General features: G+C 46.3%; 2 protein-coding genes and 1 long non-coding RNA gene across 3 annotated transcripts in view; 2 read left to right on the top strand and 1 right to left on the bottom strand.

The window, feature by feature from the left end:
• Window positions 1–38,212, top strand: part of LOC129702406 (sodium- and chloride-dependent neutral and basic amino acid transporter B(0+)-like) — a 59,882-nt gene extending 21,670 nt beyond the window's left edge. Inside the window, exons 7-13 of the mRNA XM_055644185.1 lie at window positions 6,401–6,629; window positions 15,391–15,516; window positions 26,116–26,234; window positions 29,822–29,921; window positions 34,796–34,905; window positions 34,995–35,165; window positions 37,986–38,212. Coding sequence (XP_055500160.1) covers window positions 6,401–6,629; window positions 15,391–15,516; window positions 26,116–26,234; window positions 29,822–29,921; window positions 34,796–34,905; window positions 34,995–35,165; window positions 37,986–38,087 — 957 coding nt within the window. The 3' untranslated portion in view covers window positions 38,088–38,212. The remainder of the gene's footprint in view (window positions 1–6,400; window positions 6,630–15,390; window positions 15,517–26,115; window positions 26,235–29,821; window positions 29,922–34,795; window positions 34,906–34,994; window positions 35,166–37,985) is intronic.
• Window positions 38,213–55,575: 17,363 nt separating this feature from the next.
• Window positions 55,576–114,094, top strand: LOC129701989 (sodium- and chloride-dependent neutral and basic amino acid transporter B(0+)-like). Its single transcript, XM_055643448.1, has 14 exons — window positions 55,576–55,785; window positions 55,973–56,126; window positions 59,928–60,059; window positions 66,397–66,564; window positions 70,454–70,592; window positions 79,655–79,787; window positions 85,745–85,885; window positions 100,985–101,213; window positions 101,854–101,979; window positions 106,803–106,921; window positions 107,741–107,840; window positions 109,607–109,716; window positions 109,820–109,990; window positions 111,324–114,094. Exons 1-14 carry the CDS (start codon window positions 55,714–55,716, stop codon window positions 111,459–111,461), a joined length of 1,932 nt encoding a protein of 643 aa, XP_055499423.1. The 5' UTR covers window positions 55,576–55,713; the 3' UTR covers window positions 111,462–114,094.
• Window positions 114,095–124,429: 10,335 nt separating this feature from the next.
• LOC129701992 (uncharacterized) lies at window positions 124,430–129,968 on the bottom strand. Its single transcript, XR_008724306.1, has 3 exons — window positions 129,810–129,968; window positions 129,436–129,493; window positions 124,430–126,540 (listed from the first exon to the last, which is right to left on the bottom strand). It is a non-coding gene; the product is annotated as an uncharacterized LOC129701992 (long non-coding RNA).
• Between the last annotated feature and the right edge of the window lie 914 nt (window positions 129,969–130,882).

Here is a 130,882-nt window from a genome sequence, read left to right as displayed (position 1 = left end):
AGCAGTGAAGGGTGTAGCTGCACTGAGCTCTCCTCCAGACAAATCGTGTTTAAAGTCGACTCCCATGCCAGGATCGAGTTAAAAATTCTTATCAGGTTTGCTGAACGTCAAGGGTACTGACTCCATCAAACGGTACTGGTGGATTTGGGATTTAAAACGATCTTATCGTAAAAACTGGATGAGAAAGAGAAGAGGTCAGAGAGGACCCAAGAAAACTACAATCAGTTTCCAGCTCCAAAAAGCTCTGGATGAGCTTGAAACCACCCCTGAACCCACGTTTGAAAGTTTGGAAGAGGAGCTGGAACCTCAACAACCTACAAGCGATATGGCTGCGAGAAGTGATACAAAGGAGAAAGAAATGAAAAGCTGGGAAGAAACGGTAAGAGCTAATATTCTTAAAGACATTACTAAAGATCTTCAGAAGCAATTTGCCAAAATGAATTCTACAATTCAGAATAACTTCTCCACTATGGAGGGCAATCTTTCTAAGAAAATTGATAATAGCTGCGGCGAAGTAAAAGAGCTTTATGTAGCCCTGAACCAGCAGTTTAAAGATTTGGAGTCCAGGACAGCGAAGGAAATGGAAAGTATGCGGAGAGATTATAACAACAAACATGACACCCTGCTGAAGCAATTAACAGACACGGAAAAATTGATGGAAGAAATGGAGGGTGAGATGGAACAGATGAGCCAAGAAATAACAGGTCTGAAAAAACAACACGATACGAATTGGGAGTTAACGAATAAACTGAATGAGAAATGTCAAGATTTAGAGGCCAGGTCAAGGAGGCAAAATCTGAGAATAGTAGGAGTTAAAGAGGGTGCTGAACACGGCCTTCAAATGCGTGATTTTATTACTAATCTACTTAAAGATGTTTTCAAACTTCCTGAAAAACCAAAGATAGATCTGGCTCATCGAGTGGGTCGCTTCCAAAAACATGATAATGCTACACCAAGGCAAATTATTGTAAAGTTTCTAGATATTTCAACTGTGGAAACTCTATTAAAGAAGATAACCTATGGAGAAAATCTTACATTCGCTGATAATATCGTAAGATTCTACAGGGATTATCCTCGGGAAATTCTGGCAAAAAGACGCGAGTTTAAAAGGGCAAGCAGTATTTTATATGGACATTCTGAAGTTCGTTATGGCGTGATCTATCCAGCAAAAATGCTAATTACGTTTAAGGGCAAGCAACGCTCATTCACGGACCCGGACTCTGCTTGCAAATACGCCCAGGAGATTTTAAACAAAATTCAAGGAGGAACAGATTAATAGCCATTTTATCTGTGGAACTTTGTTTTTTCTGTTCCAATTAAGACACTAGAACGCTTCAGACGGTTACCAGACAGGCTTATCTGGCAAGAATGTGCTGTTTAATAACACAGGCCGAATTAAACTTCTGAACTGAAAGCACATATGAAAGCTCAAGGTCGCAAGCTCGTCACCAAACCCTTCAGCACGGAGAACTATGAGACCGTCTCCTTTTGAAATGGCCATGATATGAGGCATCTGTTCCACACTATATGACCTATTATCCAATTACGCGCAATAAACTCAACCAACGTTAAAGGCGTAATGTCCTATACTAACACGATTAACTATATAGCAGGAAGGGTGGGGGAGGTTAGACATATATTTTAAATACTAAATACTAATAATGAATTAACTAACATACAGGTAAATGAAAAGTGTAATTTTTGACGAGGTATTTTAACCCATAATTACTTTTATTTTAATCCAAATCTTCTACCTTCCCTTTTATTTTATTCTATTTTAAACTGTTCAGCGATGACCTGATATGATAATTTTGGTAACAATTAGAGGGAACCGACTAACGTTGGGTCAAATTCTAATAGGGGGATAAGGCCCAGTGCATAATCTCATCGACGGAGGTCAATTTAAAAACAAATCTAGCTACCTTAGGTGGCTTTTTTGTAATTTATCGCTTTTTTGATAAATTACATTCACTTTTTTTGTTTATTCACAATTATGTGTTGTATGACTCAATAATTTTTATGTACACTTTATTTTATGTTTTTCTCTTTCCCTTAATTATGTTTAATAGTGTCAGGAGATGTAGAACTACTGTAGAAATTATGAAGGACAACTCTGGATTCGGGATTCTGAGGTACTTGGCTGCATCACATGAATCATACAGTCTGGTAATAATAGCCAATGCAAGATAATAGTCGAATAAATATCGGAGGTCTCACCTTCTGTAGTTGGAACATCAGAGGTGCGAATGAGCCAATTAAGAGGGGTAAAATTCTGGCACAATTAAAATCATTAAATATGGATATTGCTTTCCTACAAGAGACACATTTGAAACAACAAACTCAGATCAGATTAAGGGCAAATTGGATAGGTCAAACCTATTACTCCTCATTCACCTCTAAAGCAAGAGGCACGGCCATTATAATTCGGAAGGGCATACCTTTTAAATTAAAGAAATCCATATCTGATAAAGAGGGAAGATATGTTATAGTCACGGGAGAAATTTACAATACACCATTAACTATGATAAATATTTACGCGCCTAATTTTGATAACCCACAATTTTTTAGGAAAATAATAGATTTAATCGCAGAGCATAATTTTCAAAATATAATAATGGGGGGAGATTTCAACTGTGTTATAGACCCATACTTAGATAAATCAATAAAGCTAGGGAAGCGTCTTGTTAAAACTAAGACCTGTGAATTTTTAAATACTTATATAAAAAATAATAACATAGCTGATGTTTGGAGAATAGCAAATCCAAGTGGTAGGGAATACTCATTTTATTCATCAGTTCACAAAACTTATTCGCGAATTGACTATTTCTTATTGGACACAAAATTGATCCCGTATACGAATAAACCATCATATCATAATAGTATTATTTCTGATCACTCACCATTGACTTTTATACTTAAAATTGAGGGAATGCCGAGTATAAAACCTTTTTGGAGGTTCAATGCACACATATTAAATAACCCGCAGGGTTATGAGTATATAAAAGAACAAACAAAACTTTTTTTCGAAATAAATGACACGCCGGGTATTTCTGCACCGCTATTATGGGAAACCTTCAAGGCATATATTCGCGGTGTCATAATCTCTTACCAAAGTTTTCAAAATAAGGAAAATAAAAGAGAACTTCAGCGGATAGAACAGAAAATAAAATTACTAGAACTGGACAATGCAACTGACCCAACCATAAATAAACATAATAAGATAACTTTATTGAAATATAAAGTCAATAGAATACTATCGGCTAGAGTAATAAGATTATTCCAAATTACAAAACAAGCACACTTCGAATTTGGGGATAAGCCACATAAACTACTTGCGAGGCAACTGAAGCAACGAGAAAAGGAAAAAACTATTACTAAAATTAAATCGGATAAGGGTGAGTTTCTAACATTGCCTAAGGATATTAATAAGAGGTTTGCCCAATTTTATCATAATTTATATACATCTAAAATAAAGACAGATGTAAGTAAAATTACAATTTTTTTAGATAATTGCAAGCTCCCAAAATTGGATAGTTTAGAACAAGAGCAATTAGGAGCACGGATTACTAGTGAAGAAATAAAACAAATAATAAACTCACTGAAAAATGGGAAGACCCCAGGACCAGACGGTTTTAGTAATGAATTTTATAAAAGATTTCAGGAGTCAATCGTACCAAGATTATTCAATTTATACATGCAGGCTTATACTGAATATAAACTACCAGAAACCCTAGCAGAAGCAACAATACCAAAAAAATATAAAGATTTAGATGAACCGGGTTCTTATAGAGCTATTTCACTTCTAAATACGGATCAGAAAATTTTAGCAAAGATTCTAGCTAGAAGGCTAAATAATTATATTAACAATTTAATAAATACGGATCAAACGGGATTTATACCCAAAAGACAATCATTTAATAATTTGAGAAGGCTTTTCAATATAATGTACTCTCATAATGAGGACAATGAAGATATTTCAGTTGTCACGCTGGATGCAGAGAAGGCATTTGATCAAGTAGAATGGCAGTATTTATACAAGGTACTCCAAAAATTTAATACGGGAGAGAATTTTATTAGATGGATTAAACTACTTTACGATAGACCTACGGCAAGAATATTAACTAACAATACGCTATCTCCAAAATTTTACTTATCAAGGGGTAATAGGCAAGGGTGTGCCTTATCACCATTGCTATTTGCCCTTATGATAGAACCGCTGGCCGAAAGGATTAGAAATCACCCGAATATTCACGGATATAACACCAAGGACTCAAAGAATAAAATTTCATTATATGCTGATGATATCCTTTTATATATTACTAATACACAAACGAGTATACCCACCTTATTAACACTAATTGAGGAATTCGGCTCTTTTTCAGGATATAGAATAAATTGGAATAAAAGCGAAATTATGTCTTTAAAACCACAGGATTCGAGACACTTACTAAAATTCCCCTTCAAAATTGCAACAGAAAAATTCAAGTATCTGGGTATTCAAATTACGAGAAGACACAAATCATTATTTAGTGCCAATTTTATACCACTATTAAATAAACTGAATGATACGATTAAATTTTGGAAAACGCTTCCGCTCTCATTGATAGGTAGAATTAACGCTATAAAAATGACTTTCTTACCACAATTAATATATTTGTTTCAAGCGATCCCAATATATATTCCAAAATATTTTTTCAAAAAACTAGATTCCACTATCACTAATTTTATATGGGACTACAGAACACATAGAATTCAACGAAAGCATTTGTGCAAATCTAAAGAAGTTGGGGGTTTATCATTACCTAACTTTATGTATTACTACTGGGCAGTGCATATTAAGAACATAATGTACTGGCTGGATAGTTCCACTCAGCAGTTGGAGTGGATAAGAATGGAGAAAGAGGAGTGCTATCCGCACGATATAGGAACGATCCTGCTCTCACCGATAAAATTGAATAGTATAATATATAAGAAGAACCCAATTATTCACAATATAATAAGAATTTGGAAACAAATAAAAGTATCCTTGAAATTAAATAATTTATCAGTACTAACCCCACTATTGAACAACCCCGCATTCAAACCTTCTCTCATCGACAACACATATCAACAATGGGATAGACTGGGGATTAGGAAAGTAGGGGATATGTATGAAGTGGGCAAACTGTTATCATTTCAACAATTAAAATTAAAATTTAAATTGAAGGATAATCAATATTTTAAATATATATAGGTATGTGACTTTATGAAGAAATATACACATAGATTTCAAACTATATTTTTAGACCCTTTAGAAGAAGCAATGAATATTAAGGCTGATTCACAAAAATTAATATCATACTTTTATAATAATATATTAAATAGAGAATCACCCTCAACAGAAGCACTAAGGGAAGATTGGGAACATGAGCTAATGATAAAGATCTCGAAGGATAGATGGGAAAAGTATTTGATGAATACACATAACTGTTCTATTAATGCAAGACATAATTTAATTCAATTCAAATTATTACATAGACTATATTATTCAAAAACGAGGTTGAATAAATTTTATCCAAACGTCTCTCCCAGATGCGATAAATGTTTGTTTCAAAACGCTAATATAACACATTCATTTGTAGGATGTACAAAGTTGAATAAATTTTGGAGTGATATATTTGATATATTTACAAAGCTTTTCAAGTCAAGAATAGAACCCAAAACGGAATGGATTATATTTGGAATAATAGGAGAAGATACCAATTTAAATAAAGATCAAAATGTTTTTTTTAATTATGGGTTAATAATTGGAAAGAAATTGATACTTAAATTTTGGAAAAATACAACCATACCAACTGTTAAAATGTGGATTAGGAATATGATGGACATAGCACGCCTTGAAGAAATGAGACTCCGACTAATAGATAAATATGACCAATTCTTAAGGAGTTGGTCTCCTTTCATCGACTTTTTGGAATCATGTGATGCAGCGGTACCGTAAAGATTGCTGATTTCAGTTCATGACGCGGATAGATCTACATCTCCGAATACAGATTTGAAAATTTCTCTTTTAAGGGGCCTTCTCTTCTATTTCTACTTTCCACTTTCTCTCTTTCTTTTTTATTTTTTATATACACACTTCACGTTTTTCTACTCTCTACCATCTATGTTTCCACTTTTTTCCTCTTTCTATTCTTTTTCTTTTTCTTGTCTTGCTTACTTCTTTCTCATAACATAAAACTAGAGGTTGTACATAGAATGGATTACGGTATTACATAGTTGGCACCTAAAATTAGGTTCCACTGTACTGTTTTGTACTGTATTAACTTCTAATAAAATAAACAAAACAAAAAAAGAAAAACATGTAATTTAGTTGAGTAAAATTTTGCAATGCAGACTAATTTTACCATCTGTGCACCAGGTCTGGAAAGATGCAGCAACACAGATTTTCTTTTCGCTTTCAGTGGGTTCCGGCAGTCTAATAACCCTATCATCCTACAACAAATTCCACAACAACTGTTACAGAGACACCATCGTTGTCTGTGTGGTGAACTGTGCCACGAGTGTGTTTGCCGGATTTGTCATCTTCTCCGTCCTGGGACACATGGCTCACGTACAGGATAAGCCTGTTTCAGAAGTCGCTCAGTCAGGTAAAAAATTCAGCGAAGATCACCCAGGTATGGCCCTTTTTCTGAAACCAATCCTCCATCACATGAGAAATTGTACAAAACTACACCATATTTCTTGTAGGAATTGATCTTAAGTCCCAAAGTAATACAACAATTGGTGATGTGCAGGGAAGTCTTTGTTTACATGGAGGGTGTGAGTGTGTGGAATGCATTGCCAGGGCTGGAAGTGGAGGCATTTATGAGACTTTCGATAGACACATGGATATGCAGGGAATGGAGAGATATGGATCACTTGGCAGGCAGATGTGATTTGTTTAATATGTCATCATGTTCGGCACACATATTGAGGGTCGAAGGGCCAGGTTTTGTGCTGTACTGTTCTGTGTTAACACTGGTACTAGGTTACACTAACAAATTATAAAATGGTAACAATTAAATATAAATAGTAAAGGCACGGGCCAATTATGCCTACCTAAGAGATCGATCTCTGAAGTAGGCATAATTATCCCATGCCTTTCATCCGCAGTACATATAATAGGCAAAAGTATGTGCAGCTCATGTGCCGTCGATCCAGCTTCAAGCATTCAATGACAAGGGGAGCTGAAGGCAGCTGAGATTCTGCCTTTGCAACGTGGACTGCGTGCATGAGCTGCGCAGCAGCCTATTGCGCATGCGCAGCAAAAGTTTCTTGGCATGTTTTTACGGAGCGGAGCTCCGGTCGTGGAGCCATCACATTGTGGCCGGGGAGGGAAGTAGCTCAGGTGGCTGCGAGCGGCCGCCGGGACCGGACAGCGAAACCCGCCTCCACCTCAGCGACTTCTGCCGGCCCACTCACGTCTGGCAGTGCTCACCGTCTGAACACCTCTCTCCTGCCGTTCGCCAGCCTCGCTCAAGTCAGCCACTTCCCGCAAATCCTTAAATTCCGACTGCAGGACATGGCCTCACTTGCTGCGCTGGGTGACACTGCATGGCATTCACTGCCCAGTCCGTGTCTTTCAATGTAGACCGGACAGTGAGGGGACCAGCTCAAGAGCGGGTCAGCGGACGATGGATAACAGGACAGCCGGCGGTGGAGCTTACTCCTGTGTCAGTGTGAGCAACCTCAATTGGTCCCTTGATCGCGCTGACACAGGAGTAGCTGCGATCCCAGTACCGAGCCTTGCGGTACCCCACTAGTCATAGAAACATATAACATAGGTGCAGAAGTGGGCCATTCGGCCCTTCGAGCCTGCACCGCCATTCAATATGATCATGGCTGATCATCCAACTCAGTATCCCGTACCTGCCTTCTCTCCATACCCCCTGATCCCTTTAGCCACAAGAGATACATCTAACTTCCTCTTAAATATAGCCAATGAACTGGCCTCAACTACCTTCTGTGGCAGAGAGTTCTAGAGATTCACCACTCTCTGCGTGAAAAATGTTTTTCTCATCTCGGTCCTAAAGGATTTCCCCTCTATCCTTAAGCTATGACCTCTTGTCCTGGACTTCCCCAACATCGAGAACAATCTTCCTGCATCTAGTCTGTCCAATCCCTTAAGAATTTTGTAAGTTTCTATAAGATCCCCCCTCAATCTCCTAAATTTTAGCGAGTAGAATCCGAGTCGATCCAGTCTTTCTTCATATGAAAGTCCTGACATCCCAGGAATCAGTCTGGAGAACCTTCTCTGCACTCCCTCTAAGGCAATAATGTCCTTCCTCAGATTTGGAGACCAAAACTGTACGCAATACTCCAGTTGTGGTCTCACCAAGACCCTGTACAACTGCAGTAGAACCTCCCTGCTCCTATTCTCAAATCCTTTTGATTTGAATGCTAACATACCATTCGCTTTCTTCACTGCCTGCTGCACCTGCATGCCTACTTTCAATGACTGGCGTACCATGACACCCAGGTCTCGTTGCATCTCCCCTTTTCCTAATCGGCCACCATTTAGATAATAGTCAGCTTTCCTGTTTTCACTGCCTGCCATTCTGAAAGGGACCCGTTAATCCTTACACAGTTTAAATCACAGTTTGAGGATAAGGGGGAAATCTTTTAGGACCGAGATGAGAAAAACATTTTTCACACAGAGAGTGGTGAATCTCTGGAATTATCTGCCACAGAAGGTAGTTGAGGCCAGTTCATTGGCTATATTTAAGAGGGAGTTAGATGTGGCCTTGTGGCTAAAGAGATCGGGGGTATGGAGAGAAGGCAGGTACAGGATACTGAGTTGTATGTTCAGCCATGATAATATTGAATGGCATTGCAGGCTCGAAGGGCCTACTCTTGCATCTATTTTCTATGTTTCTATGTCTACTCTTTGTTTCCTGTCTGCCAACCAATTTTCTATCCATGTCAGCACTCTACCCCCAATACCATGTGCCAAAATGTTGCACACTAATCTCCTATGTGGGACCTTATCAAATGCTTTCTGGAAGTCCAGGTACACTACATCCACTGGCTCTCCCTTGTCCATTTTTCTAGTTATGTCCTCCAAAAATTCAAGAAGATTATCAAGCATGATTTCCCCTTCGTAAATTCATGCTGACTCAGACCAATCCTGTTACTGCTATCCAAATGTGCCGCTAGTTAATCTTTTATAATTGACTCCAGCATCTTCCTCACCAACGATGTCAGGCCTATAATTCCCTGTTTTCTCTCTCCCACCTTTCTTAAAAAGTGGAATAACATTAGCTATCCTCCAATCCCCAGGAACTGATCCTGAATCTATAGAACATTGGAAAATTATCACCAATGCATCCACGATTTCTATAGCCACTTCCTTAAGTACTCTGGGATGCAGACCATCAGGCCCTGGGGATTTAAAAGCCTTCAGTCCCTTCGGTCAATTTTGGTGAAATACATTATTGCTATTAATCGAGTTCAGTAGGTTCACCAGGTTAATTATCGGGATGGCGGGACTGATGTATGATGAAAAGAATGGGGTCGACTGGGCTCCCATTAGTCTACCCAACACCATTTCCTGCCTAATGTGGATTTCCGGCAGTTCCTCCGTGATCCTAGATCCTCTGGCCACTACTATATCAGGAAGATTGTTTGTGTCCTCCTTAGTGACGACGGATCCAAAGTACCTGTTCAACTCGTCTGTCATTTACTTGTTCTCCATAATAAATTCTCCGTTTCCAGTCTTCAAGGGTCCAACTTTGGTCTTAACTAATTTTTTCCTTGCCATATATCTAAAGAAGCTTTTACCATCCTCCTTTATATTCTTGGCTAGCTTACCTTCGTACATCATCTTTTCTCCCTGTATTGCCTTTTTAGTTATCTTTTGTGGCTCTTTAAACATTACCTAATCCTCTTGCTTCCCGCTCATCTTTGCTACGTTGTACTTCTTCTCTTTTATTTTTATACTGTCCCTGACGTCCCTTGTCAGCCAAGGTCACCCCTTACTCCCCTTGGAATCTTTCTTTCTCTTTGGAATGAACTGATCCTGCACCTTCTGTATTATTCCCAGAAATACCTGCCATTGTTCTTCCATGATCATCCCTGCCATGGTATCTTTCCAGTTAACTTTGACCAGCTCCTCCCTTCATGGCTCCATAGTCCCCTTTATTCAATTGTAACATTGACACTCCAATCTACCCTTCTCCCTCTCCAATTGTAGATTAAACTTGACCATATTATGGTCACTACCTCCTATTGGCTCCTTAATCACAAGTTCCTTTATCAAATCCGGTTCATTTTTTGAAGAGGTTACTCGGGAAATTGATGAGGGTAAAGCAGTGGATGTTGTATATATGGACTTCAGTAAGGCCTTTGACAAGGTTCCTCATGGAAGGTTGGTTAAGAAGGTTCAATGGTTGGGTATTAATGGTGGAGTAGCAAGATGGATTCAACAGTGGCTGAATGGGAGATGCCAGAGAGTAATGGTGGATGGTTGTTTGTCAGGTTGGAGGCCAGTGACTAGTGGGGTGCCACAGGGATCTGTGTTGGGTCCACTGTTGTTTGTCATGTACATCAATGATCTGGATGATGGTGTGGTAAATTGGATTAGTAAGTATGCAGATGATACTAAGATAGAAGTAGAAGTACTAAGATGAAGTAGATTTTCAAAGTCTACAGAGAGATTTATGCCAGTTGGAAGAGTGGACTGAAAGATGGCAGATGGAGTTTAATGCTGATAAGTGTGAGGTGCTACATCTTGGCAGGACAAATCAAAATAGGACGTACCTGGTAAATGGTAGGGAATTGAAGAATGCAGGTGAACAGAGGGATCTGGGAATAACTGTGCACAGTTCCCTGAAAGTGGAACCTCATGTAGATAGGGTGGTAAAGAAAGCTTTTGGTGTGCTGGCCTTTATAAATCAGAGCATTGAGTATAGAAGTTGGGATGTAATGTTAAAATTGTACAAGGCATTGGTGAGGCCAATTCTGGAGTATGGGGTACAATTTTGGTCGCCTAATTATAGGAAAGATGTCAACAAAATAGAGAGCGTACAGAGGAGATTTACTAGAATGTTGCCTGGGTTTCAGCAACTAAGTTACAGAGAAAGGTTGAACAAGTTAGGGCTTTATTCTTTGGAGCGCAGAAGATTAAGGAGGGACTTGATAGAGGTCTTTAAAATGATGAGAGGGATAGACAGAGTTGACGTGGATAAGCTTTTCCCACTGCGAGGAGGGAAGATGCAAACAAGGGGACATGACTTGAGAATTAAGGGACTGAAGTTTAGGGGTAACATGAGGGGGAACTTCTTTACTCAGAGAGTGGCGGCTGTGTTGAATGAGCTTCCAGTGAAGGTGGTGGAGGCAGGTTCGTTTTTATCATTTAAAAATAAATTGGATAGTTATATGGACGAGAAAGGAATGGAGGGTTATGGTCTGAGCGCAGGTATATGGGACTAGGGGAGAATACGTGTTCGGCACGGACTAGAAGGGTCGAGATGGCCTGTTTCCGTGCTGTAATTGTTATATTGTTATATTATATTACATAACACTAAATCCAGAATTGCCTTCTCCCTGGTAGGCTCCAATACAAGCTGCTCTAAGAATCCATCACAGAGGCATTCCACAAACTCCCTTTCTTGGGGTCCAGTACCAACCTGATTTTCCCAGTCTACCCGCGTGTTGAAATCTCCCATAACAACGGTAGCATTACCTTTGCTACATGCCAATTGTGACTCCTGATTCAACTTGCACCCTATATCCTGGATACTGTTTGGGGGCCTGCTGATGTCCCATTAGGGTCTTTTTACCCTTACAATTCCTTAGTCCTTTCCAAACTGACTCCATATCTCCTGTTTCAATGTCACCCCTAGCAAGGGACTGAATTTCATTCCTCACCAACAGAGCTACCCCACCTCCTCTGCCCACCTGTCTGTCCTTGAATATTCAGTTCCCAGCCCTGGCCCTCTTGCAGCCATGTCTCTGTAATTCCCACAACATGATACTTGCCAATTTCTAACAATACAATACAATACAATACAATACAATACAATACCTTTATTTGTCATTTGAACCTCACATGAGGTTCAAACGAAATGTAGTTTCTGTAGTAACAGAAGTGTAGTAACAGAGCCTCAAGCTCATCCACTTTATTTCTTATACTTCGCGCATTCATATACAACACTTTGACCTCTGTATTCACCTCCCCCCTCGCAATTGGCCCTGACCTTACTCTTTTATCTCTTCTCGAACTTTCCTTCCCATTAATTTGAGAATCTTTTGTACTTTTTCCTGTACTCACTTCCCCTTCAACTCGATCTTTATACTCCCACTTTGTCAATCCCTCCCCCCCACTATTTAGTTTAAACCCACACGTGTTGCCCTAGGAAAACTGCCTGGCAGAACGTCGGTCCCCCTCCAGTTAAAGGTGTAACCTGTCCCTTTCGTACACGTGACCCCAGAAGAGATCCCAGTGGTCTATAAATCTAAAGCCTTGCTCCCTGCACCAGCCCCTCAGCCACACATTCAGATCCCTTATCTTTCTGTTCCTGTCCTCACTAGCACGAGGTACTGGAAGCAATCCAGAGATAACCACCTTAGAAGTCCTGCTTTTCAGTCTTCTTCCCAACTCTCTGAACCCACATTGCAGAACCTCCTTCCTCTTATTCCCGATGTCGTTTGTGCCTACGTGCGCAACTACTGCCGGCTGTTCACCTTCCCTCTCGAGGATGTTCTGAATTCGGCTTGTGACATCATGAACCCTGGCACCAGAGAGGCAACAGACCATCCTCACGTCTCGTAATACCCCCACATTCTCAAGCAAGTAATTTATATTGATAGCAAACAACAAAGGTCCCAGTGGAGATCTCAGCTGGATGCCACCTCTGGGCCGAAAAACACCCATCCACCACTATCCTCTGCCTACCATCACAGAGCCAATATTGGATCCAGTTTGCCAAGAGACCTCGGATCCCAAGAGCACCTCACCTTCTGCAGAAGCCTGCCATGTGGGACTTTGGGAGTTAATGGGAACGCAGAGCTACAATTATAATCATATCAGCCATGATCTTCTTAAAGGCGAGATGACTGAAAGGGGGTCAGAACTATTCCTGCTACTAATCTGCACATTGCAAGTGCTTAGAGAGTTGGCTCAAGGGCAGTAACAGTTCCAAGCTGTGTTGAATTTCTCTGTCAAATCTAAAGAAAGAAAACTCAGTCATGTAGTAACAAAATAATGTGACAGGGTACTTAAAAGCATTGATGTATACAGAGACCTTGCAGTGCATCCATAGCACCCTGAATTGGCAACATGGGTGGATAGGATGGAGAGTGACATTGTTAATTTAGAAACAAGGGTCCTGAACTTAAAGAAAGGTAACTTTGAGGGTATGAGACGTGAATTAGCCAAGATAGACTGGCAATTGATTCTTAATGGGTTGACGGTGGATATGCAATGAAAGGCATTTAAAGACGGCATGGATGAACTACAGTAATTGTTCATCCCAGTTTGGCAAAAGAATAAATCAGGGAAGGTAGTGCATCCGTGGATAACAAGTGAAATTAGGGATTGTATCAAAACAAAAGATGAAGCGTACAAATTAGTCAGAGAAAGCAGCCTGCCAGAGGACTGGGAGAAATTCAGAGTCCAGCAGATGAGGACAAAGGGCTTAATTAGGAAAGGGAAAATAGATTATGAAAGAAAACTGGCAGGGAACATAACAACTGACTGCAAACGTTTTTTATAGATGTGTGAAGAGAAAAAGATTAGTTAAAACAAATGTAGTTCTATTGCAGTCAGAAACAGGTGAATTGATCATGGGGAACAAAGACATGGCAGACCAATTGAATAACTACTTTGGTTCTGTCTTCACTAAGGAGGACATAAATAATCTGCCGGAAATAGCAGGGGACCGGGGGTCAAATGAGATGGAGGAACTGAGTGAAATCCAGGTTAGCCGGGAAGTGGTGTTAGGTAAATTAAATGGATTAAAGGCCGACAAATCCCCAGGGCCAGATAGGCTGCATCATAGAGTACTTAAGGAAGTAGCCACAGAAATAGTGGATGCATGAGTGATAATTTTTCAAAACTCTTTAGATTCTGGAGTAGTTCCTGAGGATTGGAGGGTAGCTAATGTAAACCCACATTTTAAAAAGGGAGGGAGAGAGAAAACGGGGAATTACAGGCCAGTTAGTCTAACATCGGTAGTGGTGAAACTGATAGAGTCAGTTATTAAAGATGGGATAACAGCACATTTGGAAAGTGGTGAAATCATTGGACAAAGTCAGCATGGATTTATGAAAGGTCTGACGAATCTTATAGAATTTTTCGAGGATGTAACTAATAGAGTGGATAAGGGAGAACTAGTGGATGTGTAATATCTGGTCTTTCAGAAGGCTTTCGACAAGGTCCCACTTAAGAGATTAGTATACAAACTTAAAGCACACGGTATTGGGGGTTCAGTATTGATGTGGATAGAGAACTGGCTGGCAGACAGGAAGCAAAGAGTAGGAGTAAACGGGTCCTTTTCACAATGGCAGGCAGTGACTAGTGGGGTACCGCAAGGCTCAGTGCTGGGACCCCAGCCATTTACAATATATATTAATGATTTGGACGAGGGAATTGAATGCAACATCTTCAAGTTTGCGGTTGACACGAAGCTGGGGGGCAGTGTTAGCTGTGAGAACGATGCTAGGAGGCTGCAAGGTGACTTGGATAGGCTGGGTGAGTGGGTAAATGCATGGCAGATGCTGTATAATGTGGATAAATGTGGGGTTATCCACTTTGGTGGCAAAAGCAGGAAAGTAGACTATTATCTGAATGGTGGCCGATTAGGAAAAGGGGACATGCAACGAGACCTGGGTGTCATGATACACCAGTCATTAAAAGTAGGCATGCAGGTGCAGCAGGCAGTGAAGAAAGTGAATGGTATGTTAGCATTCATAGCAAAATAATTTGAGTATAGGAGCAGGGAGGTTCTACTGTAGTTGTACAAGGGCTTGGTGAGACCACACCTGGGGTATTGCGTACAGGTTTGGACTCCTAATCTGAGGAAAGACATTCTTGCCATAGAGGGAGTACAGAGAAGGTTCACCAGACTGATTCCTGGGATGTCAGGACTTTCATATGAAGAAAGACTGGATAGACTCGGCTTGTACTCGCTAGAATTTAGAAGATTGAGGGGGGATCTTATAGAAATCTTATAGAAGTCCAGAACAAGGGGTCACAGTTTAAGGATAAGGGGGAAATCTTTTACGACCGAGATGAGAAAAACATCTTGCCTTCATAGACTGGGGGCTTGAGTAAAAGAGTTGGGACGTTCTAAAATTATGCTTTAAGTATCAGTCAGAGAGAGACTCTCTCAATCTTTAATGCACCATTTCCATTGTTTCACTGTTCAGGTTTCGGTTTGGTTTTCATTGCCTACCCAGAGGCTCTTGCGCAGTTACCATGGGCTCCTCTATGGTCCGTTTTATTTTTCTTCATGCTGATCACGCTGGGACTCGACACTCAGTTTGCCACTGTGGGTAAGAGCCATGTTACTTCACTAAGCCAGTGGTTTTCCAGCTTTCTTGATTGATGGCAGAAAAGTGAAGAGTTACTGTGAATGATGCTGGTGGATGAATGATTGGCCAATAATCTTGAGTGCTAACACCATGACCCTCTTTTGCCCACCAGCATCAGACACAAACCCATTTAAGACTTTAACAGCCACCCCTACCTGAGAATCAGTCACAATGATATTGGGTTTATGAAATCAAATAATGAGTATAGTGTTTCGGGCCGAGCCAGCTTGGTCTCGAACCGTTGTTGGTTGAACTCAAGAAATCGCGTGGACCTGGCGTGATCTTGGCCGACCAATCAACGCCAACCAGGGTGGTCAGCTTACCGACCACAATAAAGTTAACAATAAAGTCCATTACCGACTACAATAAAGTTAACACCCCCCTCCCAGTCAACGCCTCTCTTCCTGACGAGCTAAACTACTTTTATGCTTGTTTTGATCGGGACAATAAAACACCAGCCATCAAAGCTGCTCCACATCCGAATGAACAACCCCTCAGTCTCTCCACCTCTGCTGTACAAGATGCACTGAGCAAAGTGAATAAGCACAAAGCTGCCGGCCCTGATGGCATCCCCGGGTGTGTGCTCAGGGCATGTGCTGGACAACTATACCTGGTCTTCACTGACATTTTCAATCTGTCACTGGCCCAGGGTGTCGTCCCTACTTGCCTCAAGATCTCAACCATTGTGCCAGTGCCCAAACAGTCAGCTTCAGGGAGTCTCCATGACTTTCGCCCAGTGGCACTCACCCCCGTCATCGCGAAGTGCTTTGAGCGACTGATCTTGGCTCACCTCAAATCCAGCCTCCCTCCCACACTGGACCCCCATCAGTTTGCCTGCCGGCCCAACAGGTCTACAGAGGACGCCATATCTGCGGCCCTACACTCTGCCCTGACCCACCTGGACAATAACAACTCCTACATCAGGTTGTTGTTCATCGACTTCAGCTCCGCATTTAATACTGTCATCCCCGCCAGTTTGATCACCAAACTCAGCAGACTTGGCATCATCACCTCCCTCTGCAATTGGATACTTGATTTCCTCACCAACAGACCCCAGTCTGTTAGGATCAATAACCTCACCTCCTCCACTCTGACACTGAACACCGGCGTGCCACAGGGCTGTGTGCTCAGCCCTCTCCTCTACTCCCTCTTCACCCATGACTGCGTCCCTATGTATGGCTCCAACGCCATCATAAAATTCGCCGATGACACCACGGTGGTAGGACTGATCAGGGACAATAACGAATCAGCCTACAGGGAGGAGGTCCAACACCTGGCAGCTTGGTGTACCAACAATAACCTCGTCCTCAACTCAAAGAAGACGAAGGAAAGCATCGTAGACTTCTGGAAGATCAGAGGTGGCAGACATACCCCCATCCACATAAACGGGACTGAGGTGGAGCGCGTCTCAAACTACAAATTCCTCGAGGTACATATTTCAGAGGATCTGTCCTGGTCCCTCAATACCACCAAACTGATCAAAAAGGCGCAGCAGTGCCTCTACTTTCTGAGGAGGCTTAAGAAAGTTCACCTGTCCCCCCAGATCCTGTCTTCTACCGCTGTACCATTGAAAGCATCCTGACCACCTGCTCCATGGTATGGTACAGCAGCTGCACAACAGCTGACAGGAAGGCACTGCAATGGGTGGTGAAAACCGCTCATCACATCATCGATGCCCTGTCAGGGAGGCAGTACAGGAGCCTCAGGTCTCGCACAAGCAGGCTGAGGAACAGCTTTTTCCAAAATACCATTACCCTGCTGAACTCACAGGCCCGACGCTAGCTATCTTTTATACTCTTTTATCTGTATATATTTATTTGCCTATGTACTTGTTTAATTCATCCACATGGTACATATTGTTTTAACCAGTATTTTTACTACTTTGCACTCTGATTAGATGCTAAACTGCATTTCGTTGTACCTGTACTCGTATTTGTGCAATGACAATAAAGTTGAATCTAATCTAATCTAATCTAATTTAATCTAGCTGACGGGGTGCAGATGACGGAGCTAGTCTTCACTTCGCAGTCAACACGTTAATCAATCACAATCATAATCACAATAATAGTTTATTAGCCGAGTATGTTTTGCAACATACAAGGAATGTCATTTGCCAAGTCAGTCATACACACACATCTTGCCCTTTTGTACTAATTGTTGAGCTGTATCGTTTAAATATTAAACTGAGTATTTATACAACACGCGAACCTGTTCAGTGGTGACGCCGATGATCCAATACGGCCTCTTTTGGATTTCATCATGCCTGGAGGAGACAACCCAGATCAGCAGAATGCAGTTTCACTCAAACTGCCCACCTTCTGTGGCCCCGTGTGGTTTGAACAAGCCAAAGCCCAATTCCACATCTGCCAGATAACTGCTGATGTCACCAAGTAGTACTACGTGGTCAATGCACTGGGCCAGGAAACCGCCGGGCGCCTCCTCGATCACCTTCGCCAGCCACCAGCTGATACCAAGTACGAAGGGATCGAGATGCGCTTCAAGGATACATTCGGTCTCAGCCGCTGGACACAAGACCTGCCTCCTTTTCGACGAGGTCTTCCTCGAGCAGATTCCTGAGGGCATTTGCCTGCCTCTCGCGGATGACGATTTCACCGACTCATGGCGACGTTTCGGGCCGAAACCCTTCTTCAGACCCGCTGAGGTTCTCCAGCTATTTTGTGTACCTTCGATCGTCCAGCATCTGCAGTTCCTTCTTGAACATTAAAACTGATGAATTTGATTTGTAAATTGGTAAATTAGGCAATTTAGCAGTCAATATTAGCAAGACGGCTCCTAGTGCCCTGCGAGAAAATTGTGAGTCTTTGGCTCGAGAGTCTTCGGCGAGGAGGCTGAGGAAAGGAGGATACGCAAAACGCTGAAGAGGGAGAGACGAAAGAAGGAGATGTCAGGCAAGCTGATTCAGTGTGATGCTTGCAGTATGTGGGAGGTCAAGGACACTGCTGGTGCCTCTGACTACTACAAATGTGAGAAGTGCATCCAGGTACAGCTCCTGAAGGACCGTGTTTGGGAACTGGAGAAACAAGTGGATGAACTCAGATTTGTCCAGGAAACTGAGTCATTCCTCGACAAGTCCTACAGTAAGATTGTTACACCTAAGGTACTGGAAGAGAGAAGGTGGGTGACGGTGAGAAAGGGAGGGAAACATGGAATGCAAAGGTCCCCGGGTGTTGTACCTCTTGTGAACAGGTTCACCCACTTAGAAGCTGTCGGGACAGAAGACGTTATCACACTGAGCGGCGGTCTGGCTTGTGAAGCAAAAAGTGCTGTTGAGCCAAAACCAAAGAGGCCAACGTCAGGCAACGCCATTGTAGTTGGAGACTCCATTGTGAGAGATACGGACAGGGGTTTCTGCGGCAACAGACGGGATTCGAGGATGGTGTGCTGCCTTCCTGGTGCCAGGATCCAGGATGTCACGGATAGAGTGCAGAAAATCCTCAAGGGCAAAGGTGAACATCTGGAAGTGGTAGTGCAGATCGGTACAAACGATGTCGGAAAGAAGGGGATGAATATTCTGCAGCGTGACTTTAGAGAGCTCGGAAAAATGCTGAAAAGTAGGACTTCCAGTGTTGTTATCTCTGGTTTGCTTTCAGTTCCTCATGCCGGCGAGAGCAGGAACAGGGAGCTACGGGACCTGAATGTGTGGCTGAGGAATTGGTGCAGGAGGCTGGGATTTAGATGCTTCGATCACTGGGATCTGTTTTGGAGTAAGGGGGAATTGTACAAAAGGGACAGATTGCATCTTAAAAGGTGGGGGACCAGCATTCTGGCAGGCAGGTTTGCCACTGCTACACGGGTGGTTTTAAACTGAATAAGGGGGGTGGAGTGTCAAGTGGTATAGTTGAGGACGGAGTTAAAGGGAAAGAGAGTAAACAGATGGTTAATGACCCCAGAATTAACGGGAAAGGAAGCTCACAAAGGGATAGGAGAGTATGGCCAAGTGTAATAGGGATTGATGTGAAAGGTGAGATGCGTAAGGAATTAAAAGTATTGTATATGAATGCGCGAAGTATAAGAAGTAAAGTAGATGAGCTTGAGGCTCAGTTAGAGGTTGGTAGATATGACATTGTGGGGATTACTGAGACGTGGCTGTAGGGGGATCGGGCCTGGGAACTTAATATACAGGGTTATACATCCTATAGAAAGGGCAGGCAGGTGGGCAGAGGAGGGGGGGTAGCTCTGCTGGTAAGGGATGGAATTCAGTCCCTTGCGAGGGAAGACATAGGGACTGACAAGGTAGAGTCACTGTGGATTGATTTGAGGAATAGTAAAGGCAAGAAGACACTAATTGGTGTTATGTACAGTCCCCCAAATAGTAGCCCGGATGTAGGGTGTAAGTTGCAGCAGGAATTAAAACTGGCATGTAACAAAGGTAATGCCACTGTGGTGATGGGGGATTTCAATATGCAGGTAGACTGGGAAAATTAGGTTGGTTCAGGACCCCAAGAAAGAGAGTTTGTAGAATGCCTCCGAGATGGATTCTTAGAGCAGCTTGTAATGGAGCTGACCAGACACAAGGCAATTCTGGATTTAGTGCCATGAACCAGATATGATAAGAGAATTTGAGGTAAAGGAACCGCTTGGTTTTAATCTGCAAGTTGAGAAGGAGAACGTTAAATTGGAAGTGGCAGTGATGCAGTTGGACAAATGGGATTATGAAGGTATGAGAGGGGAGCTGGCCAAGGTAGACTGGAAAGGGATCCTAGCAGGAATGACGGTGGAGTAGCAATGGCAGGAATTTATCGGCATAAGCCGGAAGACGCAGGATCATTTTCTTCCAAAAATTAAGAAAGATTCTAAGGGGAGTAGGAGGCAACCGTGGCTGATAAGAGAAGTTAGGGATAGAATAAAACTAAAAGAAAAGATGTATAACACAGCAAAGAATAGCCGGAAGCCAGAGTATTGGGAAACTTTCATAGGACAACAGAAGGAAACAAGACGGGCAATACGGGTTGAAAAGATGAAGTACGAAGAGCTGGCCAGGAATATCAAGAAGGACAGTAAAAGCTTCTTTCAATATGTTAAGGGAAAAAGAGTAGCAAAACCAAATGTGGATCCCTTGAAGGCAGACGGGTGTAATTATTATGGGCAACAAGGAAATGGCAGAAGAGTTGAATAGGTACTTCGGATCTGTCCACTAAGGATGACACAAACAATCTCCCAGATGTACTGGAGGACAGAGGATCTAATGGGGTAGAGGAACTGAAAGAAATTTTCATTAGGCGAGAAATAGTATTCGGTAGGCTAATGGGACTGAAGGATGATAAATCCCCTGGGCCTGATGGTCTGCATACCAGGGTCCTCAGGGAGGTGGATCTAGAAATAGTGGATGCATTGGTGATCATTTTCCAATGTTCAATAGATTCAGGATCAGTTCCTGTGGATTGGAGGATAGCTAATGTTATCCCACTTTTCAAGAAAGGAGCGAGAGAGAAAACGGGGAATTACAGACCAGTTAGCCTGACTTCGGTGGTGGGAAAGATGCTGGAGTCAATTAATAAAGAGATAATAATGGGGCATTTGGATAGCAGTGACAAAATGATTAGTCCAAGTCAACATCGATTTATGAAAGTGAAATCATGCTTGACTAATCTTTTGGATTTTTTTGAGGATGTGACAAGTAAAATGGATGAAGGGGTGCCAGTGGATGTGTGTATCTAGACTTTCAGAGAGCCTTTGATAAGGTCTCGCACGGGAGACTGGTGACTAAAATTAGAGCACATGATATTGGGGGTTGCGTGTTGACATGGATAGAAAATTGGTTGGCAGACCGGAAGCAAAGAGTAGGAGTGAACAGGTCCATATTCAGAATGGTAGGCAGTGGCGAGTGGAGTACCGCAAGGCTCCGTGTTGGGGCCACAACTGTTTACCATATATATTAATGATTTGGAAGAGGGAATTAGGAGCAACACTAGCAAGTTTGTGGATGACACAAAGCTGGGTGGCAGTGTGAACTGTGAAGAGGATGTTAGGAGGTTGCAGGGTGACCTGGACAGGTTGAGTGAGTGGGCAGATGCGTGGCAGATGCAATATAATATAGATTAATGTGAGGTTATCCACTTTGGCGGCAAAAAAACAAGGGGGCAGATTTTTATCTCAATGGGGTTAAGTTAGGTAAAGGCGGAGGTGCAACGAGACCTGGGCGTCCTTGTACCAGTCACTGAAAGTTGGCTTACTGGTACAACAGGCAGTGAAGAAAGCTAATGGAATATTGGCCTTCATAACAAGAGGATTTCAGTATTGGAGTAAAGAGGTTCTTCTGCAGTTGTATAGGGCTCTGGTGAGACCACATCTAGAGTATTGTGTACAGTTTAGGTCTCCTAATTTGAAGAAGGACATCCTTGTGATTGAGGCAGTGCAGCGTAGGTTCACGAGATTGATCCCTGGGATGGCGGGACTGTCATATGAGGAAAGATTGAAAAGACTAGGCTTGTATTCACTGGAGTTTAGAAGGATGAGGGGATATCTTATAGAAACATATAAAATTATAAAAGGACTGGACAAGCTAGATGCAGAAAAAATGTTCCCAATGTTGGGCGAGTCCAGAACCAGGGGCTTCAGTTTTAGAATAAATGGGAGGTCATTTAAGACTGAGGTGAGAAAAAACGTTTTCACCCAGAGCGTTGTGAATTTATGGAATTCCATGCCACAGACGGCAGTGGAGGCCACATCACTGGATGGATTTAAGAGAGAGTTAGATAGAGCTCTAGGGGCTAGTGGAGTCAAGGGATATGGGGAGAAGGCAGGCACGAGTTATTGATAGGGACGATCAGCCATGATCACAATGAATGGCAGTGCTGGCTCAAAGGGCCGAATGGCCTCCTCTTGCACCTATTTTCTATGTTTCTATGTCTCAAGAGGTCACAACAGCCAACCGGTACCCTGTCCCCCACATCCAGGACCACGGCAAGCCTGGACGATGACAAGGTTTTTTCCAAGATCGACCAGGTACACGGCTACCATCAGATTCCGGTCCACCCAGACGACATCCCCAAGACGGGCCTCATTATCCTGTTCGGGCTCTTTGAGATCCTTAGCATCACTTTTGGCCTCAAAAACGCTGCCCAAGCTTTCCAACGGCTCATGGACATGGTGGGCTGCGGGCTGGACTTCGTGTTCATTTATCTCGATTACATTCTCGTCGCCAACTGTTCTCGCCAGGAACACCGCACATAATTCCGGCAGCTCTGCCAGAGGCTCAACGAGCATGGCCTGGTCATCAATCTTGCCAAGTGTCAGTTTGGCCTCACTTCCATCAACTTCCTTGGCCTCCACATCAACCAGCATGGAGCGGTCCCGCTCCCGACCACGGTCGAGGCCATTCACAAGTTTGCCAAATCCTCTACTGTGAAGAGTTTGTCAATGAGCATGGTCAACTTCTACCACCGCTTCCTGCCAGCAGCCGCCAGGATCATGCAATCGCTGTTCAAGGCCCTGGCCAACCAGCCGAAAGAGCTCGTTTGGGACAACAGTCATGACCACGTTTAACAACTCCAAGGAGGCGATGGTAAAGGCAAAGATGCTAGTACATCCATGGCCAAACAGCTGTCACGGTTGATGCAACTGGCACAGCCGTGGGTGGAGTGCTGGAACTGATCGATGGAAGCTGGCAGCCCCTCGCCTTTTTCAGTCGTCATCTGAGACCAAGCAGAAGTACAGTGTTTTCAACCGGGAGCTCCTTGCTCTCTAACTGGCCATCCGGCAATTTCCGCTACTTCGTCGAAGGCAGGGATTTCACAGCTTTCACTGATCACAAGCCTCTCATGTTTGCCTTTGCCAAAGTGTCTGATCCTTGGTCAGCCCGACAGCTGCGCCACCTGACCTACAACTTGCGTCCAGCACATCGCAGGCAAGAGCAACCAGGTCGCAGATGCGATGTGCTTCACCGCCATCAATGCCATCCACGCTCTGGCCCCAGGTGTTGACTACACGGTCGTGTTGGACGCCCTGCGAGAGGATGAAGAGACGCTCGCCTACCGCACCACCACCTCAGGGCTGCTGTTGGAGGATGTGCGATTCAGGCCCGTTGACACCACACTCCTCTGCGACGTGTCCACGGGACAGCCACGACCCATCATCCCCGCTGCCTGGCGCTGCCGGATTTTCGACATGATTCACAGCCTAGCTCACCCTTCCATCCGGACAAAAAGGCACTGATGGCAGCCAAGTTCATGTAGCACGGGTTGCGCAATCAAGTTGGCAACTGGGCCAGAGCGTGAATCTCATGTCAAACCTCCAAGATTCAGCGACACATCAAGGCGGCGCTGCAGAACTTCGCCCTGCGCACCGGCGTTCCAACCACATCCACATCAACATTGTTGGACCACTGCCTCCCATCCAGAGGTGTCACCCACCTCTTCATCATCATGGACAAATTCACGAGATGGCCGGAAGCCGTCCCACTCTCGGATACCTCCACTGCGACCTGTGCACATGCCCTCACTGCCCACTGGATCGCCCGCTTTGGCGTGCTGGCAGACATCTTCTCCGACAGAGGTGCGCAGTTAACCTCCGAGCTGTGGTCAGCAATGGCCCGGCTGCTTGGCACTAAGTTGTACCACACGACGGCCTCCCACCTACAAGCAAACGGCCTAGTGGATCATTTTCACCGGCACACGAAGGCATCCCTCAAGGCACGGCTCATGGGCCCAGACTGGATGGACGAATTGCCATGAGTCATGCTAGGTATACGCACTCTCCCAAAGGAGGACCTGGCAACTTCCTCGGCTGAGCTAGTGTACGGCTCCTCCCTTACGGTCTCAGGGGACTTCATCCCGGTGGCGCGTGGACATTAGGAACAACCCACGACCATGCTGACGTGCCTATGTGATAATGTGGGCACGCTTTCTCACGTCCCAACGCCCTGACACGTTCTCACAATCACGTACGTCCCACCGATCTCCACGACTGCCAGTACGTCTTCCTTCGCCGAGATTCCCACCGTACACCACTGCAAGAGTCTTACAAGGGACCCTTCAGAGTACTGCAAAACGACACCACGGCTTTCATCATCAGCATGGGTGGCAGACACGAGTGTCTCCATGGGCACTTGGACATTGATCAACCAGTGCAGGTGGCATAACCCCGCCGCAGAGGGCATCCACCATCACGACCAAAGCCACCCTCAACTCAACCAACTGCAACCCCGAACACAGGGGACACATACACAAGATCAGGCCGCCTCACTCGACAGCCTAACCGCCTCCAATACTCCAGTTCTGGGGGGGAGTCATGAGGCGGGCTCAACCACTTTAGTCACAAACCTTCGTTCAAGCACTCACGTGGACCAGGTGTGATCTGGGCCGACAAATCAACACCCCACCTGGGTGGTCAGCTGACGGAGTACAGCGGATGACGGAGCTAGTCTTCACTTTGCAGCGAACACATTAACACACACCTTACCCTTTTGTACTAATTGTCGAGCTGTATCGTTTAAATATTAAACTGTTTATACAACACGTGAACCTCTTCAATATCAACTCCATTGAAGACAGGAAAGTCAGTGACAGAAATACAAACATCTTCACAAGTTTATGGAATAGGAGTAGCAGCTGGTCCATTTAACAGATAACTTGTCTTCAAAATAAAACTATACATAGCAAGCAAGTGGACGTGGCACATTCTGGTTCTGTACCATTGTAACTTTACAGGGGAAGACAATAAATAAATGTAATCAATCATTGAAACTGCTGGTTTCAGATTTTCAGAAAATTCAGTTAACGGAAGTTCTCAAGAACAGATCCTTTAAATAACACTTACTTAAGAATAGAAACCTCATGACAGCTGCCTTTGGTTTGTGACACCTTTAGTAATGCAGTGGGCACAGGATGAATGAAACCAGGAGTAGTTTGAGGTATCATTATATGAATTAAGGAAGAGAAGAAATATGCTCGGATAAAACTCGGATTCTTGGACTCAAAACCACAGTTTTGTGGAGTGAGCTAGACTGATGCATGAAGATCCAGTGTTAAAGCAGGAATCTGAGATTACATTACGTGGCTAGACTGGTTTGGATGCATGCTTAGATCATATGTTTTAGATCAATTTTTAATAGTTAATTAGGGAACACTATTTATATTTGGAGGGCCACAGGTAGCACTGTGAGATCAGTTTCTCTAGTTCCCAAACAAAATTGCATTAGAACCAATTTGGCCCTCATAATACAAATAATGTGCCTTAATACACCAAACCAAAACCTATTAGGAGCAGACGAGGGCATTCAATCCAATTTGAGATACCAGCTACCAAGACAGATGTGTACCACAATTCATTCTTCCCCCGCACAATTAAAGCATGCAATAGTCTTCACCCTACCATAGTTACTCAAACAGACGCAACTAAATTTAAGGTAGCTCTATTTCTCCAAGAAACCTTTTTTGTTTAAGTCCACCCTCCGCCACCTCCAGTTTAAATTCCATTTGGAATATTTTTGGAGGTCCAGGAAACCAAGAACCAAGAATTCATCGATCACATTCTATCCAATTTGTGTTATGTGTTACAAACAATTAATCAGTCTTCTCATTTTATACTTTCTTTCATCAGAAACAAACATAACAATTCTGCTGGACATGTTCCCTTCATTTCTTCGGACAAAGCGCCTTTCTTTGACGATCGCCATTTGTTTGTCATTCTATGTCCTTGGCCTTGTATATGTGACACAGGTATGTTTTCTCCATGAACAGTTAAATGCTAACGGACAAGTAGCCAAAACTGGGTGGGTTTGGATTTGATGGGTTGGATTTTAAAGACGAGCCCCATAGAATTTTACCCCACCACCATTGTGACACGTTGAGTGGGGGCAGGGACTCCATGAAGTGATCCACTTTACACCACTCAATCTGTCAATGCCTTGTGATGTGTCTAACCGTCCCCATAATTTACCCCAAGCCCAGCTCTGACAATCCCTCCGGATGCATCCATCCAAACTCCTAGTGTCAGCTCCCTGATGTTTTGAGAGGTGGGCGACATCCCCTCCAGGTTAACCTGCCTGGGCTTGCGGGAAATATGGCCAGCGCGGAGAAGCAGCGCTAGTACCCCGTCAGTCCAGACAGGGCTGTTGGTTAGCCTGGTGAGACAGGCAGTTGAGCTGCATTTAGCGCTGGATTGAGCCTCCAAAGCCTCGCGCGCGTGTGTAAGTGTGCGCATGCGCGTGCGGCTGCCATAAAATTGTGTCCCCCATCCCCTCCATGTTTGGATAGTGAGTTCCGCTATTGCTCTCCACCCACGGTGCCAGCCAGTTTCATACTGACTGGTTGTGCCCAGAAGAAGCAACATAAAATGGACATACCTAGACAGGTATATGGATAGAAAAGGTTTAGAGAGATATGGACCAAATGCAGGCAAATGTGACTAGGTTAGATGGAGCAACATGGTTGGCACAGATGAAATATAGAAACATTCAAAAATAGGTGCAGGAGTTGGCCATTCGGCCCTTCGAGCCAGCACCGCCATTCAATATGACCATGGCTGATCATCTAAAATCAGTACCCCATTCCTGCTTTTTCCCCATATCCCTTGATTCCTTTAGACCTAAAAGCTAAATCTAACTCTCTCTTGAAAACATTCAGTGAATTGGCCTACACTGTCTTCTGTGGAAGAGAATTGTACAGATTCACAACTCTCTGGGTGAAATAGTTTTTCCTCATCTCAGTCCTAAATGTCCGACCCCTTTTTCTTAAACGGTGACCCCTGGTTCTGGACACTCCCATCATCAAGGGTTTTTCCTGCATCTAGCCTGTCCAATCCTTTAAGAATTTTATATGTTTCTATAAGATTCCCTTTCATCTTTCTAAATTCCAGTGAATACAAGCCCAGTCGACCCATTCGTTCACAATATGTTAGTCCCGTTGTGAAAGTTAGCTTCTTAAAAAGCAGATAGCAACAACGTTGAAGGTTGACCATGGCAATCTTTAATTGATTCGTGAGACGGAAGTGGCGAGATTACAATGAGCACAAACATTGCTCAGTGCTTCTCGTGCTCCCACTCACAGAACAAAGGAGAGTTAGCACAATTATACATTATTCTTATCAGTAAAACAATCCTACCAAGTCTGAATATGGCATGACTGAAGGATTCTGTAGCATTTCAGAATATACGAAAGCTGGGGCCAAATTGAGCTCATCCAATTACAAACCCTCTCCATACTTATCTCTGGAGATTCAGCTATTTTTTTCAATCTTGGCTTCTTTATGGCCTTGGAGAAGCACATGTTATTACTGCAGGCTGCCATCTTAACGTCTTTATTGAAAAGACAACCTGTCCTCCATATTGTTTCATATAATTTACAAAGTCATTCAGATTTGGCACCGAGCCATTCTTTTGTTCTATTAGTCCATGCTTTTGTAGAAGAACGACTCCATTTTAGATTTAACTATTAGCTCTTTCACCGTCATCCTGGGAACTAACCTGGTGAACCTATGCTGTACTCCCTCAATAGCAATATTGTCCTTCCTCAAATTAGGAAACCAAAATTGCACACAATACTCCAGGTGCGGTCTCACCAATGCCAGTCTGAAGAAGGGTCTTCCCTGAAACGTCATACATTCCTTCTCTCCAGAGATGCTGCCTGTCCTGCTGAGATACTCCAGCATTATCCACTGTGTGTCCCTTCAATTTAAACTCGCATCTGCAGTTCTTTTCTACGTACAATACTCCAGGTGTGATCTCACCAGGGCACTGAACAACAGCAGTAAGACCTCCTTGCTCCTAAACTCACATCCTCTCGCAATGAAGCCCAACATGCCATTAGCTTTCTTCACTGCCTGCTGTACCTGCATGCTTACTTTCAGTGACTGATATACAAGCACACCCAGGTCTTGTTGCACCTCCCCTTTTCCTAATTTGACACCATTCAGGTAATAATCTGCCTTCCTGTTCTTACCACTAAAGTGGATAATCTCACATTTATCCACATTGTACTGCATCTGCCATGCTTCTGCCCACTCACCCAACCTATCCAAGTCACCCTGCAGCCTCATAGCATCCTGCTCACAGCTCACACTGCCACCCAACATTGTGTCATCCGTAAACGTGGAAATGTAATTCCCTCGTCTAAATCATTTATATTGTAAATAACTGGTGTTCCAGCACTGAGCCTTGCGGCACCCCACTAGTCACCGCTGAGTAGGGCTGAAGGGCCTTTATCTGTATTTTATGTCTCTATTCCTCTATCCCACTGATAAGACAATTTATTTGAACAATGGGGGCCATTTCAAAAGCAGAGCAATGATTGGCAGAGTGATGCAGCTGGTAGAGCCGCCGCCTCACGTCATCAGTGGTGCCTGTTCAATGCTGATCTTCAGAACTGTCTGTGTCGAGTTTGCACACTCTCCCTGTAACTACAATGCTTTTCTCTGGGTGCTCCAGTTTCCACCTACATGCAGGTCTCCGAAAGACGTGTTGGTTATTGAGTTTATTGATGGTAATGTGGAGAGAATAAGTTAAGGGGAAAGCTAATGGAGGAATAGATTGACTGAGATGCCCCCTTCTATGCTTTGTGGAAATAATGGAATCAACAAAAAATGAAGTAGTATTTCATGATAACACAGGATAATATACCCAGAATAAAAAAATTGGGTGAGTGATTTGCCATGTGTAAAATTGATCTTGTCTCTCTGAGCAGTACAGCCACCAAGCTGGACCCCAGCTCATCATGCCTGTCGCTGTGCGTATCCCACAAAGCTTCAGACAACACACAGGGATGCCATTTTAACTCCATATCAACACATTAAGTAATTTGCTAAGGATGAAATTGAGTTACTGGGTATGTTTTGGAGAGGTTGCAGATGAGGTTTACCAGAATTCTGCCTGGATTAGAGGGTTTCTGCTGCATGGAGTTGTATAGACTTGGATTGCGTTCTCTGGAACTTCAGAGGTTAAGGGAAGACGATAAAATTATAAGAAGCACAGATCAGAACCTTTCTGCCATGGTGGAAATCTCCAACACTGGAGGGCATAGCTATAAAATGAGAGAGGGAAAGTTTAATAGGAATGTGCAGAGCAAGTTTTTTTTTTCCCAGAGGGTGGTGGGACCCAGAACGAATTGTCAGGAGTGACAGTGGAGACAGATGATAGTGGTGTTTAAGAGGCTTTTAGATAGTCACAGGGAATAGAAAAATACGGAACATATGCAGGTAGATGAGGTCAGTCCAGCTAGGTATCATGTTCAGCACAAATATAGTGGGCCAAAGTGCCCGTTCCTGTACTGTACTTGCCTATCTATGTATCAAATTTCATGTTTAATTTTAGGCTGGGATTTACTGGATCAACTTACTTGATCATTTCTGTGCCGGGTGGATTCTCATTACAGCTGCTCTTCTGGAACTCATCGGCCTGGGCTGGATCTATGGTAGGTGTGCCGAGACAACATGGGAAGCGACAAAACAAAAACAAAGTAATTTGTCTGAAAAAAAACCAAGAAGAGCATCTTTGAGTTTCTTCAAAGTTACTAGGGTGATGTTGAATGGTTCAGTGTTACTTTATTGTGGGGAAAAAAGATAGAACGTACTGGAGTAATTTAGCAGGTCGGGCAGCATCCCTGGAGAACATGGACGTCTCGGGTCGGGACACTTCCTCTGATTATAGGGGCAAGGGGGGAAAGCTGGAAGAGAGGGGGGGGGGGCAAGGTGGAAGAAAGGAGGGGCAGGTCATCCATTATTGAGACATACACCTCGGTACAGTGAAATTCCTTGTTTTGCTTACAATTCAATAAAAATCTTACTATACATAGCACAATCATACTTAATTAAAAATAATGTGATAGTAGATTACACAGAGACAGTGCACACAATGTGAATCTACTTAACTTCATCTACAGAATAAAAGTATTGTCCTCAACCGCCAAGGCCTTTTGCCATTTCATTCCATATTCACAAGACACAATAACCTTCTGTGTCCTTTGCTCATGACCCCTTGTATTGCTGAGGTACTGGATATTTTAACTGAAGTATTTGCTGCAAATTAATTCTTGGTCACATATAGTGCATTCAGAAAGTATTCAGACCCCTTTACTTTGTCCACATTTTGTTACGTTGCAGCCTTATTTTAAAATTGATTAAATTCATTTTTTTTAAATCATCAATCTACGCACAATACCCCAGAATGAAGAAACAAAAACAGGTATTTAGAAATTTTTGCTATGTAATTAAAAATAAATAACTGAAATATCACATTTACATAAGTATTCAGACCCTTTGCTATGACACTCAAAACTGAGCTTAAGTTCATCCTGTTTCCATTGATTATTCTTGAGACGTTTCTACAACTTGATTGGAGTCCATCAGTGGTAAATTTAATTGATTGGACATGATTTGGAAAGGCACACACCTGTCTATATAAGATCCCACGGTTGACAGTGCATGTCAGAGCAAAAACCAAGCCATGAAGGCGAAGGAATTGTCCGTAGACCTGCGAGACAGGATTGTGTCGAGATACAGATATGGGGAACGGTATAAAACCATTTCTGCAGCATTGCAGGTCCCGAAGAGCACGGTGGCCTCCGTCGTTTTTAAATGGAAGAACTTTGGAACACCAGGCCTCTTCATACAGCTGGCCGTCTGGTATAACTGAGCAATCGGGGAGAAGGGCCTTGGTCAGGGAGGTAACCAAGAACCCGATGGTCACTTTGTCAGAGCTCCAGAGTTCCTCTGTGGAGATGGGATAAGCTTCACAAAGGACTACTATATCTGGAGCACTCCACCAATCAGACATTTATGGTTGATTGGCCAGACGGAAGGGACTCCTCAGTAAAAGGCACATGACAGCCTGCTTGGAGTTTGCCAAAAGGCATGAGAAACAAGATTCTCTTGTCTGATGAAACCAAGATTGAACTCTTTCGCCTGAATGCTAAGTTTTACGTCTGGAGAAAACCAGGCACCTGGCCAATACCATACCTACAGTGAAGCATGGTGGTGGCAGCATCAAGGTGTGGGGATAGAAACATATAAATTAGGTGCAGGAGTTGGCCACTCAGCCCTTCGAGCCTGCACCGCCATTCAATAATATCATGGCTGATCATCCAACTCAGTAACCTGTACCTGCCTTCTCTCCATACCCCCTGATACCTTTCGCCACAAGGGCCACATCTAACTCCCTCTTAAATATAGCCAATGAACTGGCCTCAACTACCTTCCGTGGCAGAGAATTCCACAGATTCACCACTCTCAGTGTGAAAAATGTTTTCCTCATCTTGGTCCTAAAAGATTTCCCCCTTATCCTTAAACTGTGACCCCTTGTTCTGGACTTCCCCAACATCGGGAACAATCTTCCTGCATCTAGCCTGTCCAACCCCTTAAGAATTTTGTAAGTTTCCATAAGATCCCCTCTGAATCTTCTAAATTCTAGCGAGTACAAGCCGAGTTTATCCAGTCTTTCTTCATATGAAAGTCCTGACATCCCAGGAATCAGTCTGGTGAACCTTCTCTGTACTCCCTCTATGGCAAGAATGTCTTTCCTCAGATTAGGAGACCAAAACTGCATGCAATACTCCAGGTGTGGTCTCACCAAGACCCTGTACAAGTGCAGTAGAACTTCCCTGCTCCTATACTCAAATCCTTTTGCTATGAATGCTAACATACCATTTGCTTTCTTCACTGCCTGCTGCACCTGCATGCCTACTTTTAATGACTGGTGTACCATGACACCCAGGTCTCATTGCATCTCCCCTTTTCCTAATCGGCCACCATTCAGATAATAGTCTACTTTCCTGTTTGTTACACCAAAGTGGATAACCTCACATTTATCCACATTATATTGCATCTGCCATGCATTTGCCCACTTGGAGATGTTGTATTCAATTCCCCCGTCCAAATCATTAATATATATTGTAAATGGCTGGGGTCCCAGCACTGAGCCTTGCGGTACCCCACTGGTCACTGCCTGCCACTGTGAAAAGGACCCGTTTACTCCTACTCTTTGATATGATATGATATGCCATTTATTGTCACTATACATGTACAGTGAAACTGAAAGCTGCTCGTACTCAGTGCATACATACAATTTTACACAAAAAACAAGAAACAGAAAAACAAAACAGAAGGGAGATGGGGGGGGGGGAATAGGTGCACAAATTCTACGGCGCTACATACATATATACATATATACAGATGGAAGTCCGTGTTGGGCGGTGTAGTCAGTGCATGTGTGGAATTGAATTTATGGTAGATATAATTCTCGGGAAGCAGCTATTCCTGAGTCTGTTTGTCCTGGATTTGATGCACCTATAGCGCCTTCCAGAGGGCAGCAGGTCGAACAGTCCAAACGCAGGATGGGAGCTGTCTTTGGTGATCTTCTTTGCCCTGCTAAGGCAGCGGGAGGTGTAGATGTCCATCAGGGAGGGGAGAGGGCAACCAATGATCCTCTGCGCTGTCCTGGTTACCCTCTGAAGCCTCTCCCTGTCTGCCATGGTGCAGCTGCCATACCATGCTGTAATGCAGTATGTCAGCAGGCTCTCGATGGACGAGCGGTAGAAGGTCAGCAGCAGGTTAGAGTCCAGGTTGTGCTTCCTGAGGACCCTCAGGAAGTGCAGCCGCTGCTGAGCCTTCTTGATGACTGCCGTCGTGTTGTCCGTCCAGGAGATATCAGCAGCGATATGGATGCCGAGAAACCGGAAGGTGTTGACCCTCTCCACACACTCGCCGTTAATGTGTAGGGGGACTAAGTCGGTGCTGTGCCTCCTGAAGTCGACAATGAGCTCTTTTGTTTTCCTGGTGTTCAGAGCCAGATTGTTTTCTGAGCACCAGGTTGTCAACTTCAGGACTTCCTCTCTGTAGGCTGCCTCGTCTCCCTTTGAAATAAGTCCAACCACAGTAGTGTCGTCAGCAAATTAGACGATGTGGTTGTTGTTGTGGGCCGGACTACAGTCGTAGGTGTAGAGATAGTATAAGAGGGGGCTTAGCACACAGCCCTGTGGGGAACCGGTACTCAACCTGCGAGTGGAGGAGAGGTGGGGGCCGAGTCTCACAGTCTGGGGCCGGTTTGTGAGGAAATCCTTAATCCAGGCACATGTGACAGTGGGGAGGCCGAGAGTGACCAGTTTACCAATGAGGATGTCCGGGATGCTTCCTGTCTGCCAGCCAGTTCTCTATCCACATCAATACTGATCCCCCAATACCGTGTGCTTTAAGTTTGTATACTAATCTCTTAGGTGGGACCTTGTCGAAAGCCTTCTGAAAGTCCAGATATAACACATCCACTGGTTCTCCCTTATCCACTCTACTAGTTACATCCTCGAAAAATTGTTTTTCGGGGATGTTTTTCAGCGGCAGGAACTGGGAGACTAGTCAGGATTGAGCTAAGATGAACGGAGCAAAGTACAGAGAGATCCTTGATGAAAACCTGCTCCAGAGCGTTCTGGACCTCAGACTGGGGCAGAGGTTCACCTTCCAACAGGACAACGACTCTAAGCACACAGCCAAGATAATGCAGGAGTGGCTTTGTGACAATGAGCTTGAGTGCTCCAGCTAGAGCCCGGACTTGAACCCGATCGAACATCTCTGGAGGGACCTGAAAATAGCTGTGCATTGATGCTCCCCATCCAACCTAACAGAGCTTGAAAGGATCTGCAGAGTAGAATGGGAGAAATTACCCAAATACAGGTGTGCCAAGCCTGTAGTGTCATACCCAAGAAGACTTGAGGCTGTAATCGCTGCCAAAGGTGCTTCAACAAAGTACTGAGTAAAGGGTCTGAATACTTATGTAAATGTGATATTTCAGTTATTTAATTTTAATTACTTGTGAAGATTTCTAAGCACCTGTTTTCATTTTTTAATTATGGGGTAATTGTGTGTAAATTGATGATAAAAAAAAAGAATTTAATCCATTTTTGAATAATGCTGTAACGTAACAAAATGTGGAAAAGTGAAGGGGTCTAAATACTTCCTGAATGCACTCTAGACCAAATGAAGATATGGTGAATACGGAGTCTTTTACCTAGAGTAGACAAATTAGAATCAGAAGACTTAAGTTTATGGTGAAAGGGTAAGATTAAGACAGATACTATAACAGCTTTAAAAGACACTTGGACAAATATATGGTGAGGAAAGGTTTAGAAAATAGGCTAAACATGGGCAAATGGAACTTCTTAAATAGGAATTCTTGGCTGGCGTGGATGAGTTGGGCTGATGGTCTGTTTCCTTTCCATGCTGTACGACTCAATGACTCTAAACTTCCCCTAAAGACAAGATGATATGTTATTGAGTATCTCTACATTACTGCTGTCCACAGGGGTGAACAGATTCATCAGGGACATTGAGACGATGATTGGGGAGAAGGATTGGATGTTCTGGCTGTGGTGGAGAGTGTGCTGGTGTTTTATCTCACCGTGCTTGTTGGTGGTAAGAGTTTAATTATTTTATTAATGAAAATCACCAATTGTGTAACTCATTGCATCTCTGACATCTTTCTGTGCAATTATTTGAAACAGGTGGTCTTAGCTTGGTCTTTGGTCACATTCACCCCACCAACATACGGACTCATCGAGTACCCCACCTGGGCAATAGCTCTCGGCTGGTGTACAATCATCTTCTGCATTATGTGGATCCCCATCATTGCCATTGTGAAAGTTGTCCAAGCTGAGGGCTCCACATTGTACCAGGTGAGGACACAACTTGGTAAACAGAATATGAAGTATCCTCACTCCTTAACATATCATGTCTGCAAGATTCCTGGAAAGTTAGAGATCATAATTGAGACGTTTAGGTTTATTATTGTCACGTATAAAGAGAAAAGCTTTGTTTTGCATCCAATCAGATCAGATGTACCAGACACAAATACAATCAAGTCAAGATCGTACAATAGGTCGAATGAAGGGAAGGATACAGAGTGCAGAATATTCCTCAGCATTGTAACTCATCAGTTCAACAGACAAAGCCCAAAATCCACAACAGGGTAGAGGTGAATTTGACAGTACCCTAGTTTATGGAAGGATCGTTCAGAAGCGTGATAACAGAGGGATAGAAGCTGTTACTGAGACTATCATATCATATCATATCATCATCGAAATCGCAGCACAGAAGGCCAAAAGCGGTCAAGAACAGAGATTTAGTAATATAGATAGATTTCAGGAAATAATTGAACAAATTTATAGAGGAGTGGATTTTGGGCTTTGAGGGCGGGACACAGAGAGGGACACAGAAATAATAAAATTCAATGCTATGGAAAAAAAAAGAAATAAAAACAATGCTCTAATCCCCCCCCCCCCTCCCCTCCTTCTCCCTCTCTCTCCCCCCCCTCCTCCCTCATCGCCACTCCTCCCTCCTCTATCCCCCCCCCCCCCTCTCTCTCTTCTTCCCCCCCCTCCCTCTCCTCTCTCCCCCCCTCTCCTCCTCTCTCCCCCCCATCTCCTCTCCCCCCTCCCCCTCCCTCTCCCCCCCTCTCCTCGCCCCCTCTCCTCTCCCCCTCTCCTCTCTCCCCTCTCCTCTCCCCCCCCTCTCCTCCTCTCCCCTCTCTCCTCTCCCCAGTCTCCTCTCCCCCCCCTCTCCTCCCCTCCCCCCCTCACCTCTCTCCTCCTCCCCTCCCCCCCCTCTCTCTATTCCCCTCTTTTTCTCCCTCTCCTCTCCTCCATCCCCTCCCCCACCGTCTCTCCCCTCCACGCACCCCTACCCCCTTCCCTCCACCCTCCCTGCTCCCCACCTCTCCCCTTCCCCTCACCTCACCCCCCTCTCAGCACACCCTCTCTCTTCCCCCCCCACCCCTCTTCCTCCTCTCTCCTCCCCCCCCCCTCTCTCCCTCCTCTCTCCCCCTCCATCCCCTCCCCCTCCCTCCACAACCCCCTCTCAGCACCCCTCTCACTCTCACCCTCTCTCTCTCCTCCCCCCCTTCCTCACCTTTCCCCCCTCACCCATCCTTCCTCTTCTCCTCCTCTCCACCCCCCACCCCTCTTGCCCCTCTCTGTGTCTGTGTCTCTCTCTCTGTCTCTGCCCCTTCTCTCTCTGCCCTCACTCTCTAACCCCGCCCCCCCCCTCCCTCTCTAGATGTGACTGCAAGTTGGGGGCTATGCTTCAGTGGTTTGTGTAAAAGGAGCAAATTAATAATATTAATATAGTATCAAGGGGGGTAATTAGCGTGAGTGCGGGGGGGGGGGGGATAGTTAGTGTGTGTGATGCTGCATGCCCGCTTCCCCCCCCCCCCCCCAACTGCACATTGGGGGAACAGACCCAACGGGTCTGCACTTGGTCTAGTATTACTTAAAGTCTGATCTTGACCGCTTTTGAAAAATCAGAGAGATATTAATGTTTTAAAAAAATTCCCCATTCTCTCTGCTGCCCCCATTGGCGGCAGGGGGGAGGGACTATAAAACCCGGAAGTGCAGTCCCTCACTAAGTCTCTGCCAGACCCAAGAAGCGAGAGAGTCACGGCTTTCTCAGCTGCGAATAACACTGAACGCACGTCTACTCCACGGTGAGTCCCCTCGATGCGGCTGTAAGGTGGCTGCTGCCCAAGTGTTTGCCTCGCCTTTTTAACAAGTTTGTGTTCACAAAATGAATTTTGGTTGTCGGGTGGCTGCTGCCCAATTGTTTGCCTTGGCTTGGCTTTTAAAATCATTGCAACAGTTGGCTGCCAGCCAAAAAATCCATTTGGCCCACAATGTCTATACTAGCCCTCTGGAAACCAGTACCTGGGGCACGCAACACCCATACTAGCGCAACAGAAAGCCCCCTACTCCCCCACAGGCGAGCAATATTGGAATTGGTGGAGAGGTGTATTATTGCGTTGGTCACCAGCCCTCCCGTGTGATGCTTAGTCCCATACAGATGGAGTTCCCTGGTCCTCACTTCTCACCCCACCAGACTTAGTATCCAATGCATCATACTCTGACAGTTCTGCCACGTTCAACATGATCCCATCACCAGTCACATTGTACTCCCACCTTTTTCTTTCTTCTGCAGAGAACACTCCCTCCTTGGTTCTCCCTTTCGGGGGGTGAATTTTACCCAGAGTAGAGGAATCAAGAACCAGAGGAAATAGGTTTAAGAGGAGAGAGGAAAGATTTAATAAGAACCTGAGGAGCAACCTTTTCACTCAAAGATAGTGTTTGTATGGAATGAGCTTCCAAAGGAGGTATAAGAACAATATTAAAAAAAACATTTGGACAGGTACATGGATGATCACACAAATTACCCAAACATCTCCTCAAGCTGAACCCATCCTCTCTCCATGCCTCAGTGACTTGTTAAAGCAATGAAATAGTTCTCAACATCTTCTGAGTTCTAAATGTAGTTCAATGATTTTCCATTGACTTTCCAGGTCTCTGGGTAACACAAACTCGCATGGATCTTATGTCTTCCACCTCCTAACTTTCAACTCTGCGACCCTCAGTAGATAGTTCCTTGAGCGAAAGTTACTTCACATATTAAGCCTCCTGAACCCATTTAAAGAATGAATTAATGAAATGTTTTATTTTTCCTTTCCACAGAAGATTTCTGCTGCTTGTGTGCCAGCACCTGATTGGGGTCCATACTTGGAACAGCACAGAGTGGAAAGATACAGAAATAATCCAGATTTGCAGAAGCTCTAACAGTGTTATACCTCTTGCTGCATTTAAGACATGAAAATTTAAGGCAAATTTTCTGTTTGCATTGACCTTGAAATTCACATCATAAATTAAGTGGAAGGTCTTCACAACAGATTATTATTCTACTGGTTATGCGGCTTCCTGAGTTTAAAAAAGTTTCCAAAAGCACCAAAGTGCTTTTACCACAAAAGGGGATACTTTAATATAGTTCAGAGATACAGCACGGAAGCAGGCCCTTCGGCACACCGCCGACCACAGATCACCCATTCACATTAGTTTTATACTATCCCATTGTCCCATCCCTCTACACTGGGGACAATTTACAGCGGCCAATTAACCTACAAACCCACATGACTTTGAGCCATGGGAGGAAACCCATGCAGTCACATGGAGAACGTGCATCTTCACACAAACAGCACCCGAGGTCAGGGTTGAACTAGGTTTAGTGAACTGCTGTGGATTTGGGAGCAACAGCAGCAGGAGATTAGCAAGAGATACGACTGATTGGCTCTAGCCCAAGTGGGAGGAGAGAAGTGAGTCAGTGCCGGGAAAACATTTGAAAACTGAGGCATTTGGTTTCAAAATTGGTAAATCAGGCAATTTATCAGTCCATTTAAGCAAGGTGGCTCTTAGCGAGCGGCAGTGAGTGAGCGATGTACCCTGTGAGGGAAGTGTGAGTCTTTGGCTCGAGAGGCTTCGGCGAGGAGGCTGAGGAGAGGAGACCACGCAATACGCTTGAGAGGTACAGACGAAAGAAGGAGATGTCAGGCAAGCTGATTCAGTGCGATGCTTGCAGTATGTGGGAGGTCAAGGACACCGCTGGTGCCTCTCGCTGCTACAAATGCGAGAAGTGCATCCAGGTAGAGCTCCTGAAGGGCCATGTTGGGGAACTGGAGAAGCAAGTGGATGACCTCCGGTTCGTACGAGAAACGGAGTCGTTCCTCGACAAGTCCTACAGTACGATTGTTACACCTAAGGTACTGGAAGACAGAAGGTGGGAGACAGTGAGAAAGGGAGGGAAGCATGGAATGCCAACTTCCCCGGGTGGTGTACCTCTTGTGAACAGGTTCACCCACCTAGAAGCTGTTGGGACAGAAGACGTGTTTACACTGAGCGGCGGACTGGCTTGCGATGCGAATAGGGCTGTTGAGCCAAAACCAAAAAGGCCTAAGGCAGGCAACGCCATTGTAGTGGGAGACTCCATTGTGAGAGGTACGGATAGGGGTTTCTGCAGCAACAGACGGGATGCGAGGATGGTGTGCTGCCTTCCTGGTGCCATGATCCAGGATGTCACGGACAGAGTGCAGAAAATCCTCAAGGGCAAAGGTGAACATCCGGAAGTGGTAGTGCATGTCGGCCCAAACGATGTCGGAAAGAAGGGGATGAATATTCTGCAGCGTGACATTAGAGAGCTCGGAAAAATGTTGAAAAGCAGGACCTCCAGGGTTGTTATCTCCGGTTTGCTTCCAGTTCCTCGTGCTGGCGAGAGCAGGAACAGGGAGAGATGGGACCTGAACATGTGGCTGAGGAACTGGTGCACGGGGCAGGGATTTAGATTCTTAGATCACTGGGATCTGTTTTGGGGTAAGGGGGAACTGTACAAAAGGGATGGATTGCATCTTAACAGGTGTAGGACCAGCATTCTGGCAGGCAGGTTTGCCACTGCTACACGGGTGGTTTTAAACTGAATAAGGGGGGTGGGGTGTCGAATGGGATGGTGGAGGATGGAGTTAAAGGGAAAGGGTTTCTTAAATGTGTGAGCGTAGAGACAGAGGGGTGTAAAATGAGGGTAGAAGCAATAGGTAGCAAGGTGACAAGTAAAAGTGGCAGGCAGACAAAACCAGGGCAAAAATCAAAAAGGGCCACTTTTCAACATAATTGTATAAGGGGTAAGAGTGTTGTAAAAACAAGCCTGAAGGCTTTGTGTCTCAATGCAAGGAGCATTCGTAATAAGGTGGATGAGTTGAATGTGCAGATAGCTATTAATGACTATGATATAGTTGGGATCACGGAGACATGGTTCCAGGGTGACCAAGGCTGGGAGCTGAACATCCAGGGATATTCAATATTCAGGAGGGATAGAGAGAAAGGAAAAGGAGGTGGGGTAGCGTTGCTGATTAGAGAGGAGATTAACGCAATGGAAAGGAAGGACATTAGTTTGGAGGATGTGGAATCGGTATGGGTAGAGCTGCGAAACACTAAGGGGCAGAAAACGCTGGTGGGTGTTGTGTACAGGCCACCTAACAGTAGTAGTGAAGTTGGAGATGGTATCAAACAGTAAATTAGAAATGCGTGCGACAAAGGCAAAACAGTTATAATGGGTGACTTCAATCTACATATAGATTGGGTGAATCAAATTGGCAGGGGTGCTGAGGAAGAGGATTTCTTGGAATGTATGCGGGATAGTTATCTAAATCAACATGTAGAGGAACCAACGAGAGAGCAGGCTATTTTAGACTGGGTATTGAGTAATGAGGAAGGGCTAGTTAGCAGTCTTGTTGTACGTGTCCCCTTGGGCAAGAGTGACCATAATATGGTTGAGTTCTTCATTAGGATGGAGAGTGACATTGTTAATTCAGAAACAATGGTTCTGAACTTAAAGAAAGGTAACTTTGAGGGTATGAGACGTGAATTGGCCAAGATTGACTGGCAATTAATTTTAAAAGGGTTGACGGTGGATATGCAATGGAAGACATTTAAAGACTGCATGGATGAACTACAAAAATTGTTCATCCCAGTTTGGCAAAAGAATAAATCAGGGAAGGTAGTACATCCGTGGATAACAAGTGAAATCAGGGATAGTATCAAAGCGAAGGATGATGCGTACAAATTAGCCAGAAAAAGCAGCATACCGGAGGACTGGGAGAAATTCAGAGACCAGCAGAGGAGGACAAAGGGCTTAATTAGGAAAGGAAAAATAGATTATGAAAGAAAACTGGCAGGGAACATAAAAACTGACTGCAAACATTTTTATAGATATGTGAAAAGAAAGAGATTAGTTAAAACAATTAGTTAAATGCAGGTCCCTTGCAGTCAGAAACAGGTGAGTTGATCATGGGGAACAAGGATATGGCGGACCAATTGAATAAATACTTTGGTTCCGTCTTCACTAAGGAAGACATAAATAATTTGCCGGAAATAGCAGGGGACCGCGGGTCAAAGGAGTTGGAGGAATTGAGTGAAATCCAGGTTAGCCGGAAAGTGGTGTTGGTTAAATTGAATGGATTAAAGGCCGATAAATCCCCAGGGCCAGATAGGCTGCATCCCAGAGTACTTAAGGAAGTAGCTCCAGAAATAGTGGATGCATTTGTAATAATCTTTCAAAACTCTTTAGATTCTGGACTATTTCCTGAGGATTGGCGGGGAGCAAATGTAACCCCACTTTTTAAGAAGGGAGGGAGAGAGAAAACGGGGAATTACAGACCAGTTAGTCTAACATCGGTAGTGGGGAAACTGCTAGAGTCAGTTATTAAAGATGGGATAGCAGCACATTTGGAAAGTGGTGAAATCATTGGACAAAGTCAGCATGGATTTACGAAAGGTAAATCATGTCTGACGAATCTTATAGAATTTTTCGAGGATGTAACTAGTAGCGTGGATTGGGGAGAACCAGTGGATGTGGTGTATCTGGACTTCCAGAAGGCTTTCGACAAGGTCCCACATAAGAGATTAGTATACAAACTTAAAGCACACGACATTGGGGGTTCAGTATTGATGTGGATAGAGAACTGGCTGGCAAACAGGAAGCACAGAGTAGGAGTAAACAGGTCCTTTTCACAATGGCAGGCAGTGACTAGTGGGGTACCGCAAGGCTCAGTGCTGGAACCCCAGCTATTTACAATATATATTAATGATCTGGATGAGGGAATTGAAGGCAATATCTCCAAGTTTGCGGATGACACTAAGCTGGGGGGCAGTGTTAGCTGTGAGGAGGATGCTAGGAGGCTCCAAGGTGACTTGGATAGGCTGGGTGAGTGGGCAAATGTTTGGCAGATGCAGTATAATGTGTATAAATGTGAGGTTATCCATTTTGGTGGCAAAAACGGGAAAGCATCTAAATTATCTAAATGGTGGCCGATTGGGAAAGGGGGAGATGCAGCGAGACCTGGATGTCATGGTACACCAGTCATTGAAAGTAGGCATGCAGGTGCAGCAGGCAGTGAAGAAAGCGAATGGTATGTTAGCTTTCATAGCAAAAGGATTTGAGTAGAGGAGCAGGGAAGTTCTACTGCAGTTGTACAGGGTCTTGGTGAGACCACTCCTGGAGTATTGCGTACAGTTTTGGTCTCCAAATCTGAGGAAGGACATTATTGCCATAGAGGGAGTGCAGAGAAGGTTCACCAGACTGATTCCTGGGATGGCAGGACTTTCATATGAAGAAAGACTGGATAGACTCGGCTTGTACACGCTAGAATTTAGAAGATTGAGGGGGGATCTTATAGAAACTTACAAAATTCTTAAGGGGTTGGACAGGTTAGATGCAGGAAGATTATTCCCGATGTTTGGGAAGTCCAGAACTAGGGGTCACAGTTTAAGGATAAGAGGGAAGTCTTTTAGGACCGAGATGAGAAAATCATTTTTTACACAGAGAGTGGTGAATCTGTCGAATTCTCTGCCACGGAAGGTAGTTGAGGCCATATTTAAGAGGGAGTTAGATGTGGCCCTTGTGGCTAAGTGGAACAGGGGGTATGGAGAGGAATGGGATACTGAGTTGGATGATCAGCCATGATCATATTGAATGGCGGTGCAGGCTCGAAGGGCCGAATAGAAACATAGAAATATAGAAAATATGTGCAGGAGTAGGCCATTCGGCCCTTCGAATGGCCTACTCCTGCACCTATTTTCTATGTTTCTATGTCTATGTTTATATGTTCATGATGAGGAGCAACTGGCTCGGTTGGGTTTATTTTTCTTAGCAATGCAATCTAGATGCATAAGTTTAGAATAAATAGTAAGATGCATAAGTTTAGAATAAGTAGTAAGACTGTTAGAGGGGATATGAAGACGTCTTTTCACCCGCAAGGAGGTTAGAATGAAGCATAATGCCTGAGTGTGTAGCAGCATATAATGTCACACTTAAGAAATATCTCAGGGAGCGCTTGAATCCCTAAGGCATAGAAGGGTCCAAACATGTGTTGGGTAATGGGATTAGTGTGATGGTTAGCATAGATATGGAGAACGGAGACGAGGAAACATTTTTTCACACAAGAGTTGTGAGTCTGTGGAATTTCTGCCTCAGAGGGCGGTGGAGGCCGGTTCTCTGGATACTTTCAAGAGGGAGCTAGATATGACTCTTAAAGATAGCGAAGTCCGGGGATATGGGGAGAAGGCAGGAACGGGGTACTGATTGGGGATGATCAGCCATGATCACATTGAATGGCGATGTTGGCTCGAAGGGCCGAATGGCCTACTCCTGCACCTATTGTCTATTGATATAGATGTGCAGCACAAGAATAGGCCCAAACAGCCCACAATGTATGTGTCGAATATGATACCAAGATCATCACTTAACTACTGCTCATAAACTATATCCCTCCATTCTTTGCATATCCACGTGCCCATCCAAAACCCTCTTTAATGCTACTATCGTATCTGCTTCAATCACTACCCTCGGCTGTACTTTCCAGGCACTCACCACCCTGTTAAAAAAACTTTGCCATCTACATCCCCTTTAAACTTTGCCCCTCTCACCTTAAGGCTTCGCCCGCCAGTATTTGATTTATTGAATATGGTGGGCCGACAGGCTTGCTTCTTTGATGTTTAACTCAAATGGAAAATGGTGAGTGCCTGCAATACCCTGCCTGAGAGAGTGGTGGAAGCAGACACTTTGTATTACATGATGGTCAGCAAGAGATAGTCACACAGTTGGCAACTTCAGTGGGAGGATGCCGAACACAAGTGTGGCTTCAAGACCCCACACTCCATTTGGAATGAACATTGAATTCTGCAACTTCACGTAAACTGCTCTCTCATTGTTTCCCATTACATGCGTTCCTTTCTTGCCCACTTTCTCACCCAACTCCGCCGTGACGGTCAGTACTCCTATTCCTTATTACCCGATCTGCCTTAACTAAACTCATGCACCTCACCCCTGCCTCTCAGCTCTGCTTTGAAAACGGACTCCTCACCCAGTCCAGAGGAACGGTCCTACTACCGAAATGTTGACAGGCCTCTCTCTGGAAATTTTAGTTTTGGCCACAAGGGATTTTCAGCTTGCCCGGCTCATCTTTTACAACAATCTTGGGGGAGGCCAGCAACTGCTTCAGTTATAGACCAGCGGACGACCGCTCTGATTCTATGTCATAACGGGTGAGATCCAAATTCTCCACAGGTGACCACGGTGAGGTTATCCCAAATTAAGGAATTGAAATGAATACTTTATTGTCCACATGTGACAAGTCACAGTGAAATTCTTTGCTTGCATTACCAAGGTATGCAATAGTCGCCCATAAAGGGTGCTTACAAAGTACCCCCATGCCAGGTCCGCCTTTGTTCTCCCCCACCTCATGGCGGTCCTCCCCCAGACCGGGTCCTCCATTGTCCATTGTTGTTCCCCCTCCCTCACGGCGGTCGCCCCACGCTGGGCCTTCCTTTGTTCCTTACTCGGGCAGCGGCGTCCTCACTCCCACGTGGTCCATCCTCGGCCATCGGTCGACGACATAATCGATCGCCGCAACAACCTCTCCACTATCGCTGCTGGATACTCTCCGCCGCCTCCGTGGCGCCGACCCAGACCCCAGCCACGGGCTCTACAGACCCAGTGGACCGATGGCTGCGGGCTTCCTCGACTCACGAGGCTCCAGCTCTGACCTGCGAGACCCAGGCTCTGACCCGCGAGGCTCCGACCCGCAGGTCTCCGGCCCGCAAGGCTCCGACTTCAGCAGCAGCTTCATAAGGTGTCGTATAATGGAATGTGAAATGGGCATGAGGTGCTGTGGGTATCATGAGTCCCTGTTCCTGTCTCATCCGGCAGAAGATATAGCTTGAATGCATAAGCAACCAGGCTCAGGAACAGCTTCTTCCCCTGTTATGAGGCTTCTGAACTCCCACCATTCCCCATAGTTCTGACAAATACTTACTGTACAAAAGCACAATAAATGACATACAAAAGCACAGTAAATTACCTACAAAAGTACAATAGATTACATTAAAAAGCACAAAACATGGTTTAAGATTAAGAATTTAAAACAAAATCAGTGTCCTACAACGAGACAACTATACCAATGTCTCCACAGCAGGGATCCTTCCTTTCAGATATTAATCCAACCCTTTTGAACACATTTGAAACTGCCTTCATTAATACCCTTGCTGGAGAAACTCAGCGGGTGCAGCAGCATCTATGGAGCGAAGGAAATAGGCAACGTTTCGGGCCAAAACCCTTCTTCAGACTGATGGGCGGTGGGGGGGGGGGGGGGGGGAGAAGAAAGGAAAAAGGAGGAGGAGGAGTCCAAAGGCCGAGGGAGAGATAGAATGGGGAGGAGACAGCAAGGGCTAACAAAATTGAGAGAATTCATTGTTCATGCCCCCAGGATGCAGACTCTCCAAGCGGAATATGAGGTGCTGTTCCTCCAATTTCCGGTGCTGCTCGCTCTGGCCATGGAGGAGACCCAGGACAGAAAAATATTGAAGCTCCTGACGTCGGCAATCACTTCATAAGCTCGTTCCGTGGACGGGGTTGACATGACAACAGGTCAACAGGTCACCCTGGCTCTGCTGTGCAACACACAGTATGAGATCAACAACCTCCGGAAGGAGGCCATAAGACCTGCCCTCAACCCAAAATTCGCAGGAATGTGCAAAACGCCGACCTCACAGCCACAGATCCTGCTATTTCGCAAAGACTTACCAAAGCAAGTCAAAGATCTGGATGAAGAGTCCAAGGCATTTGGACTCATGAGGGCAAGCCCCGGAATGAGCAAAACCACGCAATCCAGACGGCAGTACCCCTACGCATCCACCAGTAGGCATCTACTTCATGGTACTGGTGAAAGCTCGGGGCCCACATATCATTCCCAGAAGTCTTTTTTAGGACAGGGCCCCATGGAAAATGCGCCACTCCCACATAGCACCACCCCGACAGACAAGGAACCAGAAGCCCAAGAAGTGAACATTCTACCAATAACAATGGAGGTAGGTGGGTCTGGTTCCTACCAGTACATAAAAGGTGGGGAGATTTTGCTAACAGGGGGGAGACTACACCTGTTTTTGGAAGCATGGAGGACTATCACACTTGACAATTATATACTAAAAAGTATTCAAGGATATAAAATTGAATTTATTCAAGAAAATATGCCACCAGTTCAGCATGCACCCCAAAGGGGATTTACCCTCTCACTAAAAGAAAAACGTGAGGGACAAGCAGAACTGGTGAGGTTACATACAAAGGGAATCATAGAGAAATCTAAACATGAACCTTTGGAATTCGTATCAAATATATTTATTAAAACCAAAAAAGATGGCGGATGTCGCATCATCATTGACTTAACCACATTGAATACTTTTGTTAGGTATATGCACTTTAAAATGGAAACATTTGTGACTGCCAAACAATTGATTTCCAAAGGATACTTTATGGCAAGCATCGACTTAAAAGATGCATACTATTCAGTACCCATTCATAAGGATCATCGTAGATACCTAAAATTTAACTGGATGGGGCAACTATGGCAGTACAAATCGTTGCCCAATGGGCCAACATCAACCCCAAGACTGTTTACCAAGGTATTAAAACCAGCCCTGGCAACATTAAGAAAACAAAAACATATGGTCATGGCATATCTTGATGATATTTTGATAATAGGCAAAACCATGGAATTAGCTAATTCAGCAGTATTAGCTACTAAACATTTATTTGAAACCTTGGGGTTTATCACATCCAGATAAATCTAAGTTGACGCCATCCACAACTATGGACTATCTGGGATTCACAATTAACTCAGTTCACATGTCTGTAACTTTGCCAAAAGAAAAAAAGCAGCAGAATTGGCACAAGCCTGTAACAAATTAATGGTTAACAATCAAGCAACCATTCGACAAGTGGCAAGAGTAATTGGGAAATTAGTAGCAGCATTTCCAGCTACCCAGTTTGGACCTATGCATTATCAAAACTTACAAAGAGCAAAGGTGCAGGCGTTAAAACAACATGCAGGTCACTTTGACCGAACCATGAAATTACCAATCGAAGCAATATCAGAGTTACAATGGTGGAAAGAGAACATTTGGCATAGTTCCAGTCCCATCATTATCAATAATCCAACATTAACAATTCAAACATATGCCAGTGAAGGCTGGGGAGCAACTAATACCATATCCAGTACAAGTGGTAGATGAACTAATCTAGAATCATCACTACTGCAGACACTGGGTATAAACTATTTGGAAATGTTGGGTGCGTTCTATGGGTTAAAAGCTTATTGTTCAAATATGCACCATTTGCATGTCTGCTTACAGATTGACAATACCACAGTTGTGGCCTATATTAACCACATGGGCGGGATAACATAGAAACATAGAAATTAGGTGCAGGAGTAGGCCATTCGGCCCTTCGAGCCTGCACCGCCATTTAATATGATCATGGCTGATCATCCAACTCAGTATCCCGTACCTGCCTTTTCTCCATACCCTCTGATCCTCTTGGCCACAAGGGCCACATCTAACTCCCTCTTAAATATAGCCAATGAACTGGCCTCAACTACCCTCTGTGGCAGAGAGTTCCAGAGATTCACCACTCTCTGTGTGAAAAAAGTTCTCCTCATCTCGGTTTTAAAGGATTTCCCCCTTATCCTTAAGCTGTGACCCCTTGTCCTGGACTTCCCCAACATCGGAAACAATCTTCCTGCATCTAGCCTGTCCAACCCCTTAAGAATTTTGTAAGTTTCTATAAGATCCCCTCTCAATCTCCTAAACTCTAGAGAGTATAAACCAAGTCTATCCAGTCTTTCTTCATAAGACAGTCCCGACATCCCAGGAATCAGTCTGGTGAACCTTCTCTGCACTCCCTCTATGGCAATAATGTCCTTCCTCAGATTTGGAGACCAAAACTGCACGCAATACTCCAGGTGTGGTCTCACCAAGACCCTATACAACTGCAGTAGAACCTCCCTGCTCCTATACTCAAATCCTCTTGCTATGAAAGCCAACATGCCATTCGCTTTCTTTACTGCCTGCTGCACCTGCATGCCTACCTTCAATGACTGGTGTACCATGACACCCAGGTCTCGCTGCATCTCCCCCTTTCCCAATCGGCCACCGTTTAGATAATAATCTGCTTTCCCGTTTTTGCCACCAAAATGGATAACCTCACATTTATCCACATTAAATTGCATCTGCCAAACATTTGCCCACTCACCCAGCCTATCCAAGTCACTTTGCAGTCTCCTAGCATCCTCCTCACACCTAACACTGCCCCCCAGCTTAGTGTCATCCGCAAACTTGGAGATATTGCCTTCAATTCCCTCATCCAGATCATTAATATATATTGTAAATAGCTGGGGTCCCAGTACTGAGCCTTGCGGTACCCCACTAGTCACTGCCTGGCATTGTGAAAAGGACACGTTTACTCCTACTCTTTGCTTCCTGTTTGCCAGCCAGTTCTCTATCCACATCAATATTGAACCCCCAATAAAATCGATATCATGTGATAATCTGGTCAACACAATCTGGCAATGGTGTGTCGACAAACATATTTCGTTATCAGCAACTTACCTACCAGGTAAGCTAAATACAGTGGCAGACACCAGGTCACGCAAATTCAATGATAACATCGAATGGATGCTAAACCCCAAAGCATTTGCTGAAATTACAAAGCAATATGGAACACCAGATATCGATCACTTTGCATCCCGACTGAATCACCAGGTACCAATGTATGTCATTTGGGAACCAGACCCTGAGGCAGCAGCGATTGATGCATTCTCGCTGAACTAGGGGAACTATTTTTTCTATGCCTTTCCCCCCTTCTGCCTCATCAGTCGGGTACTACGCAAAATACAGATGGACTCTGCTTCAGGTATTTTGGTAGTACCCGACTGGCCTACACAACCATGGTTCCCAGTGGTCCTTGACAGGGTCATTGAACCACCCATGACCAGTCCCAGCGGACCAGATCTACTGATCCACCCTGTCTCAGGCGAAAGTCACCGATGCCATGACAGAATAAACCTGTTGGGTTGCAGATTCTAAAAAGACCTTTACTGTACCTGGGATTGTCAAATTGGACCATGGACACGATGACAGCATCTCACCGGCTTTCCACCAAGAAACAATATCTCTCCAGTATCAGAAAATGGGAAACATACTGCTCAAGAACAGGGACAACATACAGATCAACAACCATAACAAATGTACTGGAGTTCCTGGCCAGCCTTCACCACGATGAAGGTCTGAGCTATAGCACTATCAATTGTGCTAGGAGTGCACTGTCAACCTATCTGAGGCAGGCACCAGGACAACAGGCCATAGGGTCTCATCCGCTGGTGGCCAAATTAATGAGAGGGATCTTCAATACAAACCTCCCTAGACCTAGGTACACCAAGATCTGGGATGTCCTGACATACCTAAGGGGATGTCCACCAGCCAGATCCCTCACTCTGGAACAGCTAACCCTGAAAACGACTATGCTAATGGCGTTAGTCTCAGCACAAATGGTCCAGTCCCTTTACCTACTCAGACTGGACAATATGGTCATAACATCAGACCAAATAACGTTCACCATTCAGGAGCTGGTAAAACAGAGCAGACCAGGAACTTCAGGACTCATTATGGAATTCCGGGCGTACCCACCTGACCCCCGTTTATGTGTCATGACACACCTACTACTATATATCAACACAACCAAAGATACCCGAGGGAGAGAAAAGGCACTATGGGTCAGCCACAAAAAGCCACATGGTTGGGTGTCGAGCCAAACCATCTCTCGTTGGCTCAAACAGGTATTGGGAGCTGCTGGAGTGGATACTGATATTTACACAACTCACTCCACCAAGGCAGCATCCACATCGGCGGCTAACAGAATGGACGTGCCATTGGACCACATCCTGGCAAGAACTTTCCAAACATTCTACAACAAGCCAATAGTAAAACCTGTTTCATTTGCAGAGAGAATTTTAGACACTGCAAATATATAATTTAAGCCTGGGGGAGCATTATTTTCTTTGTGTTAAAGAGGGAACTGCAGATGCTGGAGAATCGAAGGTTACACAGAAAAGCTGGAGAAACTCAGCGGGTGCAGCAGCATCTATGGAGCGAAGGAAATAGGCAACGTTTCGGGCCGAAACCCTTCGTCTGAAGAAGGGTTTCGGCCCGAAACGTTGCCTATTTCCTTCGCTCCATAGATGCTGCTGCACCCGCTGAGTTTCTCCAGCTTTTCTGTGTAACCATTATTTTCTTTGTTATTGTTTCAAATAAATACCATTATTGTTTTATAAACAGATTCATGTTTGATTACGATAACATACTTTCTCCCTTGGATGACTTCGGCAGTGAGTGAAGCATGGACTGTTACACGGTTTGAAATCACAGAGCTTTAAAATCTTCACGTAGTCACTCACGTGACTCCGAAGTAAAACAGTAAGATGAAACAAGAACTTACCAGTTTGAAGTTTGATCTTTATTTTATGAGGAGTTACGATGAGGGATTACGTGCCCTCCACTCCCACCCTCAATTATATAGGTGAACTGGTATCTTAGTTCTCCTTATCTTTACTATGTTTATTTCAATTATTGTGTTGTTTCTGTGATTCCACACCGCTGCTTTGAAGTATGTCGCGCATGCGTGCTGGCAGGGTCTTCACGTAATCCCTCATCGTAACTCCTCATAAAATAAAGGTCAAACTTCAAACTGGTAAGTTCTCGTTTAATCTTACTATGATATTCTGAACTCTGCAGAATCAGAAGAAGGGTCTCAACCCGAAACGTCGCCTATTCCTTCTCTCCATTGATTCTGCCTCACCCACTGACTTTCTCCAGCATTTTGTCTACCTTATAATTTCTGCCAGGTCATCTTGGGCTTTCCCTATCAAAGTGCAACAAATGACATCAAATAATTGCCCATTATTTATTTAACCTGTCCTCATCCAACCTGTAGTCTTTTTTTATATGTCACGTAATCTTTTAATGGTTTACTATATTTCCAATGCAATACTAGTTACAAATCTGATAAATCAAGGATTTGGTTTGATAAATGATCCCAAGCAAGTACATGAAGGGAAAAAAGGGTAACTAGTGAGAGAATGGGACCGCTCATGAATCAAAGCAATCTACTTTGTGTGAAGCATATGAAGTGGGCAAAGTCCTCAATGAGTAAATCTCCTCTGTTTTTATGGTGGCAAATGACAGGAAGACTGAGGAACTTGGGGCAGTCAATGTAAGTGGCTCGAGAGCAGTCAGTAGATACGGTCAAAGAGGTGCTGAAACTTCCTGATGAAGGTAGACAAATCTCCCAGGCCAGGGAGATTTATCCGAGGACAATGTGGGAAACTAGAGAGGAAATTGCAGGAGCTCTGGCTGAAATTTACGAGTCGTCATTAAATACAGGAGAGATGCTGGAAGACTGGGAGACAAATGTTGTGACTCTATTCAAGAATAGCTGCTGGGAAAAGATGGAATAATAGGCCAGTGAGCTTAACCTCTGTAGTTGGGAAATTACTCGAAAGTATTGAGAGGGTTAGGATTTACGTGCATTTAGAGGGACAAGGGCTGATTAGGGATAGTCAGCATGAGATTTTTGAAGATGTGACCAAAAAGATTAATGAGGACAGAGCTATAGATGTATATATGGACTTCAGCAAAGCATTTGACAAGGTTCCAATTGATTGGCTTCTCTGGAAGGTTAGATTGCATGGGATCCAAGGAGATAGCAGAATGTATAGAAAATTGGCTTCATGGAAGGACGCAGAGGGTAATGGTGGAAGATTGCTTCTTGGACTGGACTGTAGTGTTGCATACAGGACCAAGAACTTGTTTGTTTGGGTGAAGAATTTGCCTGTGAATAGTGTTCGGCTCATATCCGCAAGGTCGCGGAGCCTCAGGCAGTTACTCGGGTCTTCAATGTAGTTTTTTCTTGCAGAATAAATGTTTGTATGAAATGCAGTGTAGGAGAGGTGTACTGACTGTGTCGGCAGAACTTTGGAAGTGATTGCCCACCAGTCTAAAAAGCCGCTGTGTCTCCCTGTCCCTGGGATAGTAGGGGGCGATCAAACAGCACAATACCCCCCTCCCCTCCAACTCCAGAGGAATCCGTTCCCGATGGGCCGCATGGTAAGATTTGACGTAAGCCTCAGCTTCTGCAATTACTCTGGAGTGGAGCGGGGGCTGGGGCTGGAGTTGCTGCTGTGAGTCTCTGGGATCTCAGGCAGTTTGGTGCTGGGCCACTCTCCTGCAAGGGCGGTACAGTTCCCGGAGGATAGCAGATGGCCGGAGACGTCAGGACCAACAGTTGATGGGCCCCTACGACGCCCCGAGCTGCGGGCCCGTCAGCTATATTACATGGCAAGATTTGCAAGTTTGCAGATGATACAAAAGTAGGTGGTATTGCAGATAGTGAAGATGGCTGTCAAAAATTACAGCAGGATCTTGATCAGTTGGCCTGGTGGGCTGAGGAATGGTTGATGGAATTTAATACAGAGAAATGTGAGAATTTGCATTTTGGAAAGTCTAACATGGCCGGACCTATACGGTAAATGGTAGGTCTCTGGGAAGAGTTGTAGGGCAGTGGAATCTGGGAGTGCACATAGTTCCTTGAAGGTGGCATCACAGGTAGTTAAGATTGTCAAAAAGGCTTTTGGCACATTGGCCTTCACTAGCCAGAGTATTGAGTATAGAAGTTGGGAGGTCATGCTGCAGTTGTATAAGATGTTGGTGTGGTTGCATTTTGAGAATTGTGTTCAGTTTTGGGCACCATGTTATAGGAAAGATGTTGTCAAGCTGGAAAGGGTACAGAGAAGATTTACGAGGATGTTGCCAGGACTAAATGTCTGAGCTATAGACAGAGGTTGAGCAGGCTGTGACTCTTTTCCTTAGAGCACAGGAGGATGTGGGGTGATCTTATACAGGCATGCAAAAATAATGAGAGAATAAATCGGGAAGATGCACAGAGCCTCTTCCACAGAGTGGGGGAATCAAGAACCAGAGGGCATAGGTTTAAGGTGAAGGGGGTAACATTGTCATAAATCTTCTCTGCACTCTGTGGGGGAAACCGAAGCAGCTGAGGAAAATGATTGTCAAAGGGCCTAGTAGTGAGATAGGATCATTGTATAGGTATAAAGGACAAATATAGACCTGATTGGCTAGGTCTATAATTTCCAACATCCCTTTCAGGACATGAAGCGAACAAAAATTTAATCCTAGCTCCTCCCCTTAGAGCACCATGCACTTTGCTTCATATCAGCAATCATCACCACTTGCTCCAAACAGCATTCCCTGCATTTTGACGCATGTAGGATACAGTACAATGTCCAGATTCCTTTTCCTTTATGCGGATCCTGTGTACTATCACCTCCAAAGTTTCACTTCTTAATTCCTGGAACTCTCTGGATGAATCTCTGCCAGAATATTGAAATCAACCGTCATCATCTTTGATGGCAATCCCAGTTAGCACAGATGGAAGGAATCCATGTGTAACATCTCCCTCTCTTGGTAGTCTCTACTCTCTGGCCTAACTTACAGCAATGTTATATTTGATGAAAAAATGGATCAGAAAATACCATAAAGGTACTTTCACACATAAAATGGACCAAGCTGCCATTGGGACCTAATGTAGCTCTTAAATGAACATTTCAAACAAGTAGTGAGATGAGTAGTGAACAGAATAGAAGAGGAAATATTCCTATGGGGACATGCACTTGATTGACTGGCTGACGTCATATTCACCAAGCCAGAGCTACAATGATATGAAGACGCAAGGAACTGCAGATGCTGGTTTATTCCAGAGGAATTCCATGGGCAGGAACTGAACAAACTCATGTTAATGCAGACACAAAGTGTTAGAGAAACTCAGCGGGTCAGGCAGCATCTTTGGAGGACATATATAGGGAACATTTTGAGCTTGAAGGGGTATGACTTCCAACCGATGTCAAAAAAAATAAATAAACTGTGCGATGTGACCATCTGAGGGAGACAGTCCAGGGGGGATGGGGGGCACTCAGCAGGGCCGGTTCAGAACCGCTATAACTCTGGGAATGAAGCTGTTTCTGAATCTGGAGGTTCGGGCGTAGAAGGCCTTGTAACGTCTGCCGGAGGGAAGTAGTCTGAGCAGTCCATTACAAGGGTGTGAGGAGTCTTTATGGATGTTGACGGCCATCCTGACGCACCGTGTGTGGCAGATGCCCTCCAAGGCTGGTAGCTGTGTCCTAATAATCCTCTGCGCTCTGTGGACGACGCGCTGAAGAGCTCTCCTCTCCGCCTCCGTGCAGCTGAGATACCACACAGAGATGCCATACGTTAATATGCTCTCTGTGGTGCAGCAGTAGAAGGTTGTCAGCAGCTGTTGGGGCAGACCAGTCTTTTTTAATGTCCTCAGGAAGAACAGTCGTTGCTGTGCCTTCTTGACCAGTGCAGTGGTGTTGGTGGATCATGTGAGGTCCTCTGAAATGTGAGTGCCCAGAAACTTACAGCTGGACACTCTCTCCACACTTTCCCCGTAAATGGAGATTGGGGCGTATTCTCCATTATGGGACCTCCTGAAGTCAATAATCAGCTCCTTGGTCTTGAAGGTGTTTAGTGACAAGTTGCTACGTGTGCACCAGTCCGCCAGGTTCTGCACCTCCACTCTGTATTTTGTTTCTCTGCACCTCTGCTCTGTATTCAGCCTGTTGTGTCGTCTGCAAACTTCACGATGGTGTTGGTGTTGAATGCAGGAACACAGTCGTGAGTGAAGAGGGAGTAGAGCATGGGGCTTAGTACACAGCCCTGTGGTGTGCCGGTGCTCAGGGTGATAGTGGAGGACAGGTGCGGCCCAGTCTCACTGCCTGCGGTCGCTTCGACTGAAAGTTCAGGATCCAATCGTATATCGGCGAGCTGAGGCCTAGCTGCCTAGCTGATGGAGTTTGGTGGTGAGCTTGGTGGGGATGACCGTATTGAATGCAGAGCTATAGTCAATGAAGAGCATCCTCACGTACGTGCCCTGTCTATCCAGGTGAGTCAGGACAGTGTGAAGAGCCATCTTGAAGACTTCAAGTCATCCTTGTTGAAACAAGGAACTGCAGGTGCTATTTACACAAAAGAACAAAGAATGCTTAAGTAACTCAGCTGGTTAGTCAGCATCTCTGGAGTAACATGGATAGGTGATGTTTTGGACTAAATGTCGAGGGGGTGAATAATATGCCAGGGTTATCACATCAGTGGATGTGTTAAATCTGTACTTTGGTACCATAGGTTCTAAAACTTATATAAGTAACTAAAGAAAATAATTTTTAATTGATGAATGAATTAATGTGTACAGTGACTGCAAGTATCACTGGACCCAAGTTTTAAAACTCTGGCTTGTGACTGTGGAAAAGCTATTGCCTCATATAAAACTTCATTTCCCTCAACTAGATGCAGTATAAGCGCCGTAAACCTCCAGCCACGAAAGTCTTCCTGAAATTACTTTCAACCGCAGGCCAAGTGAAAGGATCATTCGTCATTGTGAAAAATGGACAAGAAAGGATTGGCTACGTCTGGGTTCTCTCAGAATAATAATCAAATATACACGCCAGCAGAGACAGTGAATATCACATTTGTGCATGAAGAAAGCTGGTTATATGGGGATTGGGTTACTTTGTAATGTGGGGCTACTTTGTGGGATTATTAATGACCTAATGGAGAGGAGCTCAGGGTGAGGGCAATGGGCAGAAACTGTCCTGAGTTCATACGTAACAAAATCTAACCTTTCCTCTTTCTCACTCCTCCAGTCTGCCATCGATGGAAACGTGGGCGAAAATGACGAAAATGTGGAGCGAGGCAACTGGTCCTCGAAAACCGACTACCTGCTCTCAGTGATCGGGTTCACTGTGGGTCTGGGCAACATCTGGAGATTCCCTTACCTGGCGTACAGGAATGGAGGAGGTACTGTTGAGGATTCACAATACATGAGAGGGAAAGGCAGAAGCAAAGGGAATGAGTATCGTACATTAGGAATACATAGGGAATAGTTACATTTAATAAACAAGGGGATGTTCATTATATCATATAACATTAATTGTATTAAGTAATAAAAGTGGGTCAACTACCAAATAATAACGTAGATTCAACAATGTTGATACAAAGAGAAAATGCTTCAGTCTCAAGGCTTGAAACTGTACATCTTTAACGGAGATATGGGTGTGAAATTACGACAGTACTTTATACTCAGAGTGAGATATTTCAAAGGTAGACAAAAGTGCTGGAGAAACTCAGCAGGTGCGGCAGCATCTATGGAGCGAAGGAAATAGACTATGTTGCGGGCCAAAACCCTTCTTCAGACTGATGTAGGGTTGGGGGGGGGGGGGGGGGGGGGGGGGCAGATGAAGAAAGGAAGAGGAGGAGCCAGAGGGCAGAGGGAGAGCGGAGAATGGGAGGAGACAGCAAGGGCTACCGGAAATTGGAGAAGTCAAGCCGCTGGGGTGCAGACTGCCCAAGCGTAATATGAGGTGCTGCTCCTACAATCTCCGGTGGTGCTCACTCTGGCCATGGAGGAGGCTCAGGACAGAAAGGTAGGATTTGGAATGGGAGGGGGAGTTGAAGTGCTGAGCTAGAGGGAGATCAGGTTGGTTAATGCGGACTGTGCGAAGGTGTTCGGCGAAACCTATGCTTGGTCTCACCGATGTAGATCAGCTGACATCTAGTGCAGTGGATGCAATAGATGAGGTTGGAGGAGGTGCAGGTGAACCTCTGTCGCACCTGGAACGACTGCTTGGGTCCTTGAATGGAGTCGAGGGGGGAGGTAAAGCGACAAGTGGAGCATCTCCAGCAGTTACAAGGGAAAGTGCCCGGGGAGGGGGAGGTGCGGATGCGAAGGGAAGAATTGAAGGAAAGAGTTACGGAGGGATCGGTCTTTGCGGAAAGCAGACAGGAGGGGAGATGGGAAGATGTGGCGAGTGGTGGGGTCACGTTGGAGGTGGCGAAAATGACGGAGGACTATTTGTTGTATGTGACGGCTAGTGGGGTGGAAGGTGAGGACTAGGGGGACTCTGCCCTTGTTCCGAGTGGGGGGATGGGGAGAGTGAGCAGTGTTGCGGGGTATTGAAGAGACCCTGGTGAGAGCCTCATCTATAGTAGGCGAGGGGAACCCCCGTTCCCTGAAGAATTAGGACTTTTCCGAAGCCCTGGTGTGGAACACCTCATCCTGGGAGCAGATGCGGCGTAGACGGAGGAATTGGGAGTAGGGGATGGAGTCCTTACAGGAAGCAGGGTGAGAAGAAGTGTAGTCTAGATAGCCATGGGAGTGAGTGGGTTTATAGTGGATGTCGGTCAGAAGTCTATCACCTGCGATGGAGATAGTGAGATCAAGAAATGGTAGGGAAGTGTCGGAAATGGTCCAGGTGTATTTGAGTGCCGGATGGAAGTTAGTGGTGACGTTGATGAAGTCAGTGAGTTGTGTGTAGGTGCAGGAGGTAGCACCAATGTAATCGTCGATGTAGCGGAGATAGAGGTCGGGGATGGGGCCCTGGTACGTCTCGACGTACCCTACAAAGAGGCAGGCATAGCTGGGGCCCATGCGCGTGCCCATAGCTACGCCTTGTATTTGGAGGAAATTGGAGGAGTCAAATGAAAAGTAATTAAGGGTAAGGATCAGCTCCGCTAGGCGGAGGAGAGTATCTGTAGATGGGGATTGGTTGGTTCTCCAGTCGAGTCAGAACCGGAGGGCTTTGAGACCTTCCTGGTGTGGGATGGAGGTGTAGAGTGACTGGACGTCCATGGTGAAGATGAGGGGATGGGGGCCTAGAGAATGGAATGCCCGGAGACAACGGAGGGTGCCTGAAGTGTCTTGAACATAGGTCAGGAGGGATAGGATGGTGTCGAGGTATATGGAAATAAGTTCGGTAGGGCACGAACAGGCAGAGACAATGGGTCTACCAGGACAGTCAGGTTTGTGGATTTTGGGGAGAAGGTAAAATCGGGCCGTGCGGGGCTGGGGAACGATGAGGTTGGAGGCTTGGGAGGGCATGGAACCGGAGTTGATGAAGTCAGTGATGGTGCTGGGGATAGTGGCCTGGTGCTCGCCAGTGGGGTCATGGTCCAAGGATAAGTAGGAGGTGGTGTCCGAGAGTTGCACATGGCCTCAGCTTTGTAGAGACCAGCGTGCCAGACTACCATGGCTCCTCTCTTGTCGGCGGGTTTGATAACCCAGTCTGGGTTGTTGCGGAGTGAGTCGATGGCTGTACGTTCAGGTGGGGAGAGGTTAGAGTGAGACAGGGGAGTGGAGAAGTTGAGGCGGTTGATGTCCCGCCGGCAATTTTGAATAAAAAGGTCTAAAGCCGGAAGATGACCATGAGGGGGGGTCCAAGAGGAGGGGGTCTGTTGGAGACGGTTTGCGGGGTGAGTCGATGGCTGTACATTCAGGAGGGGGAGATTTACGGAGTGAGTCAATGGCTGTACGTTCAGGGGGGAGATATTTCAATCAGACAATATTTGAAATGAAAATCACCTGTTGAGCCTCAGTAGGTTGCCTTGTTTAGAGGCTGGAATGTGTACTTTTCATTAGTTAAGGAATTCAGATCACAGCTGAATATGATACTGCCACCTGTAACTCTTTGTATTTAAAAAAAATGCCTCGTAAATCTTTAAATTTTGTTTCCGTCACCTTAATACTATGCTTTCATAAGTATTTGACATTTTACTCCAGGAAAAAAATCTGCCAGTAAACCCTACCCATGAGTCTCATAATTGTATATATTTCTATCAGATTACTCCACACCCTCCAGCTCGCCAGATAAAACAATCTGAGTTTGTCCAACCTCTCCTTAAAGCTAATTATTCCAGGCAATATCCTGGTGAACCTCTTCTGAACCCTCTCCAAAGCTTCCACATCCTTCTGCAATGGAGTGACCAGAACTGCCCACAGTCCAAATGTTGCCTAACCAAACTCAATTATCAGACTCAATGTTTAAACCAATGAAGCCAAGTATGCCATATGCTTTCTTTACCAGTCTATGTGCTTGTTTAGCCACCTTCAGGGAGATATGAACTTGCACCATACCCAGGGAGTGTACTGGAAGAGCCTGGGATGTGGACAATTATTTAGAATTCTGTCCATAGCATTGTGACATTATGATATATATTTTCTAATGTTTTTAGAATATTTTTAAAACTCAAGTCCTCTTGAGTGCCTCTGGTATCTGATTTGCAAACTGATCTCAATGGTTTAGATCAGGGGCCTTCCATAACCCCATAAACCTGGGGTTGATAGAAATAAGAAGGGATAATAAGGTAAAATGCTGTATGACAAGAACTTGCTAAAACAGGGAGAATTGATTGTTTACATTCATTCAGTGAGTGAATTTTCCCAAGAGGGAATTTCTTAATTAACCATTTAATTTCTCACCGCCCAGAATTGGAGCTGAGACCAGAACCTGGCACAAATGTTAATGAAATGTTTTCTTTGGAAACTTTGTGGTGATCATAGCTCGGATGATCAGGTCGCATAACCTGAAGATAAATTTATTTTCTCTATAAGTACTGATGATCGCAGTGGATGGATAAAGGAAAAGTATATAGACAGGTAAACAGCGAGAAAATATAAATGGATAGATTGATAAATCCATCAGGAAAGCACAATTTCTAAAGGTCATCTTAACCCAACCCGCCTGTTGGGTGCATGGAAATTCAAATCAAATACATATATTTGCCATGACTAATTTATTTCTCAAATGAAGATCTTTTTTACAGGTGCATTTCTTATTCCCTACATGCTCATGTTGGCGCTGGCTGGAATGCCAATGTTTTTCTTTGAATCGTCTTTTGGGCAGTTTGCCAGCCTCGGACCAGTTGCAGTGTGGAAAGCCGTGCCTATACTACAAGGTTAATGTTTATTGAGTATCAGTAATTTAATATTAGAACAAGTTATCAACATGGTCAGTTGAATTGTATTTTTTTTCCATTTGCTTAAGTAACGTTCATATTCTGACCTATCTGTATTATATACTTTTACAAAGACAGTGAAAATACACTAACAGTGAGATGCCACAGCTGTACAGTTGGCAATGCACATTGCTTTAGTGTATACTGATGACACAATAACAAGGCAAGTTGTTTGTTTCTCACAATATCTCAAACAACATCTCTAAGTAAAATGAAAATAACTTAAAACTGCTGCCATTCATTGTTCTACAATTAGTCAGGTATTAAACTCAATTCCTGGAATTCTTTCTACCTATCAAACAATATTTCACATACTACCGTTTTCATTTTACTTAAAGAGATACTATTTGTAGAGATTGCATGGGAAGTGAATAACTTACCTTGTTATTATGTCTTCAATGTATCTTAAAGCAAACTGTCCTCAAAAGATGACCTGTCAACAGTGCAACAGTCCATTGTAGTCATACCGTACAGAAGCAGGCCCTTCGGCTCAACTTAGCCATGCCAACTAAAATGGTTAATTTCATCCCATTTGCCCACATTTGGCCCTTGTCCTCTAAACGTTCCTATCCATGTACCTATCCAAGTATCTTTTTTAATGCTGTTATAGTATCTGCCTCAACTAACACCTCTGGCAGCCTGTTCCATATACCCACCACCCTCAGAGTGAAAAAGTGGCCCCCTCAGGTTCCTATCAAGTCTTACCTCTCTCACCTTAAACTTGCATCCTCCGGTTCTTGATTTATTTACCCTGGGTAAAAAGCGCTGGAGTAACAGTGCTGTAGAAACTCAAAAGGTCAGACAGTATCTCAGGAGAACATGAATAGGTGATGTTTTGGTGCAGGACCCTTCTCCAGACTGTGTTGTGGGGGCGCAGGGGGGGGGGGGGGGGGGGGGTGTTAAGAGAGTTCTTGGTTCTTGGTCCTCCAAAATATTCCAAATGGAATTTAAACTGGAGGTGGAAGAGAGGTGGGGCAGGATAAAGCCTGCAATTAGTAGGTGAAACAGGTGAGGTCGGATTTTGATAGGCAGACAGTTGGACACAGGCCAGAGATGAAAATACGGATGATGTGAGACAAATGGATTGAAGAATTGCAAATTGTGAGCTAGAGGAAAACATGTTTGCGGAAGGGGATGGACAGAGGACAAAACTAGTGTTCCCTTGAGTCTCTCATTGTGGTGGGAGCTCTTAGAAAGGGCAGCTCATCAGAGTTTCTCTGACAATGGATGAATGAATGAATGAATAAGTTTATTGGCCAAGTATTCACATACAAGAAATTTGCCTTGGTGCTCCGCCCGCAAGTGACAACATGACATACAGTGACAGTTAGGAATGACACATATAACATTAAACATTAATAATAAAACATTGTAGTGGCCTGATGAGGTCAGGAAAAGGCCAGGCACCAGGCAGGTTCAGAAGTAGTTTTATCAATCATGGCAAACCCACTGAACGCCCGCGAGCAGCCCTCGGGAAACCCCGTGGCAAGACAATCGTTCCCTGTCCCTCAAGAGCTGAGTGGCCTAACCCCCAGGGACCGCCACATGACCCCCCCCCCCCCCCCCAAGAACCAGAGGCATGAAGTGGACAGGAGGGCACACGCGGCGACTAGCCCGGGTGCGCGCCATGCCCAGCACAGGAACGAGCAAGCGACCAACAGATGCAGGGGATGGAGTAGCCACTGGAGGAGGTATCTTAGATTGAGGACGCCGAGGGATGCCAAACTCCTGCAACGGCGCACAAACGTGTCACTGCACCTTGGCGGTCTGGCATGGGTTGCAGGTGTGCGCCCAATGTCCAACCTCCTTGCGCAGCCCGTGCCACATGAAGCGGGAGGCTACAAGGGCCGTTTTCGCCCGGATGGAGGGATGAGCGAGTCCGTGGAGCACCTCAAACACCCTGCACCGCCAGGCAACGGGGACGAAGGGTCGCGGAAATCCAGTGGAGCCATCGCACAACAGCATTGTGCACCGAGGACCACATACAACGTCCTCCAACTGCAAGCCCAATACTGCCGTGCCATTTCCTCATCGACCAGCTGTGAGGCTGCCAGGGCGGAATAATCAATACCCTCAGCGGCTTGGAGAATGGCGTGAACCGTAGGTCGCGATAAGGCGTCGGCCACCCTGTTGTACTTGCCCTCGACGAAATGGATGGAGGTGGTATACTTGGACACGTACGCTAACTGCCTCTGCTGCTGCGCAGTCCACGTATCTGAAACCTTGGCAAACGCGAATGTTAGCGGCTTGTGATCCGTGAAGGCAGTAAAAGTCCTCCCTTCCGGGAAGTAGTGAAAGTGGCATAAGGCGAGGTACACAACAAGGAGCTCACGGTTGAACGGGTGAACCTGTGGACAGCATCCACCCTGGCCGGCAGAGGCACCGCCCCTTGTGGAGTTACGTGGTGGCCAAAGAAGTCAATAGCCGTCAACCCAAAATGGCACTTGGACGAGTTGATAGCCAATCCATAGTCACTGAGGCGCTGACACAGCTGACGGAGGTGGATGCAGTGCAATCCATAAGCCACTGGAAGGCCTGCGCGGCGTTCTTCAACCCAAACGGCATACTAAAAAATCCAAACGGTGTAATAATTGCTGTCTTAGGGATATCATTGGGGTGGACCGGAATCTGGTTGTACCCTCACACGAGGTCCACCTTGGAGAACACCAATGCTCTGGCCAGATGGGCATTGAAGTCCTGAATGTGCGGGACTGGGTACCTGTCGGCGATGGTCGCATCATTCAGGCAACGGTAATCCCCACACGGACGCCAGCCCTCTCCCGCTTTGCGGACCATGTGGAGCGGTGACGCCCATGGGCTATCGGAGGGGCCCATCGCCTCCATCAGGCGGAACACCTCTCGTGCTAGGCGGAGCTTGTCCGGTGCAAGACGATGCGCTCGGGCGTGCACAGGCGGGCCGGTAGTCGGAATTTGGTGCTCCACCCCGTGCTTGGGAGCGGAGGAGCGGAAGTGGGGTTCAAGGATGTCTGGAAAATCCGCCAGGATACTCGTGAAAGTCGCATCTACGGACGACAGGGAACCATCAGGGCGTGCAACCGGATCACGAATGCGCAGGAAGACTGGCTCCAACATGACTGAGTGCACCAGGCGCTGCCGCTTGACATCCACGAGTAGTGAATGGGCTCGCAGGAAGTCGCCGCCCAGCAGTGGCTGGGAAATGTCGCCGATGACGAACTTCCATGAAAAGCAGCTGTGGCCAAAGTTGAGGGTGATGGTGCGAACTCCATAGGTGCGAATAGCACTCCCGTTCGCTGCACTCCCGTTCGCCGCGGGGCCACGTTTACTCGCACGGATGTCAGCAATGGAGGGAGGCAGAACACTCACTTCAGTACCAGTGTCCATGAGGAATCGACCCCCGGTGTGGTGATCCCAGGCGAAGATGGAATGAATATGGCCGGCCGCTGAAGGAATCACTGACGACCAGCCCCTGCGTTTCCCGGGAACGCACAGGAGGGGCGACTTTGCCTGCTTGCAGCTCCCCAGCGGCGGTGATAATAGCACCAACTCCCTCTGCTGGCGTCTGGTGGAACTGCAGGCGAAGTTGGCTGGGTTGAACCATAGTGACCTCTGCTGGCGTCGGGTGGAACTGCAGGCGGGCCCTGCTGGAAAGACGTGCCTGCGTTGGAATGCCCGATGGTGGCAGGATTTTGCCGTGGGGGCCGAACGGGAGCAGTGGAGACGCGGTCGATAGCAGCCCCCGATCTGCTCCGCGCCTCCTGATGCCATGGGAAGGACGGCCAGCGCTTCCAGGTCCCGCCGACGGGACATCAACAGCTGGTCGGTGCGCTCAGCCAGCACCTGCGTGTCGGCAAAGGTATCGGTGGCGAGCTGCAGGTGGATGCCGGACGGGAGCTGCAGCAGGTAAGCATATTTAAATTAAAAACAAGGTCCATGGTCACCCATTAGGGCGAGCATGTCCTCCAGGAGGGCCGACGGTCATCCAGGCCGTCCATTCGGAGAATCCGAGCTGCCCGCTCAGACTGACAAAGGCCAAACCGCCTGATGAGCCGGGCCTTGAGGACCCTATATTTGTTAGCTGCCGGGCGGGCACTGAGATAAGGTTTAACTTGCCTCGCAGTCACCTGGTTAAGAGCGCTGACCAAGTAAAAGTATTTAGTTTCATCTACCGTCATCCGTCGCAGAGCAAACTGTGCCTCAGCCTGCTGGAACCAGATATCAGGCTCTTCAGTCACAAAGTCGGGAGCTTCAGCCCAACGCCGTTGTGTTCCATCACGTTAGGGTCACCAGTTGTAGTGGCCTGGATGAAGTTTCAGAAGTAGTTTAATCAATCATGGCGAACACACAGAACGCCCGCGAGCAGCTCTCGGGAAACAGCGTGGCCAGACAATTGTCCCTGTCCCTCAAGAGCCGAGGGGGATGACCCAAGAAGTGGCCTAACCCCCAGGGACCACCACAACATTATCGATTAAACATGTGAATTAAATAAAATACTAGAGCAAAAGGAGGCTACAGATTTTTGGTTATTGAGTAGAGCTACTACCCGTGGAAAAAAAGCTGTTTTTATGTCTGGTTATGGCAGCTTTCACGGTCCGGAGTCGCCTTCCAGAGGGAAGTGATTCAAAGAGTTTGTGGCTAGGGTGAGAGGGGTCTTATCTGCTCGCTTCCTGGCCCTTGCAGTGTAGTTCGTCAATAGAGGGCAGGTTGCAGTCAATAACCTTCTCAGCTGATCAAATGATTTGCTGCAGCCACCGGATGTCGTGCTTGGCGGCTGAGCCAAACCAGACCATGATGGAGAAGGTGAGGACAGACTCTACGGTGGCCGTATAGAATTGGACCATCGTTGCCTGTGGCAGATTGTGCTTCCTCAGTTGCCGCAGGAAGTACATCCTCTGATGTGCCTTTTTGACTGTGGAGTCGATGGTGCCCCCCTCCCCCCATTTAAGGGCATTGAAGATTATGGTTCCCAGGAACTTAAAAGACTCCACAGATGTGACTGTGTTGTTTGTTGATGGTGAGTGGGTTGAGGGGAGCTTTCCTAAAGTCTACAATCAGTTCCACTGTTTTAAGAGCATTGAGCTCCAGATTGTTGTGATGGCACCAGGACGCCAGCTGTGTCACTTCCTCTCTGTAGGCAGATTCCTCCCCATCCTGGACCAGTCCAATCAGGGTTGTGTCATCCGCAAACTTGATAAACTTGACAGAGGAGTCAGTGAAGGTGCAGTCATTGGTGTAGAGAGAGTAGAGGAGAGGGGAGAGTACGCAGCCTTGCGGTGCTTCTATGCTGAGGGTCTGCAAGTCCGAGATGTGCTTTATGAGCCTCACATGCTGCTTTCTGTCTGTCAGGAAGCCGGTGATCCACCGACAGAGGGGTTCAGGCACAGTCAACTTGGAAAGTTTGGAGTGTAGTACATCTGGTAAATGGTGTTGAATGCAGAGCTAAAATCAATAAACAAAATCCTTGCATAGTTCTCTAGGTGCTGGAGGATGAAGTGCAGGCCCAGGTTGACTGCATCATCCACAGATCTATTGGCCCGATATGCAAACTGCAGATAGTCCAGCAGAGGGTTCATGATAGTTCAATGTGGAGGTTCAATGTGCTTTACATACCTCATTGAAGCAACAGGAATTAATGCACACCAACACGTCTACTTACTCAGGAGACTGAAGAAATTCAGTACGTCTCCCATGATTGCTGCAAACTTCTACAGAAAAACCATAGAAAGCATACTGTTGCTTGGTTTGAGAACAGCTCTGCCCAAGACCGCAAGCAACTGTAAAGAATTGTAGATGTAGCCCAGCCATCAGGCAGACCAGACTCCTCACCATTGCCCCCATCTACACTTCACTGCCTCATGAAAGCAGCCAACATGATCAAACTCCTCACCCTCGTCATACCTTTTTCTCTCAGCTCCCGTTGGCCTGGAAATGTAGAAGCTTGAAAGCACGAACTATCAGACTTAGGAACAGTTTCTTCCCCTTTGTTAACAGGCATCTGAACGGTCCTTCCATAAGCTAGGGTATAGTAGAATTCTCTGCTACATTGCAGATATTGGACTTTGTCTCTGAAACTGTTATGCTGCAACACCGAGTACTATATTCTGCACTTTCATTCCCTTTGTTCTACTTGTACGAGTTTGGTTGGATTGTATTATATATATTATCTGATTTGGTAGGATATAAAACATAGATTTTCACTGTTCCTCATTCTCAACTGATGCATTCTGACCTGCTGAGCTACTCTAGCAATGTGTGTCTTTTTTTCTAATGTAATTTCCATTTTTTTCTTCTATCTAAGGAGTGGGGATTGCTATGGTCCTTCTGATTACATTAGTGCACATTTCCTACAACTGCATCATCGCCTACAGCCTGTTCTACCTGTTTGCTTCCTTCCAATCCCCTCTGCCATGGTCAGACTGCTTCAGCTGGTGGGGTGCGGATGAAACCTGCAGTCGGACACCCAGAGGTACTGTTTTGTGTAATATCTGTGCAATAAATATTCAACTTTTACTCTGTAGAAACTTCTACCATCAGTTCTACTCTGTCAGTCAGAATGATTGAGAAACTGAATCAGACTAGGATAGCGGATGATGGTTGACCTTGTTACACAGGGGGTGTGGTTGATGTCTGCCCATGTGACACAGGCTCGGTATACGGTGATGACTGTCACAGAGTAATTTTAATCATTATCAAAAAATTTAAGTCTACATATTTTTGCAGCATGGAGGAAGGGTTTATCAGACGACAATTTGTGATTACAGTCTTCCTTTCGAGGGAATAACTGTCTTTACTACAGCATATGAGGTAATTTGTTTTTAATGACAGGATATTTGTTTGGTTAATATCGCAGCCACAGGTTACGTTACCCACCTATTCCCACAGAAAGGAGTTTCCCACACAGACATCAGGGATTCTGAGGGATAGTGCTCCCTTGTTTCTCTTCAAAAGGCCATTTCCAGTCCATGCTTTGCCTCCTTGCACCAGCTACTGATATTTGCTGTTCAGTCTCATCTTTCTGTAATTAGGTTTCTTTACACGTTACTAAATGTGTGAGTTAATAACAAAGAGAGAAACATTGAGTCAGATTTCACCCACAACTCAAGGAATCTGAAATACAAACAGGGTGTTCTGGAGACTCTCATGAGGTTAGGCATCTGTGGAAAGAGTATAACATACTAAACCTTTCATAAGGGAAAACAAGCTGTGGGGAATGACAGTCATACAGCTCAGCAACAGGACTTTAGGCCCAACCTATCCATGCCGACCAAGATACCCTATCTACACTCGTCCCATTTGTTGCGTTTGGCCCATATTTCTCTAAACCTTTCCTATCCATGTACAAATTTATTTTAAATGTTGTGATAATATCTGCCTAAACTACCTCCTCTGGCAGCTCATTCCACATAACCACCAGCCTTATTGAAAACTTTACCACTCAGGTTCCTATTAAATATTGCCTCTCTCACTTTAAACATGTGCTCAGGTTCATTAATATTTTAAGACACCATACGGCAAATACTCAGGATGAGAAACATAGAGTTATGGGCCTGTCCCACTTAGGCGATTTTTCAGCGGTCTGCCGGCGACTGTCAAGTTGCCGGCAGTTGCCTGAAAAACCGGCAACTGGAACGGCGACTGTTAGAGTGGAACACACACACAAACACATCGCTTCCTTCACCAACCTGTTATGCAGGTGGGGGACAGGGCAAGCGGGGAGAGTGCTGTCTAAATAATTCACACAGTGCAAAGCCAAGGTGAAACAGACATACACCACGATGAACAGGAAGGTTGGCGCTGTAAAAAGATGTCTAAAGCACAGTGTACGGTAAGTCCTTTAAAAGAGGGGGGAGAAGGAGTGGAGACAACATTTTAGAAGCCAGAGATACGGTGCAGCGGCATCTGTGGAGCAAGGGAAGTGGGCAACGTTTCGGGCCGAAACCCTTCTTCAGACTAGGGAGGGGTTTTGGCCCGAAACGTTGCCTGTTGCCTTCGCTCCATGGATGCTGCTGCATCCGCTGAGTTTCTCCAGCACTTTTGTCTACCTTCGATTTTCCAGCATAAAAGAGAAAATAAAAAACACAAAAATTTTTTTTTTAAATAATTTAAAAAAACCCGGAGATACATGGCTGTGAAGTTCGGCAGACATTTAACATTACGGGTCGGTTATCCTTGGTTCTGAAAACTACTGCTTACCTTTTTTTCCCCAATGAGCCAATGAAATTCACCTTTCAGCACCGGCTGCAACCTACAAGAATCTTCGACCTCCTGACATCCCATAAGGACCTCCTGGCGACCCACCTACGGCTCGACAATTCTCACTACTCTCCATGGCGGCTTCATACTAGTCGCCACTAATTTTTCAACATGTTGAAAAATTCACGGCGACCATAATGAGGCCGCGACTAGTTCCCAGAATGCGGGAACTCCTTATGACCATGAAGGCGACGTCCCGGCAACCATCCGCGACCATGTGGCAACTGCATAGTCTCATGCAGTCGCCTAAGTGGGGCAGGCTCATTACAGAAAAAAAAGTGGAAATGTGGAGCCAGTACAGGCATGCCTAACCTGATGGCTTCCTTCTGGCTGTACGTTGCTCAGAATTCTTTATATTCAAATTCGGACTATTGACATTAGAGGATCACAGACAGGGTGATCTTGTGAAAGTTTAGCAGACTGTAAAATAATTCAAAAGACACGTCTCAATCAAAAGCCTTTAATTTAACATCATGATGGGAGAGGGATACAGATACTTGAATGTACCGAAGTTCACTCAAGCGCCCGCGATCGCCCTCTCAAAGTATACACAGAAGTACAAGCACTATTTATACCGAATAAAACAGCTTAAGGTACATGTAGTATTTTTCCACAGACATAAAAAAGTCATGGTGTAAAAAGACATAATAGGCTTCCTTTAATTGTGTTAACATAGAAACATAGAAATTAGGTGCAGGAGTAGGCCATTCGGCCCTTCGAGCCCATTCAATATGATCATCGCTGATCATCCAACTCAGTATCCCGTACCTGCCTTCTCTTCATACCCTCTGATCCCCTTAGCCACAAGAGCCACATCTAACTCCCTCTTAAATATAGCCAATGAACTGGCCTCGACTACCCTCTGTGGCAGAGAGTTCCAGAGATTCACCACTCTCTGTGTGAAAAAAGTTCTTCTCATCTCGGTTTTAAAGGGTTTCCCCCTTATCCTTAAGCTGTGACCCCTTGTCCTGGACTTCCCCAACATCGGGAGCAATCTTCCTGCATCTAGCCTGTCCAACCCCTTAAGAATTTTGTAAGTTTCTATAAGATCCCCTCTCAATCTCCTAAATTCTAGATAGTATAAACCAAGTCTATCCAGTCTTTCTTCATAAGACAGTCCTGACATCCCAGGAATCAGTCTGGTGAACCTTCTCTGCACTCTCTCTATGGCAATAATGCCTTTCCTCAGATTTGGAGACCAAAACTGTACGCAATACTCCAGGTGTGGTCTCACCAAGACCCTGTACAACTGCAGTAGAACCTCCCTGCTCCTATACTCAAATCCTTTTGCTATGAAAGCTAACATATCATTCGCTTTCTTCACTGCCTGCTGCACCTGCATGCCTACTTTCAATGATTGGTGTACCATGACACCCAGGTCTCGCTGCATCTCCCCTTTTCCTAGTCGGCCACCATTTAGATAATAGTCTGCTTTCCTGTTTTTGTCACCAAAATGGATAACCTCACATTTATCCACATTATACTGCATCTGCCAAACATGTGCCCACTCACCCAGCCTATCCATGTCACCTTGCATCTCCTAGCATCCTCCTCACAGCTAACACTGCCCCCCAGCTTAGTGTCATCCGCAAACTTGGAGATATTGCCTTCAATTCCCTCATCCAGATCATTAATACATATTGTAAATAGCTGGGGTCCCAGCACTGAGCCTTGCGGTACCCCACTAGTCACTGCCTGTCATTGTGAAAAGGACCCGTTTACTCCTACTCTTTGCGGAGCACATGGGAGTTATTATGGAGTATAGGCAGCTGCAGAAACAAGAAGGCACTATTGTGTGATAAGGTATCAGAATGTCCAACCTCAGAGAAACTATTTCTTGTCAGTGTTTCTCTAGCATAGTGAAGGTCAGTCTGCAAAGCCTGTTTTTACTAAATTAATATGTTTGACTTAAAATGTCGGCTATAGCTAGCATAAAATGGCTGCTACAGCATTAACCCTTACAATCTCAGCAGAGCAGGATCTCGCTCACCTGATAACAGGGATCAGACTGATTCAACAACAATAATGACCCCGTTTATTATTTAGAAATGAATATTTTTTTCAAAGAAATGTTCTTTTCATCCATACCCCATGTTTTTCAGATCCGCTCTGCAACCTCACTCTGGACAGCGGATATTCTGAAGTCGTTAATACAACCTGGCTGCAGGCAAACAATAAAACGTGTTCAAATGGATCTGAAATCCATGTTCCTCACCAGGGTCCAGGTGAACAATACTGGGAGTAAGTAATTTTTGCAGAGCACGGCACTATTCACCTGAACAGCCTCTTCCTGGGGAGGATCACTGGGTATATGTCTGGTTGGTTGAATGAGTGAGGATGGGAATTTCATTTGGATTGAGGTTTATTTGCATCTTGTGTCTGTTACTGAATACCATCACAGGAGTTAATAACATGTTGATTTTAACCCAAGAATTTTTTCAAATGTATTTATGCTGTGTAGACATTGTGAAGTGTTTTATTTTTTCTCCTCTTTACGTAAATGATCATTATCAGTGTTTGTAAATGTTACATTTTTCAAATTATCCATCGTTCTTGTCAGGGTCAGTTTGTGCATGCAGTGAATAGCCTCTTGGTTTTATTTAACCTCTTGATCTGAGGAACTTACTGGAAATGATAGTGCAAATTGTTAAATCAGTTAGCTAGGTAAAGCATAGAAAAATTATAGCACAGGAACAGGCCCTTCAGCCTACCATGTCTGATGTTCCATGATGCCAAGGTAAACTAATCTCTTCTGCCTGCTCATGATCTATACCCCTCCATTCCCAGCATATGCACGTACCTATCTAAAAGCCTCTTAAACGGCACTATCGTACCTGCCTTCACCAGCACCTCTGGCAGCACTCTACAGGCACCCACTGCATGCTGTGCAAAATCTTACCCCACACATCTCATTTGAACCCTGCCCTTCGTTAAGTTGGTTTGTACTGAAAAAACAATACCGAGGACGGAGGTGTAGTTTAGTTTAGTTTAGAGATACAGCGCGGAAACAGATCCTTAGGCCCACCGAGTCCGCACCGACCCCCGCACATTAACACTACACTACCCACACACTGAGGACAATTTGCTCATACACCAAGCCAATTAACCTATATACCTGTATGTCTTTGGAGTGTGGGAGGAAACCGAACATCTCGGAGAAAACCCTCGCGGTCAGGGGGAGACCATACATACTCCGCACGGACTGCACCCGTAGTCGGGATCAAACCCGGGTCTGCGACGCTGCAAACACAATAAGGCAGCAGCTCTACCGCTGCACCACTGTGGCCGCCCTCATTAACACCTCCCCATTGATCCAGTGAAGTGCAGACAAAGTCTATGATGCAGCCTTATCGACATTGACACCTGGTACTATGCTGAATTTTACCGTAACAACCACAAACCCCAACGTTACCATCGGAAGTCAGCTGTGGAGATCTTGGTTCGTGAAGTGAAGGGAAGCAGAAGCCCTCAATCAACAGGGGTTTATTTCCTCTCAGAGTCTTGGTTCACTTCATGTCACTGACGAATCAACATCTGGTGTACTCTAATTGAGAAAAATCCCAGAGACATTCACTGGCTCCTTCAAATTCCTATGATGCATCTAAAAGGTAGACAGTCAGAACCTTTTTCTCCAGAATGGAAATATCAAATATTAGAAGGCATAATTTTAAGGTGAGAAGGGTGAGGTTTAAAGGAGATGTGCAGAGCAAGTTGTTTTTTAATATACACACACATAAAATAGTAGGATTAAACGAGAACTTACCAGTTTGAAGTTTGATCTTTATTTTATGAGGAGTTACGTCGAGGGATTACGTGAAGACCCCGCCAGCACGCATGCACGACATTCTTCAAAGCAGTGGTGTGAAATCACAGACAACAGTAGATGAAATAAACATAGTAAGATAAGAAGAACTAGAATACCAGTTGACCTTTATGATGGAGGGTGGGCGTGGAGAGCACGTAATCCCTCGACGTAACTCCTCATAAAATAAAGATCAATCTTCAAACGGTTTCAGCCCGAAACGTCGCCTATTTGCTTCGCTTCATAGATGCTGCTGCACCCGCTGAGTTTCTCCAGCAATTTTGTGTACCTTCAAACTGGTAAGTTCTCGTTTAATCTTACTGGTTTACTTCGGAGTCACGTGTGACTATGTGAAGATTTTAAAGATCTGTGATTTCATGCCGTGGAACGAGTCCATGCTTCACTCCCTGCCATAGTCGTCTAAGGGAGGAAGTATGTTATCGTATTCAGACATGAATCAAAATTCAAACAATAACAATTTATTTAAACAAAAATAATGATCTCTTGGGATAAATTATATTACAGAATTCAAAATTGTTTCTGCAAACACCGCGGGTTTGGTGATTGGTTTATTATAAAAGAGTTGGAAGGTCTTCTCTCTAGACCATCCTGCTGTAGCCAGGATATGGTCCAAAGGCACTTCCATGTCTCTAGCTGCCGATGTTGCTGCTGCCCTGGTGGAAGGAGATTTTAAAATGTCAGTATCCACCCCAGCAGCTCCCAAAACCTGTCTGAGCCATCTAGAGATGGTCTGTGCTGATACCCTGCCATGAGGCTGTTTATAGCTGACCCATAGTGCCAATTCACTACCTCTTAAGGTTTTAGTAGACTTAAGATATAGCAGAAGGTGTGTCTTAACACATAGTTGGGTATCTGATGGATATGCCCGGAATTCCAAATTCAGTCCTGATGTTCCTGGCCTGTTTTGTTTAACCAACTCCAAGATCCGAAAGTTTATCTTGTCTGTTGATACCATCATATTGTCCAGTCTCGGTTTATGTAGGGACTGGACCCTTTGAGCTGAGACCAGTGCCATCAGCATAACTGTTTTTAACGTGAGCTTTTCCAGGGACAGGGACATTGCTGGTGACCAACCCCTGAACAATGTTAGTACAACACTGACGTCCCATATCTGGGAGTACCTCGCTCTAGGAGGGTTCGTGTTGTAAATGCCCCTCATGAGTTTAGCAACTAGAGGGTGGGATCCCATGGAATGCTGTCCTGGTGCCTGCCACAAGTATGCTGACAGGGCACTCCTCGTGCAATTGATAGCGCTGTAGCTCAGTCCTTCATCAAAATGAAGGCTGGACAGGAATTCCAGGACATTGGTAACTGTAGCTGTATTATACGCTACACCAGTCCTTGACCAATACAATTCCCATTTTCTTATACCCGAGAGGTATTGCTTCTTTGTTAACTCTCGGTAGGCCGCCGTGATCATGTTCATGGTCCTGTCCGTTAGTCCCAGATCCAGCAATGGTCTCTTTAGATTCTGCAAACCAACAGATTGATCCTGTCATGGCATGGGTGACTCTCGCCCGTTACAGGATGGACTAAAAGATCTGATCATTTAACGATGGACATATATGGTTCCGAGACCATGTCGAGGACCACAGGGAACCATGGCTGAGTAGGCCAATCGGGTACTACCAAAATACCTGATGCTGAGTTCATTTGTATTTTGTGTAGAACCCGACTAATGAGGCAGAAGGGGGGAAAAGCATAGAAAAACAATTTTCCCCAATCCAGCGAGAAAGCGTCCATCGCTGCTGCCCCAGGGTCTGGTTCCCAAGCGACATATGTCGGTAACTGGTGATTAAGTCTAGATGCAAAGACTTTTGGATGGCGTCAACTTAGATTGATCTGGATGGATGATGAACCCCAGTTTTTCCAACAAATGTTTGGTAGCTAAGGCTGCTGATTTAGCTAGTTCCAGGGTTTTCCCCAGAATTAATATATCATCAAGATATGCCATGACAATATGTTTTTGTTTCCTGAGTATTGCCAAGGCCGGTTTTAATATCTTGGTAAATAGTCTTGGGGCTGATGTTAACCCATTAGACAACGCTTTATACTGCCATAGTTGCCCCATCCAGTTAAATTTTAGATATCGACAATGATCCTTATGTATGGGCACTGAATAGTATGTATCTTTTAGATCGATGCATGCCATGAAGTATCCTTCAGAAACTAATTGTTTAGCAGTAACAAATGTTTCCATTTTGAAGTGAATATACTTTTCAAAAGTATTCAGTTTTGTTAAGTCAATGATGATGCGACATCCACCATCTTTTTGGGTTTTCGTGAATATTTTGGATACAAATTCTAGAGAGTCATGTTCCGATCTCTCTATTACTCCTTTGGTATATAACTTCCCCATTTCTGCATGTCCTTCCAATTTCTCCTGTTGTGAGAGTACAAACTCTCGGTTAGGCACATGTTGAACTGGGGGCATGCCTTTTTGGATGAACTCAATTTCATATCCCTGAATACTTTGTAGTATATAATTATCAGTAGTAATAGACCTCCATGCCTCCCAAAACATGTGTAACCTTCCCCTGTTAGTACAGGACCTACACATTTTATGTTTTGGAAGGAACCAGACCCACCTACCTCCATGGTTACCGGTGAAACATTCACTTCTTCGGCTTCTGCCTCTTCTGTGGATGAGGTGCCGGAGTGCGGGGTTGGCGCATTTTCCATGAGGGTAGCCCTGGGCCTTGGCCTAAAAAAGACCTTTGTGGTTGCTGCGCGGCCCTCATGCTTTCACCAGCATCCTGGTGTCGATGCCTGCTGGTGGGTGCATTGGGGTGCTGCCATCTGGGGTGTGTGGTCTTGCTCGTTTCTGATGACGCCCTCATGAGCCCAACGGCTTTAGCCTCTTCATCAAGCTCCTTGACTTGTTTTGACAAGTTTCCCCCAAATAGCAGTATTTGTGGTTGTGTAGCAGCTGTTTTACACAACCCTGCAAATTTGGGGTTTAGTGCAGGTTTTATTGCACTCTTTCTTAGGCAATTTATCTCGTACTGAGTATTGCAGAGCAGTGCCAGTGTATCCTGCTGAGTGTCGTCATCTCTGTACCATCGAAGGAATAAGCGAACGCCGTTACGCCCGATGTCAGAAGCTTCAGAATCTTCTGCAGTTTGACCTCTTGGGTTCTTATGCCAGCCCCAATGAACCCCCAGATCGCACTGTTTACTGCAGGGACATTTAACGAAATACAGTTCTCAGGAGGCATATACTTCTCCGTAGTTTCGTTGACTACCTGTTCCTGTAGTGGATGGAAAGACAGGCAGTCGATGCTGGCCGCCAGCTTGGTCCGCAAAGGCTGTCCTGATTGCGGTGGCACCGCAAATTTGGTGACCACTCCCAGCAGCTCTTTTGGATCCTGCACCCCCAGCACACCGCCAGTTTCTTCAGCCATGTCCCCTTCTTCAGAGCCAGCCCAGCCCTGGCCCGCAATGCATTGATGCATTGATCAGCCCTGGGTAAGGCTGTTATGGGTGTACGATGACCCCCATGGTGATCATACTCCATCTCCCAGAGCATGTCACGTTGGAGCATTTGCTCCATCAACCGTTCCATGCGGGAAAGGCGGTCACCTCCACTGCTCCCCGGCAGCGAGGCTTCCTGGCCCGACTCATCCGAATTAACCGGCCGGACCGACTTCTGCTTGGCTTTGCCTCCAGTCCGCTGCGCTGGTTTGGGCTGTGCAGCTCGCGGTGCTGGACTCAGCTGAGCAGGATTACCTTCGGTGACTACGGACCGCAGAGACTGCGGTCAAGGTGCCGCTGGTCGCCCTCGACTGCCGGAACTTACGCAGCCGGTCCCCCACAGCCACACGAGACGCGGCCCTCTTCGACTTCTTCCCCTTGTCCATTGTTGCTGGAACAGAAAACACAACAAGGGAAAGAAATACGACCTCAGATAAGAGAACTTACCTGTAGGTCCCGTTTTTAAACTTTGGCGCGGGAGAGGATATGTCGTGCATGCGTGCTGGCGGGGTCTTCACGTAGTCACTCACGTGACTCCGAAGTAAAATGGAGAGTACCTGTCAAGAGCCAAGAGTGTTTTATTATCATATGTCCCAGATAGAACAATAAAATTCTTACTTGCAGCAGCACAACAGAAAAGGTAAACATAGTATTCTGTAAACAATATGATAAACAAGAACAAAAGCATATATAGATATATATATATCTATATATGCGTGGAGGCACATATGATAGTGGCATTTAATAGCCTGATGGCTGTAGGGAAGAAGCTGTTCCTGAACCTGGACATTAGTTTTCAGGCTCCTATATCTTCTTTATGGTGGCAGGAGTGAAATGAGTGTGTGGCCAGGGCGGTGTTGGGTGACTGATGATGACTCCTGTAAATCCCTTCGATGGTGGGCAGGTCAGAACATGTGATGGACTAGGCAGAGGGCAGAGAGCAGACGAGGGCATTCGATCCAATTTGTGATCCCAGCTACAAAGACAGATGTATACTGCAATTTGTTCTTCCCCGCACAATTAAAGCATGGAATAATCTCCACCCAACTATAGTTACCCAACCAGATACAACTAAATTTAAAGTAGCTCTTTCTTCGCAATAACCCTTTCAGGCTTAAGCCCTCCCTTCACCACCTCCAGTTTAAATTCCATTTGGAATATTTTGGAGGACCAAGAAACCATGAACCAAGAACCACTATTTGCAGCAGGGAAAGTGCTGCCAGGGGTGGAGACAGATATGATAGTGGCATTTAAGAGACTTTTGGACAGGCTTATGGATATGTAGGGAATGGAATATGTGCAGGCAGCTAGCTAAGAGATGGAGCTAAGAGCTAAGAGTCTGAAAAATGGTTTCGGCCCGAAACTTTGCCTATTTCCTTCGCTCCATAGATGCTGCTGCACCCGCTGAGTTTCTCCAGCATTTTTGTGTACCTTAGCTAAGAGATGGTCTTGGCATCATGTTCGGCACAGACATTGTGGATCACAAGGCCCTGTTCATGGCCTGTACTATTCTATGTTCTAACTAGAAACATAGAAACATAGGTGCAGGAGTAGGCCATTCAACCCTTCAAGCTAGCACCGCCATTCAATATGATCCTGGCAGATCATCTAAAATCAGTACCCTGTTCCTGCTTTTTCCTCATCTCCCTTGATTCCTTTAGCCCTAAGAGCTAAATCTAACTCTCTCTTGAAAATATCCAGTGAATTGGCCTCCACTGCCTTCTGTGAATTCTAGATTCACAACTCTCTGGGTGAAAAAAAAAATCCTCATCTCAATCCTAAATGGCCTACCCCTTATTCTTAAACTGAGACGCCTGGTTCTGGACTACCACAACATCGGGAACATTTTTCCTGCATCCAGCCTGTCCAATCCATGAAAATTTTTATATGTTTCTGTAAGATCCCCTCATCCTAAATTCCAGTGAATACAAGCCCAGTCGACCCATTCTTTCACCATATGTCAGTCCTGCCATCCAGGGAATTAACCTGGTGCGCCTATGCTGCGCTCCCTCAATTGCAATAATGTCCTTCCTCAAAATAGGAGATCAAAATTGCACACAATACTCTAGATGCGGTCTCACCAGGGCACTGTACATCTGCAGTAGGGCCTCCTTGCTCCTAAACTCAAATCCTTGCGCAATGAAGTCCAACATGCCATTAGCTTTCTTTACTGCCTACTCTACCTGCATGCTTACTTTCAGTGGCTGATGTACAAGCTCACCCAGGTCTTGTTGCACCTCCCCTTTTCCTAATCGGACACCATTCAGATAACAATCTGCCTCCTGTTCTTGCCCCCAAAGTGGACATTTATCCATCTTATACTGCATCTGCCATGCATTTGGCCACTCAACCGATCCAAGTCACCCCGCAGCCTCATAGCATCCTTATCGCAGGTCACACTGCCACCCAGCTTTGTGTCATCCGCAAACTTGGAGATGTCACATTGAATTCCCTCGTCTAAGTCATCAATATATATTGGAAATAACTGGGGTCCCAGCACCGAGACTTGTAACAGCCCATAGTCACTGAAAAGGACCCATTAATTCCTACTCTTTGCTTCCTGTCTGCCAACCAGTTCTCTATCTGTTTCGATACCCTGCACCCCAATAACATGTGCTCTAATTTTGCACACTAATCTCTTGTGTGGGACCATGTCAAAGGCTTTTAGAAATCCTGTAAATCAGGTTTCCCAAATTTACTACAGGTGCACAACCTTTTATCCGGTGTTCCAGAAACCGAAAAGCTCCGAAAACCGGCCATTTTTTCCAGATGTCGTCTGCGCACCAAAGCTCGCGTTTGGCGCCAAACCTGACCCAAAACTATAAGATCTTTGCCCAAAACGACCCACGGTCAACCCAGGTCTGTACTACTGTAGCGGCTGCCTCCTCCCTGGAGACCGGGAGACGCTTAAACATCTGTAAATCATTGCTTAAATGTTAGTCAGTTAGTTTGGAGGGCTTTTATGTGAAGGGGGGTGAAGGGGTAAACTTTAATTCTTAGTCCCCTACCTGGTCGGAGAGGCGGGGAGCGGTCAATGCCTTACCGGGTCGCTGTGCAGTAAGCTCCGCAGCGCTGTGGCCGGTGGGGCCGCGGGCGGCGCCGGCTGTAGCTCCGACCCCGGCAACTCTACCCCTGGCTGCGCGGCGCTCCAAATCCAGCGCGGCCCGCGGCCGGACGCCCCAGCTCCGCGAATGTCGGGAGTCGGCGGCGTCGCAGCGCTGGGATACCAGCGGGGAGCGGGCAATGCCTTACCGGGTCGCCGTGCGGCAAGCTCCGGAGCGCTGTGGCCGCCGACACACAACATCGCGGAGCGTCGCTGGATTTGGAGCCGCGCAGCCAAGGGTAGAGTTGCCGGGGTCGGAGCTCCAACCGGCGCCGCCCGCGGCCGGACGGAGCCCCCAGCTCCGCGGCTCCAAATCCAGCAACGCTCCGCGAATGTTGGAAGAAGGCGGCCACAGCGCTCCGGAGCTTGCCGCACGGCGACCCGGTAAGGCATTGCTCGCTCCCCGCTGGTATCCCAGCGCTGCGACGCCGCCGACTCCCAACATTCTCGGAGCTGGGACGTCCGGCCGCGGGCGGCGCTGGATTTGGAGCGCCTCGCAGCCAGGGGTAGAGTTGCCGGGGTCGGAGATACAACCGGCGCCGCCCGCGGCCGGACGGAGCCCCCAGCTCCGCGAGGTTGGGAGTCGCCGACCAGGTAGGTAGGGGACTAAGAATTAAAGTTTCCCCCTTCACCCCTACACACACCACCACCACCACATAAAATCCCTCCAAACTAACTGACTAACATTTATGCAATGATTCTCCCGGTCTCCGGGGAGGAGGCAGCTGCTCCAGACTTTTCAAGCCGCCCGCGCTACCTACCTAATCTACGCTAAAAATCTTCCATTCTGAAATCCGAAAATGTCCGAAATCCGACAAGTGTCTGGTCCCAAGGCTTTCGGATAAAAGGTTGTGCACCTGTAACTCCTTTGCTGTAACGATTTCCCTCTTGTCATCTTATTCAGTAAGGTGGTTTTACTTCGGTCAAGGTCGATAGATGAAACGGGGGAGATTGTCTGGCACGTGGCTCTCTGTCTGCTTCTGGCCTGGCTGATGGTTGTGGCCGCCCTGTCTAAAGGAATCAAATCTTCAGGAAAGGTAAAAGGATTGGTGATGATAGAGGTCACACTCTGGTGAAAAAGTACAGATTTCCACACGATTATCAAATTTATCTTGGTTCCAAGCACTGGCTCTTTGGGTGGAGGGGTGGGGGGGGGGGGGGGGGGGGGGGTGCCAGTTGAAGATCTTACCCTGTGATGGAACAGCAGCAACTCTCCAAAGCCTGAAACAAGTTCCTCACTCTAAAGATTTGAGATATAAGAAGGCTAATCAGGCTAGCCAGCGATTGAACATTTATAGTGGAAATCTTGGGAAATATGTTTAGCATGAATAGAAATGGCATAGAACACTGTGAACAATGTTTCGTGACTCAAATATATTGTCCACATTTTCCGCTTTCCATTTGATATATGTCACAGCTGCAAACACGGCAGAGTTTAGAATGAGACTCTGCTATATAAGTTTAGCTAATCCTGCAGCTTAATGTTAAATATTTGATCCATGTGGTTAGTTCCTTCTGCTACATTCATTACTTTGACAATTATTCTTCCCGTGTGCGGACGGAGCGTTGAAGGACGAGAAGCCGAAGCGAAAAGTGGAAGGCAAGATGCCGAACGGAAACGACGCCAAAAAGCCAAATAACCTAACGGACGCGATGCCGAAAAGCCAAATAACCTAACGGACACGACGCCGAAAAGCCAAATAACCTAACGGAAACGATGCTGAAAAGCCAAATAACCGAAGGGACATGACACCTAAAAGCCATATAACGGACATGACGTCTCCGGGATTTTTCCGAGACCTTGTCAGCGATTGGTCCAGACCCCGCATCAATCACATCACTGGCCAGGGGAGACAGGGGGGGGGGGGGGGGGGGGTTGTACTTCCAAAGATCATAGAGCGGATTATCTTTATAAGCGTTGATCAACCACGGTTCGTGCTCTCTCTCTCTCTCTCCCACACATTTGGCGATTTGCAAAGACAACTGCATCTGCAGTTCCTTCCTATTGAAGAACCCTGGCCCCAAACAACTCCTAATCCATTCCCTCCACAGATGCCGCCTGGCCCACTGAGTTTTATTATATATATATTATATTATATTATATTATATTATATTATATTATATTATATTATAAAAGCACTCTGTTTTTTATTTAACTCTGAAATTGACGATAGACACAAAAAGCTGGAGTAACTCAGCGGGATAGGCATATCTGGGTGGGAATGGGTGACATAACAGGTAGAGATTCTTCTTCAGACAATCACAAGTACTCTCACCAACGAGAGTTCAGTTCAGTCTGAAGAAGGGTCTCGACCCGAAACGTCACCCATTCCTTCTCTCAAGAGTCGCTGCCTGTCCCGCTGAGTTACTCCAGTATTTTGTGTCTATTCACAACCAGGGCTAGAAATTAACGGTTGCCCGGGTGCCAATCACCACCCAAAGTGTCGCCAGGCAACCTAAACGCCGTGCCATTTTGCCTGGCTTGGCACTGCAGATACTGGTTTATATCGAAGATAGACAGAAAAAACTGGAGTAACTCAGCATCTCTGGAGAAAAGGAACATAACGTTTTGTGTCGGCGACGGCTGTAATGCGTGGGAAAGATGCTGGGATCCTGGGACCCCTCTTCTCCATCCAGCACCAATCCCCATTCCTGCCTCTATTCAGTCCTCACTGACATCCCGAGTGCTCCCCTCCTCATCTACCCCCCCCCCCCCCCCATCTATTCATCCTGCACTGATCACCCTATCCACCTCGCATTGATTCTCCTGCCACTCCCCATCAATCCCACACTGATCCCCCAATTCATCCTGTACTGACCCCTCTTCCCATCCATCCCGCATTGCTCCGCCCATTCATCCTGCACTGCTCCCCCCCATCCATCCTGTACTGATCCGGCCATTCATCCCGTACTGACCCCCCCTCCATTTATCGTGCACCGATCCCATCTATCCAGTACTGATCTTCCCATTCATCTTATACTGATCCCCCCCTTTCATCCTGTACTGATCCCCTCATTCATCCTGTAGTGATCCCCCCATCCATCCTGTACTGAACCACCCATTCATCCTGTAGTGATCCCCCATCCATCCTGTAGTGATCCCCCCCATCCAGCCTGTAGTGACCCACCCATTCATCCTGCACAGACCCTCCGATCCACACTGTACTGACCCCCGCCATTCATCCTGCACTGATCCCCCCACATCCATCCTGAACTGATCTACCCATTCAAGAATAATGGGGGGATCAGTCTGAAGAAGGGTCTTGACCCAAAACGTTGCCTATATACTTCACTCCATAGATGCTGCCACACCTGCTGAGTTTCTCCAGCATTTTTGTCTTCACCCATTCATCCTGTACTGATCCCACATCCATACTGCACAGATCCCCCCCCATTCAACCCCACTGTCATCCTCTGCGCTCTCCCCTCACAATTTTACCTACTCCAACCAACACGCACTAATTCCCCTGCCTCAATACATCCATTCTGCACCGATTGCTTTCTCAACTCCCCCCACCGCCATCTATCCATCCCGCACTGATTCACCCCCCCCCCGACCCTATAGTGCTAGAAATGTCTTCAGAGCGAACATTGACTATGTTTGATAACGGAATGCAATCAAATGTGTTTTAATTCCCAATGTTATTATTTGTTTTAATCCATAAAGAAGGATTAATTAAATAGTGAACACGTAAAACATTAAATCCGCGGTGTTCGATTGTCACTGCTACCATTGACACGTTATTACATAATTAATTTTAACGGCAAATCAATGCTCTTAATATGGAGTATCAGTACTGTAGTTATTTAATGAGCAACATTCACAACCCAATTTTGGAATTATCCAGGTTTTACTTCTACAGTAATTATATACATCACAAATTTGGTCAGGAGATATTTCAGTTGAAATTTTAACATTAATTCTGAAGTGGGAATGATGAAAACAGCGCTTATCAACAATTTTTTTTAAATCTGGTGCTTACAAACTGGGTATCTTCATTGCTGTTCACAACACATACATCTAATCTGAATGCCCAATAATATGGCGTCTTGACACCTTTAAATATATTACCAAAATAACATTTGCTGCATTTATGTCCTTTGGCCAACTCTTGTTAGTTAGTGTAATGTTTAACCTGTCAGATGGGTATAGTCACTTTTAACAGCTATTATCATAAAATGCCTTTAGAAAATTCCTTGCAACCTGTATATTTTGTTGTGGATAAATTATGTGGGAATATGTTTAGTTTGTGATTTTATTTGAAGCAGAAATAATATGTGAATGCTTCATTGAGCATAATTCCGACTGGTAACTACGCACTTCGTCCGAGCACATTATCGCATGCTTCATGCAAGCCATCTTAAATGACCACCTAAAAAGCTGCCTAGGTTGCCCGGCTGGCAACAGGGGAAAAATGTTAAGTGACAGCCCTGATAAGTACTCTTCGTGTAAATAAGCAAACTGTACAATCTGGAGTTCAAGATCATCTTTAATCAGTACCCATATTATAGCATTACAGCAGGTCGTTAGTATGAATCATACAGTAAGGTGGGGTTAGTGATGCTATTCTACTATGATTGGTTCACATTAAATAACCAATCTACATCCTTCCCCGTAAAGAGTGAATATAGTTAAACTCACATGCAGCTAGAATTCAAACATACTCGCCATATCTGCCAGTCGGTCTACTAATATGGCCCGAACGCGTACGGACCAAGCCCTCTCCCCCTTTGCCAGAAAAGTTAGAGGGAGGCGGTGAACCCGGAAGTGAGAAAGCAGCAGGGGACACACGTGGTGACCACAGGGGGAGCATGCGGGAGAGGTAGTGTTGTTGTTAGTCATAGCTGCCAGTTGTGGTGGAATAAGGGACATGCTGGAAAAGGTGGTGGCCACGGCAGCAGACGGCTGGAACAGTAGTGGTGGAGCGAAAGGATCGGCTGATGGTGGATGTGGTTTCTTCACAGCCATCAAGTGTTGGCGGCTCCAACGGTACAAGGCGCCATCGATGTTAACAAGGTAGGATCGGGGTTCTTTGGACGGGCCAACAACGCAACCTAGACGGGAATGTCCCACAGTAGTTTGCAAACGGATGACTTGGTGGTTTAATTGGTTTGCTGGACTTGTCATGTGATCGTTTCTGGATGTCGTGTTTCTCCTGGATGCGCTTCTGGATCGTGGCTGGCTTCAGCACCTGTATCACCAGCTTCTGCTGGGCAATTAGCATTGGTGGTCTCGTTGTTCTGGACATCAGGCGTTGGGCTAGTGAGCCCAGGACAGTTTCTAGGGAGTTATTTGAGATTTAAAATACATGGCTTAAAGATGTCGTTTCCAAATCATGATGAACAAATTAATACGTGACAAACTGGTATCGGGCATGGCTGATCAGAAACTCAGGACTGAGTTACTGTGGAATGCTGATTTAACCCTTCAGCAAGCAATACATGCCTGTCGAATGTCTGAAAATTTTGCTCCATCAAGCGAACAGCTTGACTCTGAGAAGACCATAAACCTGACAGGTTTCAACAGACTACAAACACCGAACGCATATGGACCAAGCCTTCTCTCCCTTTGCCAGAAAAGTTAGAGGGAGGAGATGAACCCGGAAGTGAGAAAGCAGCAGGGGACCGACAGGGGGAGCGTGCGGAAGAGGTAGTGTTGTTGTTAGTCATAGCCACCGGTCATGGTGGAGTAAGGGACATGCTGGAACTGGTTTTGGCCACGGCAGCAGACGGCTGGAACAGTAGTGGTGGAGCGAAAGGATCGGCTGGTGGTGGACGTGCTCAGGTGGGATAGTCCAAGCTTAATGACACCATGTAAATAAGCAAAATGTACAATCTGGAGTTCAAGATCATCTTTAATCAGTACCCATATTATAGCGTTACAGCAGGTCGTTAGGTGTTAGTTCATCGTTACCGCTTCCAAGACTGACCAGTGTAGGAAGTGGGTGTTAGTAAGAATCATACAGTAAGGTGGGGTTAGAGATGATATTCCACTATGATTGGTTCACATGCAATAACCAATTTACACTTTGTATCTCTGTGGAATATTTTTAACAATTTCCCCTATCGCCCTATTGGAAAGTAGAATATAGTTGATGCGGTCGGTTAGATCAGACAAAAGCTGGTTCCGATATTTGTTTAATTTCGCCCAATGCATTTGCTAAAGGTTTTCTCTACACTGACCCACTTTTCCAACCCGAAGAAAATCGCCGAGCGCAAAACGACCAGGAATGTCATATCACTGAACTGACTCAGGGAGCTAAGATATTCTTCAAAAAAAGTAATATATTTTTTGTCTGGTTTCTCGATTCACACTCAAAGGACCACTGGCCTTCAAGATGCACGGTAGTGTATGTATTGTGGTTGTCAAAATAAAATTGTTGCAGCGTTACTGTTGGTGTAAACATCTATGAAACCAATTTGGATTATCATTTTGTTAAATCAACCGAAAGTTCCAATCACACGGGGTTCGATTTAATATTGAGGAAAGTCCAAAAGTGGCAAAGGAAAATTAATCCCCCCCCTCATCTTCCCATCTCCCCAGGCCAATGATGTGATGGACGCGGTGGTCTGGACCAATCCACAGACAAGGTCTCGGACAAATCCCGTCCCCAGAGACATCATGTCCGTTATTTGGCTTTTTGGCGTTGCGTCTGTTTGGTTATTTGTTTTTTTGCCGTTGTGCCCATTCGGTTATTTGGCTTTTTGGCGTTGTGTCCGTTAGGTTATTTGGCATTGTGTCCGTTCGGTTATGTGGCTTTTTGGCGTCGCGTCCATTAGGTTATTTGGCTTTTCGGCGTCACGCCCATTCGGTTATTTGGCTTTTCGGCGTTGTTTCCATTCGGTATCTTGGCATATACTTCTTCGCTTCGGCTTCTTGTCCTTCGACGCCCCGTCCGGGTACCATTCTTCCATTCCTGCCATTTAATGGAATTCAATGATGTTGAAATTGTACTAACCACTCGATAATCTAATAACCCTTCTCCATGTACAGGTGGTTTATTTCACTGCTACCTTCCCTTATTTGCTTCTGACTATACTACTCATCCGAGGACTAACCCTGGAGGGAGCACATAAAGGGATTGAATTCTACATTGGAAGCCAATCAGACTTCTCAAAACTGGCTGATGCTGAGGTAATCTCATCAGGATTATACTGTGATAGGATTATTTCATGTTTCAATTTATTTTTTTGTGTTCTTTGGAAATTCAATTTGAAATCGCAATGCAACTTCATCATTTGCTTCAAATGTGGGAAAACTAATATCAGTAATTTCCTGTAAAATAAAACAGTTATAATGTAAATTATAATCGAGCCCTTGTGGTGATTTCTGACAGGCTAGTTTGTGGTCTTGTTAACATAAAGGATGGGGAAGATTTGCAATGGAAGAGATAGCATGGAGCTGAATGGGATTAGGAGACATGAGTATGATGCAATGATTTTTTTCCCCTGAATCTTTTGACCCCTTTCATCACCATTCCCTTTATCTTTCCTGAAGATTGGAATAATTTGGTAATGTTGAATTATCTAGCTGGTTAGGCCTAACCATTGCAGTGTCCAATGAGCCGTGTCCCGCTGTTTGCTACAGTGCCTTTGCCACAAAATTTGTTTTACCAGAGTGAGGGAAATAATAGATCATTATTTGCTCATTGACTCCTTGGGATGTCCTCCATAGAAACATAGAAACATTAGGTGCAGGAGTAGGCCATTCGGCCCTTCGAGCCTGCACCGCCATTCAATATGATCATGGCTGATCATCCAACTCAGTATCCTGTACCTGCCTTCTCTCCATACCCCCTGATCCCTTTAGCTACAAGGGCCTCATCTAACTCCCTCTTAAATATAGCCAATGAACTGGCCTCAACTACCTTCTGTGGCAGAGAGTTCCAGAGATTCACCACTCTCTGTGTGAAAAATGTTTTTCTCATCTCGGTCCTAAAAGATTCCCCCCTTATCCTTAAACTGTGACCCCTTGTTCTGGGCTTCCCCAACATCGGGAACAATCTTCCTGCATCTAGCCTGTCCAACCCCTTAAGAATTTTGTAAGTTTCTATAAGATCCCCCTTCAGTCTTCTAAATTCATGTTCAGGGAATCAATGTTCAAACTGAGATTTCACTTGCTCTCATAGCTTGATGCATTCTGCACATTGGCCTTCAACACCTTGTACAAGGACACCTCAGGTTCTTAGAACATAATAGAAATCTCTCACCATTTCAAAAAATATCTACTTTTACATTTTGTACATCAACATGTAAGACCATACCAACTGTTAAAATGTGGATTAGGAATATGATGGACATAGCACGCCTTGAAGAAATGAGACTCCGACTAATAGATAAATATGACCAATTCTTAAGGAGTTGGTCTCCTTTCATCGACTTTTTGGAATCATGTGATGCAGCGGTACCGTAAAGATTGCTGATTTCAGTTCATGACGCGGATAGATCTACATCTCCGAATACAGATTTGAAAAATTCTCTTTTAAGGGGCCTTCTCTTCTATTTCTACTTCCCACTTTTTCTTTTTCTTTATTATTTTTTATATACACACTTCACGTTTTTCTACTCTCTACCATCTATTTTTCCACTTTTTCCTCTTTCTATTCTTTTCTTTTTCTTGTCTTGCTTATTTCCTTCTCATAACATAAAACTAGAGGTTGTACATAGAATGGATTACGGTATTACATAGTTGGCACCTAAAATTAGGTTCCACTGTACTGTTTTGTACTGTATTAACTTCTAATAAAATAAACAAAACAAAAAAAAAAACATGTAAGACCTCACATTTATAAACATGATATTTAATTGACCTGGTTCGCATCCATTCATGGTCCATTTCCCCATTGTCACATTTGTACATGAATCATCATTCATACTCTCAATCTGTTTATGACCAATAAACTTGATCCTATCATCAAACTGTTGATACAGATTGTGAATAGCTGAGGTTCAAGTACCAATCTCTAAGTCAGCCGACTAGTCACAGCCTGCCAACCAGAGAATTAATTCCCCCTCTTTGCTCTCTGATAACCAATTGTCTACCCACATCCAATTCAGGCAGCATCACAGGCAATAGTGGGGAGCTCCCTGATGAACTTAATACATTCTATGCTTGCTTTGAGAAAGCCAATAGGGTGAATGACATCTGTCATGTCAGACTTGAGTGTGCCTTTTCCCATGGTCACTGTTGCAGGAGTTAAATCGGCCTTCCTGAGGGTGAACTCACAGAAAATAATTGGCTCTGATGGAGTTCCTGGCTGCTTCCTTAGGAACTGCATGTACAAGTAGCAGGAATGTTCATGGACGCCTTTAATCTCTCCCTAAGCTTGGAGGTATCCACTTGCTTTAAGAAAACCACTATCATCCCGAGAACAAAGAAAAGCAAGATCCCATGTCTTTTTGATTACCATCCAGTGGACCATCATGAAATGCTTCGAGAGGCTGGTTATAGCACCTGTTAAATCAAGCCAACCAAGCACTCTTGATCCACTGCAGTTCGCCTACCGCCATAGCAGGTCCACAGCTGATGCCATCTACCTGGTCCTACAGTCATCCCCAGAACACTTAAATAAGAAGTCAAGTCCAACTAACGTCAGACTCTGCCAATGGATGTGGAGAGGATGTTTCCACTAGTGAGAGAGTCTAGGACTAGAGGTCATAGCAAGAGTTTCTACGGATATATAAAGAGTAAAAAAGAGGCAAGAGTGGACGTTGGGCCGCTGGAGAATGATACAGGAGAAGTGGTAACGGGAAATTAAGAAATGGCAGAGGAATTGAATAACTTCTTTGCATCAATCTTCACTGTGCAAGACGCCAGGTCTGTGCCTGCAATCCTAGAGCCTCAGTGGGTGGAAGATAGTGGAGTGGTGATTACTAAGGAGAAGGTGCTAGGAAAACTGAAAGGTCTGAGGGTGGATAAGTCACTTGAACTGGGTTCTGATGGAGGTGGCCTCAGAGATTGTGGAGGCATTAGTTGTGATATTTCAAGAATCACTAGAGTTAGGAATGGTTCCTGAAGATTGGAAAATTACAAATATCACCCTGTTGTACAAGAAGGGAGCAAAGCAGAAGAGCGGAAACTATAGGCCGGTTATCCTGACTTTGGTGGTTGGTAAGATTTTAGAGTCAATTATAAAGGATGAGGTTATGCAGTACTTGGAAGTTCACGATAAAATAGGCCGAAGTCAGCATGGTTTTGTGAAGGGAAGATCTTGCCTGACGAATCTGCTGGAGTTCTTTGTGGAAGTTAATAGCAGGACAGATAGAGGGAAGGCTGTAGATAATGTTTACCTAGATTTTCAGAAGGCCTTTGATAAGGTGCCGTATGTCAGGCTGCCAGGGAAGATGAGAGCCCATGGTATTGAAGGGCAGATACTAGCATGGATTGCGAGTTGGCTGAATGGCAGAAGGCAGAGTTGCAATAAAAGGAGCTTTTGCAAGTTGGCTGCCAGTCAGTGATGGAAATGGGTTTTAGGTACTAGGGGTACTCTAAGGTCTGTGAGACTAAGTTTGGGAAGGAAGGGGGGGGAATTTTTTTATGTGCGGTCATACCCATGTAAGAGTACAAGAATGCATAACTTGTTTATTGTGTATTTATAATATAGTTTATTGTGTATTACATGTCGTAGCTGCTTTCTTGCACCTCTCTCTCTCTCTCTCTCTCTCTCTCTCTCTCTCTCTCGCTCTCGCGCTCTCTCATCTCTCTGTGTTGGCTGCAGCCATCGTCTGTTTCGGTGAGGGAAGCAGGTCGGTGATTGATCAAAAGGCCCCTAGGAGACTGTGTCTGATTGGCCGCCGAGTGACCAGCGCATTATGTGATTGGACACAATGCCCTTGGAGACGGCGGCTGATTGGACGGCAGGAGACTGATTTGTTGATTGGACAGGAATTTTAAGGGAAGTTGATCGGTGATTGGACGCAACCCCTTTAGAGACAACGGTTGATTGGCCGCCAAATAATTGGGCACAAAAAATTGAAAATAGGAAAACAATAAAATCGGAATTACAATTTAAATCGGAAGAAAATCATTCCTGGTTTGCAGCAAAGATACTAATATCCGCTCCAGTATCTTTGATAGTAAGATTAAACGAGAACTTACCAGTTTGAAGTTTGATCGTTATTTTATGAGGAGTAACGTTGAGGGAATACGCGAAGAACCCCACCAGGATGTATGCGTGTCATTCTTCAAAGCAGCGGTGTGAAATCACAGATAACTGTAATGACTACTAGTAAGATTAGAGAAGAGATATCAGTTGAGTATATGATCAAGGGTGGGAGCGGAGGGCACGTATTCCCTCAACGTTACTCCTCATAAAATAACGATCAAACTTCAAACTGGTAAGTTCTCGTTTAATCTTACTATTTTACTTCGGAGGCACGTGAGTGACTACGTGAAGATTTTAAAGCTCTGTGATTTCATGCCGTGGAAACGAGTCCATGCATCACATCTGCCTTGATTATGGGGAGAATAGTGTTAACATCATTAGACATCAATACGGTATTGAAAACCCAACGATAAATATATTAACACCAAATTATAGCCCCTATTTATGGGGTAAATTATATTACAGAACTTAAAATTGTTTCTGCAAATGTTCCAGGTTCAATGACTGGTTTGTTATAAAATTGTTGGAAGTTATCTCCATTGACCATCCTGCTGTCTTGAGGATTTGGTCCATAGGAACATCCAACTTTATAGCTGCCGATGTAGCTGCAGCCCTGGTGGAGTGAGATTTAAAAATGCTAGTCTACTCCAGCCTTTATCAGGACCTGTTTTAGCCATCTAGAGATGGTCTGGACTGTCACTGTTTTGAGTGGCTGTTTGTAGCTGATTAAAAGTGACAATTCTTTCCCTCTGATGATCTTAGTATACTCCATATATAATAGTAAGTGAGTTACAATACAGAGATGATCATCTGTCGGGTAGGCCCTGAATTCTGTTTTTAGGCCTGCTGACCCCTGTCTGTTTTGTTTGACTAATTCATTGATGTGAAAAGTTAAATTTCCAGATGAAATAGTCATGTTGTCCAGTCTTAGTTTCTGTAGTGACTGGACCCTTTGTGCCGTGACCAAGGCCATCAGCATGACTGTTTTCATAGTCAGTTTCTGTAGGGACAGAGCTGTAGCTGGAGACCAGTTTCTTAACATGGCCAGTACAATGCTCACATCCCATATTTGGGAGTACCTGGTTCTTGGGGGATTAACATTAAAAATGCCCCTCATGAGTTTGGTTACCAGGGTGTGTCCCAACAAAATGCCGTTCTGTTCCTTGCCACAGGTATGTTGACAGAGCACTTCTGGTGCAGTTGATGGCACTGTAACTGAGCCCCTCATCGTAATGGAGGCTTGCCAGGAATTCCAGAACAGACGGGATGTTCATAGATCTGTGGGTGATGTTTATTGTTGTGACAATACTTCCCATTTCTAGATGACACCAAGTACTGTATTTTGGTGGACTGTCTGTGGGCCGCTGAAATAATATCCACTGTTCGGTCCGTCAGTCCCAGGTGTCGTAGACTAGAATCGGGTACTATCAAAATACCAGATGCGGAGTCTTGCTGTGTATTCCTAAATACCCGACTGATGAGGCAGAAAGGAGGGAATGCATAAATAAACAATCCCCCAATGCAGCGAAAATGCATCTATTGCCACTGCCCCAGGTTCTGGTTCCCATGAACACAATTCAATAGCTGGTGTGAGCCTGGATGCGAATAGGTCGATATCTGGTGTTCCATACCGTGCTGTAATTTCAGCAAATACATTTTTATCCAACATCCATTCAGTGTTTTCATTGAATTTGCGTGACCTGTTGTCTGCCACTAAATTTAGTTTACCTGGTAAGTAGGTAGCCAAAAATGAGGCTCGCACCAGGGTCTCTTCCATACCCCGCAACACTGCTCTCTCTCCCCATCCCCCCGCTCGCAACAAGGGCCGAGTCCCCCTAGTCCTCACCTTTCACCCCACCAGCCGTCACATACAAAAAGTAATCCTCCGTCAGTTTCGCCACCTCCAACGTGACCCCACCACTCGCCACATCTTCCCATCTCCCCCCATATCTGCCTTCCGCAAAGACCGCTCCCTCCATAACTCCCTTGTCAATTCTTCCCTTCCCTCTCGTACCACCCCCTCCCCGGGCACTTTCCCTAGCAACCGCAAGAGATGCAACACTTGTCCCTTTACCTCCCCCCTCGACTCCGTTCAAGAACCCAAGCAATCGTTCCAGGTGCGACAGAGGTTTACCTGCATCTCTTCCAACCTCATCTATTGCGTCCGCTGCTCTAGATGTCAGCAGATCTATATCGGTGAGACCAAGCGGAGGTTGGGCGATCGTTTCGCCGAACACCTCCGCTCGGTCGGCAATAACCAAGCTGACCTCCCGATGGCTCAGTACTTCAACTCCCCCTCCCACTCCGTCTCCGACCTCTCCGTCCTGGGTCTCCTCCATGGCCACAGCGAGCAGCACCGGAAATTGGAGGAACAGCACCTCATATTCCGTTTGGGCAGTCTGCATCCTGGGGGCATGAACATCGAAATAGAAACATAGAAATTAGGTGCAGGAGTAGGCCATTCGGCCCTTCGAGCCTGCACCGCCATTCAATATCATCATGGCTGATCATCCAACTCAGTATCCCGTACCTGCCTTCTCTCCATACCCCCTGATCCCCTTAGCCACAAGGGCCACATCTAACTCCCTCTTAAATATAGCCAATGAACTGGCCTCAACTACCCTCTGTGGCAGAGAGTTCCAGAGATTCACCACTCTCTGGAATTCTCCCAATTTTGTTAGTCCTTGCTGTCTCCTCCCCTTCCTCAGTCCCCCTGCTGTCTCCTCCCATCCCCCAGCCTTCGGGCTCCTCCTCCTTTTTCGTTTCTTGTCCCCGCCCACCCCCGCCCCCGATCAGTCTGAAGAAGGGTTTCGGCCCGAAACGTTGCCTATTTCCTTCGCTCCATAGATGCTGCTGCACCCGCTGAGTTTCTCCAGCTTTTTTGTGTACCTTCGATTCTCCAGCATCTGCAGTTCCTTCTTAAACTCCAAATATCTCTCTCTGGATACACTATTGCCAAATTGTGTTGGCCAGATTGTCACATAATGTCGATTTGTTTCCACCCATATGGTTGATATATGCTACCACGGTGGTGTTGTCAATTTGTAGTCTAACATGCTGGTGATATAACCCAGAACAATATGACTTAAGGCCATGGAATGCACTTAACATTCCCAGGTAGTTTGACTTGACTTGACTTGACTTGACTTGACTAGTTTATGCCCAGTGTTTGTAATAATGATGCCTCCTGTGCATTCCATCTCCCCCACAGCTGGAGATGGAATTGGTAGCACCCCATCCAAGTGCACTGGCATCAGTTTGTAGTTCCATAGACGGGTAGCTGATAATGTTTGGATAAGAACAATGCCTAATGTTATCTTTCCACCATTTTAGTTCCATTATGGCCTCTGTTGGTAGCTTCATTGGTCTGTCAAAATGACCACCATAATTTTTTGAGTGCTCGTATTTTAGCCCTCTGTAATTTTGATAATGTAAATGTCCGATTTGTGTGGCTGGAAACGCAGCCACTATAATGCCAATTATTCTTGCTACCAGTCTGATGGATAGTTTTGTGATGTCAATGATTTTGCTGCAAGCCATTTGTAACCTTTTCTTTCGGCAAAGTCACTGACATGTGAACTGAGTTAAGGGTGAACCCCAGATGATCCATTGTGTCAAATAACATCTGTGGTCACCTCTAATGGGTACTGTATTGTAAGCATCTTTTAAAACGATGCTTGTCATGTTGTAACCTAGGAAATCAATTGCTTAGCTGTAACAAAGGTTTCCATCTAGTAATGAATATATAGTACGAAAGTATTCAAATTAGACAAATCTATGATGATGCGGCAACCACCATCTTGTTTATGATAAAGATTTTGGACTCGAATTCCTGTGATTCGTGTTGGGTTTCCTCCATTACTCCTTTTAGTGTGGCCACTGTAGCAGCATACGCTTTTGATTTTTCTTTGCCTGTAAGCATGAATATTCGGTTCGGTACATGCTGAACTGGAGGATTATGTTTTTGTATAAATTCTATGGTATAACCCTATACTTCTGAAAATATAAGTGTTGGTAGTTAATTTATTCCATGCATCCAGATAGAATTGTAATCTCCCACCAACCTCGTAACGAACCAGACCCACCTACCTCCATGGTTACTATTGGTAGGTTTGTTACTTTTTCGGCATCCTCCGTGGACGTTGAGGCGCCGGTGTCTGGATCTGTAGTTGGGTCGGTGTTGAGGGTTAGCGCATTCCCCTAGGAAGGCTGGTCTGGGCCATGGCCTAAAAAGACCAATGTTGAGTGTTCCTGGCCTTTGAACTTTCACCAGTTTGTCTTGGCCGACTGGTGGTGCGTAGGGTGTTTTTTCCCCACCGAAGTAGTTTTTTAAAGACGTTACTTTAATGAGCCCCAGGTTTTGCCCTCTTCGTCAAGTTCTTTTACCTGTTTTGATAAGTTGCCTCCAAATAGTAATATTGGTGGTTTGGAGGTTCCAGCTTTGCATAGGCCCGCAAATTAGGGTCTAAAGCCGGTTGGATGGCACTTCTTCCTAATGCTGTTTACTCGTATTGGTAGTTGCAAAAGCCAGTACATCCTGGTGATCTTGTGTCCTGTCTTTTTTGTTTATTGTGCGGGCAAAAACCGCAATTCCCGCTGTTGGGACTTTCAGAACTTTCTGTAGTTTCAAGTCCCTGGCTCTGATTGAGGCACCGACATGTTTTCAAATACACTGGTTGACACTGGGAACATTCAGTGTTTTTCAGTTCCCTGGTGGTAAGTGTCTTGCTGTGGTGTCCAAAGATGCCTGGCCTTATAGCTGGTTGAATGACAAGTAGTCGATACTTGCAGCTATTTTAGGTTCCAGGTTTTGGCCAATTTGGTCGGGTTGAGTAAACTGGGACACCATATCTAATAGGTTTTCTTGCACCCCATGTGCACTAGGGGTATGTTCTGCACCCCTCTTCAGGGTCAGCCCAGAATTGACCCCCTGTACTCCCCTCTGATGAGGGAGAAACACTATGCAGCCCTACAAGAGGTACTGCTGTAGGACTTACTAGCTGCCCACTGTGACTAGTCTCCATCTCCCGGAGCCTGTCACTTTGGAGTATTTACTCCAACAGCCGCTCCAACTGGCTCCAATGCTCTTGGGCACTGGCCACTCGCGGCTGCTCCAGTTCCTGCAGCCACTCCAACCGGCTCAAATGCTCACGGGCACTGGCTGTCGCGGCTGCTCCTGAAGTCGCTCCTGCTCTAGTTCATGCAGCCGCTCCAACCGGCTCCAATGCTCACGGGCACTGGCCAGCGCGGCTGCTCCTGAAGTCGCTCCTGCTCCAGTTCCTGCAGCTGCTCCAACCGGCCCCAATGCGCACGGGCACTGGCCGCTCGCGGCTGCTCCTGAAGCCTCTCCAACCGGCCCCAATGCTCACGGGCACTGCCCGCTCGCGGCTATTCAGAGTCGGACTCATCGGAGTCAACGACTCTGTTAGTTTTTTTCCTCTTCGCTCTTCCGCCCAGCCGTGGCCGGTGCGGGAGTGAAGTCGGGCACAGCTGTTCCCATTTTGGGAGATTGGCATGCCGTTGCCTGCTGCTGCTGGCTGCCCGCGGTTCTCCCCCGCCAGCTTTTTGGCAGCCTTCGTGGATCTGGTCCATGTCTCCACCTGTAAGGTAAGTGGAAGGAACGCAGAATCTCCTTACCTGCTGTTCCCGGCTACCAAATTCTGCCGCTAACGTTCCCCCCTGCTGTGACTCGTTGCAATGCGTGTAGCGATATGCCATGCATGCGTCCTGGCGGGGTTCTTCACGTAGTCACTCACGTGACACCGAAGTAAAATCTGCAGTTCATTCCTATTGAAGAAGAACCCTGGCCTGACACAACTCCTAATCTATTCCCTCCACAGATGCCGCCTAGTTCCTCCAGCACTCTGTTTTTTATTTAACTCTTGAAATTGAAGTTAGACATAAAGCTGGAGTAGCTCAGCAGGACAGGGAGCGACTCTGGAGAGAAGACCTTTCTTCAGACTGAACTGAACTCTCGTCGGTGTGAGTACTTGTGATTGGCTGCAGAAGGGTCTCGACTCGAAAACGATTCCCACAGCCGCCGCCCGTCCTGCTGAGCCACCCCAGCCCTCCTGTGTCCACCTTCAACACCAGAGCCAAACAACATACACAGAGTGCTGGAGGAACTCAGTAGGTCAGACAGCAACCGCAGAGGGAACGGACCAGGAGCCGCCACGGGCCAGAGTGTCCCCCCCCCCCCCCCCCCCAACAGGGCGGAACCACAGATGCAGCCGTCCCCGCAAAACGCCAAATTATTCCGGGAATGCCGAGTTGAGAGGGTGAGAGAGAGATGGAGTTAGAGCGAGAGAGATCCAAAGGACGGATTCGGATCCCAACTACTGAGACCTCGCCAGAAGTTTCAAACCTACAGCCCCCTCCTGTTCGACTCACGTGGACCAAGATACCACTTTGTAAACAACCACATTTGTTGCTTTGGAGTAGTTCCTGAGGACTGGAGGGTAGCTAATGTAACCCCACTTTTTAAAAAGGGGGAATTACAGACAAGTTAATCTAACATCGGTGGTGGGGAAAATTCTGGAGTCAGTTATTAAAGATGGGATAGCAGCACATTTGGAAAGTGGTGAATTCATTGGACAAAGTCAGCATGTATTTATGAAAGGTAAATTATGTCTGACGAATCTTATAGAATTTTTGAGGATGTAACTAGTAGAGTGGATAAGGGAGAACCAGTAGATGTGGTGTGTCTGGACTTCCAGAAGGCTTTCGACAAGGTCCCACATAAGAGATTAGTATACAAACTTAAAGCACACGGTATTGGGGGTTCAGTATTGATGTGGATAGAGAACTGGCTGGCAGACAGGAAGCAAAGAGTAAGAGTAAACGGGTCCTTTTCAGAATGGCAGGCAGTGACTTGTGGGGTACCGCAAGGCTCAGTGCTGGGACCCCAGCTATCTACAATATATATTAATGATCTGGATGAGGGAATTGAATGCAACATCCCCAAGTTTGCGGATGACACGAAGCTGGGGGGCAGTGTTAGCTGTGAGGAGGATGCTAGGAGGCTGCAAGGTGACTTGGATAGGTTGGGTGAGTGGGTAAATGCATGGCAGATGCAGTATAATGTAGATAAATGTGAGGTTATCCACTTTGGTGGCAAAAACAGGAAAGTAGACTATTATCTGAATGGTGGCCGATTAGGAAAAAGGGAGATGCAACGAGACCTGGGTGTCATGGTACACCAATCATTGAAAGTAGGAATGCAGGTGCAGCAGGCAGTGAAAAAAACAAATGGTATGTTAGCATTCATAGCAAAAGGATTTGAGTATAAGAGCAGGGAGGTTCTACTGCAGTTGTACAGGGTCTTGGTGAGACCACACCTGGAGTATTGCGTACAGTTTTGGTCTCCTAATCTGAGGAAAGGCATTCTTGCCATAGAGGGAATATAGAGATGGTTCACCAGACTGATTCCTGGGATGGCAGGACTTTCATATGAAGAAAGACTGGATTGACTCGGCTTGTACACGCTAGAATTTAGAAGATTGAGGGGGGATCTTATAGAAACTTACAAAATTCTTAAGGGGTTGGACAGGCTAGATGCAGGAAGATTATTCCCAATGTTGGGGAAGTCCAGAACTAGGATAAGAGGGAAGTCTTTTAGGACCGAGATGAGAAAATCATTTTTTACACAGAGTGGTGAATCTGTGGAATTCTCTGCCACAGAAGGTAGTTGAGGCCAGTTCATTGGCTATATTTAAGAGGAAGTTAGATGTGGCCCTTGTGGCTAAAGGGATCAGGGGGTATGGAGAGAAGGCAGGGATGTGATACTGAGTTGGATGATCAGCCATGATCATATCGAATGGCGGTGCAGGCTCGAAGGGCCGAATGGCCTAATCCTGCACCTATTTTCTATGTTTCTATGTTTGACTGGGAGTTCGCGTTCCGTCACAGTCCCACCAGCAGTTAACAGCTGTTTGATATCCGCTTCAAGATGGAGCGGCTGGTCTACGAGTTGAGCGTCCAGGAGGTGAGCTCCGTTTACGGCGGAGAGACGCCAGGTCTGATGAGGGCCAAGTTCTTAGACAATCATTATGGAATTGGGAAAAGTTCCAATGGGCTGGTGAAAGACGTGGACTGCCCTAACAGCGCCACTTTCCTCCACAATCTCCATCTCATGGAGACTGGAAACCATAGATCCTATAGCAAGATAGTCCACTCGACGAAAAAGCCGTGGTAGGGTCATGGGTAATCTTCAGCACCATTTCCCCAGACTGAGTCTGAAGAAGGGTCTCGACCCGAAATGTCATCTATTCCACTCTATGATCGTTGCTTTAGTCCGTCTGTCCACTCGCCCTTGGATTAAGTAGCGCAGGATAAAGCTGTGAATTCACGCACAGGATGGAAATTGGAAACTGAAAAGTAGGGGAACGGCATCCCCCTGCGTACCCCCCCATTTCCATCACTGCTGCCAGTGACTAGTGGAGTTTTGCAACGGTCGGTGCTGGGGCCACTTCTCTTCACGTTGTATATTAATGATTTGGATAAGGCGATTTAAGGCATTGTGGCCAAGTTTGCAGATGATGCTAAGATGATACAGGCAGTGTAGCGGAAGTAGAGACTCTGCAGAAGGACTTGGACAGGTTAGGAGAGTGGGCAGAGAAGTGGGCAGAGAAGTGGCAGACGAAATTCAGTATTGCAAAGTGTGGAGTCATGAATTTTGGTAATGAGAATAAAGGCGTAGATTATTTTCTAAATGGAGAGAGAATTCAGAAATCGGTGCAAAGGTACTTAGGAGTGCTGGTGTAGGACTCCCAAAAGTTAATTTGCAAGTCGAATCGATGGTAAAGAAGGCAAATTTAATGCTAGCATTTATATCAAGAGGACTGGAATACAAAAACAGATGTAATGCTGAGGCTCTATAAGGTGCTGGTCAGGCCACATTTGGAGTACTGTGAGCAAAGTTGGGCCCCAATATCTGAGAAAGGATGTGCTGGCTCTGCAGAGGGTCCAGAGAAGGTTTACAAGAATGATCCCAGGAATGAATGGGTTAGCATAAGATGAGCGTTTGAAAGCATTGGGCCTCCTCTACTCACTGGAGTTTAGAAGGTTGAGGGGGGACCTCATTGAAACTTACAGAATAATGGAAGGCTTAAAGTGGATGTGGAAAGGATGTTTCCACTGGTGGGAGAGGTCATAGCCTCAGAATTAAAGGGCGCTGTTTTAGAAAGGAGGCGAGGAGGAACTTTGGTCAGACGGTTGTTAATATGAGGAACTCATTGTCACAGAGGGCTGTGGAGGCCAAGTCAGTGGATATTTTTAAGGCAGGGATAGACAAATTCTTGATTAGAACGGGTGTCAAGGGTTATGGGGAGAAGGCAGGCAAATGGGATTAGGAGGCAGAGATTAGCCATGATTGAATAGCACAGTCGACTCGAAGGGCCGAATGGCCTAATTCTACTCCTACAACTTGTGAACCTCTCCCTCAATGTCAGCAATACAAGATATTGTGACTGATTTCAGGAAGCAAAGCAGTACATACACCCAAGTATACATTTATGGTGCTAAAGTAAAGATGGTCGAAAGAGTCAAGTTCTTAGGAATAAATATCACCCATTTGTCCAGGACCAGCCATAATGAAGCTATGGCCTAGAAAGCACACAAAGGCCTCCACTACCTTAGAAGGCTCAAGACCCTTGGCATGTTCCCAATAACGCTCATCAACCTATACAGATGTGCTGTAGAAAGCATTTAATCAGGATGCATCACAGTATGTACAGCTCCATTCAAGACTGAATAAAACTGCAGAGCTGTGGATGTAGCGCAGACCATCAGGCAAACCAACCTTCCTCCCATTGATCCCACCTACACCTCATGCTGCTTCGGCAAGGCCACCAGCATAATGAAGTATCAGTCACACCCCAGTTCATTCCGTCTTCTCGCCTCTCCTATCAGGCAAGTTTCTTCCCAGCAGTTATCATGCATTTGAACCATCCTCTCACCAGCTAGAATGCAGTTCTGACCTCCCACCTACCTCATAAAAGACCTTTGAACTAGCTTTAATTGGACTTTATCTTGCGCTGTAACTGTAGTCTTTATCTGTATACTAGAAACATAGAAAAATGTGTAGGAGTAGGCCATTCGGCCCTTCGAGTCGGCACCGAAGTTCAAGTTTACACCCCCATTCAATATGATCATGACTAATCATCTAAAAACTGTACCCCGTTCCTGCTTTTTCCCCGTATCCTTTGATTCCTTTACCCCTAAGAGCTAAATCTAACTAGATCTAAATCTTATTCCGTCAAGCTTCACCGCCATTTACGCATCAGTTTTCAGTTTATATAATAGTATCATGTTCATTGAATGGAACCTACTGGCTTCATCCAATATTAACCACACTTAAACCATGTATCACTTCTGTTAAGAATGTTACACAGTGAATGGCAGAACACTGGCGAGAGGTGTGGAACAGAGAGATCTCAGAATGCAGGTACATAGATCCCCGATATGATGTCACAGGTAGCTAAGGTAATCAAGGCAGTTTTCAGCACATTGGTATTCATCAGAGCTTAGAACATCATTTTAAGGTTGTACAAGATTTTTGATGTTCAGTTAAGGTCACGCTGTTATAGGAAGGATGTTAGGCTGAAGATTGCAGAGAATATTTACGAGGATGGTGTCAGTGCCTGGGCTACAGGGACAGGTAGGGCATGCCAGGACTTTGTTCCATGGACTGCAGGAGGATGAGGGATCATCTTATAGAGGTGTATAAAATTATGAGGATAGTGTGAAATATTTTTCCTCCCCCCCAGAGTTGGAATAATCAAGAACCTGAGGACATAAGTTTAAGGCAAGGGGAGAAAGATTTAATTGGAACCCGAGGGGTAACCTTTCTACAGAGGCCAGATGGAACAAGCTGCCAAAGGAGGTAGATAAGGCAGAAACTATAACAATATTTAAAAGACATCTGGACAGGTAAATGGATAGCAACGGTTTTGAGGAATATGCTGGGAGGTATAATTATATCTCCATTAGTCCTGTTGGTGACTAATTGTGCTTTCAGTCAGCTCACCAATGAGTTTTCATCATCCTCCATCTCATGATTAATGTTTATTTGTTGAATGAGATCAAATTAAATAGCCCTGTGCTGATTAATTCTATTTTCTGTAAACCAGGTCTGGAAAGATGCTGCAGCACAAATATTCTATACACTTGGAGTGGGTTCTGGCAGTTTGATAACCCTATCATCCTACAACAAATTCCACAACAACTGCTACAGAGACACCATCATTGTCTGTGTGGTGAACTGTGCCACGAGTGTGTTTGCCGGATTTGCCATCTTCTCCGTCCTGGGACACATGGCTCACGTACAGGACAAGCCTGTTTCAGAGGTTGCTCAGTCAGGTAAGTGCGGTGCCAGAGTTATTGTGTGGGATGTTGATGGAGCAGGGAATTGCGCAGCCCATCTCACTGGTTAGATACATTTCCATATCTGCACTTCAGTTGTGTGTCGGCTGACAGAACCAAGCCAAAAGCGACAGCACAAGAGTAGCAGGATCAACAGTGTTCTACCCAAATCATCGAGATTTAGTGGTTGAAAAAGAAAGTGGAACAGGATGGGTAAAGTAGAGGGAAGTCAGAAATCAAATCAAATGACAAGAGGGAGGAACAGAAAGACAAGATTAATAACACAAAAATTAGAAGACAAGTTAAAGTCTTAGCAATAACCATTATAAAACGTGCGACAATTGCTGTTGGGCAGGGGTGGAATCGGCCCGTGAAGTGTTCCAGTTAGCCTCAGTGTTGTTGGATCCCACTTCAAAAACATTTAGCACACTGTACACAAGCTCCATTTCCAGATTTAATTTTCTGCAGTGAAGTGAATGAAAATTGTCATGAACTGTGAATATAATGTCATCTGATAGTTCAGAAAATCTGCTTGTCCTTGAACACCAATGTCAGAATCATGTCAGATTAACTATATATTACTGCATTACTTTGCCATTGCATCACCGTATATCATTGAATCATTTCCACTGTTCAGGTTTCGGTTTGGCTTTCATCGCCTACCCAGAGGCTATTGCACAACTGCCGTGGGCTCCACTATGGTCCACTTTGTTTTTCTTCATGTTGCTCACTGTGGGACTCGACACTCAGTTTGCAGCTGTAGGCAAGTGTAGAATTCTTTGTTTAATGTAATTAAATCATTTGAATTGTTTTTACTAAATGATCACTGGTTATAATAATGAAGAGCAATGTTCTGCATCTTTGTGCTAATTCTCCACTCACAGCCTTCCTGGAACATCTAGTTGCTTATTGAACATCTGAAGCGAAGAACAAGTCAGGAGAATGTCCCAGGAAGTTTGTAATACAATCCCTATTGTACAGTTACTCCAGTGACTGTTCAGGTCATAATTTATCTTTGTTCAGTTGAACAACCCAGTTCCAAGGATAATAATTGTGCATTCTGAAGTTTCTTCCTCATTGTTTAACACTCAGAGCAATGGGTTGGGTAAAATGTGGCCTCAGAGCAGAGCAGAACAGTTGTCATCTGCACCTTCACTTTGTAGGCTTTTGATCTTTTCCATTTGGAGTGGTGGGAGTGGACGGGGGACATGGGAAGTGCTGCTTCCTGACACTATGTAAACCTGTGCAACCTGACTATTTTGTTGGGAGAATTAAGGTGACAATCGGAATCAGACCTAAGGGGCCCTGACACGAACATGGAAGACTCAAACTCCTGGGGATACCTCCGGCACAAGATTATCCTTCTTGACAGTACGTCAGAATATATGATTGCAGTCAGATAAATTTCCTCTTCTGCACTAATCATTTTGCAATGAAAACCCAATGTACCAATTGAGTTTCTAATTGCTTGTTCTACCCATATGTTAACTTCTGTTAAAGTGCTTTGTTTCCAATTAATTAAAAGTCCCTCCGAACACCAACACCATTTAACTCCTTGTTTACAAAACGCCACATTTTACTATTCATATCTAAGTGGATGACCGTACAATTTTGTACATTACATTTCAACAACCATGATCTGAATTATTCTTTTAACCTATCTCTATCCCTTTGAAATCTCGTTGTATTGTCTTAAAACCCCACAATGCCACCAGTTTAGGATGATCAGCAAACTTCAGAGGCACTCTTGGCTGCCTCATCTGACCCATGCTTTTACTGAGTGAACACCTGGAAATCATAGCACCATTCCCGGCGGCACCCCGCGAGTCACAGGTACCCAATTCTAAAGTGAAACATTTATTCCTACACTCTGCTTTCTGTCCATTAACAAATCCTCAGTCACAACAGTGCATCACCCACAATGCCATATTCTCTAATGATGTTTAAAGTGATGCAAGAAGATTGTTCCCAATGTTGGGGAAGTCCAGAACAAGGGGTCACAGTTTAACGATAAGGGGGAAGTCTTTTAGGACCGAGATGAGAAAAAAAAATTTTTCACACAGAGAGTGGTGAATCTGTGGAATGCTTTGCCACAGAAAGTAGTTGAGGCCGGTTCATTGGCTATATTTAAGAGGGAGTTAACTGTGGCCCTTATGGCTAAAGGGATCAGGGGTTATGGAGAAAGGGCAGGTACGGGAATCTGAGTTGGATGATCAGCCATGATCATATTGAATTGCGGTGCAGGCTCGAAGGGCCGAATGGCCTACTCCTGCACCTATGTTCTATGTTAATAATTTTTTTGCGTGGCAATTTATTGAAGACTATCTGAAATGCATATTAAATCACATCAAATAGTTCCCCTTAATCTGTTCTGCTAATTACAGACACAAACATTTCCTCTTTAGATATGTTAAGGGAAAAACAGTAGCAAAGTCAAATGTGGGTCCCTTGAAGGCAGACACGGGTGAAATTATTATGAGTAACAAAGAAATGGCAGAAGAGTTGAATAGGTACTTCGGATCTGTCTTAACTAAGGAAGACAAACACAATCTCACAGATGTACTGGAGGACAGAGGATCTAAGGGAGTAGAGGAACTGAAAGAAATTTTCATTAGGCGAGAAATAGTATTGGGTAGGCTAATGGGACTGAAGGATGATAAATCCCCTAGGCCTGATGGTCTGCATCCCAGGGTCCTCAGGGAGGTGGCTCTAGAAATAGTGGACGCATTGGTGATCATTTTCCAATGTTCAATAGATTCAGGATCAGTTCCTGTGGATTGGAGGTTAGCTAATGTTATCCCACTTTTCAAGAAAGGAGCGAGAGAGTAAACGGGGAATTACAGACCAGTTAGCCTGACTTCGGTGGTGGGAAAGATGCTGGAGTCAATTATTAAAGAGGTAATAATGGGGCATTTGGATAGCAGTAAAGGGATTAGTCCAAGTCAACATGGATTTATGAAAGGAAAATCATGCTTGACTAATCTTCTGGAATTTTTTGAGGATGTGACAAGTAAAATGGATGAAGGGGTGCCAGTGGATGTAGTGTATCTAGACTTTCAGAAAGCCTTTGATAAGGTCCTGCACGGGAGACTGGTGACTAAAATTAGAGCACATGGTATTGGGGGTGGGGTGTTGACATGGATAGAAAATTGGTTGGCAGACAGGAAGCAAAGAGTAGGAGTGAATTGGTCCTTTTCAGAATGGCAGGCAGTGGTGAGTGGAGTGCCACAAGGCTCGGTGTTGGGGCCGCAACTGTTTACCATATATATTAATGATTTGGAAGAGGGAGTTAGGAGCAACACTAGCAAGTTTGCGGATGACATAAAGCTGGGTGGCAGTGTGAACTGCGAAGAGGATGTTAGGTGGTTGCAGGGTGACCTGGACAGTGAGTGGGCAGATCCGTGGCAGATGCAGTATAATATGGATAAATGTGAGGTTATCCACTTTGTTGGCAAAACAAGGGGACAGATTATTATCTCAATGGGGTTAGGTTAGGTAAGGGGGAGGTGCAGCAAGACCTGGGTGTCCTTGTACACCGGTCACTGAAAGTTGGCTTACAGGTACAGCAGGCAGTGAAGAAAGCTAATGGAATGTTAGCCTTCATAACACGAAGATTCCAGTATCGGAGTAAAGAGGTTCTTCTGCAGTTGTATAGGGCTCCGGTGAGACCACATCTGGAGTATTGTGTACAGTTTTGGTCTCCTAATTTGAGGAAGGGCATCCTTGTGATTGAGGCAGTGCAACGTAGGTTCACGAGATTGATCCCTGGGATGGCGGGACTGTCATATGAGGAAAGATTGAAAAGACTAGGCTTGTATTCACTGGAGTTTAGAAGGATAAGGGGGGGATCTTATAGAAACATATAAAATTATAAAAGGACTGGACAAGCTAGATGTAGGAAAAATGTTCCCAATGTTGAGCGAGTCCAGAACCAGGGGCCACAGTCTTAAAATAAACGGGAGGTCATTTATGACTGAGGTGAGAAAAAAACATTTTCACCCAGAGTTGCGAATTGATGGAATTCCCTGCTACAGAGGGCAGTGGAGGCCAAGTCACTGGACGGATTTAAGAGAGTTAGATAGAGCTCTAGGGGCTAGTGGAGTCAAGGGATATGGTGAGAAGGCAGGCATGGGTTATTGATAGCGGACGATCAGCCATGATCACAATGAATGGCGGTGCTGGCTTGAAGGGCCGAATGGCCTCCTCCTGCACCTATTTTCTATGTTTCTATATTTCCAAACGATTCAAACATAATTTCTCTTCCATAAATCCATGCTGATTCTGGTAATATTATTTCCAAAGTATCTTGCCATCTGTTCTTTAATAACAAAAGTTTTTCACTGTACCTGACAATGAACTAAATTCAAACTAAACGCATTGCTGATGACAGGCTAACTGGTGCATGAATCTCTGCTTTCTCCCTTCTATCTTTCTTAAATAGTTGCAGTAGGTTACATTTACTACCTCTTAGGAATCCTTATAGAAACTATGGGATTTTGGAACGACAACCACTATGATATCTGGACCTACCTCGTAAAACCTTGGGCAGCAGATTATCGGGGTGTTGGGGATTTATTGGCTTTCAGTCTTATTTCTTGAATACTATTTTTAAAACTGCTAATTTAATTCAATTTGTCATTCTATGGGGCACGTTAACAAATCAATATTAATAAGGAACTGGAGTAGGTGATCTTCCCTTCAAGCCTGCTCCCCATTAAATAAGAAGGTAGACACAAAATGGTGGAGTAACTCAGCGGGACAGGCAGCATTTCTGGAGAGAAAGAATGGGTGACATTTCGGGTCGAGATACTTCTACAGACTGATGTCTGGGGAGTGGGAAGTGTATAGATAAGTGTATAGATAAGGACGCAAGGTGTGAAAACATGAGAAAGGGAATGGAGATCAAGGAAAATGTATAATTTATCATTGTTAGTTGGGAGAAGGTAACAAAGCAAACAAAGATAAAATGTAGTCAGAGACAGTAAGACTTGTCGGAGAACTGGCAAGGGGAAGGGATGGAGAGAGAGAGGGGGGGAAAGCAAGGGTTACTTGAAGTGAGAGAAGTCAATGTTCATACTGCTGGAGCGTAACCTGCCCAAGCGAAATATGAGGTGATGTTCCTCCAATTTGTGCTTGGCCTAACTCTGACAATGGAGGAGGTCCAGAAAGGTCAGTGTGGGAATGGCAGGGGGAGTTAAAATGTTTAGCAACCAGATCAGGTAGGTTTAGGCGGACTGAGCGGTGGAGGTGTTCAGTGAAATGATCGCCGAGCTTGTGCTTAGACTCACCCATATACAGGAGTCCACATCTGGAACAGCAGATGCAGCAGTGGAACTCCACCAACCTTTCAAAGAGACACAATTCTCTCAGAAAGTGTTGTTATCTATGATGTATTTGGCTGACCCGTCATTTATTGGCAGCTGGCAATATTGTTATTTTCAGTGGGAAGCTGGTTTGGGGAACCAAGCAGCCTCTGTGGGTGAGAGCAAGGAGATATAAGCTGCCATTGAGGTGATTCTGCTGAAGCATTATGTAATTTGGTTTGTACAAATTATTAAAAATCACGAACCCTGTTTTGAATTTTAGAAGGAATTTTAACATCCCTCATGGACCAATTCCCCAAGTATCTCCAATCAAAACGTCTTCTGCTGACCACTGGTGTATGCTTATTGTTATTTCTCCTTGGCCTCGTGTGTGTAACACAGGTAAGCTGGTCTGCAAGACTACTTCACTACAAGTCCACATGACCGCAGTAGCATGTAGGAAAGCCTATCAGAATGAGGGAAATGATGAGTGTAACATGAGGGAATATGAGGGAACAATATTGAGGGGTCTAGAAGGCGCAAGCGAGCTGAAGGAACTCAAACATCAAGGATTCCCAGTGATAAATGGAGCTAATGACGTGGCGGTAGGAAACTGGTACCTGTATAACAAATAAAATAAAGCAGTTTCTAACACTAGTAGGTTACAAGCACTCCCAGGTAAAGTTACTTCTTTGTGAAACTGGTTGCTTCAACTCAGTTGGTTGCAACAGAACACAAATAATACTTGTTCCTGGTTCATTGAATTCATGAGAGATAATCTCATCCAGACCCTCTGTTCATGAATCACCCAGAAGTGCTCTTGATCAGAATCACATTAAAAAATGATACGGGAAACCTTGGAAAAGGTGAGTGTAACCCAAATGCTACAATCATTCACTCAGCAGCTGGGGAGCAGTCACAGACATGTAACCACCAAAAGACAGCTCGGCCTCAATTAAAAATGATATTATTCTGAATTACAAATGTTTCCAAACAGTTACAGCAGGAAATATGAGCAATTAGTTATTTGTGCTGATTTGCTTAATCTATTTCAAAAGTAATATTCCTTATTGAAGAGGTAATGAATTGCATGAAAATTGAGTAAGCTGGTTAGAACTGTAAGTAGTGTGTAGCTGACTTAACTCACACCACATTGGTATATTTTCAAGCTTGAATGCTGGAGTTTTCTCAGACATTTTCTCATTTTCCATTTAATTTTAGGCTGGGATTTACTGGGTACATTTAACTGATTATTTCTGTACTGGATGGACTTTCATTACTGTAGGCCTTCTGGAACTTGTTGGCCGAAGCTGGATTTATGGTAAGGGCAGAATTTTATGGTAAACTAGACTAAGTGGGACTGGTTGGGTCCCAATCACACGGGAGGCCTGGTCCCCCAATGCAACCCATTCCCCAATGCAATATTCCACCACGTGTGGGAGAGGGGGTAATGTGGGAGAGGGGAGGGTGGTGTGGGAGAGGGGGGCTGTGGTGTGGGAGAGAGGGGGTGGTGTGGGATGGGGGGGTGGTGGTGTGGGAGAGGGGGGGTGGTGTGGGAGAGGGGGGGTTTTGTGGGGGGGGTGGTGTGGGGGAGGGGGGGGTGGTGTGGTAGAGGGGGTGATGTGGGAGGAGGTAGTGGGGAGGGGGTGGTGTGTGGGAGGGGGGTGGTGTGGGGGAGGGGTGCTGTTGGGGAGGGGGTGTGTGGGGAGGGGGGTGGGTGTGGGGGAGAAGGGGTGTGGGGGGGGGGTGTTGGGGAGGGGGTGGTGGGGGGAGTGGCGTGGTGTGGGGGAGTGGCGTGGTGTGGGGGGGGAGATGGGGAAGGGGTGGTGTGGGGGAGGGGGGTGGTGTGGGGGAGGGGGTGTGTGTTGGGGGAGGGGGTGTGGGAGAGGGGGAGATGTGGGAGGGGGGTGTGTGTGGGAGGGGGGCTGTGAGAGAGGGTGGTGTGGGAGAGAGGGGGTGGTGCGGGGGAGGGTGGTTGGTGTGGGGGCAGGGGCGGGTGGTGTGGGGGGGTGGGGTCGTGTGGGGGAGTAGTGTGGGGGGGGGGGGTAGTGAGGGGGGGTGGGTGGGGTGGTGAGGGGGAGTGGGGCGGTGTAGTTGTGGGGGTGTGTGGGGTGGTGTAGGAGGATAGGGTGGTGTGGGGGGGGTGTGGTTGTGTGGGGGGAGTGCGGTGGGGGGGGGGGTTGGGGGAAGATGGAGGAACAGGGATGAGGTAAAGGGGAGGTGTTGGTGTGTGGGGCGCAGGAGGGGTGTGTGGGGAGGTGGTAGGGGGGAGGAGGGGGAACGGGTGGTGTGAGGAGGATGGGAAGGGGGAAGGGGGATGGCGAGTGGGTAGAGAGGCTCCACTCTGCGGCCACGGCACCACACACCACTCCTGACTCCACACAGCGGCTTACCCAACTCCACACACCTCCCGACCCCACACAGCGGCTTTCCCGACCCCACACAGCAGCTTTCCCGACCCCACACAGCAGCTTTCCCGACCCCACACAGCAGCTTTCCCGACTCCAGCGGGCTTTTCAGACTCCACACAGCCGGCTTTTCCGACTCCACTCTTGCAGACTCAATCATGACTACTTGCGGACTCAGCCCCGTATCTGGGGTTTATTCTCCAGCGGGAGCCGGAAGGGGCGTCCCTTCATGGTGACTGACAGGCGGGAAGACCAATCTGCTGATCTCACGATTCTTTAAACCTTCATACCTTTTGTGTAATTCCACCGATCCGAACAAAACCTGGTGGGTTGCAGAACCTGGGTAGGTTGCGAAATAATCCTATTGATAAAGGGTACCATTTTTGCCCAAATGTTTAAAAAAAAGCAAACAAAGTGGTCAAGATGAGAGTTTTTGTAATAGTATAGACTCAGGGGAAGCGTCAAAACAAATCGCTGAATTCGGTCAAATTAAAACATCTGATGGGGAGCCTGTTATACCTGCGGCTTGGCAATGACAGGATTGCCTTAGTTGTGTTGAGTACTGCAATGGATTTAGTGGAGGAATTTTGTCCAATCATCTTCACCTCAAACTCTGGATTTACACACCATGAAATTAAATAAATAATTGATTGAGCATCTGCTTTCCTGCTGTCAACAGGGGTGAACAGATTCATCAAGGACATTGAGATGATGATTGGGGAGAGGAATTGGCTCTTCTGGTTGTGGTGGAGAGCATGTTGGTGTTTCATCTCTCCAAGCTTGCTGGTGGTAAGAGGTTATATCATTTATTGATTCAAACTAAAAATCACCAAGCTCCAGATTATTTTCTCTTTGGATCTCTGACTTCTTTCTCTGCAATCTTTTGAAACAGGTAATCTTAGCTTGGTCTTTGGCAACATTTTCTACGCCAACATATGGACTCATGGAGTACCCTGATTGGGCAATAGCACTCGGCTGGTGTATGATCATCTTCTGCATTATGTGGATCCCCATCATTGCCACTGTGAAAGTTGTCCAAGCTGAGGGCTCCACATTGTACCAGGTGAGGAAACGCTTGACATCTTTCAAAGAACAAATCCATGTCACCGAGATGACTGCGGTTGTTTTATTCAACATCTTGGATCACACGAAGGAGAGAGCAGTGGGGCCGACGATGCCGGAGCTGAGGTCATTGGGTTGTGAAATGCTTCACGGCCTGTGGCACCTGAAGAATAGAACAAAATTGCACGTCAAATGAATTGAAATGAAATGCAGGGAAAGGGAGGGATGAGGACCTTGGCTTGGAGAAAGGCTGGAAATGCCAGAGTTAGAGCAAAGAAACGTGATAGAGGGTTCAGAAAAACAAAGACCTAGACAGAATTAGCAGAAAGAAACTGTTCCTGTAGGGAGACACAAATTGCTGTAATTTGGCAGGTCAGGCAGAATCTCTGGAGAAAAAGGATGGATGACATTTCAGATTGGGTTCCTGTGGTGCAGGGACAAGAACCAAAAGCCAGACATTTCAGTAGAATGACAGAAGTACCCAAGGTAACAGGAAGAAAGTCATGTAATCGCAGTAAGAGAGATATGAATTAAAGGATCCAATTTTTCAGTAATTTAGTTTGGTTTATTAACGTCATGTGTACTGAGGTACAGTGACGAGCTTTTGTTTGCGTACCATCCAGTCAAAGACTGTATGTGATTACAATCAAGCTGCCATCAGAGCACAGGTATGGGATAAAAGGTACAACATTCAGTGCACGATAAATTCCAATAAAGTCTGATTAAAGATAGTACAAAGATGTCTAAAGAGGTTCATGCAAGGTCAGGATCACACTATAGCTGATGAGAGGACCATTCATTTGCTTTATAACAGCTGGGAAGAAACTGTACCTGAAACTGGAGGTTTGTTTTTTCAAGCCTATGCATCATTAACCTTGATGGGAGAGGGGAGAAGTGGGAATGACTGGTGGGGTGAGATTGCTGCCATGCCAAGGCAATGGGAAGTGCATGTTGTTTAATTATGTCTAAGAGTTATGTTGTCTAATTGGTTTTGATAGCTGCTCTGAAGAAGTTCCATCAGTAATATTTTTATGCACAGATATTGCATTCATCTAGCTGTTTGCATGCTGAAATTGCTGAGATAAACACAAGATGCCATGTGTTGGAACATTCCACAGAAAAATCTGATCAAGCTTTAGGCTTCTTCTACTTGGAAGAAGTAAATAGAAATGATCCTCTTAAGAACACTGACAGTCCATATGCAATGCTGATGTCGGAGTGTGCTGACAATGTCCGACATAACATGACGTCCACTGGACACGACCCACTGCTGGAAATCATTTTCTAATGATCGAAAAGTATTGGTGTGAAATTGTTCACTTTTCTTTCCACAGAAACTAACTGCTGCTTGTACATCATCTCCTGACTGGGGCCCTTACTTGGAACAGCACAGAGGAGAAAGACACAGAAGGCAGCCAAATTCTGCAGAAGCCCCTAATGCTCTGGTACTGCTTACGAACTCTGAGGTGTAAACTGTTGAGGGAAGATCTGTAGCCACTCTGATGCTCTCACTGTAGTTTCAGTGGGCAATAACCGAGTTTGGTATTCCTACTGTGCATGGTCAGATCATGGGTCACTCGCGATAAACATTCTCAGCAGCTGTGCTGCTGCGTGTGTGCAGGCTTGCGTTTCGTCCAGTCGGGATCGGATCTCTGGCGCTACAGGCGCTGTTGAGTTGCTGCTGGGCCGTCCCCGTCCCCTTCCGGGTGTGCCTTCCCTGTCCGGGGACGGCCGGAGATGTCCGGGGACTGGCGGGGCACTGGCCCTTCCGGTGGCAGTCCAGACTTGCAGCCGGCGTGGAAAGGAAGCGCTGGCTCCGGCTCAACTCTGCCTGTCCCATCGGGTTGTTCGGCAACTGTGGACTGGCGGGGCGATGACCCGTTGCGGTGGTCGCCTGGGCTTGTATCTGGCACGGAGTAGAAGCGCTAGCTTCACTGCTCCTGAGCGGTGTCCCGTCAGTCCAGGGCTGTCAATTAACCCGGCGGGACAGGCAGAGTTGAGCTGTTGCCGCTTCTCCGTGCTGGCTGTGGGCCTGGGCCGCCGCTACAGCGGGCTGGTGTTCCGTCAGTCCAGGGCTGTCGATAGCCCCAGCAGGTCAGGCGGTGTTGGACTGGAGTTGGAGCTTCTTCTCCGCGCTGTCTGTGGGCCTGAGCCGTCGCTGTCCCATCGGTCCGGGGTCGCCCCAGGTGTCCAGTGGCAGTTCAGCGGTGGAGGCCCGGATTCGATCCTGGCTGCGGATGGGGCGCGGGTCTGTTTGTATGCGGCAGCATGGTTGCCGGGGGTGTTTATCGCGAGTGACTTTTGACAAATCCCATGTATACAAAAAAGCTGGAGAAACTCAACGGGCGAAGCAGCATCTATGGAGCGAAGGAATAGGCGACATTTCAGGTCGCAAAACTTCTTCAGACCTGAAACGTCTCCTATTCCTTCGCACCATAGATGCTGCCTCACCCACTGAGTTTCTCCAGCTTTTTTTTTTGTCTACCATCGATTTTTCCAGCATTTGCAGTTCTTTCTTAAACATTTTGACAAATCTCATGATTCCTTGCGTTTTTCGGAATACCGAACTCGCTTATTAAGAATAGACAAGAACTCACTGGAGCACATGGATATCAGCCTGGGGTGAGTGGGGTCCAGGAGAGATCAGTGACCATTAGATTTTCTACACCATGACCATCTGTTGCACTCCAAAGTTATTACATGGTTTAATGTTTGGGATGCCAAACACTGCATAATGTGGATAGTATCTCAACATTTCCCATCAAGGATTGGTTTCCGAAGATTAGCCATTGGATATGGCAAAGATCAGAGGGACCTCAGCATTGTCACTAGTTAGTTGCTGACAATCTTGGAAACGCCTACTATTCATGGGCAATACTGATGGTCATAGTGTGCTGACAGTGTCCAACATGAATTGTCCACTGGACCCAACTCACTGCGGGAAATGACTTCATAATTTTGACAGCTGAATTCCTCTTCAATAATTACTTTTACTCCAGTTTTCACATGACAAATATACTGCTCATGCAAAACATCTTCATTCACATCAAGCAGATATTTGCATTAACCTTGCACTGTTAATGCTCTAATCCAGTGCTCTCCAACCTTTTAATACTTAGTGCCCACTTGTAATTTTCGTGAGGGTAAAACCTCTGTACCACCCACTTATATTTAAATTGAAAGAAAAATGACATCCCCAGCATCTATCTATCTATACACTTTTAGTGTGCGTGTGGGTGTATGTCATTTTGATTTTGCCTTTGATTCGTTTCTCCGCGAAAACCAGACGCAAAAACACCGAGATTTTTACCATTTCACTAGCGATTTTACTTTTACATTCGCAAATCCACTCCTCATTAAATTTAGTAATTTTTCTGTACACATTTTCAATAAAATCCTTCACAAAACTTAGTTTTCTTTAAATCAGCAGCTGTGGATGTCACAATGCACACATGCCGACCAATCCAGGCCCACATGCCTCCAGTATGCCTCCAAGTACGCTCGCGCCACGCCCTCCGCAGCTGGATTGCATCGCCCACCCGCCTGCCCTCTCACTCCAACCCCCCCCCACTCCACCTCTCTTTCCCCATCCTCCCCTTCCTCTCCCCCTCCTCTCACCCCTTCACCCCCACTCGCCCTCTCCCCCTTCACCCCCACTCGCCCTCTCCCCCCAGACAGAGCGGAACACCGGCTGTTGCCAGAACCGCAGCCGCAGTTTTCCCGCTGCAATATTTAGTTTTCAGCTTCTGGCAACTGTGCCCGACCGACCTGCTTCAGGGGAGAAGAGATAAGGCGACGGGCGGGCGGGGTAAAGGCCGGGGTGTGAGGAAACGAGCAGCCACCTGCTACAATAGGCGCAATGGTCCTTACTATAGTGAAACCCGCTGCTGCTCACAGTCTCTGATGGGGCTGCTTTCACAGACTTAACTGTGAGCGGCCCCCGCGTTTAACCAGGGCTCTGGGAACTTGCCATCTGATGGGGACGAGGAGGCTTCCAGAGGGAAGGCAGGGACAACTTAGAATCCAGCAGCAGTGGCTCCTTTAATGGATTCATTCCAGTGAGTTCAGTTTGGTAACAATCCCCCCTCTCCCCCCCCCCCCCCACCCCCCTTCACCCCCCTCACTCCTCCCATCCATACCTCCCTCTCACCCCTCCCCCCTCTCACCCCCCCTCCCTTCCCCCCCCTCCTCTCCTCCTCCCCCTCTCACTCTTTCCCCCACCTCTCACCCTCCCTTTCCCCCCACCTCTCACCCTCCCTTTCCCCCCCCACCTCTCCCCCTCCCTTCCCCCCACCTCTCCCCCTCCCTTGCCACCCTCCCCTCTCCTCCCCTCCACCCCTCTCTCTGCCCTTCTCTCTCTGTCTCTGCCCCTTCTTTCTGCCCTCACTCTCTAACTCCCCCCCCCAGAAGCGCCTGCAAGTTGGGGGCTATGCGTCAGTAGATAGGGCCGTTATGGGGTAAAAGGAGCATATTAATATAATATCAAGGGGGTAGTTTGTAGTTTATATTATATCAAGCGTGTGTGTGTGGTGGGGGGGAGGGGGGTTGGTTAGTGTGTGTGACACCGCATGCTGCCCCCCCCCTCCTTCCCCGCAACTGCACGTTGGGGGAACAAACCCAACAGGTCTGCACTTGGTCTAGTTATAATATATAACTCTGATCTAGGAAGTTTGATTATGGGTTTGCTTACTTGCTTGCTTGAACTTTTTCTTTGATTCACATCTCCTCGAAAATCCAACACAGTAACGGTGACTTTTTAACATATTCCGGTATAGATTTACCCTATGATCTCAAAAATCCCCTCATCTGTAAATTTGATTTATTATTTCCCGAGTTTTTTTACTAAAATTATTCACCAATCTGACATCTATATATATATAAAACTCAAATCAGTCCGCCTGCAGTACGGATCCCTTCCTGCCTTTCGATTCGTTGACGGCTGCTCCTTCCTCAGCTTCCAACACACTTCGAAACAATGTTGCAAGACAGGAACACTGAACTTTTCACTGCTGCAGCAGGCAGGGATTTTTTTTAAAGAGGCAGGGCAGTGCTGGAATCTTACTTTTGAGAACGGCTTCAGTTCCATTGGAGGAGACGGGTGCATGGTGGAATATTGGGTTGGGGGATCACACCATTGGGGGAGCAGACCCAACGGGTCTGCACTTGGTCTAGTATATATATAAAACTCAAATCCGTCCGTCCGCCTGCAGTACGGATCCCTTCCTGCCTTTCGATTCGTGCCCGATACTCGCAGATGTCCAATCGGAATGGCCGATGCTCGCAGATGTCCAATCGGAATGGATTCATTTGCATGTACGGCTGCCGGCTGCATTTCTTCCTTTGATTCATTGCCACGCCCAATCCAGACGCTCAATCTCCGAGATATTTTCCATTTCGGTAGAGATTTCGCTTTTCTTTCTAAGTATCCGCTCCTCATTTCATTTCGTCGTGTTGAAGTACATGTTTTTAATCAAATCCTTCTCCCCCCCACCCCCCCCAAGTATTTCAAAAATAAACAGGCTTCTCCATTTACATGTCAGCTTCCAACATACTTCGAAACAAAGTTGCAAGAGAGGAACACTGAACTTTTCACTGCTGCAGCAGGCAGGGGAGGGCTACAATCTTACATTTGGGAACGGGCTCAGTTCCAATGGAGGAGACGGGTGCATGGTGGAATATTGGGTTGGGGGATCACACCATTGGGGGAGTCTGCACTTGGTCTAGTCTTTTTTAAATCTAACGAGGTGGATGAAGTCACAACGGCTCCTCTCGCACAGTCAACTGACTTGCCATCCGCAATGCTCCGCCCCGCCCAAGCCGCCCATCACCCCCCCGGGCTCTGGATTGAAGCCAATTACGAGCTACGTTAACCCCCCCCCCGACTCAGTCATTTTGTCACCCCACCGACACACAGTCCACTCGCACTTGGCCGGCCGTCCGCAGCGCAGCGCCCCGCCCAGGGCTCTGGAACGAAGCCGCTCAAAACGGAGTAGGCTCGTGCCTCGGCTCGGGTTTTCTGAGAGAACCCGAGTGATACCGATGAGCACCCGAGTAATGACGTCACAAAGAGCGAGAGAAGCCGATAGCTTTGTACTAGAGGGTTACACAAAAAAGCTGGAGAAACTCAGCGGGTGCAGCAGCATCTATGGAGCGAAGGAAATAGGCAACGTTTTGGGCCAAACCCTTCTTCAGACTGATCGGGGGCGGGGGTGGGTGGGGACAAGAAAGGGAAAAGGAGGAGTAGCCCGAAGGCTGGGGGATGGGAGGAGACAGCAGGGGGGCTGAGGGAGGGTAGGAGACAGCAAGGACTAACAAAATTGGGAGAATTCGATGTTCATGCCCCCGGGGTGCAGACTCCCCAAACGGAATATGAGGTGCTGTTCCTCCAATTTCCGGTGCTGGAATCGAATTCTCCCAATTTTGTTAGTTCAGCACCGGAAATTGGAGGAACAGCACCTCATATTCCGTTTGGGGAGTCTGCACCCCGGGGGGCATGAACATCGAATTCTCCCAATTTTGTTAGTCCTTGCTGTCTCCTACCCTCCCTCAGCCCCCCTGCTGTCTCCTCCCATCCCCCAGCCTTCGGGCTACTCCTCCTTTTCCCTTTCTTGTCCCCACCCACCCCCGCCCCCGATCAGTCTGAAGAAGGGTTTCGGCCCGAAACTTTGCCTATTTCCTTCGCTCCATAGATGCTGCTGCACCCGCTGAGTTTCTCCAGCTTTTTTGTGTAACCTTCGATTCTCCAGCATCTGCAGTTCCCTCTTAAACAGCTTTGTACTAGAGTCGGGCCCTTTACTAGAGCTCTCTCTCTCTCCCCGGGCTCACTCCGCTTTTCGCAGCCCGCTCGCTCGCCTTGCTCCCCTCCTCCTCTCCGCCCCTCTTCTCTCCCCTCTACCCTTCCTCCCTCCCTCTCCCCCCTCCCACCCTCCCGTCCTCGTCCTCTCTCTCCCCTCTCCCCTCTGCCCCTCATCGCACCGCCACCTCTTCCTTGCCCCCATCTCCCCCCTCTACTCTCTCCCCCTTTTCCCCACTCCCCTCCCATCACTACCCCCCTCGTCTCTCCCACCCCTACCTCCTCCTCTCTCTCCCCCTCCTCTCTCCACCTCCCCTCTCTCCCCCTCCTCTCTCCACCTCCCCTCTCTCCCCCCTTCTCCCTCTTTTCCCCCTCCTCTCTCTTCCCCTTCCCACCCTCCTCTCTCTGCCCTCCACCTCTACTCCCCCCCCTCCTCCCTCACCCCCTCCTCTCTCGCCACTCTTCCCCCCTCCTTTACTCTCTTCCCCCTTCCATCCCCTCTCCCTCTCCCCTCTGCCCCCCTCCCCACTAACCCCCTCCCCTTCCCCCTTCTCTACTCTCTCCCTCTTTACCTACTTCCATTCAAGATGGCGGACAGCGGGGGTGATGCACCGTTGTGTATGGCCGCTCCTCCTGCTGTCCGTCCTTTCACCCTTTTTTATTTTTATTTTTAGTCCTGTTCGTATGAAATGTTTATTGGAGGACTTCTTTTATGTGGTGGGTGGGGGAGGGGAAGGGGGAAACTATTTTAACCCCAGTCCTACCTGGTCGGAGATGCGGTTTTTCTCCGAACCGCATCTTCGTTCTCTCTGTGCGGCCTAGTCAAACTGGAGCAGCGCTGGAGCGGCGTTTCCTGCGGGGACTGCAGCTTCGACGGCGGTGTAGATGCTGGGACATCTACAAGGAGCGGGCGATGCCTTACCGGGTCGCCTTGCGGTAATCTCCGGGGCACTGGGACCGTCGACAGCACCACGGAGCCTGGGATCCGAGATCGCCAGTGTCGGGGGTTCGGCCGGCGCGGCCTGTGAACTTTGGTCGTTGCAGTCTTCGGGGGGGAAGCGGCCGCTTCAGTCCTGGCCGCTGATGGACGTTCACCGACGCCGATGGTCCAGCTTCACGGCAGGAGGGCCTGAAGATACCGGGCTGGCTGAGGAGGCCAGATATAGGCCCCGACCTCGGGTGGACTATGAGGGGGAGAACTGGATATTTTTGGTGCCTTCCCTCACAGTGAATTCTGCTGTGGGGGGACGTTTCATGTTGATTTCTATAGTGTACTGTTTCTGTGTCTTTTTTCTTTTTCTCTTTTTTCTCTTTTTTTGATTTGTATGGATTTATTGCATTGATCTGTTCAATTAATTTAATCAATCTCTGTAAAGCACTTTGGTTCAAATACTGGTTTTGTTGAAAAGTGCTATATAATAAAATTATTATTATTATTATTATTTCCACCCCTCTCCTCTATCTCCCCACCCCTACCCCCCTCCTCTCTCTCCACCCTCCCCCTTTCCCCCCCCCTCTCTCTCCCCCCTTCCCACCCTCTCTGTCCCCCCTCCTCTCTCTCTCCCCTCTCCCCTCCTTCGCCCCCCTACACCGCCTCTCTCACCCTCTCCCCCTCCTCTATCTCCCCTTCCCCCCCCCCCACCGCCCCCCCCCCCCCTCCTCACCTCCCCCCCCCTCCACCTCCCCCCCTCCCCTCTGTCCCCCTGTTTCCTCCCCCTCTCCCCCTCTTTCCTCTCCCCCCCTCTGCCCTACCTCCACCCCACCGCTCCCCTCTATCTCCCCCTGTGTGTGTGGGGGGTAGTTAGTGTGTGAGACGTCGCAGGGCCACCGCCCCGCAACCGCGTTGAGGAGTGTATGGGACCCGACGGTCCCCCCCTTGGTTAGTTACGATATAAAACTCTGATCTTGGATGTTTGGTTGTAGTTTTGCTTACTCGCTTGCGTGAACTTTTTATCTGATTCATATCTCCTCAATAAACCCTACGCGAAAACGGTGAAATTTTAACATATTCCGGTAGAGATTTATCTCATGATCTCAAAAATCCCCTCATCTGAAAATGTGATTTATTATTTCCCGAGTTTTTTACTAAAATTATTCACCAATTTGACATCTTTTTAAAATCTAACGAGTTGGATGATGTCATAATGGCTCCTCTCGCACTCATTCGACCGGCCTGCCGTCCGCAGCGCGCCGCCCCATCCGAGGCCCAGTCGCCCTTCCCCTGACCCCCGGGCTCTGGATTTTGTCGCCTCCCGACTCACAGTCCACTCGCACTTGGCTGGCCGTCCGCAACACAGTGCCCTGCCCCGACCAGAGCAACGTGCAGTACACTCACTCCTCGACTCGGGTTTCCCGAGAGAAGCCGAGAGCTTTGTACAAGTCAGGCCCTGTACTAGAGCTCTCTCTCTCTCTCTCTCTCCCCGAGCTCTCTCCGCTTTTTGCAGCCCGCTCGCTCACCCGGCTCCCCTTCTCCTCTCCCCCCTCTGCTCCCTCCTTTTTTTTCCCCGCTCCTGATATGCCATTTATTGTCACTATACATGTACAGTGAAAGCGAAAGCTGCTCGTACTCAGTGCATACATACAATTTAGCACAAAAAACAAGAAACAGAAAAAACAAAAAACAGAAGGGAGAAGGGGGGGGGGGGAATAGGTGCACAATTTCTGCGGCGCTACATACATATATACATATATACAGATGGAAGTCCGTGGTGTTGGGCAGTGAAATCAGTGCATGTGTGAATTAGAATTAATAGTAGTTATAATTCTCGGAAAGCAACTATTCCTGAGTCTACTTGTCCTGGATTTGATGCACCTATAGCGCCTTCCAGAGGGCAGCAGGTCGAACAGTCCAAACGCAGGATGGGAGCTGTCTTTGATGATCTTCTTTGCCCTGCTAAGGCAGCGGGAGGTGTAGATGTCCATCAGGGAGGGGAGAGGGCAGCCAATGATCCTCTGCGCTGTCCTAGTTACCCTCTGAAGCCTCTCCCTGTCTGCCATGGTGCAGCTGCCATACCATGCTGTAATGCAGTATGTCAGCAGGCTCTCGATGGACGAGCGGTAGAAGGTCAGCAGCAGGTTAGAGTCCAGGTTGTGCTTCCTGAGGACCCTCAGGAAGTGCAGCCGCTGCTGAGCCTTCTTGATGACCGCTGTCGTGTTGCCCGTCCAGGAGATATCAGCAGCGATATGGACGCCGAGAAACTGGAAGGTGTTGACCCTCTCCACACACTCGCCGTTGATGTGTAGGGGGGCTAAGTCGGTGCTGTGCCTCCTGAAGTCGACAATGAGCTCTTTTGTTTTCCTGGTGTTCAGAGCCAGATTGTTTTCTGAGCACCAGGTTGTCAACTTCAGGACTTCCTCTCTGTAGGCTGCCTCGTCTCCCTTTGATATAAGTCCGACCACAGTAGTGTCGTCAGCAAAGTTGACGATGCGGTTGTTGTTGTGGGCCGGACTACAGTCGTAGGTGTAGAGACAGTATAAGAGGGGGCTTAGCACACAGCCCTGTGGGGAACCGGTACTCAACCTGCGAGTGGAGGAGAGGTGGGGGCCGAGTCTCACAGTCTGGGGCCGGTTGGTGAGGAAATCCTTTATCCAGGCACATGTGAGAGTGGGGAGGCCGAGAGTGACCAGTTTACCAATGAGAATGTCCGGAATGATTGCATTAAAGGCTGAACTAAAATCCACAAAGAGCATCCGGACGTAGCTCTGCCCCTGCTCCAGATGGCTCAGCACAGAGTGGAGAGCTACGGTAATGGCGTCTTCTGTGGATCTGTTTTGGCGATAGGCGAATTGGTGGGGGTCGAAGTCTGGTGGTAGATAGTCCTTGATGTGCTGGAGGACCAATCTCTCGAAGCACTTCGTGATTACCGGAGTGAGGGCCACAGGACGGTAGTCATTAAGGCTGGTGATGGGAGACTTCTTCGGCACAGGGACGATTGTGGCTGATTTTAGGCAGGACGGAATAACTGCCTGGTCCAGGGAGAGGTTGAAAATTCTGGTGAAGATGGCAGTGAGCTGGTGGGCGCACGCTTTGAGCACCTTACCAGGTACTCCATCTGGGCTGGTAGCCTTCTTGGGGTTCACTGCCAGGAGCACCCGTCTGACATCGTGCTCCCTGACAGTGAGTGGGGTAGTACAGGAGCCAGGTGAGGGTGGGAACAGGGCTGTAGCAGGTGAGTGCTGCTGTTGTGATGTTTCAAAGCGGGAGAAGAAGCCATTTAGCTTTTCTGCCAGCGGTGCACTCAGGTCTTCTGACTTTGTGGCACAGCCTCTGTAGTTGGTAATGTCCTGTATGCCCCGCCATACCTCCCGTGTATTATTGCTGGACAAGTGGGACTCTATGCTCCTTATGGTCCGCCTTGGCTTTTTTAATACCACTTTTCAGATCGGCTCGAGCAGCCCTGTACAGAGCTCTGTCACCTGACCTGAAGGCAGCATCGCGGGCTCTGAGGAGTGTGCGGACCTGGCTGGACATCCAGGGTTTCTGGTTTGGGAAAACCCGTATGTTTTTGTCTACAGTCACATTTCCGATGCAGAACTTGATATAGTCCAGCACCGATTCTGTGAGTTTCCAGATCCTGGTGTTCGAATATGTCCCAGTTTGTCTGTCTCCTACCTCCCCCTCCACTCCCTCACCCCCTCCCATCACCTCTACCTCGCCTCTCACCTTCCTCTCTCTCCCTCCCCCTCTACCCCTTCTGCCCCCCTCCCTGCTTCCCCCCTCCACTCCCTCTGCTCCCACCTCCACCCCCTCTCCCTTCCTCTCACTCCCCCTCCTCTCTCCCTCCACCCCCTCTACTCCTTCCTCTCTCTCCCCCTCTGCCCTCCTCCCCTCAAACCCCCCTCTCTCCCCCACTGCCCTCCCTGCACAGCAACCCCCTCCCCTCCACCTCCCTTCCACCCCCTCACCCCTCTCTCCCCCCTTCCCCCGTTGAGGGGACGTGACCCAACCGGACCCCCTTGCTCTAAAAAAACAATACAATTAATTGAAAATACCTTTAATTTAATGAGATCCATGAAGGTGAGAAACTAAATGTTGGATATCGGGTTTGATTTTCGTAAGGAATAAGCGAAGGTCTCTTTCAGTGATTTTCAGACAGTTTCTCTGTTTGGTGACAACACGGGGGGGGAGCAACCCCTACAAACCCAATCACCGATACCAGATAGAAGATACATGGACAACTCCTTCGACCAATCATATAACAGTACCTGCAAACATCTTCATACATAGCAACAAAGTACAAACATAGAGAATTACACAGTAATTACAAATAGAAACATACCATTGAAGGGAAACAATCATGGGCGATGGTGGGGAGACACAGAAACAAAGTAGAAACATCTTTAGGGCAATAGGAAACTACCAGGTTCAGGCCACCTTTCTGGACCAATCTTCTTCTTAGGTCCCTTTCAGTCGTGGCTGACCATCGGTGTCTCCAGGGTGCTATTCCCTATATGGAGGACGCCTGTGCGTGACTTTATTTAATGTGGGGAGACACCCAGTCACCCCACGGTCCTTGACAGATTTAGGTCAGGATCCAGTTGCATGGAGTCCTAGACGACCGGAGACCCTTTTCTGCTGCAGGCTTCATCCGCCTTCCCAGCCGTTATAACGTTCCACTAAGGTCATCCATCGTCCTCCGCCTGTTCCACCGTTGAGGTCTTGGTTGGATTGCTCTTTGTCAGAGACCTCCCCCTCGATCTTACCGCCATGGGTGGCCCTACCAGGAGCATAGTTACAGACGGCATCGCTCTCAGGATCTCAGGTCCACACAAGCTTCTCCACCACACAATAAGGTGACAATCCACGGAGAAGGGACCAATCACAAGCATGTACTAAGCATCAGTGTTCTGTAACTCCTGCAAAAGCCCAGACTTTGTGGCAACCAGTAGGTCACAGGTGCAGAAGCTTCCTGAAACTTCTGCAAAGTTCCAGACTCAGTGGAGCCAGGTCCAGCAGCTTGCAAAGTGATGTCATCAGCCCATTCTCACAGGCACCCACTTGCCATTTCCCAAGTACCCAAATCCCTGCATACTTACATGTGCACCGATGAACCAATATAGTGGCGCATTGAATGAAAACGTTTTATGTATGTTCAATACTCATATAAGCGAGTTTGGTATTCCGACTGCGCATGCCCAGGTCATAGGTCACTGGAGAACAATATTGGATCGAACCGGGTCTCTCGTGCTGCAACCGCTGTTGAATTGCTACTAGAGTTAGCGACACTAGTTCTCCCTTTCTCCACTGGTCCATGCAGAAGGGCGGCCGGACGTGCCGATCCCTGTCCAGTGGCAGCCCCGGACTTGCAGCCAGCGTGGAGAAGAAAGCCTCTCTCCCATTCCCCAGCCCTGCCTACTCTCTCCTGCCATCTATCCCAATGACTGCCACTCCTTTGTGGGAACGGCTGCTCAGCGATTTCCATCGCTGCACCGACTGAGGCCGGTGCTCCGGGCATGTGGAGAATCGCACCTTCTCTCCCCTACAGTGAGTGGGACCCAAATCCTTCGGCATCTTCACAGGTCACAGAGCGACCTCGGCGGGCCGGTGACCGTCCGCTGCTCCTCTCGCCTTTTCCAGTGGTTGTCGTTTGGCCCCTCTGCCAGAGCAGCAGCGGGGAGGGAAAGTGCAATTCTCCACAGACCCGGAGCTCCGGCCTCAGTTGGTGCAGCCAGCGTGGAGAAGCAGCACCGCCCAGCCGGGGCAACCAACAGCCCCAGAGCAGACGTGGATCTCCGCGCCGCCGTTCCACCGCTGGGCTGTCCCTGTCCGGAGGCGGCCGGGCTCGCAGCCAGCGCGTAGGGGGCTCAGCGCCAGCTCCAGCCCGGCTCCCAGGGGGGGGAGGTTGGTGACGGTTAAACATTACAATATTTTACATAGTTAAAAATTAATGCAAATGCAGCATAACAGTTTAAAAATACATAATTCAAATACTTTTCTCTAAAATGATAGCAACTTTTTCTTTCCGCATACATTTTCTCACAGATTTGAGTTTATATATATTTGGATGTTTTTAATACAGCATGTAATTATTATGCCGCCCACCTGAAAGCTTAAATCCACCACTGGTGGGTGGTACCTCCCAGGTTGAAGAGCACTGCTCTCATCAACCATGAAACCAAGATGAAACTTACCACAAGAGCAGCAGGGTTGAACAGACAAAAACCAAATAAAAAATATCAATGGCCAAACTTCCGAGTGATGTGGTGCTGAATCTGACAGTGAGGCAATCCGGGCACTGTACTGAGACCATCTGAAACCCTTCCTAGCCAGTGCGTACCATGTCACACCAAGATACACATTCCAAGCAGATCTACATTTCAATGTAAACTCACAAACGATGCGAACAAATATCAAAGGTAATTTAATTTCAACTCCATGTGTTTGCCCTGTTGAATTCCTCCAGAAATGTTGTACTCATTGGTGCTGAGATATGACAATGCCTGGAGCTTCCTGCAGAACTTCACAACTCATTGATCTCTGGCAGAACCTGACTATGCTGTCTCAAAGGCAGGGCTGCCTAAATTGGGAGAAACTTGGGAGTGAGAAATTGCGAGAGACAAAGCCCGAGGGAGCGTAGAGACAGGAGGGGGGGGGGGGGGGGGGGGGGGGAGGGTGGTGTGGGAGGAGGGTTTCCCCCCCCTTCCTATTGGTATGGAACATTTGCATTTTTCAACTTGAAATTGTGCAATATGGTGCATACTGTAGCGAGTCTTTTAACTTACACTTGAATGCAATATATATGCTTTAAATCGGATTCGCTATGAATAAGGTTAGACTAAATTGCATTCCTAATTACATTCCACTGTAGAGCCCAGGCTCTCATCAACATGTGCAGCACATGAATGACCTTAGTATAGTCATGTATGGAAATCAAATTATAATCAGACACATGTTAACCAACCTGGGTCTCACTGCACACCTGGTGCTACTCCTGACCCTGACTCCAGTTGCATACCTTCTCTCATTCCTGACCGAGTCCACCTGGCCCCCCATTTTTACCCTGATCATAGCTGCTTACCTGCTTAGGTTCCCAGTGCTGAACACTCCCCTGGTCCCAGCTTTGACTGCACACCTAGTACTATTCCAGACCTTGACTATGGATGCACACTTGGCCTTGCTCCCAGCCATTCTGCACTGACAATATATCTGGCCCACACATAAAGCCCCATATCTGACCCCCTGGACTTAACCTATTATGTTCAAGTCCACAGGTGCTTATCCAATGCGTTAATCTTTTATGGGGCACTTCACAGACCAAATTATGTAGAACAAAATTTGCTACATCCATTGGCTTCCTTGTTATCTAACATGCTAGTTACTTTCTCAAATAAGTCATCAATTGGTTGAACACAATTTCTCATCCATAAAATTATACTTACTCAGCTGTATAAGTATTCTGCTACCATTTCTTTCATTTTCCGAACAAACTGCCCTGAAGTCATTTTCACTCGCAATATTTTCAGTATTTAGCTGTCTTCCTCTCAGCTGGGACTTATCCAAAATGCAAAGTCTAATAACTATATATTTGAGCAATATTATTCTATTAAATGTGATCTTGAGAGTACATAATATTTTCTGTGGTATTCATAACACAACAATGATAAAAATATCTTTATTTTGATTGCACCTACCAACATGCATACACTATTATATTACAGTTAATATGTAGCGAGGGCAAATTTTTGTTCCAATGCTCCCCATTCCCAATTACTTTTACATTGAAGTGATTGAAATCCAAGTGAAGTTTAAATGGCATCATAAAAGTAAAATCTCCGAAATGGATTCATTACGTGGTTGGTTGGGGTCAGTATCAGCACAATGACTATATTAAACTTTGAATCTTCAGATGTCCTGGTTCAAGCAAAAACTAAAGAAAAATAATAATCTCCTCACACATTCCCCTGCACGTATCTCTGTCACTCTTTTAATAATAATAATAATAATAATATATTTTATTGTCATTGCACGTTAGTGCAACAAGATTTAGTATGCAGCTCCAACTGATGAAAAAGAAAAGTAAAATAAATAAATAAGCTGTGTGTCGTGACCATCCGAGGGAGACAGTTCATGGGGGGTGGGGGGCACTCAGCAGGGCCGGTTCAGAGCCACTATAGCTCTTGGAATAAAGCTGTTTCTGAGTCTGGAGGTTCGGGCATAGAAGGCCTTGTAACGTCTGCCGGAGGGAAGTAGTTCAAACAGTCCGTTACAGGGCTCTCCTCTCCGCCTCCGTGCAGCTGAGATACCACACAGAGATGCCATACGTTAATATGCATCTGTGGTGCAGCGGTAGAACGTTGTCAGCAGCTGTTGGGGCAGACCAGTCTTTTTTAATGTCCTCAGGAAGAACAGTCGTTGCTGTGCCTTCTTGACCAGCGCAGCGTTGTTGGTGGACGATGTGAGGTCCTCTGAAATGTGAGTGCCCAGAAACTTAAAGCTGGACACTCTCTCCACACTTTCCCCGTAAATGGCGATTGGGGCGTATTCTCCATTGTGGGACCTCCTGAAGTCAATAATCAGCTCCTTGGTCTTGGAGGTGTTTAGTGACAAGTTGTTACGTGTGCACCAGTTCGCCAGGTTCTGCACCTCTGCCCTGTATTTTATTTCATCACCGTTGGTGATCAGCCAAAATATGCCCCTTCTTTGAACAAGCTCTTAAATATCGCATCTTAATCAGTTTCCATCTGATTACACTCCTTGAGGATGTTCATCTACATGTTCAATTAATAAAACAATGAGATTGGGGACATTTTTATTCAACCTGTCAAAGAAATTGGGAGGGGGGGGGGGGGGGGGGGGTTAGAAATAGTCAGTGTGGTAAACAAACATAATAGTTGAGTGGCAAATGACAATAGTGCCACCTTCCCAATATTTAACTGAAGGAAATGATGGGTTATCGGGGTTGTATGTTGTGACAGACAACCTGACACCTTGTATGTAATTTTAATATTACACTTATCCCATCCCCCTGGAAATTCCGGATTAATAAATTAAGGTTTTGTCAACTAATTACAAATCAATAACATTAGCCAACTCCGAAACATGAAGCGCTGAGCATTGGGATCCAGACATCAAGGACAACTGGCCTCAGTTCCCCGCTCACATCTGGCAGTGTTCTCCGTCTGAACCAGAAGCCGCGGAGCGTTTTTGAAAGTGGGGAGGCTGAGCAATCACAGATCACTCGCCTTGGGGGTACCCGGTGAGGGAATGGAGCAACCGAGTGGGAGGAGGGTGTGAAAGGGGGGTATCCCCCCTCCCACGGTAGGGACTTTTTGAAATTTGATGTATTAAAATCATGTTTTAGTGCATTGTAGATGTATGATTTCGATATTTTTTGAATTAAGAATTTTTAAGAGGAGACTTTTTAAGGGGTAACTTTTTCCACACAAGGGGTGGTGGGTGAATGGAACAATAGACAATAGGTGCAGGAGCAGGCCATTTGGCCCCTCGAGCCAGCACCGCCATTCTATGTGATCATTGCTGATCATCCACAATCAGTACCCCACAACAAGCTGCCTGAGGAGGTAGTTGAGGCAGGGACTACCAAACATTTAAGAAACAGTTAGACTTACATGGATAGGACAGGTTTGGACCAAAAGGTAGGTAGCGTAGCTGGGACATTTTGGCGGGTGTGGGCAAGTTGCGCTAAAGGGCCTGTTTTCACACTGTATCACTCTATGACTACATTATACCTCCATCATGCATGAATGCTTCAAAATCAAGTGATCGAGTTTTATTGACATATACTCAAGCGTAGAAACATAGAAAATGGGTGCATGAATAGGCCATTCGGCCCTTTGAGCCAGCACTACCATTCAATATGATCATGGCTATTCATCTAAAATCAGTACCTTTTACTGTTTTTTCCCCCATATCCCTTGATTTCGTTAGCCCCAAGAACTAAATGTAACTCTCTCTTGAAGACATCAAGTGAATTGGCCTGCACTGCCTTCTGTGGCAGAGAACTCCACAAATTCACAACCTGATCCATTCCGGTCACCTGGGCGAATTTGGCAGCGGCGTAATGCCTCCGACGTCTCAGACGGCCCGGGACTCTTGCACTGAGGCTGCTCCATGGCCGAAGCTGCAGCAAGCGACTTGCCAGCCCGGAAAACACTTGTCAGCCCCGCTCCCCATCCGCATCTGTCCCCGCTGCTGCTTCTGCTTTCAACACCCGTGGCCCATGCAGTTGATATAAGTTTTGAATTTTCGTTGATCACAGAATTACTCACCGAGTGTGAGAAAGTTGTGATCAATGTGAGAATTTGGCAAAATGCATGATTCTCACACTCTATTCATGAGAGTTGGCTGCACTGCCTCTCTATCCCCCTCTCTCCGTCTGTCTCTCCCTCTCTCTCCTCTCACCCTCTATCTGTCCCATTCCCTCTCTCTTATCTCTCCCTCTCTCTCTCCTCTCATCTCCTCTCTCCTCTCCCCTCCCTCCCACCCCCTCTCTTTCCCTAACCTCTCCCTCCCCCCATCCATCCCTCCTCTCTCTCCCCCTTACTTCTCTCTCCTCTTCCTCCTCTCCTTCTCCCTCCCTCTATATCTCCTCTGCTCTCCCCTTATCTCTCTCTCCTCCTCTCTCCCTCTCTCGCTCCCCATTTCTCCCTCCCACCTCACTCTCCCCCTTGCTCTCTCTCCTCTCTTTTTTCTGTCTCTCACCTCTTTCTCTTTGCTCCCCTCTCTCTCTTTCACCGTTTTCTCTCGTCCCCTCCTCTCTCCCTCTTCCCCTTCTCTTTTACCACCCCTCTCTCTTCCCTCTCCCTCTCCCCTTCTCTCCTACCCCTCCTCCCTCTCTACCCCCTCTCTCTCCATCTCCCCCTTCCCTCTCTCTCCCCCCTCTCTCCCTTCCCACCTCACTCCCCCTCTCCATCTACCTCACCCCCTCTCTCTCTCTCCTCTCCCCTCTCTCTCCTCCTCTCCTCTCTCTCTCCTCTCCCCCCCGTCTCCTTCCCCCCTCTCTCTCCCCCTCCCTTTGAGAGTCTCTGTCCCTGCAGAGACTCTCACGGCAGCGGCACAACGCTTCCGACGCCCAGGGCCTCTTGCACTGAGGCTGTTCCATGACTGGAGCTGCAGCAAGTGACTCGCCAGCCCAGCAAACACTCGCCAGCCCGGCAAACACTCACCAGCCGGCAAACACTCGCCAGCCGGCAAACACTCGCCAGCCGGCAAACACTCGCCAGCCCCTGCTCCCTGCATGTGCCCCGCCACCGCTTCTGCTTCCATCCCTCCCTCAGCCCTTGCTCTCAACACCCGCGACCCATGCAGTTTATATGAGTTTTTACATTTTCGCTGATCACGGAATTTCTCACGACAGAGCATGAGAAATTTGTGATCAGCGTGAGTGCGCGTGAATTTGGCCAAATGTGTGATTCTCATCCCCAAAGCGTGTGAGTTGGCAGCCCTGCAAATGATCTTGGTTAAAGACAGTCCTGTGTGCTATTCCATGCTTTGACTTGCAGGTCACAGCTCTTAGAAAATAAAAATAAATGTGAATTTGGAGAGAGGTAGAGTGCAAGAGAGAGAGAGAGAGATGAAGTTACAATTTGGAAGATGGGGGAAATCGTTTGGATTGGACAGAGAGGATGGGACTTCCATGTGTTAAGCAGCAATACAACAGACAGCTTCAAGTCATTTTCAACTCTGCACTTACCACAATGCCAAAAGGAATGATTGTATCATCACCTGCCTGGAGATGTGCTGATGACAGTCTGAGGGATAAATAAAAGTTATACCAAGGATAAACACGGGTTGTCACATATATTATTTATTGAACAGTGAGCATTCAAAGAAACCAAGTACAACATAGTTGACAAAAGTGGGGGGGTAAATAAGAGCTTCACCGAGGTTGAACAATTTGTCACGGGATTATTTATTAAACAGTGAGCATAGAATGAGACCGAGTGCAACATCAGTTGACAAAAGTGAGAGCTACACCGAGGATAAACACCTGCTGTGGAGGAATTGTTTATTGAACAGCGAGCATGGAATGAGACCGAGTACAACAGTTGACAAAAGTGAACTTACCCACAGGCCGAAGTGTGAGAGTGGAAGAAAGCCCCGGCTTGGATCAGACCCGGACCCGCCGCCAGAGGCGAAGGCCTGATGTCCCCATGTCCCTGTCCCGCTCCCGCCAAGCCGAGCGGCCGCCCAACCGCCGCCCCCCAACCGCGCGCGCCCTCTGTAAACCGCCGCCCCCCCCCCAACCGCCGCGTGCCCTCTGTAAACCGCCGCGCGCCCTCTGTAAACCGCCGCCCCCCAACCGCCGCGCGCCCTCTGTAAACCGCCGCCCCCCAACCGCCGCGCGCCCTCTGTAAACCGCGCGCCCTCTGTAAACCGCCCGCTCATTGGCCGAGCGCTCGAGAGCTCGCTGGCCGCGTCGCGCGGCAGCCGACAGGCGCCATTTTGTGGCCGTTTTCCCGCCCGTCTCCAGCTCGACCACCGCCGCCGGACTCTCAGCTTCCCCTTTCACTGACAGACACGTCCCCCCTTTCCGCCTTGTCTGCCTAAACCTACGTGATCTCCCGTTTCTAAACCCTTTAACTCCCCCTCCCATTCCAAGAAAGTTCTCGACCCAAAACGACACCCATTCCTTCTCTCTCGAGATGCTGGCTGACCCGCTGAGTTACTCCAGCCAGTTTGTGCGCCTATTTTCTACGTCGACCTTTCTGTCCTGTTTATCCACCATTGTTTGAGTGGGCCCTTATGTAAATTGGATGAACAGCACCTCATATTTTGCAGAATATAACCCAGGGTATGATATTGATTTATCTAACTTCAAGTAACCCTTGCATCCCCCTTCTTCTCTCCCCAACCCTTGTTCTCAGATTAGTCCTGATTATTTTTTCTGCTTGCATGCCTCGTTGTCACCTTCCCCTCAGCTAACAATGAACAATGCGGGAGATGCTGGCTTAAACCGAAGATAGATCCAAACAGCTTGAGTAAGTCAGCATCTCTGGGGAAAGGGAATAGGTGAAATTTCGGGTCGAGACCCTTCAGACTGAGTGTCAGGGTAAAGGGAAACGTGAGATATAGAGGTGATGTAAAGATATAGAACAAATTAATGAAAGATGCAAAAAAGTAGGAGGTATCACAGAGGG

This window comes from Leucoraja erinacea, chromosome 12 (genome assembly GCF_028641065.1).
Source record: "Leucoraja erinacea ecotype New England chromosome 12, Leri_hhj_1, whole genome shotgun sequence".
NCBI classification, from domain to species: domain Eukaryota; kingdom Metazoa; phylum Chordata; class Chondrichthyes; order Rajiformes; family Rajidae; genus Leucoraja; species Leucoraja erinaceus.
The sequence above is the reverse complement of the archived record's forward strand: the minus strand, read 5'-3'. Positions and strand labels throughout refer to the sequence as shown.

Coding starts and splice junctions, on each gene's coding strand:
- LOC129701989 (XM_055643448.1), top strand. CDS start 55,714: ATGGACAAGAAAGGATTGGCTACGTCTGGGTTCTCTCAGAATAATAAT. Junction 101,980..106,802: donor CACTCAGTTTGCAGCTGTAG/GCAAGTGTAGAA, acceptor TTTGAATTTTAG/AAGGAATTTTAACATCCCTC. Junction 109,991..111,323: donor AGGGCTCCACATTGTACCAG/GTGAGGAAACGC, acceptor TTCTTTCCACAG/AAACTAACTGCTGCTTGTAC.